The sequence below is a fragment of the Falco rusticolus genome, chromosome 10, assembly GCF_015220075.1.
Source record: "Falco rusticolus isolate bFalRus1 chromosome 10, bFalRus1.pri, whole genome shotgun sequence".
Taxonomy (NCBI): Eukaryota; Metazoa; Chordata; class Aves; order Falconiformes; family Falconidae; genus Falco; species Falco rusticolus.
In genome coordinates, this window is record NC_051196.1 from 19,041,048 (window position 1) to 19,180,654 (window position 139,607).

The window sequence follows — 139,607 nt, forward strand, 5'->3', positions numbered from 1 at the left end:
GCCCCTGGTGGGGGTAGGTCGCAGGCCCCCTCAGGGGGCTGCGTGGCGCCGAGCAGGGAGAGGTGAGGAATAGCCGGGGGGTGTGTGCGCCCTGGCTGGGGTCCGGCCCCCCTGAGGAGGGGGCGATGGCGGCCCCGCTCCTCTCAGCCCGCAGCGGGAAGGCCCGGCCCGCGCCGCTGCCTCGGGCCCGCCAGGGGGCGCCGCCGCCCCCTGTACTTACGCGCTCCCCCCAACCCCCGCCACAGCCGTCGCCATGGTGACCGCTGGGTGCGTAGCGGCCCTTACGAAGCTGACGCAGTGGGCGGCCCGGCACGGGCGGGGGCGGCCCCTGCACGGGCGGAGGCGGTGTTAGAGAATCGGGGGGCCGTGAGGCCCCCGGGATGGAGGTGGCGGCGGCCCTGGGCCTGCGTGGCTGGTGGCGGCGGCTGAGAGGTGAGGGGAGGCGGGAGGGTGGCGGCGACCCCCGTGGGCCTGGGGGGGGCCGGCAGCGCCCCCCGCAGCGGCGGGGCCTTCCCTGCGGCGGGCGGGCAGGTCCCCGGGCCGGGGTGGGGGGATGCTGAGGGGACAGGCGGGTGCTGGGGCGGGGGGGGACGCTCCCGGCCCTGGGCCCGGCCCCGCCGCGCTTTGTTCCGTCCTGGGGGCGGCGGCGGGTGCGGGCCGGACTGTGTCCGGGGGGCGCCTCGTCCCCCCCCGGCCGGGCAGGGCAGGGGCAGGGCGGCCGCCGGAGCAGCGCCAGCACTGCCAGCCGGCCGGGCCCGGGACGGGGCCGCATCCCGCAGAAAGGGGCGACCCTGCCCTGGGCGGGTGCGGACGGCACGGGGGGCTGGTGTGGGGTCCGGAGCAGGACCCAGGACCCCGGCCCGAGCTGGCCCTGGCTGTCAGCACCAGCCTGGTGCGGGAGAGCCGGTAGGTGTTGCTGGCTGTGCAGGGAGAAGCCGCCGGTGTGCGGAGGGAGGTGGGTGTGACACATGGATTCTGCCTCTCAGCCTTTATTACTTCTCCGCAGGGACCGCTATCTGAAACAGGTAGCTGGCACTGAGTACTCCGGCGACATGGATCTGCCATAGTGGTTGATGGGCCCTGACCGTAGAAATCCCCAGTAAGGGTCACAGAGAACTGCATGCTTAAAGTAAAGGATATATCACTCTGAGCTCTTGCAGCTGGGACGTTGCCAGACTGCTCAGCCAGCTTTCATGCTGTGCCTGTGCTGTGAATTGGTCCCTGCCAGTGTGCTCGCGACAGGCTTCAGTTACCACTTGTGATATAGGAGTGAAGACTGTCTGCAGGTCCTGATACGCAGGGTGGTGCTTACAGCCACATCCAGGTGGAAAAGAGCATAGTGATTGCCAAGGATAGTATAGGCAGCTCCTGGGATGCTGGGGTGTTCAAGTGTGGTGTACTGAAAGCAGCAAATCTCTGTTGGAGGGATTAGCCAGCGTGTTAAAGGAAATGGCTCTGAGGGAAAGTATAACCTCTGCCAAGGTGGGAAGTTAATTCACCTGCCGGGATAAAACTTCGTAATACCTGGTGATGAGTTGCTCCATCCCGCTGACTGTCGTTTTCTGGCTGAACAGCAAGAAATGTCTGTGCTTGTGTGGTCAGGCTGAGTGTTTTTAAAGTAGTAGTGGCTGGGAGATAATGAAATTGTAGGAAGTGGCTTCTGTAAAGACTGTCTTTAATCTCTCAGTTTTATGACATTGGCTTCAGTGAAATGTGTATCTAGTGGGCACCGGTGGAAAGCTTTCTAAATAAGAAACATTATCTGAGTGAAGCTATTTGTTTTCCTAGGTGTTAGCTTTCTGTGTCATAAGTTACATCAGGTTCTCAAAGCTGCTGATTAGGTCACTGCTCAGCCCAGTGAGCGTGTGTCAGTTTGTAGTAGACAGGCAGGCTGGTAATGGCTAACAGGGACAAGAAACATGAGCAACATCTGCTACATGGTAAATAATGCATATAGCATGGAACTTCTGTAACCAAAACTCTTCAGACAAGAGTAGGACATAGTGCTCCCCTTTAAATCCGTAATTAAATAAAAGAAGATATTTGGGAGTTACTGTGTCTGCTGTTCTACAAAAATTTTATTCTCTCCATAATGTGCTAGAGTCAAAATTATACTTGAGAATATGAGCAAAATCTGTATTGCTAATACTGATTTTGATAATGCTGACCTGTAAAAACCAGATTTGATCAAAATTCCATTTGAACTTAAGGCTCTGGGCTAGATCTTTTTGACTACTGTCTGCAAAATCAAATCAGAAGTCACAGAAACAGGGATTGCTGGAAGTCCCTGACTGCTCGGTCATTGCTGGGAAATGGTTAATGAGAAAGTCAAGCTTCACTGTGCTGTCCACCCTGTTCCCCTTCTAGACTCCTAGGAAGGAACAGTTGTGCAACAGTGTGATCTGAGTGGTTAAAATTAAGAAACCTGCTGCTCCAGGAAGAAAAGTAGAAAGGATGAAAATACTCCCTCCAATGATAAAAAGCTATGTTAAAAAAACAGAGAAAAATAGGGTAAACCAAAATAGCTGTCAGTCTGTTTCATAAAAAAAAAATATGTGGATAGCAAACTGTTTAAAAAAGTTGAGGAGACTTGCCTTCAGCAGATACTCAGTGAGTGCATTTGCATTGTACCACGTTTGGGCGGAGTTCTACTTTTTATGAAACTTTTTCAAAATTCCTATAAACAAATAGTTACAACAAAAAGAATCTTTGTATGTAAGTGCACAGATGTGCTTTTGGACTTTGCATGAGAATATAAATGTCACATTCCTCGTGCGATGTCTACCTCAGTTTGTTCCAAGACAGGAGATTTTTTTTTATGTATCTGTTAAACACTGTGTGTGTCTGACCAGAAACTCGAGACATAAACTTGCAGGCCCTTTGACAGATCCACTTGACTTGCATGTTTTTATCAGTCTCACCCGTCTTTGATTCCCTTCTGTAAAAAACAAACAACAAAAAAACCCCACAAACAAACAACAAAAAAACCCCCCACCAACAACTCCCCCCCCTCCCAAAACAAACAAACAAACCCAAAACAAACACACACACACAAAACCCCAAAGCAAAACCAAACCAGTTTGGCATTCCCTGAGTGCAGAAGCTGTGAATTGCTGTTATATTCCATGTGAAGTTCAGGTGGTGTCTCTCTTTGTTCTGCGACCTTTAATCCCAGGGTGCTGAAGGTACAGATGTTTAATGATGTTTTATAGTGCCAAGTGTAAAGACAGGCAAAGGGATGTTTCCTATGCAGCCTCCTTAGAAGTTAATTAATTTTATGAGTTAGCTCATCAAAACTAGGTCAATGTAGTTTTTGCATTGCAATATAATTGTATTGATTTGCATAAAAAAAAAACCCAACCAACCAAAACATTTATACACTTCTTCCAAGCCTTTGTGACTTAAAAAACTCTCCTTAAAGCAACATGAATACCAATCTTTTGAGGGTCTCTTCCAGGCAAGGCCCATCAAGCTGGAGACCTGTAGGGAATACAGGAATGCTAAAGCTTGAGAGTAAAACCCCAGCATGCTTGGTACGCTGCTCAGCTTTGGGCAGATAACAGCCTTTCAGGCTTTGAGTCATTTACTGGCCTGCCTAAAATTTATTAAACTTTCTTGCATTAAACCAGCAGTGCTTCTGTTCTGTCTTCAGACAGGGGAAGGATGCTTGAGACTTGCCCCCTGCCTGGGTAACAATTGTATCTGCTCTAGAACAAGCAGCTTTTACTTCGGGGGGTCTGCACCCAGCTTTTCCTCTTGAGAGAACAGGGTATGTCCTGTTTCAGCTTGCCACCTAGGTAGCAGTAAATAATCCTTGGTTAAAACTAGCAGTCTCTCTGATCCTGACAGTGATCCAGCAGATGAATAAGTACATCCTGAGCTGGATTCAGTGTTGGACTTTGAGGAAGTTACACTTAAAGAGACAGAAATTGAGATGCTTGGAAGGGTGAAACTATTTTCATCTGCTCTTGGAGGGCTGCAGGGCTGGAGTTTGTCAAGAGCTGGGGAAGGGAGTTTATGAAAGTGTCCTTTGTGCTATCGGGAGCGTGACAAATGGACTCTTGGGATCTGCGGATAGCTTTGGGATGTTTATTCTTACTGGAGTAGATTCTTGGAGTCAATCAGACTTTTAACTTGAAGCTAGTTTATGCTGGTATTTTCTTTATTCTGCGCTGTACCTACGTGATACTGTTAATTTAAATGTTTGTCTGCCAGAGCAAACATATGTGGCATGTGTTTCACGGTGGTGGGAATTGTGCGATGCTTCTAGTCAGAGCTACATTCATTTGTTTTCAAGCTAATGCTTTGTTTTGTGTATTTCTAAAGAGAAATCAGAGGAAAAATCTTGAAAATTTGCCAGGTGTGGTATCTGTCCAGGTTTGACCTTTTAAGACACAAGAAACTGAAGTTATTTCGGTGATTTTGGTAAGAAATGGAGTTTACCCACTGAAACAAAAATCAAATTGCTATGTATTTTAAGAGCACAAGCATAGCTGGGAGTTGATAGTTTACTTGCAGGGCACAGACATCGACTCTAGAGTCTGCTCCCTTTGCGCAGCTGTGTTGATCCTGCTTGCTAGATCTCACTCTGCTTTCCAATAATACAATGTAATTTTTTTTGTCTCCTACCGCAGCAATTGCTCTAACTGTAATTCTGTAATGCAAGGTGCTAAGCACTTTTATTCTGCTAGCTTGCTTGGGTGCATAAATTTAAGTTATGTTGCGTGGCATCTTGATCCTAAATTAATTACAAAGTTATTTTGAATAAAATGCAGAATTCCTGCTGAGCTTTAGAAAAAAAAATGTGCCCTCTATCTTCAGGCATTTTTTCTGTCTTTTTCTTTCCTCCTCCTTATTCTTTTCCTTCTTCCTGCCAGTGAAAGGGGCATGGGTCCCTTACCTCATGCACTGGATTTCTTTGAAAAGATGTCAAGCTAAAAGATTAAATAAAAAAGCTTACTGATTATGTTTTTTCTTCCTTGCAGTGAGAGTAGAAAATCTGCATGGCAAGCAGGCTGCCTGACTAACAAGGAGTTTTGTAATGGGTTCTTAACCCCCAAGCTTCTAGTCTGTCTGCTCTTGCACAAATGCTTCTTTAGCTGGACTCATGCTCCTGCAGTCTCTTGTAGACCTCTGGAAGTTCTCCTCCCTCCCTCTTTGAGGAGGTCTGGCTTTCTGTCTCCTTCAGGTTGATTACAAATGCGTCTGGAATTGCATGAAAATTCATGGCTTTTAGTTCTGTTCAAGCTGTTAAATCAGTAGCCAGCCTGCTTTTGGTCCTTGCATGTTCCCTTTGTGTGAAATGAAAACTACAAGTAGATTCCTCAGTGATGTCTTTGACCTTAATAAGAATTTCTCTCTGAGAGCAGGATATGAGATGCAATCTACAGTCTTAAAAATCCTAAGTTTCCTCGTGTTCTTCATTTGCCATTTCATGAGGCAAACATGCTGTTTGGCAAGCAGTGATTAGAAAAACCCCATTTTTAGAAAAACCATTGTCTCTGAGTTGTTTAAACTGATCTCGTTTCCGTAACCTTATGCACAGATCGACACTGCTGCATCAGCAGTCATCTGGTGATGAAAAGCCCTCTGCTAGCGCGTACCTGCAGAGAGCTGCTGGTAGGTTATTGTGGGAATCCTGGCTAAGCCTGTTGGAGTGAAGTTTGTGCCTAATGTGGTATGTGGGTTTTCTAAATGTCTGCTGTTTCATAAGAAGTTTTGTGAGCTTCCTGTAGCTACGGGATTGTGGTGCTGTACCCACTTCCACTTTCTCAGAGTGAGAATGTCGTTGTGCCCTGAAAGGGGGTACTAGCTGGGAACGCAGGCGGGCACGGTCCTGAAGGGTACCTGTGTCAGCCCCTCTTCCTCCGCATGCTCCTTTCTGTCTGGACACTGACATTTTTATGGGGTGAGTGAGCACTGATGAGCCTTTTCAGGTGTTTGTTCTCTCAGCGTTGTGTGTGGGATAACTAATTTGATACAGTTTGGTGCTCTGGGACATGTGAGGAAGGTTTGCTTGGAGCATCTGAACGATGTGTGTCCTGTTACGGGAGAGCTTAGGACTTTGTCCTGCATGAGAGCAGAGGCTTGCTGATTCTGGAATTGATTGGATAAGATTCTTCTCACCTTGTGAAGACATGGAAAGATAATTTTAAACAGTGTTTACAGTTACTAGGAGTAATTAGCTAATTGATAAATATGAGAAGGCTACCTGAAATGAATAGATGCTGAGTGTTTGCCATGTCTTTTCTTCTTTTGTAGGTCTAGAGGTATGATTATCAGCACAGACCTGAGAGATCTTGAGTTTTAATCTAGAAGTTTGCTTGGATTTAGTCTTTTTATGAAGAACAAAAAATGTGCAAATAGTGTGGTGAATCCCTTGGGCCACCATAAATAAAATTGAACTGGACAATAGGAAGAAACAGGGAGATTCAAGACTTTGCTATTATAGTTGCATTGCAGTAAGTACAATAGAAATGGTGAGGCTGGCATGAAAAAAAAGCTCCAGTGCATTTCTACCTGGAAAGGTTTCCATTTGGCTCTGTCATGCTGCTCCATGTCTCTGAAAAGTTGGTGTTTATACAGCTCTGCATCTTTTAGAAAGAAGAATGAAATTTAGTATTATATCATGGCTTGTCTTTTCAGCACAGTTCTGTGTAATGCACTTGCTGGTGTTTACAGCTATGGATACAGCCTTGAAGTATTTTTGGAATATAGATTCCAGCTCAAAAGTCTGAGCATCTGGAGGCTTGTCTTTTCCCCATGTGATCTGCCAAATGATCTTGCAAAATTGTGCTGTTTTCTCTCATGGGAAATTAACTATTTCACCTCCCATAAACTAAAAGCAAGTCAGATGCTTCTTGTGAGTTTGCAGCATCTCAGCCACCCTGTGACTGTCCTGATATAGTGAATCTTACCTTCTAGTGTTGTCTTGCATACTGTATTTCCTGGTCATATCAGGGCCCCTTAAAAAGTGTTCTTCGTTGAAATTCAACCTAGTGTTGTGTAACTTGCCTTTATGCTTGGCTTGCCTTTGTAGGTGACCATACTGTACGTTCTTTCCTTTTTGAAATACAACGCAGACTTCAGTGTTTGAAAACTCAGATGTGAGAAGTAGTAAAGTGAACTCAGTGTAACTCTCCAGCGCTAAATGCTTTTGGAACAGTAAGCGGGCCACTTTGTTGTTTCTCTGCTGTTGAAATCAAAACAAGTCCTCTTTAAAAAAAAGTGTATCAGCCATTTTTCAAGAACTTCAGCTTGAGACCCTCTGGAAATGGCAGGGGTTTTCTAGTCCAGTGGTCTGTTTCTTGTTCCAGGATGTCCCTGCAAAGACTATGTGTCTTTCCGCTTCAACAGTCCCGTGTGACTGCTTTACCTCTCAGCCAGGTTTAACCTTTTAAACTACAGTACCCTTTTTGTAACAAGCATCTGGTAATGACAACCACTTCACTAAATGAGGGTATTCAGATATGAACCTCTGTCTTTTTGCTTGGAGGGGAAACATGTGCCCTTGATCCGAGCCAGAGGAAGCAAAAAGAATTCCCATTTGCTCTGCTGAATGGTGGTATGTTAACGTCCTTAAAAGAAAATGAAGAAGCAGTAATTTGCGACTTCTCTAGAGTTCCTGTTGTTGTAGCGGACGCTCTTTCTTCCCTGAATAGAACGGAGAATAATGACAGATTTCTTTCAGAGATTCTCTGTGTGTGCTATGGGATTGCTCTTCCCCTCATCTTTGTGATTTTCATTTATTTTTCTAGCAGAGAAAGAGGCTGCTCTTTCTTTTCAAGTCTTCCTTCCGAGGTTAATATGGGGATAAAGCTATTTGGCACATGAATAATGAAGCATATAGGAAGTGAGAGATGCCTTTCCTGAGATGTTACGTGCATGTTCTAAAACTGGAAAGAGCAGAGCTTTCCTTGAACTTCAGTGGCGTGAAAGGAGTGCCGGACAAGATGCCTTTGCATTAATTGTTGTGTTAAAACTTCATTCTGTAGGAAGCCCTGGACTTCTTTCCTCTCCATTTCATGGTTATTCCTGGTTCAATATCTTGCTTTTGGAAAACAGTCTTTTATCCTCATTGATTTCTTTAATATTTTTTTTAAAGCAAAAAAGGAGCACTCTTTCTTCCAGATCTGAGAGCAAACTCTTTTGAACACTTCAGGGGCCATAATTGAATTTAACTCAATAGGAAATGAGGACATCAACAAATGCACTGTCGTCCTCTGTTCTTCTAAGTGTTACTGGCCTGGAAGAATCTGAGGTAAAAAACTTTGATTGCATATAACTATTAGTTTGTCTTGCTTTATGGGACCGCAGTGCTCTGCTGATGGGAAAGAATTTATCGATTCTCTGAGGCCTTGGTCTGCCTTTCTCTTGGATGAGGGCGGAGGAATTAGTACAGGCGGGTTTGGAGGTGGGAACCACGTAGGATGCTGCAGAAAATGCTTGTTCTGTGAACGGATGGCTGAGTAAGTGTGGTGCATGCATCTGAAGTGCCTCATGGGAGCTTGCTGGTAATATTTACAGAGTTTGTGAATTTGGAGTATGCAGTGTATGAGTTTGCATGCAAGCTCAGGAGTGTCAGGTGTGTTTAATTTGCCCCAGTGAAGGGGTGCATGTGTGGAAGCTTGTGCAGGGAGGGGTGGGCAGAAACCTGCTATCTACCTCACAGTGGCTTTTCAGGTGATTTGGGAAGAAGCAGTGTGAACATGCATACTTGGCAGTTTCTCCAACTAGTGTGCAAGTCTGCAGGCCGTGTATTTGTCTATGTGCAGGCCATGTGCTTCCAAGTGGTTGATACGCACTGGGGAAACCGACAACTCTACCCTTGCCCTTCATAGTGTAAGGAACCCGTTTTCTGTCCCAGGTTTTACTGGCTCCTTAGGTTTTCCTTCCCTGGAATGGCTTGTAAGCCTCTAGTTAGGAACTTTAAGGTATATTGCATCTAACCTTTATTCTTTGGGACATACAATGCTTATTTTGTGATGAATTACTTTGACCAGGTCTTCAAGGGGATGATATCACTACAGAAATAGTGATTTTCTTTCTTTCTTTCTTTTTTTTTTTTTTCCTTCTACTGGGAATGGTAAAGAGCAGAGGAATTTAGCCCGCTGCTGTGTGCTGTCCTTTGTTCCAACAGATTGTCATATCCTTGTTCTCCTCCTGTGTGTTTGGGCCTGCTGATGGAGGAGCTGGGGGTGGCTGGGGAGGTTAGATGGATGTTTCAAGGTAGTAGGCGTTAGCAGAGAAATAAATCGATGAAGGAAGTATCCAGCATCGGGACAAGAAAAGGAAATGAGCTGTTACAGGACTTGAACTTCTGGCACAATGTGAATTGAAAGCCTGAAAAGGACTTGCTGCCGTTCTGCGTTTTGAGGGTTACGCTGTAGAAGCCGGGGAGGTGGAGCAGCAGATCCGTTCTGAGGCTGCTTTTAATGACTTTAAGCTCAAAAATATTTCTTGATTCAAGACAGTGGAAGGAAATTCACTGTTTGTTCTCTGAAATGAGTATGCATGCTCATATGAAGTGTTAGATTATTTTTTGAAGTTATGTGAGGTTTACTACTGGATGTACCTCCAAGGTAAGTTGTCTGGCAAGGCTGAGGACTGAATTGCTCAAGGGAACACAGAAGTCTCTCCAACACCGAGTATCCTGGGCTGTCCTTCTCTGATCTGCCTGAGCTAATTATTCTCTTAAAACATCGTAATGGACAAGTTAATGTCCTTTATGTCCCCAACTTCTGTTGTGTGTATGGTTTTCCAGCTGCTCTGCTCATCTTTCTTTTCTGGTTAGCTCTCTTAATTTGTTATAAACAAAAAAGAAAGACGTAAAAGCCCATCCATTATACTGCTTTCAAGTGAACAGAGGACAGGAAGAGACGGAAGCTCTAGTCTTGTCTCCCACTTAAATGTGTTCATAAGGAATAAGGTCTTTCATTCGTGTGGCTGCAGCACTAGATGAGGCATGCTTTTTGGCAAATAACATGGCTAAACTGAAAAGGAAGAAGTGGCATTGGGTTCTGTTGCTGTAGCTGCGGGTCTTTTGCTTTTTTGTGTCACTGCTTTGTATACTGTGGCTGTGAAATGAAATCCTTTTGAGTGCAAAAGCGTGAAAGGGTGTGGTTAAAGCAGTTGGGAACCTTTTCACTTTAAATTACCTGATTTATGACATGAATATCACAATGTTAACATAGATTTGTTTTGCAAACCGTTCAACTGTAAGTTACCTGGTGTTAGGCCAAAACACTCCCTCTTGACTAGCATGTGAAAATACAGCTCTTGAGCCTCTAGTCTACACCGCAAGGGCTAAAACTTCTGAAGAAAGAGTAAGTTGGACTTTCAGTTCTTTCAGCAGGCACAGTTTCTGTAACGTACTTCATCTAACATTAATATTTGAGGAAGTCTTTTTGGGTGGGGAGTGTGGGTGAAGCCCCTTTTCTCTTCCTGTTCTGGACTACTTTCATCATTCCAGTATGTCTGGGCTTGCAGCTTTTGTGTTGGCAGTATGAACTGCAGATCAGTTTTCTGCCTTTGCATCTGAAGGTGCAAGCCTCTCACTGCAGAGAAGGTGCAGTGCCAGAGGGTGGGAGGCTGGAACTCCTGGTTGCCCAAGCCTGGAAAAGCAGGAGATCCTGTTTCCAAAAAATGCATCCCTTTTGTTTCCCTGTTCTTTAGATGAATATGCTGGTGTCTGCTCAACTGCTTTGCACCTGACTGCTGTCTCTGTACAGGAGTTTTCCAGGAGTTTGCATTTCATAATGGAGTTTTTGTTTAAACTCTAGGTTTTTTGACAGCAAAAAGTGATGGAAGCCAATTAAGAGAGAGGAAAAGGGAGAAAGATAATGATGATCCAAGACTTGGTGGCCTTTAGGACTGTGTGACTGCTACTCCTTTTCATAGGGAGCAGGAGCAGAAGAGAGAAGTGTTTTCTCTCTTTTATTCAAATATGCATAGTGTTCCTGCTGCAGAGGAGCAAGGCTACCAAGGCTTCATTAGGTATTTCTGTTATTGGAAAGGGAGATGAGGTTGGAAGTGGTTGTCTCTTATGTTCCTATGGGAACAGATAGGAGATGCAGGGGCTTGAATTCTCAACTATAAGGGGATTTTGCAAGAAAGGTGGGAGAAGCATTTAATTTCTGATTTCAGTGGGAAACTAATATTCATTCTCTCCCCAACGGGCGTCTAACAGCAAGTTTTTTGCTGCTGAGGAGGAGACAGGATTTTGTGCAGTGCCTTCAAGGCTGCTTCACTGCTGCATGGCCACAGAGTTAATTACAAGTTGGACAATGAGATGTATGAATCCACCCTGGTGCTATTTTACAGACTCAGCAGTTCAGCGCTCTTTTTGTATGGAGAGGGGCAGCAAAAAGACCGCACGCGTCTGTGGCATGAGAATGCAAATACAACTCTGTTCCACACAGCAGTTGTACTTGTGGAGCAGGGTTAGTAACCCAGTCTGAATGAATGCTCCAGGCTAAACTATTTTTGAATCCACTTTTACCACCCCATTTAAAGTAGATAGATGTCTTTACCCTGAACATCTTGGGTTTGTTCCCACTGTGCTGAACTGCATCCTGTTGTTAAAGCAGTTCCTGGTGAATGCAGGACTGCCCAGTCCCGTTGAGCATGCCTCTCTTCCCGGGGTGGTAGCCAACGTGCTGTACGTAGGTTCTGCCTGTTCAGAAAGGTTGGGTGGTTGTAAGATTCATGGTCTAGCAAAGAAAACAGCTGCATGATGTGACCCAAGAAGAACTGCAGTCCCAAAGTCAGGTTGCTCTGAAAATTGAAAAGGAAGTGACAAAAAGAAAGGAGCTTGATTAATGAAGAGGATTAAGTTTCTAACAGTAAGCGTCTCATTTCCAGCTAAATTCACTGGAAAGCACGTACCTGCCTAGGGGTGGTGCCTGGCTGGCTCTGGGATGGGTGCACTTCCTGGTTACCAGCAACAGCTTTTTTTTTTTTAAGAGAAGAAATCTGGTGGTTTTGGCGGTTTGCTGCAGTAGCTAAAGGCTCAGGGAAAGAAGGGATGTTGGTCTTCAAGTGGACCTTGTCAGGTGAGTAAAACCCATCGTTTTGCACTTACCTCTTAGAAAAAAAGTCCCCTTTAACGTTCTTACTAAAGGGGGATAACTGTCAAGTCTTCACTGCCCTCAAAACTATAGGTTTTCAATTAGTCAGTAACTGGCCATTAAATGATACCTGCTTGGTACTTAAACTTTACTGCACTGCGCTTAGTGGGAGTAATACTGTTTCTTCATAGTACTTAGATTTTTCTATTAGAAACATTGTAGAATGAAATTTGAATTGAGGTCACTTAGGTGTGCAGAAAAGTTTTAAGTCCTTCAGTTAAACAATGGCTTTGCCGCCTTTTAGCCGCCTCTGTAGCCTCTATACTGAAGGTGCTCACAGAAGACTTGGAACTAGTTAGAGAAGGTGATTTCAGCCTCCTTGTGGCAGGGGGAGAGCCCACCCTAGAAATGTGAGGGGTTTTGAGCTTCTGTTCTTGACTGCAAAAAATCACAAAATTGTATCTCAGGCTTTCCTAAAACTGGTGTGTTAAAAAGCTGTAGGCGCTTGAAGAAAACCTGAGTATTAGTTGTGTGCTGCTGGTGCGTGGCTCTGGTGTTCTCCAGAGATGGATAGCACAAAGGTCACACTCTGCAGCCCTTGTTGGCAGCCTGGAGCAGGAACATAATGCCTGGTTGCTGTCAGCTGACAGAGGGGTGTTAAAGTGGCAGGCTTTTGCTGTACTCATTCAGTGTCTGTAACATGTTCCCTCCTAGTCTTCTATTTGATTTTTTTTAAATTTTTTTTTTAACTTCTGGGTTCTTTGACTTCCATCCTGGTAACATTTTTGTTTTCTAAATCATTTTCCAACTGACTGGGTTAGAAAGTAAGTTGTTACAAATCTTGTTAGGGGTTGCCAGATCTGGTAGCCAAATGGAGGTGAGACCGCTTGAGGCTGTGGCCCGGATACAGCTAAAAGTGAGGCTAAGCATGTAAGTCCTAGTGGCCCACACATAGATAAACAACACGTACATGAATGTACATATATATATATGCTCTTCTGTGATGGCCTGGAGAGGAGCCAGGGCAGAGGCTTTGCTTCTCTGTCTAAGTTAGTGGGGTTCCTGAGCCTACTGTAGTGCCTCTGCTTCTGGAGATGAGCCTTTGGTGGGCTGGTGGCTCCTGTGGGGGTGGGAGGAGCAGTGTGAGGGTGTTACTTGAGTTCCTCCACTTGCCATTGTGCGTCTGCGTAGCTGAGCTTTTTGTCCCATGACCTAATGCATTTCAGGGACCAGGTTGTGTCTCTGCCCCTTCCCTGCTTCTTCATGTCCAGCCTGTCACTGGAAATACATAATTTTTCCATTTTGCTGATGGATGCTGATGTCTCCTCCCTGGCTTATTAGGGTAAAGCATAGGAAAAGGAGGAGGAAAGGAAGAAGACATGTGTAGGCTGCAATTTAAAAACTACTTGTGGAAAGGGAGTGGGGTCGTTCTTGTGTCCTTTGTATACTTTTTTCTTTTTCTAGGGTAACCCTAGTCTGACAGCTGGAACACCTTTAAAATTTCAGTGTGCAAGGAGAGATCATTTGAACTAGTGGTGAATTATTCATAGTGTCATTCTAGCAGTATTCTTACTCCAGAGTGATCATTTTGGCCTATTGGTATCATTCCTTCAGCTGAAGTAGGATACTGTGTGCTAATGCATGCGCTTCTACTGGACACTGATCCTAGCTGTGACAGAGGAGTACAGTAGAGGAAGGAAGAAGCCTGCAGATATGATTTTTTTTTTTTTCCCCAGTTTAAAGAGTGCTTGAATTCAGCATGTTGAGCAAGTCATTGCTCAGAACTGGATGCTGTAGCAGACTGTTTTCTGGGTCTGTCTGCTCTGCTGTTTTCCTCTTTGCAATGAAAATAAAATCATAAATTATCTGTGCAGCTTTCTGCCACATGATGGTTTGGATACTGTGCATCCTAAGGTATGCAAAAAGTCAGTTGTTTGTGTGGATAATAGCAACACTAATGTATAAATAAGAATTCTTCATTATCTTGCTTCCAATGGTAACCTAATCACTAACTGGTTCTAATAATAAATTCCCTGTATAGTGAAAATACTGCAATATTTTCATCAGGCAGCCTTTTATAATGCACCTCTTGACGTGTACCCCCAGTGGTACAAGTTTCAAGTAAATAATGCAGAATACTGCGTGATGGATGGCTGTGTGGGGGACAGGCCGGAGCAAGGTGAGCGCTTGGCCGAGTGCGGATTCTTGAGGTCACAAAGATTTGAACGTCAGATGTTAAAGCATAAACTTACTTTTTCTCACTGGGGAAGGTGTGCCTGTGGGGTGTGGGAAAGACTGTCAGTAAGATTGCTGTGAAGGTATGAGAAGCTACCTGGCCTCTAAATTCAGTTGTTACCTAATTTGTTACTGAGTACTTGGGAGATCCCCTTCTCAAAGAGACTGTGACTGCAGTCATATTTTGGAAAAGAGCTGGAGCCATGTGACAAGGCTTTTCTGTAGCTTTTGTCCTTGCAAACTGTTGTGCTTGCAGAAGATCTCAGACTGATTTGAAGATAAATTTGCCGGTCCTGTGGGCAGTGCTTGGTGGTCTTGCGAGGTCCTTGAGGAGTTTAAGTTGAGCAAAACACTTCTGTGAGAATGCAGACATAATTCCTATAATTCCTTTTGAAAAGGATTGGGAACATTTTCCTGTGTTGCCCATAAAAGAACTGTAGGAAATCTCAACTTGAATGTTTGTGCCTGTGTTCAGAATTTAAGTGACTGAAGAAATTGAGGGGGGCAGGAAGTAGCACAGGATTATGATGCAGAAGAGCTCAGATCTGGACTAGGCTTATGCCTGATGCTTAGGTGCTTGATTATGCCTTAATCAGCTGAGTTAATAGCAATATAATATCGCTTTGAGGCCTTTAGCTCTAATCAAGTATGAGGATCTGAATCAAGTACTACAAATTAAAAAGTTGAAATAAAGGTGGTTTTGCAGGCTTTGAAAGTTCACTTGCAACAACAGTAAATTAGTTACCAAACCCCAGATGTTGTGTTTGTGATCTCTTCCAAGATTATTATGACATTCTTACCAAGGACTGTTTCAGGCATTTAGTTCTGAAGCCTGACTGGAAAGTTTGAAATGAATGGATACTTCATGGTTAACTGTAATAATAATTAAAGGAAAGGGAACAAAGTCCACACCTAGACAAATCCTGCAGAAGACGTTGCCACAAAGGCACTCAATTTAATTACAGGGATAATGATGCATTACCCTACAGCATAAGAGGAAAAAGTGCTTTCTCTTCTAATAGCCTAAAACTGTTTCGGCTCAGAGCCAATCACTTGTCCTGGAGTGTATCTGAATAAACAGCTTTTTTTTTTTTTTTTTATAATCCTGTTTGGATTATAAATTCAAGTGTGAAGGCTCATTTAGCATTTGAAATTCTTATCTGCCAGACAAGAGGAAAGGTGGCTTCTCTTACAGAAGTCAGTTTAAAAATGCATCCTTTTCCAAACAGCTCTTGGAGTAGTGATCCTTTCCATTTTCTGAGCATGAGCCTGCCTCTTAGCAAGATCTCTGGACGAGATTTGGGGTCAGCTTCTGTTCTTTATCTGTCTCATTGATGGAAAAGTGAAATGGCTTTCCTTTGTTTTACAAAAACTGCTAAGTTATTGATGTCTTAATTTTCCATCAGAAGTTAGTTCAATAGAGAGAGATTTGGACTGGGACCACCTGGCTTTTGTCCAGGACATACAGCAGCCAGGTCCTAGAGCATTCATCCTCACAGCTCTTGTATCTGTACCTGGGAGCAGATAACAAGGCTATATATACAGCTCTGAGGATGACCCTGCTGACTTTCTCCAGGAAAGGTGACACTTTTTCTTGTTCAATTCAGACAGGCAGTGGATTTTGGGGATAGTTCTAGGAGTGTGCTATGCCAGTGCACCCTCGTTTCAAAAGAGAATAGCACAACTGAGCCAATTTTGAAAATAGGATGCGTGATTTTTTTTCCAGAGGATCTGTAGCTGGGTGCCAGGAGAGCTGTGTGGCTGGACTGCTTTGCCTGGCAGATCTCTTCATGTGTTGCTTGCAGGTAAGATGGCTGGTCTTGTCTCTTTCTCCTTTGCAGTTCACTGGCACCAAACTGATGTCATTTACATGGAGTTTGTACCTAAATTTTGTCTACTTGTCTTTGGCAGCGAGAAGTACCTAGCTCCTTTCCTGATCCCTCTTTTGTGATCCCTGATCCCTTTAATCTTATGTTCATGGCTGTCCTCTCTATTTGAGTAACCATGGTTTTGATTTACATTCTGAATGGTCTCCTGCAGCTCTTCTGTACCCCCCACCACAGTCCTAGTAGTCCACAACATGAGTTGGTGGAGTCCTGTGTGTGGCTAGTTCATGTTCCCTGCACTCTATTAGCCTTGGGGAAGAACTGTTACTGATTTCCTTTCGGTATAACTAGTTTTTAGCCACAGAAACAGGCAGTTGCAATCTGTGCTTTTTAGTTTATGTCTGCGCAGCTGCTTGAAGCCAAGGAATACTTTTTCAGGGTGTTTCTACTGCTGCAGCTTTCCTCTTGTCACATGGGACGTCTGCTTCTGCCTCACCTCCTTTCACCTCGTTTCTGTCCATTTTGGCGAAACTCATTCTAGCTACAGAGCTGGATGGCCAAAACGGTAGTGACGCTGTCCCTGTAGTGATAAGCTCTTCTAGCTCCTGCCATTATAGAATCATCACAGAAAGGTTTAAGTTGGGAGGGACCTTAAGGATCATCTAGTCTGACCCCCCTGCCAGGGGCAGGGACACCCCCCACCAGCCCAGGCTGCTCCCAGCCCCGTCCAGCCTGGCCATGAGCACTGCCAGGGATGGGGCACCCACAGCTGCTCTGGGCAGCCTGTGCCAGTGTCTCGCCACCCTCACAGGGAAAGAATTTCTTCCTAAAATCTAATCAAAATCCACCCTCTTTCAGCAGCTGTTAATGAGAGAAAGTGATCGGTATATGGAAACAAGGAGGATGGTAGCAACAGGGACAAAAATACCCATCTTCATGAAAATAGCAGGGCAACCCTTGGGACAGGCTAGCAACACTTTGCTTGCATCGAGATCTTATACAATTAGCGCCACGCCATGCCTGCATTTGTATGAAGGACTGTACAGTAATCCCTACAATCTCCTTCATCTAGCCCCTTTGTGTAACCTTCTAGAGCCAGAGTAATGAAATAACAAGCTATTTACTGCTTATTTGATGTTCCTGTTAGAGGCCCAAGGAAAGTCATCTGGAAAGTATGCTGCAGCCGGGATTTTGGAAGAGCTGTAAGGTAGAGTAGAAAGGTGTAGGTGGTCAGCATATCAAGGTGAAATCTGAAGAGAATTGGGGAGTGCTAATTTAGGAAGTGTGAAAACTTGGGCATGCTGTGAGAAGGAGATGCATGGTCCTCTGGCAGAACAAGGGAATGTGTGGCTGTGCTACCTGTAGTACTGATTTTGCCAGACATTTGGGGAGCAGAGGATGAGATGGTAATTAGCTGTTCCAACTCCAGGGTCTATAGCGATGAACCCACAGAGAAAATAAGGAGAAGTCATCTGTGAGCCCTGTGACAGAACAGGAAAAAAGTTTGACTAAATATGTGTAAGGAGGAGTAAGGGTATTTGCAGGACTCTGATCTGGAAAACTAGAAGACTACAGAACTGAAGTAGGAGGTCTTCTAAAACTGAACTGTCTAATTCAGTAATTACTGACCTAGAAACTGAATTCTCATCTACTGGCTGTCCCTGGGGAGCAGCAAGAAGGGATACTTGCCTGGTGAGGGGTGGGCTGGGGTGCTTGCTGTGTAACCGCTGGGCAAGGCGCAGCCACCAAGGGCCTGGGGATTTTGTAGACGAGCTAGACGTGCAGATTCTGTGCTGTATGTGTGTGCAGAAGGTGCTGCGTGTGGGCGTTGTGGAGGAGGGATGTGTGTGCTGGTGTTTGGAAGTGTAGCTAATGGAGGCTCTGTCTGAAGAGAAGGGCTTTTTAGCTCTGGGTTATGGAAAGATATATATATATATAAGGCTTAAATATGACACAAGATCAGAGAAACCTGGGCTTGATTCATCCTTGCTTACATAAGCAAAATGAAAATAGGATTCCTGCCTTCTATCACATGCGTCCAAATCTGAGATTCAGGAAGAGTCTAGCTACTTCAGCTTGGCAAGATTCAGCCCAGGATTTCAGTTTTATCTTGCTGTGTCATTAGGGAAGCACTGGACGGACAAGAATTTCTAGGAAGAGGAGGAAGCGTTTTGAGCCGCTTTTCCCAGCGATCGGTGGTACGTAGAGGTATGGGACCTGTGCTGCTCTTTGCTTCCTTGTGCCTCTTGCAGCAGTGCTGCACGTATGTGGTTACAGCATCTTTATCTGAAGCGCCAGCTGGAGAAAGTGGCTAGAGGGAAAGCAAACTGACAAGTCACAGGGGAACTGCCTGGATTTGATTTCCACTGGGTCTGAATTTGGGACTTAATTTTCTAAGCCAGGAGGGAGTTGGAGCTGCATGCACTGATCAGTTGGTGATTTTACTTCTTGCAAGCATGCTGCCCTCTTCCTCAGTGATCTCCTCTGGGCTGCTAATGGACAACGAGCCTTTTGGGCTAGAGAACAGCTGTTAGCAGCTGGAAGGAGGAGCTCTGCTTGTCTCAAGATACTCCAGGGCATTTTAGCAATAAAAATGTGGAGAAATAAATGGAGGTCTGCAAAGCAATGTAATCAAGGGAAGCCACAGAAAATGTGGGACTGAAAGAGAAAACTGAGTAAGAGAATGACAGAATGATTGAGGAGTGGGTTGCTAAGGGAGGGGGAAGATGCATAAAATCTAAAGGATTGGGTGAAGATACAAGGGAAGCTTTTGGAAAGTGGCGTGCATACACGTGTGTGTGAGAACAGGACTGCTCCTAACATGGATAGGTGCTTTTACTAACAGGTCTGGGACCACGCATGAGAGAGGAGCTGTGTGTAGAAGCACGTTGGTGTATGTGTACCTGCGGAAGGAGGCTGCTCTTAAAGTTCATGTATATACTGAGTAGTGTGGACTTCAGAGGGTCTCAGTGAGGGGACTGGGATTTGGATTCCTGCAGCACCAAGCCCTGGAGGGTGTTATTTATAGCAGCAACCACTGAGGCAGGAAAAGTTTGCTCAAGCTGTCATTTGCGTGAACCCGAGCGCTGGAGTCTAGCTCTCCCTCCCTCCTGCTCTTGCTTTCTTCAGATTTTCACTGTAATTAGCAAGCCTTACATGAGCCGGGTCAGAGCTGGCAGCTTTCTTTAGAAGACCGTGTTCTCCAGGCAGGAATAAGGAAAGATTTTTTTTTTTTTTCTTCTGGGAATACTTAGCCTGATCACTTGTTTTATTTCAAGGGCTGTTCTCATGCACTGAGGTGGAAGCCACGAGATGGGAGGGGCACAACCACATTTATTCTGAAGTTGCAGCAGCAGAAGCCAGTATCTGAAGAATTCAGAGTTAGGCTTTAAATGTTGGCTTTGAGCTGAGGAGCCTTAGAAAAAATCTTTCTAAGACTCTAATCTGTACTAATTTGGGTTTTTGTCTAGGATGAGAAAAGCATGTTAGTCAATACAAAGCTGTTCTGCTGTTGTTTACCTTGAAAGCTTGTTTCCTTTAAAATCTGGAAAGTTTCCTTCTGAGTACCGAAGTGATGGATTGAGAACAGCAGAGGGTCAGTGTGCAGATACAGGTGGTTAATATCTGTGTTTCTGTGAAAGACGGTGGCAACGTTCTGCTGTCATGTGCTGTAAGGCCTCTTGCAGTGTATGTGGGTAAGAGATATCCAAGTCAGGGAAATTTCTAAGCTGAAATTCACAATTCTCTGCTTCAGGATTTTTTAGCAAATACTGTGCATTTATGCTATGTGGGGTGTTACATTAAAGGTAGCTACTGCTGTGCTGTCGCTTGGGTTGGTAAAAATGCCTACCTCTTGCCTGCGTGTGTGTTCATGCATTCTAAGCAACACGAATACGCCCTTCACCAGATAGAGCTCATTACTTTGGTGTTTGATCTTTGCTTCATTAATGCCCCAGGGTAGACATTCAAGTGAAAGTGGATATGCTCCGTGATACGAGCACGTGGCCTGGATTCGTGCCAAGAGAAGCCCTCCTCTGGAAAGCAGGAGCCCTCTGGATGTTAGGAGCGTATTAGACTTCACAAGATTTTGTTGGAAAAAATGAATTCAGGGGTGGTTTCTTTTGAGGTTAATTCTGTGAAGTCAGAATTATACTGAGGAGGGAGAATGATGGTGAGATAGATTTAGGTTTCTAAATAGGATGCTGTACATACTGCTTTAGATTTTGTTTTATTAACTAGGTGGTCTCTAAGGTCACTTCCAACCCAAGCCATTCTATGGGTTTGTGTGTTTGCAAGAATAACTGATACTTCTGCTTGCAGTATGTCCTGGTGTTAGATTAATTTTTCAGTGAAGGCTGTAAGAAATCCAGAGTTACAGGGAAGAAATAAAACATTCTGCTTTATAAGGTGCAAGACTAATGCTCTCAGGAGGACTAAGCTATTGGAAAGTGGAAACCTGGCAAGGTCTGGGGAGTAATGGGAGAAGGCAGACATGTCTATTTCATTGCAAATACACGGTATTTTCAGGGATATCACAGCACTGGAGAATAGTCCCTCTCTGAAATGCTGCTGCAGACTGAGGTGGGCCTTGAACAGTGTGTTGGTGTCTGTTTACTGGGAGTTTCCTTCGAGCATTGGAGGGAGGTGGGTCAGGGATTGTGGGGGACTGGTAGGAGAGGTGGACTTCTAGGACTTTGTGGGTTTGGAGTGACCTGTTAAAAGATAGTTGTGAAATAGATTAAGTGCATCTGTGGGGCTGTTTGTGGGAGTAGAGATATAATGGGAGAACATTTAGCAAAGGATAATTCATTGTGAGTTACAAAAAGCAGTCCTTAGTGGTGATGAGATGGAAAACCAGTGAGAGCTTAATTGCTTGCATTGTTTACAATAATCTAGAGAGAGCTCTTAAATTCAGCTTTCATCCTGGGTGATTTAAGGACATGGCAGAATATTCATGGCCTGTGTGGTATATGACCTCGATGACCCAATATTTTCAGTCTGATTGCTAGGAATGTAAGATACAGGTATGTCCTTGCCTAAAGTAAAGAATACGAAGCCAAAGTGGCAATCTGAACTCAAGTGGAGGCACAAGCTCTCCCATGAGATTGGCAGATCCATTTTAGTGTGAATGTGAAAGCCCAGAGACCAGGGGAGCAGCATAGGTGTCAGATGTTTGATTAGGGACAGAGCTGTCTGCCCTGGGTCCCGTGATCACAGACATGACTGAAGGAAATCACTGAAATAAACAGGCAATGCCAGTAAAATGAGAATAGATTGGGTCTAAGTAAGACTTAAGACCCTTTGAAGCCAATTTTGAACATAGTTGAGCCTGGCAGCTTCACATAGTTAGCATCCCCATCTGATGATTACAAATCTTATTAAGAAAAGGTTTATTAGGGTTTCATCTACCGAAGAGCTTGCCACATAGCAGTGATTCTCAGCATTTGTGACTTGCAGCTGGGCATATACCTGCCTAACTGCTTAATAATGGGATGTGAGAGAAGGAAAAATCACAGGATAAGTTGTAGTGGATTCTGAAGCAGAAAAGGAAGCGTGATCTGTGAACCCGGGGGCACAGGGGGCTGCAGTGTGGAGTGAGAAGCTAGAGGCCCTGAAATTCTGCATGTTCCCCTCTTAATCCCCTATAATGTTAGGGGGGAGGGAGAAGAGGGACTGCTTTTAATTCCTTAACATCTTTCCTTTCCAGAGACTTCTTTCCTTGCTGTATCAAGCAGTTCTTGGATGTGAGCAGAAGCCAGCATTTTCTCCTTCTATCCTGATAGTTGCATGTGGAGGAAACTGCTCCACAGCGATTCCTTTACCTCGGGAGCCTTGTGCTGCCTCTCTGCTGCTTGAATGGGTATGCTTCTGCTCGCCAGCATGCTTTTTGGGGAGGGGAGCAGGGAAGGACTGCCAAGGAGTGGTGTTGACCGCATACTTTTCCCGAGTTTGGCACTGATCTTCGGTTCTCCCACTTCTTTCGCTCTTCTCGTATTGGCAGCGGTGGTCCGTTTAGCTCCCGTAGAATGACTGGTGGCTTTCCCTGTATGTGACTCATCCTTTAGGGAATTCCTGAAGCAATGAGTCAAGTTATTGGGAAAACTGTTTGCCCACTAGTGTAAACTAGGGAGCCTGCCTGTGGCATCATAGAGAGGCAATTATTTTTTGGTGTGGCTGGGGTTGTCCTCTCTCTTCCTAAGGGCAGGTCACTTCAAGATGAGCTGTAGCAGGGATACATCACTGAATATATTTATTTTCACCTTGAAATATGCTCCTCCTGATGTTTTTTTTTTTTTTTTCTCCTGTTTTTTTAAGGTGGCTGATCTGGTAAGCATTCCAGGGTGGAGTAAAACTGACCAATTTGAATTTGCCAGTGTTGTAGTGAAAAATAGCTTGCCTAAAGAAATGAGGCGGTCAGATTGGCACCAGTCAGCTACATCTGAAATACTCTTTTCGTAAGTACCATTTACCACTTTGTTCTGCCCTGGCTGACTTAATCCAGCCCTTGTTATTTTTGCTGTAGACAAATTAATAGTTGTGTGGTTTACAACTGTGAATTAACAAATTTTGAATATAGCTGTGGGATATTACAACAAAACCAAAGAACTTTGATCCCCAATAATTGTGTTCAGGAAAAACTAACTATTGTACCGCATATGTGAGCGTGGGTTGACCAGGGCTGTTAGCATTGCTTGCAGATGCTAGTCAGATTTGGGGTGCCCAGCTGCTCAGCATTTTTGAAAGCAAGGTGCTTGCCATATCTGCAGACTTGGGTCAACTTACCCAAACATCATCTTTCCACATCCTTTCCCTGCTTTATTCAAAGCCAAGCTTTTCTTGTCACTGGTTGCTGACTATTAAGATCTATTTAAAATACAAAATTAGTTTCACTTTTTAATACATATTTTCCCCCTAGCAACTTGGACATTATTTTTGCTCAAGCTTGGAATTGTCAGAAAGCTCAGATTGTGGGCTTCGCTAGCACAAAATGTAGGTGGCTGCAGATATGTCGGCATTGATACAACGATTGGGTGTTGTTTTTAACTAAATTGGTGTCAGCAGACTTGGATTGTGCTCCTTCTCCGCTCCTAGGTTTTCAATAAAGTGGCTCATTTTAAGGTAAGCTTATCTGTCGACTTCTGTTGTTTCTTGACCAGTTATTCATGAAGACTTTTAATATTCTATAGTCTGACAACTAGGAAGCTTGGAGTTAAATTGTGCTCCTGCTGAGGTCAAGGAGAAAAGTACTAGTAATCTTGGAGCTGTTGTGTGAAGCTTTTTTCATGTCTCTAAGATCGTAATTCTTCCTTTAATCTAGGCAGTTGAAATGTCTCATGGTAATTGATAACTGTCTTTATGTACTAAAATGAAAGCGCTTTTAAGAGGACAACTGTGCTTGTTCCCTGCAAACTTCTTTATTTTTGCCCATGGACCAATCCTGGTCTGTGGGGGTATCCCAGCTGGAAAAAAAAAAGGGGGAAGGGAGATTTCAGATCGTGCTCGTTTGGGTTTTTTCCTATTTACACACACACCCCTTACTGCAACTAATACAGGTGGCACCCTTGGCAATCCACTGATGAAGTGTGCTTGCTGGCAACGTGTACGCTGCTCATGAGAGGGGTGCTAGAGGTGCTGCCAGGATAGTGGTGTTCAGCTTGTGTACCATGAAACAGAGGGGTGCAGAGATGGAGGGTGCCAGGGGGGATGCTGAGAACTGTTGTGATCTACAGTGTCATCACTTTGTAGGACTGTGATCCCTGGGAACAGGCTCTGAACTGATGCCAGTTGACTAGAGGAGGCATATTCCAAAGTAGAGAATTCCTTTCTTTTCTCTTTAATTCAGTGGATCCCTTACCCTGCTTTTAGCTGGTGAACACAAGCTGTGAATAGCAGTGTTTTGGTATCGTTTAACTCTACTTAGGACCTCTCTAAACAAGGGGATTTGCAAGATAATACTGTGAAAACACCACCACTGTGGGCAAGTACATGCTAAGCACATACATTGATTGTTCTGTTGTCTCTAATAAAAAAATAGTCATTCAGAAAATTTATTCAGCTTTGCAAAGAGTAGTATTATTCCTTAAGGCAGCAGTGGTATGGTTAGCCAGTTGTCCAAAATCAAATAAGCCACTGGCACAGGCTAAAGGTGAGACTTCTCTGGTTCCTCTTGCACCTTTGTGTGTGACTGCATTGAATGGAGCTGTTGCAGAAAAATGCTTGAAAACGTGAACCCTTTCTGTGCAGAGCCCCAAAATCTGACTTAAATATTTTAATGGTAGAAACCCTTTTTGAAAATACTCGTGAATTTTGATGTCTCAATTAATGACTTAAGCTACCTGGGATTATCAATACTATTGTGCAAAAGCAGGTGATGCGTTAGGGTTGGGTCAGCGTTGGTACCTTTGCATTGATGTGTGGGAAAATAACCAGTCTGGAGTGAATAGCGAATGTGATACTAAATCTTCTGCATTAGTAGTAAGGTTTTGAGAGCTAATGTTTTTTTTTTCTCATGAGAGAAGAGGGACCACTTAAGAAAAACTAAGAGGCTTTTGAAATTCAAAGGTATAAATTGTAAGGCTGAGAGGTTCAAGATAGCAGGTAGGAGATGTTGTCTGTGTTTGAAGATGGCATGGGACTCATGATACCTATTTCTACTCAAGGCAAGAGGTGTTTGGAGTAAGGGACAAAGGGGATGGATTTAAGCAAGGAGCACATGTGCTTAGGAAACATTTTGATGTGTTTATGCTGTCTGAAACAAAGTGGCTTTGTGAAGAAATATTGATAAGGAATGAGCTGAGATGGTAGGGAAAACGGGCCAGTAGTCTGTTCTTGTTACTGCCACTATATTCTTGTGACTGTCACTGTTGTACTTTCAAGGGTGTATTTCTGCCAGCATTTATGATTTAAGCTGGTGGGACATACAGGTAAGTTCTTATCCCCTGGATTTTGAAGGTCAGTTTATACTGAGATGTATTTTGGGTATTTGTGTCAGTGGGCAGTATTGTAGTTCCAGATCTAACCTAATCATATTAGTTCTGTACTGATGATATTGTAGTGAGATGATTGTGGTGCAGTGGCCTTATCCTGGGGGAGCTCCAGCTGAAATGTGCCAAGCCACAAGAGGCTTCTTGAACCTTTCCTTTCTCAAACCTGATGGCTTAGTCTCCTGGTTCTAGCGCTGACTCATTTTATTTCCTTCTCCTTGGAAAATGGGAGACTATAAAGGAGAATCTTAAAGTAGGTATGAAATTGATACTCCAAAATTAAAGACCCCATTGATTTTTGCCAGCGTTCCCTGCCCATGCTGACCAGCTTGTGGCTCATTGTAGATATGGCTCTTAAATGTAACACTAGTACACACAATATTCTTTAAAGTAGAGATCTGTTCCCTTAATCATATTCAGTCATGCTAGAACTATCCTCACAACCTTCTGGCAACTGCTGTACCATCTCTACCCAGGGAAGGAGCTTTCTGTGCAATTCCTGCAGGCATTGCTCTCAGTAGGTATCACTGCCACTTGTAAAAGGCAGCCCTGTCTCGGAAGAGCTCATCTTTGGTGCTAATTTGTCCCCACCTTGTGAGGCTCTGTTTGATATTGTATGTGTTAAGAGGGAGGAATACCTACCTACTCACAAGGTACTCCAAGGTATTCCCACCCTGGGAGGGCACTTTTAGAAAGTTTGGGTGTTTTTTCGTCTGTCCTGCTACTTTCTGCTGTTTCTTGCTAATGGTTGAATAAATTGTACAGGGGAGATACACAGCAACAGACCTTGCAGTCTCATTCACACTGCATGCCAGGTCCTGCAAGAGGTACTGGAGGAGAGATGGGCCCCTGTGTGTGTAGATAGAGGCAAGCAAATGCCTCCTAGCCAGCTTCAGGACATTTTGTATGGATGTAACCACATCCCCTCCTTCTCCCTGCAAGGGAAGAACAATTCCCAGATTGTGAGGAACCAAGCTCAGAAACAGAAAGAGTTCCATTTAAGGCCCTTAAAAATAGCTGGAAGAGGACTGATGAAGTTTGATCCAAGTTTTAATTGATGATTTCTGTCAAGTACAGTAAGTGCTTATAGAAAGGCGTGCTTAATGGGAACAGGAGGTTTCTGTAAGCTGCAGGGGTGATGACTCAACCCGAGGTAGAAAGCCCGTGTCCCATGTGGGACGTGCCTGTGAGGAAAGGAAGGATATGGAATTCAGGTAGGGGTGACTTGATGGGGCTGGAACCCTATCTGTTAGTCAAGTGCTATTTCAGGGGAAGTGTTTGTGTTTTATGAAGCAGCAGATGTTTAAGGGTCAGGAGCTGTATAGTTAAGCATGCTGAATATCATTTTTGATGACCCAAATTTGACAAACATGGTTATTTTAAAATGCTGTTGCTTTTTTAGTTCAGTATAGAAACACTTCGGCATCTGCAAGAAGTACAGAGAGCTTCAATAGCTCTAATAAATAGCTACAGAAAGAGGAGAAATGCAGGTATGCCGGCAAGGACAGAACATGGTCCTGTTGGTAGGAGGTGAGGAAGGACGTGCAGTACTGTGGAGGAGTACTTGCAGTTGCCTTTTTATGTGGTAGGAGGCAGAAGGCAGTTCTAGAGGACACTACTGGATGGAGTTAATCTGGCAGTGTTCACACACTGTCCTGGGCTACTTGGGTGACTCTTGGGACTTACCATGGAGATGCCCCTGTTCTCCTCTTGGTGCTCTCGAGTCAAGCTGCAGCACCCATGCTGCGCCTTTGGGACAGGCGTCTCTGGATGCCGGCACAAGGTGACCTGGTTGCCCTCTCAGGGGACAGAAGGTGTCCCTGCTGCGGTAGCACAGGCCAGGGGAGGAGCCCAAAATAACCTCCAAGGAAATGCTGCTGTTGGAGCTGCCATGACACGAACATTGTTTCGGTTCAGTTTTCCGGGTGGATTTTCCTAAGCAGCTCCAGCAGATGGGTCTGTGATAGCTGGCAGTCCTGGGCTATGACTTCTCAGCGGGACAGTAGGTTGGGGCTGGGACATTCCCTGGGAACATGGTGGCATTTCAGCCAGTACTGCAGGAGCGTGTCACTGGGAAGATCGGCGTGCCAGTACACATTGCTGGATTTCTGCAGAACAGCAAAGGGCTTTGTCCTGTAGTGACTCCTGCAGCCATCTACAGAGCTAAGAGCTAGAGATCGCCTTTCTTTTGGGCCTCCTGTAGCCCTAAGCAGTGAAGATGACGGTCTGGTTGCTGGGCTTTGAACAGTTATTTTGAGGGAGTTTCTGTTGGGTGAATGGTACTGTAGGACTCTAGAGGTGAGGCAGAATTTGGGGAGAGTGGCTGAAAAAGGATGCTGAGAGATAAAACCACAGATGAGTTGGGATTGCTTTGTCATACCTGGATTGTGTGAAGTTGCAAGTAGATCACTATCTCAGGCTAAGGGGAAAGGTAGGTGATTAATGTGTTGGGCTAGCAGGGCTACCTCCTGCTAATGCCTCCACAGACATCACCAGTGGTCTTGTCAAAGTGAGAAGAGAGTATTAGCACCGGTGGATCTGATTTCAGCATGGTGCTGGCCTCACATCTTTTGCTTGACAGCAACAGCAAGTAATGATCTGAACTGCAGGCGGTTGAGTGGGGACCAGGAGGAGGATTTTAGGTGATCGAGGTGGGGGTGCTGATCCAGGGATGAGGGTTTGCAGGGGGTTAGTGTGTTGGGATGTGTGGGTGCAAGTGTGCCTCAGGTGTCTGCGTGATGCTGTGAGCTTAAAGCAAATCCTGCTTGTGGATTTGGGTGGTGGGGAATAGCTGATTTCTCTCCTGGGGTGTTGGCGTGGTGTGGGTGGTCTCCTGCAGTGCGAGATCTATGTACAGCCCTTTTTCTTCAGCTATGGTTGTGTTCAGCTTGTATTTACTTGTATACCTTCTTCTGAGGCTAATGTCAGATGTGATGGGATGTTGGATTAGACTAAATCTCCTAGGTTTAGCTGGAATGTTGTCTCGCTGTAGCATTTTTCTCCCTTGCTCTTTTCTCTAAGCCTTCCCCTACAGACAGCTAATTCTCCCCTTCCCCCACATCCTGTCATACCCTAGAGCATGTCAGAAGGAATTAACGGCTGAAAAGGCCGGGGAGAGAGGCTGCTCCTCTGGAACAGTCTCTCCTTTCTGTGACCAGGGTGGCCCCCTCTGTGTGCCCCTTTTGTGTCCCATCCAATTCCCCTCCCCCTGGCCATTCAGTACATGCCGGAGGAGAGACCGGCAGCCCTGAGCCTTTCCCAGCCCTGCTCCAGCTGATGCCATCCCTCGCAGCCAAGGGGCTTCCCGCACAGATGGGGCTCCACGACCATCCTGAACCACTGCTGCAGCGCTCCCGGTCCTGCCGGCTTCTCGCTGGCAAGAGGGAGGAGGTTTGCGCTGCTGCGCTTGCTGCTGGAGGCCTTTCCTTCTCTCCCGTCTCTGTGCATCTCTGACAGCATAGCAGCATCGCCCGCTCTCACTCCCAGTCCTCCTTCCCACAATTCACATACAATCTCCTCAGAATAGGGATGATGTCACTTCCTTCCAGAGGGTGCCGGGGTGTGTGGAAGGGGGGAGTCACGACCCCTGGCTCGGTGGCTCTCAGCAGCCCAGTTGAATAAATGCGATTGCTGTCTCGGAGGGAGGGAGTTGTTCTGAAGATGGTGCCCGGCTGTGTCGGCAGGCAGTCACCACACAGTCCTTCCCTTTGCCGAGTGGGATTTTCAATGGCTGCAAGAAGAGTTTGCTGTTCCCTCCTTTGCCTGTGATGTCTGTCTCCGTGGATATGCACTTTTTCTGAAATACCCTTACGGGAGAGAAGAATGTGCAGCGGCTGGACCACATGCCATGTAAGATTTCTGCTTCCATAGATCTTTCTCTCATCCCAGGGTCAAGAGCTCTGGACTGCCTGCACACAAAGCTTGTGCCTGCATGTGCTTCCCCCTGATTTCGGTGTTGGGAGCTTGGGGCGTCGTGTACTAGGGTTCAAGTTTCAAGGTCCTGGGAATCTTTCACTGTTTGCAGCAATCTTAGGGATGGTGCAAGGGGTTCTTGCTGTTACAAAACTAGGGTCAGTGGTCTCGGGGCTCTTTGCACTCTGAACTTCCACTTTCCTCCCAGTTCCTCTGCTAGATCACATCTTCATAATTTTGAAAATGTTCTGTTACCCTGGGATGAAGCCAAAGAGTCCTTACACTGAGCGTTATACTTGTGTATTTTTGTGAGTTTTACAGTCTCAAGCCTTCTGTTGTCTCCCTTCTTTCTGAAGTGGGGGCAAGGGCCCAGACCTCGTGGTTTAGATTTTCAATAGAAAATCTTTGAAAATTAATTTGGACACTCTCTGTGGTTCACTGGGAGCCTGATAAGCGTACAGCTAGGAGTGACAGTCCCACAGTGAGTATTCTTGTGTGTGACAGTGAATGACAGGCTGCTCCACTCCATCCCCATCTGTTGCCGTGGATGAGGAATTCACATTAGATGTTTGCTGCTCTTGCTGATACCCTGCCTCTTAAACTGGCAGAGGGTGCTGAAAGCACAGGCAGAGCACAACTGCTTGTGTCTGGAGAGGTGGAAGAGTTGTGGAAAGTGCGTTGGCGGGATGCAGCCGTGAGCTGAGGGATGATGGGAACTGAGGTCTGAGCTTGGCTGGGAGGTCCTGCGGTGGCCAGAGGCAGAGTGAATTGAGATGCTGGAAGGTGTATCCGCATATACTGAGCAGGGTTAGCAATATTCAAGGTACAAGTGCTTCTTACAGGCAGGCGGGTTATTCACAGCAAGGCTAGAAGTCTCCAGATGGCCAGAGGAGTGAGCAGTTTGAAGGTAGAGCTGCGATGTACTGAGTGCTCTGATTATTATGTGCTAAGGAAGTGTGAATCCAAATGGTGTTGTAATTTCACATTTGCTTTGTTTGTGGAATAGAGTGTTTCCTTCACTCAAGTGAGTAACATACTGGAAGTGTGTCAGCCTGTTAACTATGGAATCTCCCAGAAAGCGTGAAAGACTTATGTAGGTTTTAAATACTTGGTGACTGAAATGGGTAGGAAGGTCTAGTCCACTGGCCGTGGGTGTTGGTACACGAGGGGAGACTCATCTGTTTTGAGATGTTCTGCATGGCAGGTAAGTGATGGAATAACCACACCTGACTAGTGAATAGGTTTTCATAGGACAAGGCAGCTTCTGGTTAGTGCAGCAAAAGACTGTGATACAGTCGGTGATCTGTCACAAAACCAACGCTTGGGTTACTTTGAAGCTTCTATTAGTTCAAATGTGATCGTGTCACTTCTCCCACCTTTTTTTTTTTTTTTTAATACCCAGAGCACTAAATTAGAGACATCATATACAAGTTTGATTTTGTTTGTTTGGTTGGTTTTTTGGCCTGGTGCATGAGGTGTGGCAGGTGATGTTCCCTCTGAAACGCTGTTGGAAGTTCTGATTATAATGTAAGTAACAAATGTAGACACTGATTTTTGCCCCTGTGAACCTAACAGCAAATTGTCAGGTCAGTACAAAGGACAGTTATTACTTTGGAGATGCAGCTTTGGAGTGGTATGGTCACTGCAGGTCATGGATGGAGTGCTCCGGCAGCGGTGCATGGATGTGAAGACTGGGAGGTTAGTGGTGCTAGAATAGAAGTGCTGTGATTTGGAGCAGAGATGCATCAGTTTGAGAGAACTTGGCACCCTTGAGATGGTGGCTCAGAGTGGAGAGGCACAGGCCAACGTGTGGTGTCCCCTGGTCTGTGGTAGTGCAGGAGGGTGCAGGTAAGACGTGACAGGGTTTAGGGCATGGAAGAAAGGGACAGGACAGGACTGACCGCTGCAGTCAGGAAATCACTGGTGTCTGCGGGCAGACTGCATAGACATGACCTCGGAAATAAAAGGCTGACAAAACCAAACAGACATCATGGGCGTGCGTCGTGGTTGAAGTGCGTCGTACAAGACATGCAGAAGGGAGATAGGGTGTGCTGCAGCAAGGGACTGAGCCGCTCTGATGCGGTGGACTTGGACCGGAGCAGGCTGGAGTATGTACAGCAGAACTGAAATGGTGTGGGAGAGCTGTGTTGGGAGGAGGTGTCTGGATAGCCCTGTGGAGTCTCGTGACTTGTACCACTGCTGTTTCTTTTTTTAAAAGGGTTTGTGAAGCTTCAAAAATAGGAGCACAAACAAAATGTGGGGAGGAACAGCCAGCTCCTCAATCTTCGACCTTTTAATTGTTAGTGCCTGTCAGCCAGTGTGAACACAAAGGAGATGCAGAGCTGGCAGGGTGCTTCTGTGCAACTGATGGTTGAGTGAGAGATCTCCTAGGAGCTTGCTTCTTCAGCTGTAAGTGCTTGCTGTTGGGAGCCAGTCAATAGCTTCCCCAAATGCTGCCACTAACTGCTAATGGGTATTTTGGCTTGCCGAGCCAAGTGAGGGAGGGAACTGTTGGACAACAAGAGAAGAGGCTTGGCAGCAGGTGTGCCTGTGGAAGAACATGGTAATAGGGCTGCCTTCAGAGCCGAGGCCAGCATAACCTGTGCAAAACACCTCCCAGTGACTGCTTACCAACATGCAGCCCTAACAGGATTCCAGGTAATCTTATGAACTGGAGCTGGGTGAGTGGTGATTATGTTCAGTGAGTTGTGCACCAGCTTCACCTAATACTTCTCACTCTTTAAACTATACGTTCCTCTCCTGTGCTCTCAGTCTTGAGCATGCCATGCCCCCTGGTGCTGGCACGAAGAAGCTCTGCCATCTTTGGTGTAAAATAAGGGGGCTCTCAGGTACAGAGTCCTTCTGCTGGTGTGGGGTTGTGGGGCTCTCCTGGGGGGGTTGAAGAAGAGGGTCAGCATTTGATCTGTTGTTTTTCAGGAGGTGAGTGTCGTGCCTGCTGAACTTCCTCAGACCTGCTAGCCATGCCAGGGATTGTCGTGTTCCGCCGTCGCTGGTCTGTAGGCAGCGATGACCTGGTTTTGCCAGCCGTCTTCCTCTTCCTCCTGCATACCACCTGGTAAGTGAGAAGGGCAGAATGATGGCTTAAGTTCTCCCATGAATTCTTTTTGCTATTCCTGTTTCTTGCAGCTGTTATTCTTCCTGCGCTTATACATGTGGCTGGAAGGCTTGTTTGGGGCATTTCTGACACACCAACATATTTCCAGCTTCTGTTCTTTGGATAAGTTCTATTCCAAGTTCTAGCTCCAGTTCCAAAGAGGGAGCCTGACCAGAGCTCCCTGCATCCTCCTGTGCTACCCAAGGCTATCCACTGGAGTTTGGGGCTGTGTTTCTGGACAGGGGCTCAGGAAAAACAATTGGAGTGGCAGATCCCATGGGATAATGTGACTTGACACAGATCATCAAATTGTTCTGACTGGGGTAGCAGGGCCTCTGGATGGCTTGTGGGGAGGAGATTTCCAGACCAAATTTAGTATTAATTGTAAGTAGCTGTGGGACACTGATGATCCTCAGTAGCTTTGTGAGGAGAGCAGGTGTGGGATATAACATGCAGCTTTCTTTGGCTTACTGCTGGTAACAAGCTGGTTTGTGACTGGCAGGTTTGTGATCCTCTCTGTGGTGCTCTTTGGGCTGGTGTACAACCCCAACGAGACCTGCTCGCTTAACCTGGTGGACCACGGCAGAGGCTACCTGGGCATCCTGCTCAGTTGTATGATCGCAGAGGTGGCAATCATCTGGCTCAGCATGCGAGGCAGTATCCTGTACACAGAGCCCCGGGACTCGATGCAGTATGTGCTCTATGTCAGACTGGGTAAGAGGCAGCGGCCTGAGGCCTCCTAATGACTCAGCCTCCACACTGCCATCTGCTATTGCAGAAGACTTCTCTCCCCACACCCTGACAAACACACAGCTTCTGAAAGGCATCCAGATGGCCACTTGTATGTGATATGCATCTGAATACATCACATATACTGCACCCTGTCATTGCTGTAAGACTCTCATGCAATGCCCCAAATATCTTTCTAGCAAACCTTTAACTTGTCATCCTCATTGCGATGCAGGTATATCCTTTTCCTCTAACAAAATATGCTCCCCTTCTGTCTCGCAACACAGATCTGCCACAGTGAGATGCATCTACACCTCTCCCCCACCTTTATTCCACACGTTTTCCCATGATCCAGGCATATGTCCCTGTAAATCATGGTGGTTCCGACCCAGAGGCATGTGCATGTCCTTGCCTGTCATACAGACATGTCTACACCCACCTACCTTGAGACATATACTTGACCTTTTGACTCACGTGTGATGCATCTCTCCATCCAGCAACCTGCACTTTGATACTTCACCTCCAGGCACCACGAGATAAATAGGTTTACCACGTGCTCACTGGTTCTGTCCTGTCTCTTAGAGTGCATATTTGTCTTCCTAAAACACTTCCTGTCTCTCTCACCCACCAAACTAGATCAGAAAAGAGATTGTTCCTTGATCTCTCATTCAGGGCTTCCCTTTTAGCTTGTCTTCCCTCCTCTGTTCCATTGTTTTCCAGGTACAGAAACTTGATCAGATTTTTCCATGCTGAGTGAAGATTTTAAGAGAAAAATCTTTCTGAGTCAAACCCATTCCAAACAAAGCATCTCATGTTTTTACATCTCTGTTTTTGCTGGATTGTTTTCTTGCAAAATTTGCTAAAAATACGGGTAACCTTGCTTGAAAGCTCTGTCTAGGAGACATTTCCGCCTTTGAGTGCTAAGTGCAAATCATTAACATGAATAGCAAACAAATCTTTCTCTCTAGTTTCCCAGACATGCTGCAGTCTCCCTAGGGAAGCACGTAGAGCCTGACAATTTGAGTAACACTGTTAAAACCAGACTAAATGGGGCAAGGGAGATAAAGAGAATCCAGAGAGCCATTTTCCTGCCCAAGAAACATCCACTTTTCTTCCTTGTCTGCCTTAAACTATGCATGTGTTCAGGATCTGTATTTACACTGTATCTTGGGTCTTACATTTCGTGGGGCTTTTTACTCTTAAAAGGCTTCATCAGTTCTGATGATAGAAATAGGAGTGTGACCATTGTGTGGGCAAGGTCCATGTGACTGTCCCATTTTAAGCATGTGCTGTTTAGTGCATATGAATCTAGGGAAAGGGTTCCAATATGAACCCAGGGAAGTCTTATCTGTGCTACTGCTGCTCCTGTCCTGCAGTAGGTAATCTCAGAGGGGAGGCAAGGCAAGGCAGGCAAAGCCTAGCTCAGCTTAAGAACATCAGCTGGGCTGATCAGGAACCAGGTCCAGCCCTGGTTCCTTGCCCACTGCTGTTGGGGCAGCTCTTTGCTATGTCTATGTCTCGGAACTGGTCGTTCCAGGCTAGTGAGAGTCTGTAGTAAGCCATGGATGCTGCCAACATGTAGATGAAGAGGGTGGATGGTTAGTCTGCTAGGCTGGGATGTGGGTTCCATCTCAATTCCACCAAAGGCTTGCTAGGCATTACTAAGCAAGCTATTTACCCTTTCCATACCGGATTGCCTACCTGTACTTTGGGGTTGTAATGTGTAGAGAAAGTGTGAGGATGGGCACTTCAGAGCAGTGTTTCCCAACTTACTTTGTTCTGGGGAGCCATTGTTAATCCTCAGTTTCTGGTTCATTACCAGAGTAATGTGCAAAACTGAGGAGCCAGTAAATGACTCCTTAAGGATTGCATCCTGGGAACTATTACTGGAAGGACTGCAAAGGGCAGAGGTTCTGGGAACATTTGCCAAGTGTAGTAAGCAGAATCAATCCTGAATACATGCTACTATTTATTTCATATCTTTGAATCAGACCAGCTGTCTAAGGTGGTTAAGACCTAGGTGCTGTTACATTGTGATTCACGTTACCTAAGGGAGTCTTTCCACTGTGGTGGGTGGGAGGCATGGCTATCTGATTCACGCCTCTGGTAGAGCCAAGGGCACTGACAGCTCTGCACGCATGTGTTCCTTGTGCCATTTAGTAGTTAGTGTTAAGGACACGTTATGGTTTTGGTTCATTTTCTCGAATATCATCTCCCAAAGCACTGGGGCCCACTCCTGCAGTTATTTATTCTGTGCAATTGTCCTGCTAAAGAATCTATCTTTGGGTTTCCTCTCCAGAAGATGGGGAGAGGCAGTTGTTAATCCTTAGGGAGATACTGCTACTATCCATTGTGTTCCTTTTGTTTCAGCTATCTTGGTGATTGAGTTTGTGTATGCTATTGTGGGCATCGTTTGGCTAACGCAGTACTACACTTCCTGCAATGATATCACAGCGAAGAGTGTCACTTTGGGTATGTATTTGGAATGTGGTTTGTGTGCATTTCTGTGAATACACAGACATCCTCTCGGTTTGGAGAGCTAATTCATTCATGCATGTGGGGATTGACTGTTGGAAGTGGATTGTAGCTGTAAATGTGGTGCTTGTTTTCCTGAGACATTATTGCTCAGAACAGTTGTTCTATTCATTTGTTTGTGCTGTCTGCACCGAGGCAAGAATTCATGTTCCCATGGAAGAGTCTGTCTGGGGAGTCTGTTAAGACCTGGTTCCCCTTCTTCAGTTCAAAATGGCTTTACTGTTTTCCTGAACTCCTTTTCAGTCTCAGCCAGTCTCCTGGCAGGGGTGATGCTAATGTTGCGGTCCCCCTAGACACTCAGGGAGTATTTAATGGCCTTCTGTACGGGCAATCTCCTAAAACAGGAAAACCTAGCTGTAGTTTAAAAGCCTTTCCAGACACTTTCTTTTTGCTGCAGCTGGCTGAAAGGATATTCGGGGTAACTTTCTCTGCCCTGCAGCAATGGAGAGGTGGATCTGTGTGTGGTGAAAAGCAGGAAGTGCTGTTGCCAAGACTTATGGGCAGAGCACTTGATTTCTTTCTTTGCAGGAATGGTGGTGTGCAACTGGGTTGTCATCCTGAGCGTCTGCATCACTGTCCTGTGCGTCTTCGACCCGACAGGCCGGACCTTTGTCAAACTGCGTGCCACGAAACGGAGACAACGCAACCTGAGGACATACAACCTACGGTAAAGGAGCATTTCTGGAAGGGTGCCCTGCTTTTTTTTTTTTTGGCTCTTGACGTTCTCCTTGCCTTGCTTCAGGGAGCACTCAGCTTCAGGCATTGCTTCCCTTTGAGGGTGATTTTGGAAGAATGCAGCTCAGACTGTGCTTTGTGTGGGCATCTGTATCCAAAGGAGGCGAAGCAATGCAGTATGTGGCTGGATTGTGCATTAGTCACTGGATTTGTGAATCCTTACACATCCCTCTAGCCAGCGCTGACCCCAACAGCTTGTTTGTCCGTCCTGTAGCAGTGTTTTGCCTGGTGAGAGAGGCAGTGCTTAGATTTTGCTTGGATTGAGGCAGCATCTTCTTCCAAAGCCCCTTTATTCCTTTATTTTTGTCTTCAAAATATGACCTTTGACCTGTGGCTCCTTGTGTTTGGTCTTGGCCAAGAAGCAGTTTCTTTTGTGTTAGCAGTCAGATCTTTTAATGAAGAATTGATTACATCTCTGAGCTACCCAGATGGGGATATGAAAGCTTTGTTCACCAAGCAAGGCATTTTTCAGAAGTTTTTTTCTCTAGTAGAGGGACAACACAAACAGGCTTTGTTTTCTTATGCACTCTTGACATCTGTAACTGTCAGCAAGGAATGTGGCGTGGTAGGACTTGAGGGCATTAGGTTTTGAATGCTAAAAATTGCGGATTTTTAAAGAATACTCTGCAAATCTTGCATTTCTCATTGGGAACGTATATTCAAGAAAGTGTTTTGAATACATACTCTTCCAATGTCTTGAAATGGGATCCTTCAGGCTGTCTTTTTGAAGAAAACTCAGACTTTTCTAAGTACCACACAAGCAAGTTTTGTTTGAAGGAACCTGTTCTTTATTGCAGAATGCAGGACATCCTTCCTGTCCTTTCCAATATGTTACTAACACTAGTCTGGAATATCTGGAGTTAGTGCCCTGATTGCCGCATTCTGATCAGGACATTTCCAGGGAGAGATCAGGATGGGAAACTGTGGCAATACTGTGGATCTGGTACCCCACACCACATCAAAACTGTTTGGCTCAGTGCATTATTTTTTCCAAAGGGAAACAGAGTGCCACAGATTGCAAAGCTTTTTGCTAGAGAACTTAATTTTTGAGTTGGTTTTGATTTACTTTTATCTGCCCTCTGAGGAGTTTTGACATCCCAGACAACTGAGTGAAGGTATTTGTCCCTTGGGCCGTGGCCACCATCCCTGGAAGTATTTAAAAGACGTGTAGATGTGGCACTTAGGGACATGGTTTAGTGGTGGACTTGACAGTAGCGGGTTAGTTGTTGAACTCAATGATCTTAAAGGTCTTTTTCAGCCTAAATGATTCTATGACTTTTGGAGAGCTTGTGCTTGCTGTTTGCTGATTTCCACTCTAGAAAAGGAGTGTTAACAAGCACAATGCTGTGGGCTATAATATGAAAGGGAAGCATAAAATGTTACTGGTGTTTACTACTAAAGCAATGGTTTGCAAAGAATATATTTTGAAATTCTTCTCCTGCTTAAAGCAGTCCTTTCCAAAGAAAAATTATGAAATTCTCTGCCTGTTTCTGGATTGTGAATCCTGTAAGATGCTGAGGGCCAGCCAATCATATTGAAATCCCTCAGCCTACAGTGATACACATCTTCTGATGTACAGCAGTAATTTGACCTTTGTATTACACTTAACCTGAGCCTATTTCTTCTGTCTTAATGAAAATAACCTTGATTTGATTGTCACATTAAGGAGATATGCAGCTGGCTTCCTTGTTGTGGTACTGTGTTGTAGCTATCGGACTCTGTTACACAGCGGCTTTCCCTTACCAGTGGCATCGTGATGTGTGTGGGCTTCTATGTTCTTGCAGAGCTGAGAAAACAAGACAACAAAAGTCTCAGCTAATTGTGCTGAGGCTTTTCTAAGAAACTTGCTTTGGAGCTCATACTAAATATGTGGAAGTTCAGTGTGAGGAAGAAAGAATTTAGGAAAAGTTGGAGTGAAAATAGCTCAGAGCGCACTTGCTTGTTCAACCCCCGCGGTGAAGTTCTTTGCATTGCTGCGCAAGTTCTTTGGCATTTGGTGGAGCAAGCAGAGTACTGCCAGCTCTGTCTTAGGACAATCGTATTCCCATTCCTCTTTTGGAGTCTTCCTTGGAGGTTATGGATAGTTATTTTAAAATGTTCAGGCATGAGTTGATGGATTGCCCTGCAGGATCTGGTCCTTCTGTTGCAGGCAAATACTCCTTTACCAGCATCTTTTTCTTCCAGGTGCAGCCCACTTTCTGTGCCTGGGCTTTTCCTCATGTGATCACCTGCTAGAAATTAGGTGGTCTTTTCTGATATGCCTGACCTGTGTTGAGTTAGTCTGTGTTCACATTAAAAAAAGCTCCTGTATTAGAGGAGCTGTGGACTTTATGGAGGTACAGAATCAGTCACCCGCTTTGACATCACTAAGCCCAACTTGATCTAAGGGTTGTTAGTAGGTATGCCGGTCAAAAATAAGGGACTGTCACCCTGCAAAATGTAATAACTAGGACAAGCTCACAACAGTGGAGTGTACTCAGCTATAGTTAATTTTAAATAAGGTTGTCCAATTAGCTAATTTGGAAGCTGAAACTGAAATGTCATATAAACGAAATGTGGGTTGAGCTAAACCTTCTCTATTCAGTCCTTTTAAAACTTTCTAAATGGAAGGAGAACCTTTAGCTTGCTTTTTTTGTTTTTGATGACTGTTATGCACGATGCTTGAATAAAGAGTACAAATCGTTTCAGTTTAGAGACTGTATTATGTTTAATAAATATATTTTTCCAAATAAGCTATTTGCTGGCGGGAAAAAAATTGCACAGCTCCTCTCATACTAAGTGCTCGGGGTCTCTTGTACCATTCCCACCCTCTCGCCATGAGGTAGTTTTCCTACTGAGTGGTAGTACATCCTCTAGCATGTGATGCAGCTGCCAGGTTGCCAGTAGACCTTCCTTCCATCTGCAGCACCCCGTGGTCTTCCATGTGCTTCCAGCGGGCACATAGATCAACAGTAGCTTCGTTACAGCCATCCCATTCAGATGAGATACCATGTTTATAAGTAGAGACATCATCCTGACCAGAACAGACCTTCCTGTTCTATAAATTGAGCAGAGTTGTTAATCTGTATGTGGTCTCCTTGTCTCTGGTAGTCCAGGGTAAAGATAAGAATATGGTTTAGCACAGGTTTTTACCATTGGTGGTGTAGGCTGTGTGACTTTGTATTGGATCCCACCATTTGTTTGCAGTCACGTTCTCCTGCCTGTCCTCATGTGCACACTCTACCCTTTATTTACAGACACCGCCTGGAAGAAGGGCAAGCCAGCAGCTGGACTCGCAGACTTAAAGTTTTTCTTTGCTGCACACGGACAAAAGACTCTCAATCGGTAGGTACCAAACATCTCCTGTCAGAGCACAAGCTACGTGTATGGCTGGCGACGCGTGGGACTTGGCAGAGTGTCGCAGTGTGGGGCTCCTGCTCTCGAGCCTGGACGACACGTGTCTCCTTTCACTGTGAGTGTTCTTTGAGATCTGGCAGCACAAGGAGTCTAGTGAGTGTCAACAGTAGTGCATGCAAGGGACTGAAAGTCCTGTCCGAGAAGCAGTGAGCTGAGCGACCCTCAAAATGACAAGGCTTGAAATTTTGCTCATGCTGGTTCCTTTTCCTTCCTTTCAGCCCAGGCAGCCTGAATGAGCACTTGCATTTCTGCAGGAGGGTACCTGGGTATGCCATGTGGCAGCAGAACCTGATGTTTCCCTCTAGGTGTAGATGTAACATCACTGAGTAGGGCAGTTATCTTTTCAAAATAGCTAGTCTTAACCCTCGGGTTTTGAGTACTGTAGGACTTTCTCTGAAGGTAGAGTTAGCAGCACTGAAAAGCAATGTTGTCAGAATTAAAATCTTCTCTAGAAGCTGTTCTTTATCTCACTGTTGCTTGAATTGGGATAATAATTTTAAGTGAGGATATCAGTGGAAGAAATACACATTTTCACTATGGTTTGGCTCAATATTTGACAGCACTTTGTGATCAGCTTCAGTTTCCCTTTATCAGCCAGTTTACTTAGGCAGTTTCTCCTATTGTTTGCATCAGTCTCATATATTTTAGAAGGAGAGACACCTCTTTGAAAATGGGAAAATGTAAACCTGTCAGAATCGCCAAAAGAACACTTCTGGATTACTAGCAGTCAAAACCTACTACTTAATCCATAGATTCACATGAAGATCATCAGTTTGAAGTTTTCACGTGCTACAGCTGGGATTTTCCCTTGCTGTTATCTGTCCAGCAGGGAAGGGTAAGGGGCTTGATAACATCGATTCCCCAAAAGTCAGCAGTCCATTCTTACTGGAAGCAGCAGGAGCAGGTTTGTGCCTGAGGGTGGTATGCAGCAGGGCTCCTGAGGACCTGGTGGAGAGGTGGGTACTAAGGTGAAAAATTTTGCTGATGACTCGTAATATTTAAGTTGGTCAGAATTATGAGTATCTGAGAATTCTTGAAAGACAAATCAGAACCAGGGATTTGTTATCAAAGATAGAAGAAAGTCATCAAGATGAGGTGATGCATGTGTTACCTGAAGAAAAATTACTTGCATGCACTGGACTCTGAATTAGTTACAACCTCTCAGGAAAAGAGCTAGGAGTTATCAAGGACACTTCAACAAAGACATCGGTGCACAGCAGTGGCCAAAAAATCAGGAAAGTGTTTAGCTTCAGTAGAAGGGCATAAAGATGACACGGAAAGCACCGAGGGACCAACCACATCGGCGATGTCCTCACTAAATATAGCCTGGTGTTTGGTCTCCTCAAAAACACAGCAGAAAAAGGAACATATTGGAGGGGATATGAACTTACAGAGGAAGAGAAATGAGACTGGGATTTTTAACCTCAAAAAGGGAAAGGTGTAATAAGATGAAGAGCTGTGTAAGAATAATGGAGAGTCAAGTGAAGGCTACCTGAACATTTGTTCATCACAGATGGCAACCAGTATGAATTAGATTAAAAGGGTTTGTTAGTAAGTGCGCTGTAGTTATCCGCAGGGTGTAGTTTCCAAAGTGTGGATGGCTGCAGGAATTGTCATAGCCCTTTTGCAGAAATCCAGCAATGTGTACTGGCACGCCGATCTTCCCAGTGGCACGCTCCTGCAGTACTGGCTGAAATGCCACCATGTTCCCAGGGAATGTCCCAGCCCCAACCTACTGTCCCGCTGAGAAGTCATAGCCCAGGACTGCCAGCTATCACAGACCCATCTGCTGGAGCTGCTTAGGAAAATCCACCCGGAAAACTGAACCGAAACAATGTTCGTGTCATGGCAGCTCCAACAGCAGCATTTCCTTGGAGGTTATTTTGGGCTCCTCCCCTGGCCTGTGCTACCACAGCAGGGACACCTTCTGTCCCCTGAGAGGGCAACCAGGTCACCTTGTGCCGGCATCCAGAGACGCCTGTCCCAAAGGCGCAGCATGGGTGCTGCAGCTTGGCTCAAGAGCCCTGACAGGCATCTGAATGGCCTGGTTTCTGAACAACTCTATTTTATTCAGGAATGCAAAATATCTCACTTTGTGTCAAGCTTTTTAATAAACTTTTCATTCTGCAGTGACTCTTTCAAATTTTTTATTTTTTTTTTTTTAGTTCAGGATAAAAGCAGATACCAGAATCTTCAAATTCCTTGTGCTATTGAATTTCCATTTTACATTCAGCTTGAGCAATTTCCAGGCTCTTTTCTGTAAAGAAACAAGCTCTGACTTTGTGTGTCCTGGCATGACAGCGTGTGGAATGAATGCATATGCAATGGATCAGAAATAAATCCGATGCTGTCCCTCCCAGTCCTCATGGAAAAAAATGTTTTAGCAGAGGATTATTGCCCTCTGGGCTGGAAAATAGTTCTGCAGAGTGGACGTGGCATTGGGGCAAGAATCTGTTCTTATGGGTCTGGAGTGAAGTCTGAATTGCTAAGTCTCCCCCAACTCTGTCAGCCTCAGGGCCTTCAGGGTTTGTAGCAGAGCACTACAATCAGCCCTAAAGTATAATATCAGGGGCTCCAGCAAACACTCTTCCTTCCGAACAGAATGTGCATGTTGAACTTCCATTATGGCCTTTTACTTTGGTCAGAGTATTAAGGGGTGTTGCTGTCACTTTGGGTTAATGGGAGTTTGTCGTATTTTACTTCAAGGCTGTTTGCCTTTCTTGTGTGCTTATGAGAACTGTGGTAGGATTTATAGGGTCAGTACTTCAAGGGTACTGCAGTTGTAATGTTGGAGAGGTTACTGCCAGTCCATTTGCTCTTCAAAGGCACAGCTGGCATGGAAACCTGCACAGTGTGCACCTGAAGCCCCATTCTTAATGGTGATTTAAGTTGCTTTTGTAGGCAAGTGAAAAATGATAGAAAGTAATCTTGCACTCCAGGAGTTTGTCAGAGATGAAAGAATGTAGGTCACTTCCTGCAAGACTGCTAGGGAGAAAAGGGATTTACTTTCTTGTTGGTCAAAGAAGAGAGATGGAGAGATCCTGTCCTGAAGTCTGTCTTCAAGTGCATGGCTCTGGCATTCTATGAAGACGGCAATCACATGGCTTTAGGTGCTGAGCAAAGGATGCTATGAAAACACAGGCTAAAAGTTCAGGAAAAGGTTGTGACAGACCTTGGTAGGAAAGGTTATTGATGGCAGGAGTCAAAATACTGACCGCTGGTGTACTACAGCACTTGCTCTGTCCCACGTTTTCATGATCCAGCCTCTGGGTCACCCTTGTCTTTAAGCTTGCTGGTCTGAGCGATGGTCAGGCCAGCGTTGTCTCACAGTCAAGCCCACCTCCAATCTCCCAAACGGTTCTTGCTTAAGATCTTGTGTGGGATTTAGTTTGTAGTACTGACCAAAATGGGAAATAACATTTCTTCTCAAAATACCTTTGTCACTCTGCTTCAGAGCTTTTGCTTGATCCCCTCAGATCACTTCCATTTCTGTCCCTCCTGTGGTGTGGGGGGTTTTTTTTTGTTTTTTTTTAGTTTGGTCACCTTCTCTTCTGGGAACTCTACATTTAATGACTCTAATCTCTTTTCAGGTTTTCCTTTTTAGGCCCTCTTGCTTGGGTGTAGTCCAAGATAAACCTGGAAAAGCCTGGTAAATTGGTCTGCTCCTTCAGTACCTGTGTAACACCTGCTTGTTGTAATTAACTCTTTGAAGTCACCTGGCAATGAGTCTGATGGTGAACAATGAGCAGCTTCTTTAGCTGTTCAGTGGCAGGATTGAGAAGTTGCCACTTTCTCTGTGATCTTTCTGCCAGGGACTGTGAGGTCTGGGTTAAGGATGACACACTGATCCCAGGACAGAGTTACAGAATTGAAGAGCCTGTTAAATAGGAAAAAATCAGTACTTGCTCTTTTTTTTTTTTTTCCCCCCATTAGCCTCTGTTCAAATGAAGTTGCTTTTGAGGAAAAAAGATGACTCTGAGGTAACATTGGATTGGTTCTCATCCTACTTCCTCTGTCTTTTTTATAATGTAGAGATGAAAACATTTCTCTCCCTTTGTGTCTGCCTGGTCTGTTTTGATGTTGAGGTGGTCTGCTTGCCCACACATAAGCACTGAGCATAGTACAGATTTGGTCTTGGCTGAGGCCTCTGAATGTGATTATGTAAAATAAATGAGAGAGATTAATATGATTAGACCAGATATGGTGTTCCCTGAAGGAATCTCATGGATGTTTTGGAGAGAGAGCTACAGAAATGAGGCCATTGCTGCCGCATTGGTTCTCATTCAGTGTCCTGTTTTGAGGCTCCCCACACCCAAACTCCTCCTCCTAAACTCTTCTCTCCCTGGATTTTGCAGGACGCCTACTCTGAAATCGCCTACCTTTTTGCTGAGTTTTTCCGAGACCTTGACATCGTCCCATCTGACATCATTGCAGGCCTGGTTCTTCTGCGCCAACGGCAGCGGGCAAAGCGCAATGCTGTGCTGGATGAGGTGGGTGGAGGGGGTGCGTCGCAGTGTGTGGAGGCAGTGGGCATCTCCCTTGGCCTCTGACTTACCTGCTGCTCTTGTGACTCACTGTGTGAGAACTGCATGACTCTGCCCGTCTTGTTTCTGTTGTGTGATGGGCTACTGCCAGTCACTGAGCTATAAAATAAAACCACTTAACTCCTTCAGCAGCTTTTTATGAGGCTCCCAAAGGGCCCAGCTGACACAGAGTCAAGCTTGTGAAACCTGTCGTCTCTTCTAGGCAGGTGATACATACAGATTTAGCTCTTGACCCCAAATGGGCAACTGCCTTGAGGGAGGTGGCAGGTACTTAAAAGTGGATGGGAAGATTGCTCCACCTGTACAGTGATGTGGAGAAGACTCCAGCATCTAGGTAAAGCTGCAGGAGGAATTTTAGGGAAAGATTCCTAAATTCCCAAGCCATTACTGGCATTGAGACTTGTGGGTTGTCATCCCAGTAGAAAATTGTTTTGGTTTCCTGCTCCTGCCCCCTTTCCTTGAGGTGGGGTTCAGACAGCAGTGATCAGATCAGGCAGAAACAAGAACAGCAAAATTGGAACTAGTGGAGGAGACTGGTTGGGATACTTGAAAGCGTCTTGTCCCAGGTTACACAGTGCTTTCTGTTTCTCATGCATAAATTTTGTCTTGGTGACACAGAGAATTTTTATATATGTTTGTGACTTACAGGCAAACAATGACATTTTAGCTTTTCTATCTGGGATGCCAGTGACCAGGAACACAAAGTATCTGGATCTGAAAAATGTGGTAAGTCACTGGACTGTGATCTTGCAAACTCACCACGCTTCCCTGTGTAGCCTGTTTTCTTTTTCTCAGTGGCTTCTCTTATTCCTTTCTCCCCTCTCTGGAATAATCAAAGAAATTAAAGATGAGTACAACATAATAACCACACTTGCTTTCTGGAGGCTTTTTGTCTTCAGATGACTTTTAAAGCATTATCTATCTCTGTCCTCCACTTTGGGGGATGTGGTAGTATTTCCAATCAGATGGGAGAAGGCAATGTGAGGTTTCTTCAAAGCCAGAGGTATGAGATGAGTGCTGCATCCAGGAGTGTCGTGCAGAGCTCCATATGGAATTACCACCAGCAGAGCTCGTGGAGCCCTGCCTGCTGGGTTCCATCTTGATAAGGGCAGGGAACTGCCTGGAATGAGATGGAGCCTTCCTCCCTGGGGCTGCTTCTCAGCAGTTCTCAGGATGGAAGTGGCTGCAGCCTGTTCTGTTCTATGTGAATTAAGCTTGGCTTTCCTTCTGGCATGCTGCTATTGCAGCCCTTCATTGGGCAAACTGTATTCACCTTCCTTGATTAGACGATATTGCTGCAAGAGAGGCAAGACTGACCCAATCCCAGCATCTCTGATCAAGTGATTCTGTGATTAACCTGCTTCTGGCTGTGCTGTACTGCATTGTGTTTAATGCTAACATCCTGCTGGTGCTAAGCCTGTGTTGTCTCCTGAATAGGTGTGTGTGGGGAGAGATGTCAGCAGAGCTTATAGAAGACAGCACCAAGGCATGTGGCCCCAAACTGGCTCTATGGTCCTCTCTGAGCATCTTATGGCCTGTGACACTGTGGAAGCAGTATATTTAGAGAGCTGATCTTCTTGGGGCTTAAACCAGTTTTCTCCTTTACTAGGGTAGGGTGGAGCAAAGGCCACAAGGGATGGCCTGCCTTTGCAGCAGGGTGTTTGCACAGAGGAGAACTTCTGTAGAACTAACTTCCATTTTTTTTAAACAGTTAGCAGGGCCCCTCCACTCGGGGAAAATAGGCATGGCTATACTGAGCTGTTCTTGGGAAGGGGAGGACATTGCCCAGCATAACCAGCTTGCTGTCCTGCAATCACCTGGAAATGCTGGCAGTGCTGTTCTGGTGGTGCTGAGAGAGAAGGCTGATGCTCAGAAAAAAAGGGTGCACATGTCTGACTGATGGAAAAAGGGAAATGGTAGAAAAACTCACTCTCTAAAAGCAAATAAGGCCTTTAGTGAGTCTCTTGTCTCTTTCAGCAAGAGATGCAGCGGTACAAAGAGGTGTGTTACTACATGCTGTTTGCCCTGGCTGCCTATGGCTGGCCCATATACCTGATGAGGAAGCCCACATGTGGACTCTGTCGCCTGGCCAGATCCTGCTCGTGAGTGGCCATCCTGTCTATCACTCTGCCTTCTTTTCTTCCCTTTTCTCTCCTGTTTTTTCCTAGATTTAGAAATATGTTTTTTCATCAGTTTGCTCTCCATCACCTCTCTATTTCTTCCTTTTATCTTCTGCTTTTTTCCTTTTTTTCCTTCTCATGCTTTTTCTTTCCATCTCTCGTTAACTCTGTGCCTTCATACTTCAACATCTTTCTCCTTGATCTCTTCCTTACAGTTGCTTATCTGCTTACCTTGTTAAACAAACCAGGCTGTCCTATGTTCTGTCCTCTCTGGCACGCTAAGGATCATGCCAGTCCTGTGCAGTTTGAACAGCCAGCGGAGAGAACTCATCTGGCACCAGACTGCTTTCACACTGAGTCAAAAAGCTGTCTTGGAGCTCAGGAATCAGATTTATCAGCAAGCCCAGATATACAGGAGTTGACATTTGGGTCTTTATTAAAGCATTGGCAAAACTTGGCCAGAGTTTGTGCTGTGTTCTCTATGACTAATTGGGGTTTTTTCTGCCATGCTGTATAGTGCTCACCTCATGGAGGCATTGCTGTAGTTCAGTTCAAGATTGCATTGTTTTAAATGTTTGCTTTCAGCTGCCATAATGCTGTCATCGGATTCTCTTTGGGGTTGAGCTTTTTGCACTTACGCAGGCAACTTCTGTGCTGAAGCTATTAGGAGGAACATATTTCCTTTTGAGTACTTTTATTTGTGAAGTGTCTCATAAGGGAAAGAAGGAAAAGAATCTGTGCTTCTGTGTTTGTTCTAGAATTATTCTAGACCTGTGTTCTTTTTTTTGTTATAAATAGATCTAGATCTCAGTAAATTCTAGCTGCTTTGGGTGTTGAAGCTATGTAGGACTGCGCTATGAAGTGCAGTATCCCTTGAGGAGGGATCCCAGCCCCATCATGCATTGATTCCTTGGGGACTGGTTACACTGGAGCTCTCTCTGGTGCTCAGAAGGAAAACTGCATCTGATCCCGGGGCCCTTTTTTGAGGCTGAAACACAAGTTGTGTGCTGTTTTGTGCAAGAGCTCCTACAAGTGAAAGAAATCACTGTTGTTGAGATGAGGCCAGTGTGGCATGCAAGGTCTGTCTTTCCCTTATCTCTAGGCATTCCACCCTAAAACTGGTCACTTCCACGTTCTGCTTTTCCTCAAAGCTATTTTTTTTTCTTCAGCAGATGTTGCTGTCTCTGTCCTTCACGGCCCCGCTATGCACCTAGTGTCACCATTGAAGAGGATAATTGCTGTGGCTGCAATGCCATCGCCATCCGGCGCCACTTCTTGGATGAGAATATGACCTCGGTGGACATTGTTTACACATCTTGCCATGATGCAGTAAGGAGAATCTGCAACTCCCTTCACATTTGGGGGCTGTTTCTAAGGCTCTTCCTAATGGGATTCACATACTTCCAGGCATAGTGATACAAAAAAGGAAACTTAAGCCTTTTTTTTTTTTTTTTCTTTTGGATGACCCTAGAGCTTCCTGTCCCCTCTCTCCATCAAGAAATTCTGCCACTTGGACAGAAACAGATGCTAGTACGAAAACTCAGATCATTCGGAGGAGTGCTTATGCATAAAGCATAGCCTGTCACACTGCTCCGTTTCCTTTTCCCTGAGCAGGAATAATTAAACAGGAATGTCTCAAATGATGGTTACAGTACAGGATCTTTTCCAGGTTTATGAAACACCTTTCTATGTGGCTGTGGACCATGATAAGAAGAAGGTGGTCATTAGTATCAGAGGAACTCTGTCTCCAAAAGTAAGTGCATTGTGCAGTGGCCTCAAATACCCTTGGCCACCCTGGCAGACTTTTGGGAGAGTCTGAGACCTTCCTGACTCACGCTTGGTGTGTGACTTACCTGTAGCGCGGTGACTGGTTTTCTTCCAGGATGCCCTGACGGACCTAACTGGGGATGCAGAGCGCCTTCCAGTTGAGGGTCACCACGGAACGTGGCTGGGACACAAGGTGTGTAAAAGAAAACAAACCAAAATGAAAAAGGAGAACCACTTCTTTTTCTAGTGTTTTGACTTTTTAATTACAGGCAAAAAAAGAATGGCCTTAATTGCTTGAGGTGCTTTTAAGAAGGGTGTTACATAACTGCAGTGAAATGGCTTTGAGGTGTTAAAAATCCTTAGCTGTAACAGTTACAATCACTACGTGTGTAATTAAAAACCCCATACAATTAGTAAAAACCAAACAGTAAAAGGCATCTGTGGGGACCTAGAGCAAAACTATTGGGAGTAATTCAGATTACTTTGTTTCCCAATGACCTTTTCAGAATTTGCAATCAAACCTTGAAAATGCGTTTTGAAGTTCTGTTGCAAGAGGATTGTTGCACTGACCCTCACAAAAGGATCCTGGCAGGACTTGCCTCTGTAATTAGACTGATGCTATATGTCTGTGTTAGTGATCAGGGCTGGGCTGATTAAATCAATTTACTATAGAGCTGACCTTTGCCCCAGTCCAGCAAAGTAATGACACGCATGCTGAGTTTTAAGATTATCAGGAATTTGGCAGCCTCTCAAGATGCAGTGCCAGGTTGGGGAAAGAAAAATACAAACTCTGTGTTGGAAGGAATGTAGCGGCTGTTGGAAATGTGGCTGCAAGGAGGTGATGTTGCTGATCGTCTCGTCAGGGTCCCTTCAGGGAGGGACATCAGGTTTCTAGCTGCTTGGAGCCATGAGCTGGGAGCTCCTGCTTTATTCATGATGTCCTGCCTGAATGCCAGACCTCTTCCCTGTGCTTTGATGCTTCACTTTAGGAAGCAGAGTGTTAGCAGCTGGTAGACAGCTGCGTACTTCAGTGCTTAGCTGGATGTGGGTCTGATAGAGAAGTGGCTACTTGAGAAGGTGTGTGGGCTCTGTGGGCTCCTAGCCTCCCAGAGCAGCAGATCTTTTCAAAAAGTGTTGTGTGCCCCCTGTTTGGCTGATGCCTATTTCCTTTGTTTCCCCCCGAATGAGAAATTTAATCAACCTGGCAATTTACCCTGGGACATTTTATGGAAACGCACGTAACAGAGATGTTTAGTGATGTGAATTGTTACCATCAGTTGTGTGACAAAATTCTATTTGTTTAATACTTCTGAAGTGTGGCAGTCAATGGTAACATGACGGTTACATTGTCGCTGTTGGGCAGTTACATTGTTGCCATTAGGTGGCTACACTGTTGCCACACTGTTGCCATTAGACAATTACATGGTTGCTCCATTGCATTAGGTGGTTACATTGTTGCTACATTGTTGTCATTTAGGCACTTCCAGTGTTGCTACATTGTTGCCATTGGGCAGTTAAATTGTTGCTGTTATGCAGCTACATTGTTGCTACATTGTTGCTGTTAGGCTGTTACAATGTGACATTGCTGTTGTACACATTCATTTAGCTCAAAATTACTTTGGACAATTCGTGTAATCGACAGTTGGTACAGAGAGAAATGTCAAAGGACACCAAAGGGAAGGAAGGGGGGAATCTGTTCTCTTTTTAATGTGCAGAAAAGCCGGTAACAAACCCTTGCAGAAGCTGGCTTCCCTTTGATCTGTATGTGAAAACGCTCACATGCCAGTGACTAATACGAAACATTATCAGGTCATTCCCTTTGTTCTATGTTGAGTTTCTATATGGCCTTTGTGTGATTTCTTTCTTGATTGTTGCTAGTACAGAGATACAGCTTTATCTTAAATTATTATCAATATTAATCTTCAGGCAATAACGTACTGTTGATTCCTGAGGGGAACTAATGGAGATAATAGAATTTAAAAATGTCTGCCTTAATGCATTTTTAATGTCCAGAAGTCAACTTTAATACAAAAATAAATGAAGTGTTTTGCTAACACATTTAATTTGGAGAAAAGTACTTGGCCGTTCGAGAGCTCCCTGTCAGTTGTTTGATTTCTGTTATTTTTCTTGCTGATTCTGTCACGCACACCCAGCAGGCTGGCATGGCCTGTTATCTCCACCTGCGGAGCCCGCCTGTCACTGTGCTTCACGCGGTGTTGATCAGACATTCTACAAATTAAAACTCTTGATGTTTACATGAGCCTCCTTATCACTCCACTGGTACCATAGCTGAAAGTGTTTGATTGCTTGGGATGCTGCAAATGCCACAGTTAAAATATATATTAGGTCTCTGAGCTATTTTGGATCAAAGAAACATAGCTGTAACTAAGGTTTATGGGTTAGCAGGCAAAAAAAAAAAAAAAAGGGATTGTCACAATTTGGAGGGGAAATTAAATGGGGGGAAAAAAGCTTCACATTTTTTGAAATCTACTGATTTTATAATAAAATGAATTCTAAAATAATCATAAGTCAAGCATATGAATCTATACTTAATTCTGTTGAACTTGTATAGAACAAAGCTACTAAAACGATCATGTTATGGAGGTTTGTTTTCCTGGTGTAGAGCCAAGTGGGATGACAAGTAGTAGCTGCTAGAAGGAAGCCCTGAAAGCTCAGCCATGATAAGAGCTCTCACCAGTTTGATAGAACAGTCAGTAATAGCAATAACTTTCAAGCTCTTTACCAAATAGACCCCCTCTGTGAATTTTCACACACACACACACACTTAAAATACCTCAGAGCAGTTTCATGCCTTCAGACTGCAAAGCAATACAGAACATTTCCCTTCCACTTGTCCTAGATCCTCCAGTCTGCTTGGCTTTTTATGTGTGAGGGTTGAAAATGAAGCCCGGATAGTTTTATTAGTTTGAAACTTATGAAACGGTGTCCACTGTAACGGGAAGTCTAAATGTAACTTTGTGGTGATAAGTCTCATTTCGTAATATTAAAATCACTGTCTATATTAGAATACACTTTAATTACCAAAAATATACCTATAAGGCTGACTAACAGCCCATTAATAATATCACCATGGATTTAGGTCATGCTTTTCAAAAATAGAATCCGAAATTCACGTTAGAAATTTATATAAGTCGTCTGCCATTCACTTCTCATTAGAGTTGGCAATGGAGCCTCTCCTGAATGCAGTGGAAGCTGGCTAGCTGCTGAGACATCTGAACACAGGCATGAAGTACCATGGCATCTGCTTTTTGATAATGATGGTGGTGTTACAGATGTCCCATTTATAGATTTACCCATTTCAGGCTCTGCAGAATCACCTGTGCTCTGCTCTTGCTTTTCAGTAGTCAGATTGGGTTTGATGTTGTGTTTGATATTGAGGACTTTGAAAATTCCATGTTTCTTTGCTTTTTGAGAGGGCCATGAATTCTTCTGTGTCTGACATTAAACAGCGCTCAGTAATGTTCGCTTTGTACTTAAACTGTTTTCAGGTAGGGGCGTCATGGAAAATAGCAAAGGAGATGATCTCCCCTGGTTTTTGACCAACCCAGGCAGCATGAATTATTTGAGGTCTGTAATCACTGAATTAGAGTAGATGATTTCTGTTTACCAGTGTTCACCCTGGACTACATCACTGTTTTTCAGCCTTTGTAGTTCAGGCTTGCTTATCATTGATTAAACTGTAGCAAAGGCATGACCAAGAATTTATGCAACAGACCACATTCTAGTTGCTTCTTTATAACAGATCAACTGCATTTGTAATTATTACACAGGGGGAGAAGCACTCTTCAGATGCAGCCGTCAGCAGAGAAGATAAATGTTTAGAACCAGACTGTCGGCTTGTTTCCCATCTTCCAGCAGTTCTTAGCTTCTAGTGAATAAAAAACCTTAACAACTTGTGATTAATGTCCTTTGACAGCTGAATCTCCTTACTAGTTGCTGCTTTCTCCAGTCATCAATAGCTCTTACTATACTGATAGTGCTACCACTTTCCCCCCTCTAGTAGTGTCTTGGTATTTGTATTTTCCCTGTGAACTTGCTGGGCTAGTTCATGCTTTCATCCACAGATCTAAATGGAAGAGTACAGGTTTGCAGTTAAGGCAGTGGCATGCACAAAATCAGTTTGTTTCTCTGTTCTAGTGCAGGTCCCAGTGTCTGCTGAGCTACCAGCCACACAACCTTACATTTAAGTGGGTTTTGTGGTGGTGGGTGTTTTTTGGGTTGGGTTTGGCTTTTTTCTGGACTTTGTACCATGAGCCCAGGAATAGGGCCTTTGAGTATTAACTTCATTTAAGAACTGTCATTACTCGTAAACAGATTGTGGCTCCGGTAATCAGTGAGCCACGACATCTGCCTAATGAAGTCTATTCCTAAACGTGGAGTCAGTATTCTTCCTCAACCTGGACACATGCTGTGTGGCACTCAAGAGCTTATACAGCATTTGGGGCAGTATAGCGTCTGCTAGATGTTTAGATCAGGGCTGATCCATAGCTGTTTACATCCTGTTCTGTCTTGATGTTTCCCTCAGGGAATGGTGCTATCTGCTGAGTACATCAAGAAGAAATTGGAGCAAGAAATGGTGCTTTCTCAAGCTTTTGGACGAGACTTAGTGAGTATTAGTTTTATTCTATCTTTGTAGGCTATAAAAAAGATGAAATTTCCCTAAAAAACTGATTTTAGGGTTACTTTGATGTTCCCAAATCTGTTGTACTGACTTCTAAAATCTTCCTTCAGTTCCTATTCCTCCTGATTGCCAGGCAGGCAACTAGTTACTTATTCCCCCAAGGCTTTTTTCTTTTGAAACCACCAATACTGCAGAACTCGGGATAATTTTTTTTTTTCCCAGGCAAAGCTAAGGCAGGAAGTCCCATTTGGTGGCATTGCAGGACAGGGAACATTAAAACCAGATCAACAGGAACTAAAATCTCATCTCTATGGAGATTCTCTTTGGAGACGGCAACGGGATGCCGTGCAGACTGCCTGTGTGTGCACATTTCTTGCGATAGAGAGCTATTGGAGAACCCAAGAGAGACATTACAAAGCAGCTTACCTTAGTTTGTATGTCAGTAAGAGCACAGCCCACTGAGGAGGGAACTTGTGAACCACCTGATTTCCTGCTGTCAGACAGCTGTCCTTTCCTCAAGCCCAAAGAGTGCCTTTGGCCTGAGCAGTGCCCACGGGGAAATTAGCAGTAGCTCAAGGGAGAAAGAAAAAAAGGGATAAAAGCCTCGATGGTTCCCTGAAATTTGAGTGTCATACCAGCCGACACTGAAGTGTCTGCCTGGTGATGTTTGGTACGTGTAGAGAGAGATACACAGGCATGTGTGAATTCTTTGTGCACGGTACTTTATTGCTCTCTTCCTGGAAAGTGAAATTTGGTTTTCAGTGAGCTGTTAGCTGAGGAATTTTTCCTGATGTCAAAGAACTCATTTGCTACCTGACTGGTGAGGATATAGTGACATTCAAAGCTCTATACTTTGGTTGTCTCCTGTGCATGATAATAAGTACCACATTCTGTTCTGCTTGAAGCTGGCTGTATGTACAGCGGGTCCAAATTCTAATTGGTGAAGAATAGTGAAACTAATTGGACCTGACCTACAAGGACAGAAAGAGCTTGATTAGTATGAGAGAGAGCAGCTGGCTTATATGTAGAAAATTAAATACTCTCTGAAGCTGAACTCTGAAGAATATCTGAAAAAGTGCTATGGCCAGAACATGTGCTGTCCCAAGTCCTACTGAAGGTTCATCTAGCCTGGTACTTTGTTTTTTACAGTTGCCAGCAACAGATGCTTGGGGAATGGGACAGATTTTGGGGGTTGTGGACTTACCTTTCAGTCTGACTTCAATTTCTTTTTTTTCTTTTTTTGTTGTTGTTTTCAGGGGAGAGGAACAAAGCACTATGGCCTGATTGTGGTTGGTCATTCCCTAGGGGCTGGCACGGCTGCCATCCTGTCCTTCCTCTTGCGTCCACAGTATCCATCACTGAAGTGCTTTGCCTATTCTCCCCCAGGTGGGCTGCTGAGGTAGGTGTCGGGGCAGGAGGACTGGTGGGAGAGAGTGGGGGTGTCGTAGCTGGGTCAGATCCTGTTTGTGATGCTCTGAGAAGCACGCAGAAAAATGGAGAGGCCGTCTATGGGAGCTGAGGGATGTTGGCAGCCTTTGCTCTGTGTTAGTTTGGAGTTTAGGTTATGATGGCAGGTGGCTGCTCGCCCAGATATTCTGGTTTATGAGTTAGCTGCCTGTGGCTCTAGCTCTAATTTCACCCTGACTAGCAGAAAATGCAGGTTGAGTGGATGGGGTGCAATTTCCATATTCTCTGCACAGTGCCACTGTGTCCTCTCCCCATCTGCTGTGAATAGATGTACAATAAGGAGATACTTGACCAAGTGTAGATGCCTGCATCAGTTGATCTAGTTGTTTGGACTCCTTTTGCAGCTGACAAAGAAACTGGCACTTCTGGGGTGTGATTTCTGTCATTGTAATGTGGGTGCCTAAAATAGATCAGAGGGATGGTGCTTCTTGTGTGCCTGTTTCTCTCCCTCGACTACAGGGGGAATCTAGGGTAGCTGCCTCAGAGCTCTGCAGAGAGGTATGGTGAGTTCCTCCCACTGTGAATTGGAACAGACCTGCTGGTCACATTATTTACATGACAGTCAAACAAAAACATCCCACTTGATTGCTGTGAAGTGAGATAAAGTCTTTCTAGTCATGACAGATGTCATGAGGGCACTTGAAATCGGCTATGGATTATCAGAAGCTTCTTGTGATAGTAACTGTATCATGTTCCAGGAGCAGCCAAGGGTTTTAAACTATCCCACTAATGAATCTGAATATCAGCATGCCTTGTTATGATAGTAATCCCTGGCCTTCTGCAGCTATAGAGGAGTTGCTCTGTAGAATGTTTCATGAGAGTTTTATAGCCTTCTGCTCAGAGCTTCTGCTCCTCAATAGCTTGGGCCAAGCTGTGCTGCATTGCCTCAGCTGTTTGAGTTCAGGGAGGTGCCTCCGACTGTCACACTTTTGTTGCACTGTGTGTCATGCCCAGGGTCATCTCTAGGTCAATGATGCAGCCTCTGCCTGTAGTAACTGGTTCAAAAGATCTGTGGGAAGGTAGCTGATTGCAGAACCAGTTCAGAGTGGAAGCCTTAATTCCCTCTTGTCTTGGTATTCAGGTTGCTGCAGAAAGTGGCAGTCTTAGTTCTACAGTGTCTTTGTAAAGTTGCCTCAGGAGCATGGTATATCCTCTTCCCTTCTGCTGTCCTGGCCATTCCCAAACTGTTGGAAAATGAGGCATTGAGTTCAAGTACTTCCTTTTCCAAGTATATTCAGAGCCAAAGTAATGTTGCTTAGGGCATGGGATGTGAATTTCAGGCTTTTCTTTATCAAGGTGCAAGTCTTAAAAGCCTTATTTGGGCTGAGTGGCTTGGGATGTGGTTTTTATGACCCTGGTTCACTACTTAGTAACCTCTGGGACACCAGTGGCAAATTGGGAATGAAGTGCCAGTTTGCTGCTAGTGAAACACTGCTTCTTCTTGGTCCTGTTTCTCTTCCAGTGAGGATGCCATGGAGTATTCAAAAGAGTTTGTGACTGCAGTCGTGCTTGGCAAAGATCTAGTGCCCAGGCAAGTTGAGAAGTGTCTGAATTTCTTGATGAATATCTGCTGTTCTACACTAAAGTCACCTGTTTCCTATCAGAAGCATCGAGCTCATCTCTGTCTCTAGTTTCCTCATTAACCTGTCCTTGTATGCTTCTTACTTGTCTTCATAGTTACCTGTATTGCTGCATCTTTTACCTGGGCACCTGTATTGGTGTTTCACACACACTTTTACAGGCATATTCCCCCCTGTCTCTCAGCTGCCTGTATGAAAGAGAAGGGTGACTATCCTGCCTCTGTAATAATACTCACTGCAGTATCTGACATGTCAGTGCCATCTTCCTGGTTGCCTGTGTTTTCTCAGACCTCTTCACGCTCTGCCCTGCACTAGAGGCACTGTCATCTCATTTTGTACTGCTTGTCTCTGAATACCTACTCCGTATCATCTTGCATCTCTGAACCAGCTCCCTCATTTCTTGTGTCTTGGTATTTCTCACCTCTCATTGTCTCCCAGGACCTGTTCTACTGAGCAGGGCATTGGACTAGGAGCAACCTGGGTTTTACTTTTGCTTCTGTCTTGTTGTGTGACCTCAGATAAATGGTGACGTGTCTGTCTGTACAATATAAGGCATGTAGAATTCACTGGAGGAAAAGTACCACACAGTATTGAATGTGCCTTTTGGTAACCTTGTGACAAAATCTTGTCCATCCTGTAGTCTGTATAGTGGTGTCATATAGCTCTGTGACATCTTTCTGCCTTCCCTCTTCTGTGTCATCCTATACTTGTCTTGCTCGCTTCTTTCTGTGGTTGTATCATCTCGTTATCTGTCCATTGACCTCTCACATCTGTGTTCACTGATCTGATTCTGCTATTACATTTCATACCTGTTATTGCCATGACGATTTCCTGTTGCCTCTTAACCCTGGTTACTGGTCCTGGGTGATGCCACAACCCACCTCTGAAATGATCTGCATTATGGCCTTGTTGCATTCTTGTAGTGTCTTTTGTAGAACAGTTTCTCGTTCTGCACTGTGTGTCCCTACCGTCCTGTTCCCAGCCCAGCTGTTGTAAACGCATCTTCCTCTTTTCCCAGAATCGGTCTCTCTCAGCTGGAGGGATTTCGCCGGCAGCTTCTGGATGTTCTTCAAAGAAGTAACAAACCAAAGGTAAGAGTAACAGACAGACATGACACCTCAAGGTGAGTCTCTGAGCAGTGATGGTAAATGTTTAGTGTCACATAGCAATGCTGCAGACTTCCTCTGCCCTCCAGGTCTCCTCAGGTCCACTGTGACTATTATTTAGGTAACCAGAGGAGTGATGGCAAGAGCTGGAAGGCAGCTAGAGCGGTCAGACCAAAGGGCTGCACTCTGCAGTCTGTGTGATGATTCTGGCTCCCTTGCTCAGAGCTCACCATCACAGGTCTAAAATAACTGAGCAAGAGATTTTTCTCATCCGAGCTTGTTTTGGTGTCTGTGTTCCAACTGTAGCTTTTCTTGGCCAGTAACGAATGGTAACAGGCTAGCAAGTACAACAGTTATCTGCTTATAGACACTGCTGCGTGCTGTCTGGGTGGTGCTGTTCTAGGATGAGCGGTCTGTTGATGTTTTGGAGATAGAAAATGGGGAAAATTGTTCCTCTCCAGGCTTCTTTACCATTACACTGAGATGGAAAAAACAATAAAATGTTAAGATTTTTTGGGGTAAAATACTATAGAAATGACCTGTAAAGGGAGAAAACTGAGCTTACATTTATTTTTCTTATTAACATTCTATGTTTTTTGTGTTTTGGCTTCTGGGTGTTTTTGGTGAGTTTTTGAGGGTTTTTAGGATTTCTTTCAGTGCATAAAGAAAGGCCTAAACAGAACTTTTGTCTGTTTATGTTATATAATCTTCTGCTTAGTTTTGTGCATTAAAAATTCAGATTCAGTCTACCTTGTTTATCCCAGAAGATACCAAGTTATCAGTCGGTGGGCAAGTTGGTGCTTGCTCTAGGTCCTTAACTCTACAAAATCCTCCAGTAAAAAAAGGAAGGATGAGATGTTGCTAGTTCTGAGGTTAAAATTGTAAAAAGAAGAAACACCTTTCCTAGGCAGGGTTATCCCTGCCTCTGGGTCTATTATTTAATCAAGTGGGGCACAAGACCTGGTTTTTTTTTTTCTGGCATTAGATACTTAGTTTAAAACTCCCAATAGTGTCTTGTGAGATGGCTTTGCTTTTCTTTTGATGTTTTTCTTTTATCAATGTTCTCTTTCCTTTCTCTTGTGTTGGACAGTGGCGAATCATTGTGGGGGCTACAAAGTGCATACCCAAGTCAGAGCTCCCTGAAGAGACAGAAGAAAATTCAGTAACAAGTAATCGTCTCTGGACCCATCCCAGTGATCTGACTATCGCCCTGTCTGCAAGCACGCCACTTTACCCACCTGGCCGCATCATCCACGTGGTGCACAATCATCCTGCAGAGCAGTGCTGGTGAGTATGTGCGGAGCTGTGAAGCCAGCCCACAGGTGGAGGTGAAAATTCTTTTGGAAAAGAATCCCCAAGACAGGAACCTATCTACCAAGGAGGTGATTTTTTTAATTCCTTTTTTTTTTTTCCCCTCCACTGTCTTGTGGTGACAGTGATTGTGTCTGTGTTGTCAGAATAAAAAGATAGTCATGTCACTGTTGGCTAGTGCAGAGTTTTGGAGCGATGGCAGTAGCTTGCATACTTTAATATCTCCTCCCTCTGTTTTGGTTTTTTTTTGTTTCCTGTTGCTTTTTCTGTCTCTAAAACCTGCTGTTTCTTTCTTTTGCATGCCAAAATATTGGCCTGCTCTTTCATCCCCTGCTCCTTGTTTTTTCCTCTGGATCCCAACTCCTCTTCCAGTTGCTGTGAGCAAGAGGATCCCACTTACTTTGCTATCTGGGGTGACAATAAGGCGTTCAATGAAGTGATCATCTCGCCGGCAATGTTGCACGAACACCTCCCATACGTGGTCATGGAAGGGCTGAACAAGGTAAGGCAGAGAATTAGGATCAGGGGGCACTAGGTGCCCTAAGAAAATGAATGCCTTGTCACAGACCTTTATGTACGTAGGATAAGTAGTCCTTTCCCAGGAATGCTGACTGTTTATACAAGACCATGTACTTTGGAGGGGAGGAGGAAAGAAGATTGTGCTCTGGGCCAGTCACAGGCTATTAGTTGGACGTAATGAGGCCTGGAAATGGAATGCAGATCTCCAGCCCAGCACCCAGAGTTCCAGACTATGTCTTTTTTCCAAATTTAGTGTCATAATAACATGCAGTAGGGTGGTGTTTGGTTTCTTCTCTCAGAAGCTGCCCATTAGACTGCGGCTCAGGTGAAATCCAGGCTGCAACGGAAGTCCTCCAAGCTGCAGCTGTAGCCCCTCTGTTAGTCTGAAGGGTGATTGAGGGTGTGTGTAATGGCTGTAGAGTGGGTCTCTGCCATGAAGCTGCAGTTCCTAGTCATGCAGCTTTACCATGGAGACTTCATAGAATGGTTTGGGTTGGAAGGGACCTTAAAGATGATCTCCCCCTGCCATGGGCAGGGACACTTTCCACCAGACCAGGTTGCTCCCAGCCCCCTCTGCCCTGCTGCTGTGAAGCCTGCTCCTTGCCCCATCTTGACATCACCTCCCCAGCACTGGATTTCCAGCAGGGCATTCTGACAGGATAGACTATGTCAGAATTTATTGATATAATCCCGTATCACAAGACCTTTTCCTGTGCTTGCAGAAGGTGCTGGTGAGAAACAGAGGCAGGTCTAGCCATTTGAAAGTCCTGAGCTGAGAACAGCAAAGCTACTATCTCCACTAAAGCACTACTCTGTCTGCCTTGAATAGGTCTTGGAGAATTACAACAAAGGGAAAACAGCTTTACTTTCTGCAGCCAAAGTGATGGTGAGTCCTACAGAAGTGGATCTCACCCCAGAGTTGATCTTCCAGAGTCAGCCCTTGCCTAGTGGACCCTCAGTGCAGATTGGAACTGGAGCTGTAGCAGCAGACAGAAGGAACAGCAGTACTAAGTAAGGATATATATTTGATTTCTTTGAAGGATTCTTGGCTCTAGGTGTGGGTCCTCTTTCTCTTGGGGCATTGCAATCAATACTTGTGGGAAGGATAGATCCAACAACTGCCTTTATGGGGACTTTTACTTCAGTATGTCTTGTGTCATGGTAGGGGAGAGAAAAATCCTTTGTGTTGCTCAAGAATCTGTGAGTGTGGTGAAGTCAGGAGAACCTAAAAGTTGATGGTATGGAAGAAACATTCTTTTCTCCTTATCCAGACAAGTGGGGTTTTCCTGAAACTATAAAGGCAAAGCTTGCAGTCTTGCAGCCAAATTTCTGGTTTTCCTATGTGATTTTTGTGCCCAGAGATAGCCTACACAGTGATTCTCAAAAGCTGTGAAGCAGTGAAAGCCATAAGCTTACCAGAATGTAGGCATTTAAAGCTGCTTTATAATGTGACTTGTGTAATATTATAAACAGAACAATCTGGGAACCTGGATAAAGGTGAGGGGGAGAGCAGCTGGTGTCCTGTTTGTGGAGAACGGGAACAGTAAGCTCAGGCCAGTGGAAAACAGGTGAAGGGAAAAGGCATGTTCCAAGTGTGGAAGGTGTTCCTGCAGGGCTTGTTTTCTGAAACCCAGACCATCACTGAGCACTGACTTCAGTAGCCTAAAAAAGGCTGAAAGGTGGAGGAACATCTAGAAGGTATACAAAGAGTGGCTTGGAAGAGCTTGTTCTTTGTAGTGTATGGGAACAGCGTTCCTCCAGGAGCTGATGGCAGAGACTCCTTGCAGATTTTTTGGATAACATTTGGGGTGTTGCAGGACCACAAACTTGCAAGAAGCAAAAAAAAAAAAAAGATATGAAAATGTGAGCAAGGACTTGTTTCAAAGCTGGAACACGTGACTTCCATCACAGAATTGCATTATGTAGGGCAAATTGGCAGACAAAATAGGGAAGATGAGAGAAGGAAGAAGGTTTGTAGTCAGAGATGGCAAATAGGAATTGTGAGTGGAAACAGAAGGCAGCATTGTGGGTGGGAGAGGATTATTCCTTTGCAAGGGAAGCACTTCTGTGGAGATTTCAGGTACAGACCCAACAGGAAGCTCTGTGTGTGGGAAGAGGCAGGGTGAGGTGGTCTGTGCTGAGTGATGGACCAGGTTGAGTATTCTCGAGATAATGAGTGACATTTAAACTCGGAAGAAAAATAAGACAGCAAGTAATAGGGAAGGTTCTTATCACAGAAGGTGTGAATGGTCAGAGACTTTGAAGGAGAGCTTAGAAGCAGAACTGCAGCTCTGACGAAACAGCAGGAACAGGGATCAGCTGATGTTTGTGAAGGCTACAGTAAGACTGAGAAGAGGAACTAGGTCAAGCAGCAGGGAGAGGAGCGGTGGTTTCTGTGTGGGAGCAGACCCAAGGGCCTGCTTCCCTTTGAGGCGAATGGAAGAATAGGGGGGAAATATGAGATATGAAAGGAAAAGGAATGAGAGAGAGGACAGAGAGGCTTAAGGGAGGTGCTAGAGTGGAAACAACTGTAGGTTAGCTGTATTTGTTTTAAGGTCAGAGCCAGCTTACTGTGTTGTGCTTCCTCTTCTTGTTCTCAGACCGCTGTTACTCTCTATAGAAGTTACAAAGTGATCAAATATTGGCCTAACTTGTCTTTCCCTATACATACGCAGTCCTCTCCCAAGCTCAGGCTCTTTTCTTAGAGATTTCCTTAAGTTCTTATCTTTAGGGCTGCTGTTTTGGCTGCAGCTAATCCCAGGCTTTGTGCATGCCTGATGTGGGGAGCTCCTTCCCTGTGTCTTTCTGGAGGAGCCTGCTGAATCCTTTAAAGTCTTAGTGCAACTGGAATCTTTCTAAAGATCTTTACTTGTCTTAAGCTGAGTAAATGGCTTTTTTACCTATTTTAAAGTTTGCTACCTGAAATGGTAGTTGAATTGGTCATGGGCAGTGCTCTTAACAGCCTCCTGGCATTTGTGGTAGTAAGGTAGGGATTGCCAGCATGGAAGAGGGGAAGGCACGAGACTGACTGGAATGGTTCCAGAGTGTGAGAAGAAAAAGTAGTGGGTTAACTGTAGGCTAGTCCTCAACCTCTCTAGTTTCAACTAAGACTAGTCTCAGTCCTCTCTAATACAGAGGTGCCGGGTGAGAGAGGAGTTTCTCTGCACCTGTGGAGACTGCACCGTGGTTTGGGGTGCTTCAGTTAAAAGTGCTGTAAGTTTCACTGGGAGCAGAACCATAGTTGTCAGTGGTGCTTGAGAGGGGAGACATTTAGCCAGGAGAAAAGGGAGAAGGGCAAGAACCTGACTTTGCAGAGGGAAGGAACTGTACCTAACATTTTCATCTGGGAGGATGGAGAGATGAGAGGTTTCTTGAAGTTGTGTGTGGCTCTGGTTAAAGCAGTGACACGTACCCTCAGTGTGTATGGGAAACTGTGCCCAAGACTTGGTTCCTCTGGCTGTTCTGGCAGCTTGTGGTTCTGTGGAGTGGTGCAGCCTCACATTGTCTGTTTCTCATTGCAGGAGCAAGTCCCATTCTGAAATTAGTTTGGAGGGGTTTTATGAGACAAAGCCACTTTCTCCTGTGCAGAAAGACCCCGTGGAGCTGCTTCTCCTGGATACAAAGGAACGTCTGTCTGTGGAGCTGCAGGACCGTCGTGCTCCTCTCGCCACCATGGAGAGCCTCTCGGACAATGAATCCATCTACAGCTTTGACTCAAGGCGCTCCTCTGGTTTTCGGAGCATCCGGGGCTCCCCCAGCCTCCATGCTGTCATGGAGAAGGATGAGACGCACTGCTTTTATATAGACCCTGTTATCCCTGAGGAGAACCCTTCCCTCAGCTCGCGGACAGAGCTGCTGGCTGCTGATAGCCTTTCCAAGCACTCCCAGGAGACTCAGCCCCCTGACAATGCGCTCAACAGTGGTGGCACTACCCCCCAGCGACGCTGCAGTGAGGAGGGGGCCAGCAGTGAGGGGGACCGAGTTTCCTTAGCCCCTCGTGAGGAGCTGTCCCTCCAGAATGGACGGCTCACTGATGTTCCCAGTCCCCAAGTGCTGGAGTTTGCAGAGTTCATAGACAGCCTCTTTAATTTGGATAGCAAAAGCAGCTCCTTCCAGGACATCTACTGCATGATGGTGTCAGACAGTTCCAGTGACTTTGCAGAGATGCCCAAGTCTGTCAGTGATCAGGAGATCCTGTTGAGGGCACAATACGAACCCAACCTAGTCCCAAAGCCCCCGAGGTTGTTTGCAGGCTCAACAGAACCTTCGTCGGGCATCTCTGTCTCACCCTCTTTCCCCCTTAGCTCATCTGGAGAACTCATGGACATCACTCCCACAGGGGTAAGCAGCCAGGAGTGCCTGGCCACTGACAAAATCCGGACTTCCACCCCTTCTGGTCATGTAACCAGCCCTGTCAAGCAGGACGACCTCATGATTTCAGCCCTCTAGTGCAGGGCAAAGGGGTGCAGCTCTGAGAGCTGATCCTGTAGGCTGAGTGCTGGCATGATAATACTTGGAGGAGGTGGTCGTTGGGCAGGTTGGATTGCAGGAGACAGCTGGAAACATTCCTTCTGGGGTGACACAGTGGTGGCACACTGGTGTCTGGAGGATGGATTGTGCTAGAGTCCTGTGCTTGCAGCTGGGGGAAGCATTGCCTCACGAGGCCTGCTACACCGAGAGGGTCTGAGTCGCTAAAGGTAGTTGCAAGTTCCCTACCTCAGCCTGCCACATTTCATTCCAGAGGCAGATTCCTTGCCCCTAGGGCACCTGCTGAGTTTGGGAGTGAGATACCCTGCTTCAGGGAATCCTCTGGGGTGACAGGGTGGATTCTTTGAAGCTTGAGGATTGGATAGACTGAAGCAAAGGGGCCAGACCAGATCACCCCCTTGGTACAGTGTCAGTAGTTTTGGAAATGAGCGGATTGAGACTTTGGGCCCTGTTGCACTACCATGTTGGATCTGGCCCAAGATCCAATTCGTCACACTTCCACAGGGATTGCTTTTTGTAGGACACTCCTGTTTAAAAGCCATTGGGGCTGTATTCTCCCCAAATGCAGTCTCCCCTCCCCTGGCCAGGCGCAGCAAGAATGGGGCTGGCATTGTGTTTTCTCTCCCCTGAGTACTTCTGTGTTCAGTGACCACCAGGCTGCTGCTGAGATGGAAGGACACTGTTCTGAAGAGCCAAAGCCCTCTGCCATGTCCCTCTTTTGCCAGAAGAGAGTTCTCCTGGATGTCATCATCGTCACTTCTCTGTTCCCTGGACCACTCTGAGCTGGCAACATTCCTGCAGGACTGACAGGATTCTCATCTCAGAGCTGCATGGATTGATCAGCTTAAAAATTCAACAGGCTTCTCAACACCCAGTGTTATTTGGCAGGCCCCTGCAGAGCCTGGGAGCCTCTCCTGGACTCTGCTGAGTCCTCACACCACCCATATGCAGTAATCACAGATCAATGCCAGCCTCTGTCATTGGGAGTTCAGGGAAAAGATGAACTTTTACTAAGTATTGAAATTTCTTGTATGTTTACAGAGCTGCTAAGCTTTTTTGGAAGGTATTTATTAAGCAAACAGGGAGGCTTTCCCTAAGCAAAAATCATGTTTGTTCTTTCCTTCCTGTGCTGTTCCCTCTGGGGACTGGGGGGACAGAGGATGGGCAGGTACAACTGCAAGTTCCCTGCTTTTAAAGTGGGTTGGAGTCTGGGGGAGGCTGCGTGCATCATTTGTCTGCCTCTGTTGCACAACACTGCATTGCAAAGCGTGACCAAGTTGCTAGTAAAACTACCTGAGCACTGCTGTGCAGGGCCTCAGTGCCCGGAAGAGCCTACTAGACCTATGTAGGCAGGCACTTTTTCTAATGATGGGAGCAGGAGAAAAACTACCTGTCTAGAAAGTTAAACATGCTGTGACCTGTAGACAGCCTTTAATTGACAAAACACCTTCATATCAAAGCTCAGCAGAGTTACCAATCAGTCTCACTGGAGCTCTGTCCTCCCTCACTGGAAAAGAAATTCCTATTTTAACTTCCTTATCACAGATGTTATTGCCCTCCTTTCCCCTCCTTAGCTGTGATATTTCCATTGCGGGGGGATGCTGTGCTTCCCAGGAGCTTAGCTCATGACAAGTCCTTGTGCTCCCGTTATCCCTAGCTGTGTTCATAGAGAGTCTCTTGAAGCCCCAGGCACATGTCAGGGCTGTGGTGTCCTGGGTGCCACACAAACAGAGCGTGGGGTATCGGATGCCATCAAGCCAGAACAGGAGCACTTTATAACCAGCGTGCATTGATGTCAATAACTTCAGGTGCACAGAAGCGAACTGGACTTTGTGTCCAAGTGCCGATCTCCCACTTAACAATTTACTGTGGGATCCTGTGTCTCCTGCTCCTTACACATTGCAGGGCCTTCAGAAATGCAGGAGCTTTGTTAAATGGGCAGTAAAATGTTGTCCTTGTGGTTTAGGTTCCAAAGGTGACCTTTTCTATACTGTTTTGAATTGGAGGGAAGAAGCCCCTCTGAATTTAAAATACTTTGTAAAAGAAAAATACTTTTATTCTGAGCAACGAGAAGTTACTTTTTTCTTTGTAGATCCTTCAGATAAGAGCAGTGTTGTTCCCCTTGCTGAGAGCTTTTATGGTTCAGGAGCTCATATAGAGCAGCTGTGTAAGTGCCATCAGGTCATCCACTATTGCAGACCACAGGGTAAGGCTGAATTGCTGCACACACCCAAGAAACGCTAAAAAGGTGGTGTCCAGGAATACGCACAATAAACTGGGTAGTTTTGAGGGGGGAAAGGGGAGCTGAAGTGCAGGGAGGCTGAGGCTAGCAGGCTAGCTCACCTCCTGATGCAGGCTGCTGACACACCTTGATAGAGTGGGAAAAGGAGTTCATTTCTGCCTTTAAGTGTCAGCAGAAGGTGGGTAGTAATAACACTTAGCACTTAGGCAGAGTTTTATATCTGCAAAGCACTTTACAAACATTAATGAAAGAATCATCTCTGTCCCTGGCAGTTAGGTATTAGGAGATGGCTATCTCTGAGACTAGGTGGATCTACTGGTGCCCTACCCAAGGATGGTGGAGAGATGACTCAAGGTCAGGAAGATAATCTCCCTCTTCAGAAAAAAAAAATAAAATTCAGTCGTGACCTGATGATGTTTAATGGGTTTAATGGGTCACAGTGTTGCACTAGAAAGTAAATTCTGGCCTGGGTGTACCTCCACCATGTCCTGGAAGATGCAATTGTTGTGCATGGCTGTTTCCTTCTCTGTGCCATTGGAACTATGTCCCAGGGGAACGGGGTTACCTTGTCCTTGGCCAGCTGCATTTTTTTTGCTTTGCGCTCTGTGATTATTAGGCTGCTTCTGAAAAGCCTGGGAATACCTAATGCTTGTGACCTGGGCTTGCCATAGATTAAGGCAGTAACGGTCCAAAAGAGCCCTTTTAGTAAAGGTTCTTGTTGCATCACATGATGGGTAGTTCCTGGTTTCCATTGTCCTCTCTTTACAAACAGATCTGTTCCCAGTTCTCATGAAGTAAATCCATGTTCTTTGCATTATTTCTGCTTTAAATGTCTCTCTGTGTCTTGACTCTCATAGCTCCTTTGCTATAAGAACATTTGGACAGGCTGATCTCCTATTTCATCCTGGAAGAGCATGTCTGGGAAGTTAAAATAAATGCTAAGCCTGTAGCTACCTCCTTCATTTGTACTGCATGCTGTCACCTGCTTTCTCTGCCCTCACTCCGATCTGACGTGCAGCTGTCTTGGGAAACATGAAGCATCTTCAGATTTCTTAATCTCTTGGCTTCTGCTTCCTACTCTTAAGCTTTGTGCCTTCTAATTTTTATATGTTATCTTAGTATTTCAGTGGGATGTTGTACCCCACGAGGAGGCAGTGCTGGAGGTGCAGTTCATAGTGCCTGATGCCCTAGACCCCAGCTAAACTAAGTTCACCCAGTTCAATGGCACGTCCTTAAAATTCCCTCCAAGAGCTTTTTGGTAAAGTAGTGGAGCTGAGGCCGTGCAGTTCCTGGGGAGTAAAGTGAGCTTTGTGCACCTTAAAATTAAAGCACAGTTATTGGAAAAAAAAGCTTTGCCAAATACTCTAGCGGGGTGCTCTGCCCTCTCCACAATCCACTGGTGCGGCAGAGTTCAGTTGACTGTAATCGGCATTTGCTGTTGCATGCGTGTTTGCGATAATCTCAGCAGACTGTCATGGAGTGTAATCCTGAAGCCTTGAAGCATTTGGGGCAATGTGGGAGACCCTTAACTAGGGGTGTTAAACTCCATCCAGCATCTGAGGAAGGGCTGTTGACCCTGCTGCGAGTGTGCTCCCAAGGCGTGAAGGGGTTGTGCTGCTGTCTGGTTTCTGCACCTATAAGCCGCGCTTCAACCCTTCTGGGTGTGTCCAAAGCAGAATAAAACAATCTTATTGATAATATCCCGGTGAGATTTGATCATCAAGCCCTTAGCATGTAATGTTGGCTGGCTTTGGGTTTGGAAGCTCTTCTGCATCAGTATTAGTTGCTTTTATTGTTGCTTTAATTGCAGCAGTGCCAAGAACTTTGACAGGATCCTGCTGTGCTGAGTATCTACAAGTGCTGAACAGTGAAAACTCTTCACCCATACTCACCATTATCCCCTTTCCTGTTGGAACATGCAATTTCTCCTAAAACAGCCACTCTCTAACCTTTCCTCTTTTCTTTGCTCCCTATTCCTGCCACCTTACATCTCTTCTTGGTTGCTCTCTCTCAGGATGATGGTGTCTTAGTCCGCATCCTTGACAGCACCGCTGATCCCGGGCAATATAGCTCTCCCATGCTTCTCATGATGACCCAAACCCAGCTGAATGGGATTCCTGTCTTGATTCACTTGAGACACCTGCCACCCACTGTGATGGCTAATGCTATCTAGAAAGGTCAAAGTGTTCTCAACACCAAGAAGTTCTTTAGCTATCCGTAGCTTTTGCTTACCTGGTCTGTGGTCAGTGTTTTCAGTGTTCATCCATAATTTCTGCAACTTAAGAACTTTATTCAAAGTAAACAGGAGTTGTATTGTTGTATTGTATATCTACAGAGGACTGAGATGCCAAAGCTGGTTGTGAGTGTAGATCTACAAATCCAGCGGCTCCCATTTCTATACTTTTAGGACATTGTTGCTTGGATTGTAATAATCACTGAAGGTTCCAAACAGGATTTAGGTGGGAAATAGATGTTGCTGTCAATGAACAAGGGTAAGACGGAGGAAAACCACCAAGCATGGGGATACAGGATCAGCATGTGCTCCTTGGAACAGCTTCTGCTCTGGGAGTTTGACTTGTTGCTGTGTCCTGTCTCTACCAAAAGAAACAGAACAGGGCTGATCTGTATGAAGTGCAACAAACTAGATGAATATGGCATTACTTTTTCAAATATCATCTCCTAACAAGGTTCCCATCTGCTCAGTTTCACTGTTTGTAATCCGGGCCTAATTAAGAGGGCTTTTTAAACCTTCCCTTAATATCTCAAGTGATTCTGTTTCTTTGTCAGGTGTCTCTGATTTTTCACTGCTCCTAGATTCATGTGGGCCCCAGTCTTAATGTTCTTTCTATAGAACTTTTGCATGTTTCTGGTTGTTACTGCTTCCTGCTTTTAAATTAATTTTAATCCTTCCTGTATCCTGCTTTTAGACAGGGCAATGAGATCTGTACATGTTTGAGAGCATCCTGTATGGCCTCTTCTAATATATTCATTATGCACTTAGATGCTTTCTCAGCTTTTTTAATCTGCCTGTTGGCAAAGACCAATATTTTCATTGAATCGCCCACACAGATAACTGGTTTAATTCAACTTACAAATTGGGGCACATGAATAATCATAGTTATCCCTTGCAATGGTGATTAGTTGGGGTTAATCATTGCTGAAATGCATATGTCAGAGTGTTTAGTGTTTATCTTTTGTGGCTATTGCCCTACAGGGAAGGCTGGGAGAAGGAGCATCAGTTCTAGCTAGCCCCAGAATGTGTGCTTTGTTGTTGGCCATTGTATTGGCACCCTGATACTTTCCCCTTTCCTAGGATAGCTGTTAGATCTTTCTTGTAGCAAAACAGGATACATATTACCTATGCAAACTGCTTGGGTTCCTTTACACACCTTACAATCTGAATGAATGGGTTTCTCTATTAGTGAAATTTGGAATGTCTTAAAGTTGAGCTGCTGAGTTACAAGCTCCTCCAGCTCCCAGCAGACTGATGATGCCGGAGGGCATTCGAGCCTGACCTGTTGCGTTTCTGTGGTCCGCAGAAACCCTTCTGTGTTTGCCTTGGGAATCAGCTGGTGCTGGGTTCGCTTTGTCCCCATAAGTACCCACTGCTGGGATATCCTCTTCCTTGGCAGTAGGAGAACATCCTGGCTTTGCAGCAAGGGTAGCAGTGGCATTTGATTTCCATTTTTTTAGGTATGGTGGTTGCAGTTACTGCCTGCAGAGCATGTTAAGCCACCCAGGTCAGTAATTTGCTGATAAAGTGGTTTGTAACTCTTCTGGTGTAATGCAGAAATACTGGCAGACATTTAAAATAATCTCCAGCCCTCAACAAACCTAACACCTTTGCTTTTTGCCTAAAAGCCCCTTGAGCTTTCCTCCAACCTAGAGCATTACATTTGTTCCTTTCTGCTCAGACAACTGAAGTCTGAGGCTGCTTTTGCTGACAATCCTTCCATGCTGTCACTTGCTTGTGTGTTTAAATTCACCCTGCTAAAGCTGGATTTTTGCTGAGAGCTGTTAGTTAATTACGCTGCTGCCAACAGACTCTCACAGAGCTTCCCTGCACTTTAGGAAGTGTGTAGACAATCTCTGCAATCCTCTTTCTAGTTGCAAAAGCGTAGGGTGAGAAGATACTTGTTGGCTAAGTGCTCCCTTGTTAGAGTTCTGTAGCAGCAAAAGTAACAAGTTGCAGAAGTACGGGGAAGTAAAAGGAAAATGGATCAGTTATCTCATGCACTGAACCTGAAAGCTCAGTGTAAAAGCCAAGACAGATTTAACACAGATGGTTGTTGTTCCTTAGCTGTGAAACATCAGCTTCTTCCCTGCTTGCAGTGTATTTGTGTGTCCTTAGCCTGCCTAAGGAAAGGGAGGGGTGGAAACTGAGCAGCAGTTTTGCACCGGCTGATGCTCCCAGTGAAGGAATATATGGCTCGGAAGCACTGGCTGAATCGGGCTTGTTACATGTTCTTCTCGGAGCCTGTGTAGTACTGAAGTGCAGCGCTGGATTTAGTGAAGAGCTGCATCTCTTGTGCCAAAGCTCCCTCTCACGGTGCTGCTGCGTGGAGGAGGCGATGCTCCGCGTCCCAGGCAGGCAGCATCCTGCGCCCGTTCTCGGCAGCTGGGAGAAGAATGGGAGGAAGGCTGCAGCTGGGAGGTGGGACTTGGTCTGGGAGCTCCTTGCTCTCCAGTCAGATGGTCATACTGGTGTTACAGGTCACGTACGAGAGGTATGTGAAATCGGCGTTCGTGGGTGGCTTTCTCTCCCTTGGCAGCTCCTGAGCGTGCTGTGCCTGCTCTGTTCCCTTCAAGGGAGGCGCCCCTGCGCCTTGCAGTGAGGTCCGGCCGGTTAGATGCCAGGGACAAGCCTGGGGGGCTGTGGTTTGTCTGCTTCAGAGTTTTATGTTGCAGCTCTGAGAGTCAGGACCTTCACTGCCGAGATGGGTGGGTGTTAGATCTGTGACGGACAGAGCCTGAAACATAAACCCTAAAATACTTGAGGAAGGAGATCCCTCGCTGTATAACAGCAGCCTGCTGTGCGGAGGGCAGCGTGTTCTGCAAGAGCAGCGTGGCTGTTGGCTTCCTTGTGTGGCAGGAGTCCTGCAAACCGCCACGCGCCGGCTGTGCTTCTTCCTTTGCTATCTCCCAACCCTATCTGCACCCAGCGCTTCCCTTGAGCTGTTGCGCTCTGCGCGGGAGGATGTTGCTAGCCTAAACTCAGGCTGCTGAAGGGCAGGCAGGCTGGAAATTCAAAACTGTTGAGAAGAGCAGTTCCTTGCTTTGCTTTGTTGTAGGGACTTGCAGTCCTAAAACACATCAGCTGTCTCCAAGCACTTTGCTGTCTCTGTAACTGTTGTTGTTTTCTTTTTTTTGCTTATTTTCTTGAGTTCATATCGTGCCTTTGTCTTCCTTTGGCTTAAGGTCCAAGACTCCTGTTGGGGACCAGACACCTGCCAGCTTCCTTCTCTACTTCTGTGCGTTATTTCTTCTCTGGGTGTGGAAGGCAATGCAGTGTGGCCAAGGATGGGTTCAAAGTCGCCCTTGCTGCCAGGCCTTCCCTTTCTGCCTCAGCTAGGACTTGCCACGTTTCCCCACTTGCTGCCTCAGGTCGTATCCAAGTGCCAACAGCAAAGCCTGGCCTGAGGCAGGCTGTTTCCTTGACCCTGCGCAGCAGTTCCCCTGCCAGCCCCCTCTGATCTAGAACCTCATCTTGTGCAGTGAGTGTTTTCTGTGTGGTAGGAAGGGAATATTTCCTGCTGCTTCTTAGCTTTGGTATCTATGACCTCAGTCAGTGTTTAACAGATCTGTTCATGAGAAAAACTTCCTCTCAGGTCTATTCACGAGTAAAACTCTTTGTACTCTTCAAGATCTGACTCAGTTTTTGCAAGAACTTATGCTGAAAGGGACTTAACGTATTCTGAACTGTCTGCTGCAGTTTTGATTTTACTGATGTTTTTCACTGGTACTGGAACAGCCATCTTCCAAAGGTAAGCTCTCTTTAGAGAGCTGTGCGTTTTTGCTGCTTTCATTGCCGTGTTTGAGACCTCTGACCTCTCCGTGTCATCCTGTGCTCTGTTTTTCATTTACTGAAGTTTTCTACCTGCCCAGTGTATCTGTGTGACGAGGGGACCTCTAGCTGGTTATCTGCAAACTCATTAAACACAGAGCAGCACAGGACCAAGCCTTCATTTTGGTTTTTATTGGGATTCCACTGCCCTGCTTTCCATTGTGGGCTTTGTGCAGTTCTGATGGCTCAGAGTCGGAGGTACCTGGTGCACGTGGCAGTGCCAGGAGGGAGCAGTACGCACAGTGCGTATGTCACCCAGCACTCAGGCTGGCTTGGTGGCACATGCCTGTAACGGTCTGTCCTGTCATGGTGTGCCGCTTGGTGTGCAAAGCGGTTACACCATGCTGTGTTGGCTAGACCACTGCTGCACACCTTTTTGGGTCTTAACTGCTTCATCAGTGTGCCCACTGCGCTTGCTGGTGGCCGCTGTCTCATGGCAAAGTGGTGTCACCTGCAGCTATGGAGGCCGTGGCTCCCTGGCTTTCCCTCCACAAACGCTGCAGCTGACCGAAGAGGTGATGTCCAGGGAATAGTCTCAAGCTTCTGTCCTAGTGATAAACTTAATTACTAATGTCAACACAGGGATTATTGGTGATGGGTTGTGGCTCCCTGCATGTGTGTGGGGGGGGCAGCAGGAGAGGAGTGTGCTGCCCGGTGAGACCCTTTCCTTTGGCTCAGCGGTCTGCTCCGGTGTCCTGCCGTGACAGCCACCAGCCTGGCCTGGCCTCCCTTATGGCTGTGAGCAAGCAGACAGCAAGACCAGAGGAACTGGCGGAAACTATTTCTTTTCTCATGTTTTTGTGCTTTTTAGTGTTGGGTGGAGCCCAGCTGGGTGGCTTTGTGCAACAGGAGCTGTCTGTGGGTGGGGGGCTCCACACAGTAACTCCTTTGCCTCCCACTTCTCTGTCAGTGGACACCAATGCCTCTATGGAAAAGCCCTTCTGCCTGCTTCTGTCACCAATCTCACATCATGCCCTGGGGCAGCTCAGAGTAGGGTAGCTATGAATTAACTCTTTGACCCCAATTGCCTCTTTATAGCTAAAGCCTTTTGCATTTATGGGAGAAACAGTCCTCCTAGGGAGCTACGAGCTGCTCAGACTGCCTCTTGCAGGGCTTGGAGCACTTGCATATGCAATCAGGGGGGAGACAGCACAGGATCCTGTGTCCCCGTGCTCAACCAAGAGGTCGCTGCCTGTCCTGGGAACGCTGCCCTCCGAATCCCTGCTCTGAGCTGCCCCAGCATGAAGACTACAAGGAAACTAAAGCACTCCTCATGTGCCATTCTCATGTGACTTTTTGTACCTATGTATGAAAGATCCAAACTAATATTGCTGTAAAGAAAGATACAGATTAATATAGCATATTATATAAAGATATATGTATATAAAAGTTTCTGTATATTGTATGGCACTGTGTATAAAATGGATGTAGAAGCATGACTGGTGTATGTGACTGTTCCCATGTCTGACCTGGAGAATGATAGTTGTGATTTGCTTGAGGTTATGTCTTAAAGGATTGTGCGTGAGTTTGAGAGTTGGAAAAACCTGCACTGTGCTCTCCTTGTAGGACAAGGGACGTGGTGTCGGTGCATCACTACAGCGTGCGCTCTCTGGAGAGCTCTGGGGAGTAATTTAGCTGCCACTGGGGCTGATGATCACCTCGCTAGCTCTGCCTGTTCTGGATCCAGGCCTTTGATGAAATGGGAAAAGCGCTTTGGGGAACATCTCTGTCCCTTGAGATCTGCTTGACGCTTCTGTGCCCTGCTTTTCTGTGCAGCAGTCACTAGCTCCAGCTTGGCCCTGTGCAGCCAAGGGTGGAAACTGCAGGATACTCAGCTCTAGCAATTTGTCTTCAGGAGAGGAGACAGTTTAAGGAAGAAACGTGATGCTGTGAATTACCAAGTACTTGAATTCAACATGCCGTGCAAAAAGAACGCCATTAGTGCAAAGGCAGTGGATTACAAGGGACTTCTCAGAAGGGTATGAGAAAGTGGCAGGGAGAAGAGGGCAGAGTGCAAGCAAGAATATTGCAGAAGTCTGCCCTGTGGAAAAATAGCAAGGTGCTGGGATCCTGCAAGGAAGGAGAGTTCAAATTGGTAGGCAAGTTTCACGCAAGCCCGGCAGAACAGGGGACACATCTTGGTGCAGGTTTGTAAAGCAGGGTCTTGCTGCCCGGCACTATTTACACTAGAGCTGAATAATGCCGTAGTAATTCATGTTCTGGAAAGGGGAAAGCAGTGCTTGTGGCTTACGGGGTCGGAGAGGAGGAGAAGGGGAGCCAGTAGAACAGCTTCAGGAGAGGAACAGGGGCTTTCTGACCAGCCATGAGAAACACAGGCAGGAAAAGGAATGCCTGGGAGAAAGTAATCCTATTAATGGCTGCATGGAATAGTTTTTATGGTTGCTCCTGAAGAGACTATCAGGGAATTAAGAGCTCAAAGGTGGCTGGACTACTGAGTTCCTATAAAAATGCCTATAAAAAGTGCTGGTATGTATAAGTGCCTGCCTGCTGCTTTGGTTTGGTTTTGTGGTCTTTTTCCTACCCATAACTCTATCAGTCTCATAAAAGGATATTGCCTGTTCTGTAAACACTTCCTCTTACAGGGAAAGAAAAACATAAAGCTCTGGATACTACCCTTGTATAAACATAAAATAATCCATGCTTAGGGGTGACTGTTTTAATACAGTTACTAAGGAGAAAAACGTATAAATGCGTACGCAGCAGGCATGGTGGCTGTTGCTTTAAAACCTGTTCAACTATTAAAAGCCTTAGCTATTGAATGTAGCTAGGGATGTAGTTGCTATTTCCAAGACAACTCTGTGGCTGTTTGATATGTTAGTGGCTGTAGGAGGAATTTCTAGCTTGAGAAAAGTGTTTTTCAACCCAGTGACCATAAAGCATCCAGAACTACAGCAGAAAACAAATTTTCAAACAGTTTGTAAGCCAGGCTGGTGCATTCCCAAGCAAGCAAAGAAAATGAGTGAAAACTAATGGAAATATGTAAGTAAAGCTGTGGTTGTTCATTACTTATAAATGGAAACCAGCATCGCACAAACGAGATCATCTCTTTTTCCAAGGATGCTAGGTTGTACTTCAGTTAGAAAAAAGAAGAGGTTAAGAAACAGTCATCTGAAGGTAATTGTACAGAAAGCGTATTGAGAAAAATGATGCCATAGAAGGTTATTTAACTGGTCTGTACTTCTCAGAAGAGGTAATGTTCTGGTCAGTTACGTTGCACAAAATCTTACTTGACCAATTGATTTTTTTTTTGGAAACTTCTTGTTAAGTTTAAGGGAAATAAACCCAATTAATGTATGGAAGAATTTCTAGCTGGGTGGTCTCTAGCTTTCACTGCTTTGATGCAGGTTAACTTAGTGCTTTCAATTAACAGTACAGTAGGGAAAAAAAAAATAAGTAGAGAGCAGGGGTGCTACTTGCAGTTACAGAGGCATGCTCACTTGTTTTATGAGGCCAGGATAGTACAGAGATCAGACAGGACCCAGGTCAGTCTGCCTCAGCATAAGGAAAAACTTGGAAAACTGTAAAAGTGGAAGTGTGGCATGTAGTGGTATAGGAGAGGAAAAATCTGGGTCAGGGCTTGCAAGAGGCCACGCCAGCAGAGCTGCTGTGTAGGGAAAGGTGCAACCCACGCAGTGGCAGCCCATGTAGCGTGCACGTATTGCTCTGAAACCACACGTAGGATACATGGGCTCTCCTGGCAGCACTGGAATTTCCCTGCCTTTTCAGCAATCTCTGCTTATGCTGCTGTTCCTCCAGTAACAGCTTCCTTGAACGGCAAGCCCAGCCTCGGTGGGCTTGTTTGTTCCTGCCGAAGTCAGGAGAGGGGCTCTGTGAGCCTGGCTGTCCTTGTCAGGAGATGCAGAAGCAGGTGTGTGGGTCCCTTCTCGTGGTCGGGGTGCCCGCCGGCGGTGCCCGTGTCGCTCAGCCGTGCTGCAGCAGAGGGTGCTGTGCCCGTGCTGGCAGCGCTGCCTGCCTTGGGCAGGGGCTCCCCGTGCTCAGCCGAGCCCCTCAGGACTGGTTGCTCTGCAGCTGGCCTGGACAGGCCTGGGGAATAACGATAATCACAGAACCATCGTAGAATGGTTGGGTTGGAAGGGACCTTAAGGATCATCTAGTCTGACCCCCCTGCCAGGGGCAGGGACACCCCCCACCAGCCCAGGCTGCTCCCAGCCCCGTCCAGCCTGGCCCTGAGCACTGCCAGGGATGGGGCACCCACAGCTGCTCTGGGCAGCCTGGGCCAGCACCTCGCCACCCTCACAGGAAAGAATTTATTGCCAATATCTAATCTAAATCCACCCTCTTTCAGCTTAAAACCATCCCCCTTTGTCCTGTCACCACATGTCCTTGTCAAAAGCCCCTCCCCAGCTTTCCTGTAGCCCCCCTTTATGTACTGGCAGGTGCTGGAAGGTCTCCCTGGAGCCTTCTCTGCTCCAGGTGACCAGCCCCAGCTCCCTCAGCCTGTCCCCACAGCAGAGGTGCTCCAGCCTCTGACCATCTGTGTGGCCTCCTACAGGCCCGCTCCAACAGGTCCGTGCCCTTCCCATGTCGGGGGCCCCAGATCTGGATGCAGCACTGCAGATGGGGTCTCAGGAGAGCAGCACAGAGGGAGGGAATCACCTGCTGGCCATGCTTCTTGTGATGGAGCCCAGGATACGGCTGGTTTTCTGCGCTGCGAGCGCATGTTGCTGGACCATGTTGAGCTCCTTGTCCACCCACACCAAGTCCTCCCAATCCATTTTCTGCCCAGCCTGTATTTGTCCTTGGGATTGCCACAACCCACATGCAGGACCTTGCACTTGGCCTTGTTGAACAACATACTAACTTCATAACAGATGTGAGGGGGTGGTTTGCAAAGGGGTCTCAGTGCTGGAAGCCCTCAGATATGCTGTAAACTAGCATAAGCTCTGTGGGGTGTAGGAGGAGCTCCTTTCCAACCTGCCCAAAAAGTTTTGGACCAATCTTTTTTGCTTCACATCTCCCCTATTTGTTCTAAATCCCAGTGGTGCTGGTTTGAGCCCTTGTGCTTTTGGTTGTGCTTGTCTGCCGTGATGGAGAGGTCTTCGGGAATGGCTGTCCCTTGCCGATGACCGTCTTTCATTCTTTTTTTAAATCAATGGTGGCGTTCTCTCCATCTTGGGAATGAACCTCTTGCAGTTAATGAATAACCAGCGAGAGATTTATCAGTGCAGTTTTCTTGCCAAGAGGAGATAACAGAATGAGCCCGTGGCGGTCTGCTTCCGCCTCCAGCAGTGTGGGAGCTGTGCTGGGTGTGTGCAGGGCGTTGGAGAAGGGCAGGATTGCATCCTCTGCTGCCTTACCCCGTCCGTGGGCCGATACTGAGGGAGGCTTGCAGTCAAAGCATGAGAACACTCACAGTCAAAGCAGGCCACCACCGAGAGACACGGAGGACACATCTCCTTGGGCTGACAGCGCTCTTCCTGTATTGACCCTCATGGTGGTGTGTTTTGTGTCACACCTGGAAGACTAAGGTGCTGGTGTGTGGGATGGACTTGTACTGGCAGCTGCTCTGACCTGGGTGCTGAGTACTGCCCTGTGGGGGCTTCACTGAGGACACCTTCCTCAACTTGGGTAGTCCATCACGTCCACAAAGGCCTCTGTGCCCATCGCTTTGGTATTTTTGTTCAGTGCTGTGCAACAGCAGTTGTTTGCCAGCAGAGCCAAACTGCTCCCCTGCTGCAGCTGTGTGTTGATTTGAGACATCTTGCCTCAAAACTTCTGGGGGTTACTTTTGCTTGGCTTTTTGCTGTATTTTGGATAAAAACAGAGCTTCTGGGCATGGAGGCTCTTTGCTGAGCTTTTTTTTTTTTTTTTTTTTTGCACCCTCCAGGCTTAGGAGGTGGCTCCCAGTAAGGCCCTGTGGAGTCCAGGTTTGCCTAGAAACAGGCAGGAATTGCCTGAATCAGGAGCAAGAGGCAGCCCAAGCAATCGGCATTTTGTTTAGGTGGCTGCACAACTTCCATTGTGAAACGCCTGTGTCCTGCACAGCTGGCAGGGGGCTCCCAGCATAACCATGCTCGCTGAGGAGTGGAAGAATTGCACCAGTGTTTGAGGCAAGGAGATGCTACAGCACAAAGATGAAAGCTTTTGGGCAGCCTGGAGGGAGAAACCCACAGAGAGGAGTGAAGATACGTGTGGGGGCTGGGGGAAGAATTAAATGTGTCATGATTTCTCAGCATTGCCTGCCGTTTGCTGCGCTGACTGCCTCAGAGAGAGCGGTAGAGAAGGATGCTGGCTGCGTGAGGCCAAAGGACAATGGAGGGTAAGGAAAAAGGGTCTTTAAGGTAGGAAATTTTAAGCACAAAACCAAGGAAAGAAATCAAGTGGCTGAACTTGTGGTACAAGCCCTGGTTCTTCAGTTGGCCTGTGTTTAGACTTGTTCGGTCCAGTTACATCAGCAGCGTTTAAGAGAGAACAAGTTGGAAGTGCCAGGGAGTATGGATAGTGGACTGCATCCACCCGCCCCTCACCCAGCATCACCTCGGTGTGAGCAGGGAGGGCTCTCCGAAGCTGGGAATACTGGCCGTGTGGTGGGGGGTGTCCTGCAACAGGCAGAAAACACAGCCCCTCTGCTGCCATGTGCAGGCTGCCTCGGCACGCAGGCAGGGCAATCTAGGGTGTACCTTACACGTCTGTGATAACGGTATCAGCGATGTTGAGGCTAATAAGGCTAGTGACCCCGGAGCAAATGACACTCTCATTTGTGCTGCACTAATGTTACCTCTTGCCGGTCTCTTTGCGTTTCTCTCTGCCTTTCTGTGTCCTCAGCCAAAGCCCAGTTACAAGAACAGGAGGCAGGCACTGAGTTCAGCGAAGGCAAGTTTGGTAGAGCGTAGTAACAAGAAATGGAGCAGCGTTAAGGCTGGCATTCCTCACGACCCCAGCTGAGCAGAGATGCCTCAAGCATCCCTCCATTTGTCTGTCTGAGCCACACAAACGGCAGCACCCCTCCTGCCTGAGACCATTGAGTAAGCTAAGAATGGGATGGAATAAGCAGCATCTGAACCCCTTTCCATAACCTCTTGCCAGCTAGCTCCCTCCCTGGGCCATGCATCTCTGCCTGCTCACAGCTCTTCTCTATGCCGGCTGCAGTACCTTGCTGGTAGCTACCACAGGTTAGGTCAAAATCTGACCCTTATCTCACCTGCCTTCTCCTGCTGAGACCACAAAATAATCTCCTTCTTGGCCATACTAATCAAAATGATTATGCCTCAGCCTTTGGCTACAAGCCTCGGGGTGCCACGTCCAATCTTGGTGAAATTTCCAAGCAGATTTTCTCCATCCTGGCATCCTTCCTCTCCCCTCGCCACTACGCTACACATTACCTGAAGGGATTTCAGCCTCGGATGTTGGCTAAAGGTGTTAGAGACCCTCATTTTCCCCACACAGGTTAAGTTTAGCGGTAAGGTAGACTGCCCTGTGTTAAAGGGTGGCACAGATACACCCTCCATCAAATGCAACGGGACCTGAACCGGACTCCGTTATAAATTCAGTTCAGGATGAGGAAGCACGGTTGAGGTAGGAGCCCTCACTGTGACACACGTCTGGCCCAGACCGTGGTGCATACATCCACAGTCTTGGTGGCGTAACCTGTCCAACCTGTGATGGGATGTGGAAGAGAAAGAACTCGGCTCGGTGTGGCGCAAACCCTGACAAGATCTGGTGGAGAGGCTCTGCCGGGGGGCACGACCTTGGGCAGCGTTAGTTAGGAAGCAGTTTAGCTCCTCACTGCGGTGTGATGTTGGCATTCTGCTGGTGCTTTACTCTTGTTTCGAGTATTTTTTTATTATTTTTTTTTCCCAGAGGTGTGAGGGGCAGTTAAGCATTCAGTTCCTATTAAAACTGATAGTTGATTCCAAACTCCCATGAGTGCCTTTGGAAACTTTTTCCTTATATATGTGTGAAGAGAGAGAGCATTTTAGGAGTGATAAAGCTGGAGAGCACTGTATAGAATAGCAGTTGGGTTTTGTAAAACAAGAAAGTGGGTGCTTTCTCTGGTGCTTTAGGAAGGAGGGATTCTGGACTCTTCAGGGTATTAAAATCATTCTTCCTGCTCAGATGAATGAAGAAATATCACACTTGGATTGCTGCAATGTTCTAGCTTGAAAATCTATAATTGTCTTTGCAGGTTTCTTTTGCTGGAGCAGAAGTTGAAGCTGTTGATAGCTGTTAAGCGATAGCACGTGTTAGGTCCCTGCGAAAGGGAGTGGGGACTGGAGTGCTGTTTGTGTGGCTGATGGCATCCCAGAGCAGCAGTGTGCTGCGTGGAGTGCGTCCTGTGTGCTCAGCAAGTTTGAAGTGTTTGTCTGCAGGGTCTTTCCTAAACACTGGCCTTGCAGCCCTAGAAATTCAGCTCTGGGCTTTATAAATTCCTTAACACTCTTCCCACGCTTGTATGAGGATTTTTCCAAAGTGCCTTGAACCAGTCAGGAGAGCTTGCACATTTGCAAGCTCCCCAGCTCTGCCTGGCAGTGTGGTCCAGTGAATTGAGCATCATAAAGCAAACTCAGGGAATCCCAGACCTGAGCTTGGTTCTGATGCTCACTTGGCTGTGAGACCCTCCAGAAATCAATCACAAAAGGATTCCTGCCCAAGCACAGCCTCTGCTTTGGGTGCTCTGGCTTTAGATGCCAACAAACCTTTTGGTCTGCAAATGTTGTGCTCTGTTTCATTTGGTGGAAGTCAGCCAGAACCACAGGAGCTGCTGTGGATGCTGAAGGTGCTTTGGAAGAGGTCTGGATTTCAGCCGAAGGCCACCCCTGGAAAGCAGGGCACCGAGCCCTGCCAGCTCTGACCGTACAAGCAGTGCTCCCCTGCTTCCGTGCCGAGGACACCAGTGTCGCTGGCAGATGAGCAAGGGACCTGCAGGAACATGCTCCTGAATTGCAGTTCCTGCATAGCAGCTCTTTTAACCCTCCTGGCATCTGTGAAGAGCAAAGTTCTGTGCTGTAGAGAATAATTAGTAATACTTGCCACAATAGTGCCTTCTTTCTACAGCCCTTCTCTGCAGCCCTCAAGGGTTACACTAGATTGGTCACATTATTTCTCTGCTTTTTATACCCAGTGACTACAGCAACCTGTGAAAAATTCTAGGTGCCACGCGTGCTGTCTTATCTTCATTTTTAACATGTGAAATGTGACTAAATTCAGAGCATTTATTTTGTTTACAATTTTCTTATTTGCTTCTGCTTGCCTGTAGGCATGTTTTAAGGAAAACAAACCAGCCAAACCACCCAAACATTTTCAGGGATTACATACTAATGTGCTGGATCCCAGTGGAGGAGTGCTGCTGTGGCTTCCTTGAGGTTGTTCTCCTTCTCACCTGGAATGCATGGAGACTCCACAGAGGATAAAATCAGTCAGACGGGCTGTCTTGTCAAAGATAATGTATATTTTAGGATGTAGCCACTACCCTGTCCTGGCTGACATACTAAAATACCTCTGGATAGCTAAGGACGCCACCTAAATCCAGTTCACAGGATCCAAGTGATGGTTTCAGTACATCCTATTTAAAGCAGTGCAAAATGTATACAATATTGCCTAACTGTCCCTCTCTGAAATGCCAATGAGGCTGATTAGCACAGTCTCAAGTCTGGGGAGGTGCAGCGGCACACTGAGTGTGATTATTTTTTTTTTCCCCTTTTTTTTTGTAAGCAAGCCAAAGGAAACCAGACAAAAAGCAGGGACTGAGGAAGACTGCTGGTAGGTAACCACCTTTGACAGGGACACATCCCAGTTGCCCCTGTAGTGAAATTCAGCAATGTTTCTAGTAACTTGGGTGGTTTTCAGACGGAAATCAAATCCGATAGAGCCTTAATATACTAAACAAATGGATATATGGCCACTGAGTATGTAATGCATAAACTATTAGCATGAGATGCCAAGTATTCCAGCATCTCCAGCAGCTAAGCAGCAGCTTCTTTGGCGTCCGATGGCACAGTCGCATCGGGAGCAATCTTCCATCTCTTGACCCAAGTGCCCTGCTCAGCTGAACCTCAGGGTTAGCTGGATCCATGGTTCTGCTGCCCTTGATAAAAAGAGGATAAAAAGAGACTAAAGAGCCTTCCAGCTGTGCCTGAGAAGCCCGGCTGGAGGTTGGGGTGTGGGGAGAGATAGGAGGGAGGGGACGACACTGCTGAATTATTTTTTTGTTTTAAACTGGACTTTGAAATTTAGCGCTGGAGGGAGCAACAGCCACACCTTCCGTGAGTAATATCCCTCCTCCACCCCCTTCTTGGCTCACATTCCCAACCGACCGCATGGGATAGGAGAGCGGTGTTTACAGAGAGTGTGACCCGAGGAAACGGGAAACGGGGAAAGGAGCGCGCGCGCGCGTGCGCGTGTGTCTGTGTGTGTCTGTGTCTCCGTGTGTCTCTGTGTGTGTGTGTGTGTGTCTGTGTCTCTGTGTCTCCGTGTGTCTCTGTCTGTGTGTGTGTGTGTGTCTCTGTGTCTCCGTGTGTGTGTCTCTGTGTGTGTGTGTGTGTCTCTGTGTGTGTCTCTGTGTGTCTGTGTGTGTGTGTCTCTGTGTGTCTGTGTGTGTGTCTCTGTGTGTCTCTGTGTGTGTGTGTGTGTGTCTCTGTGTCTCCGTGTGTGTGTGTGTGTGTGTGTGTGTGTCTGTGTGTGTGTCTCTGTGTGTCTGTGTGTCTCCGTGTGTCTCTGTGTGTGTGTCTCTGTGTGTGTGTGTGTGTGTGTGTGTGTGTGTGTGTGTCTCCGTGTGTCTGTGTGTGTGTGTGTGTGTCTGTGTGTGTCTGTGTGTGTGTGTGTGTCTGTGTGTGTGTGTCTCTGTCTGTCTGAGGGGGACAGACACAGGAACAGACACAGGAACGGGGGATGTGGGCTGGCAGGGAGGGAGAGCAGCAGAGGGGAGATGGCAGGAAGGAAAGCAAACGGCATGCCGCAATGGGGACTGGATTCCGATCCCCAGCACTGCCTTCTGTGCGGTAATAGCGGATCAGCTCTTCTGGGTTCAGATCTGTAGTATCTCTTGGGAATTACACGAGCACAACCCTGAAATGCTGGATTCTGAGCTCATTGCAGTAAGGGACCAGCTGCTCTTTCCCCTTTTGGGAAGGGATGAGGTTGGCACGTACCTCAGTGCATCAGGAACATGTGCCCCGCCAGCCTTTTCCCTTTAATTAGGTCCAGGAAGGGGCACAGCAGCACTGCTTGGGACAGAGAGCTGAGCAGTACTGAGAGGCAAGCGTGCACGAAGAAAAATAAGGTGAGAAGGACTCAAAGCGTCAATACGTTGCTTGATTCAGACACCAGGGAAGGAGCAAAAGTGAACCAGCCCCGGGAGGGAGTTAAGTCCAAGTGGCTGGGGGTCAGGAGACACGGCTGGTGTTCACAGGCTGCCCGCCTGGCTTGGGACAAGTGCAGCCACTCAAACCTCTGGCTTCCCAGCGAAAAGTGGGAGTGAGATTTCTTAACCGCTGGTGGATCTTGCTCTAACGGTAATGCTGTACATGGTACTGCACGAATGGTACCACACAGGTGAGATGGCTCAGCAGCCTACCTGCTGAGACACTGCGGCCGTGCGCCGGGTACAAATACCTGGCTAGCTTAATGCTGTTGCCCATAAGGCACCAAGTTATTTCAGAAATTATTTCTGGGCCATTGGCCTGCCTGTTCTTGTGATAACTTCATAGCACGGACAATAGAAATGAGTGTTTTGTTTATCCTGCTCCGCACCCCCCCCCGTGTGTGCTTAGAGTATTTATGGGGAGGACAGTTTGCTGGGGGTGGCAGCCACTCTGCTGCAGCTGTGGTCGTTAGTGGGCTGCTCTCAGAGGGCTCTTCGTGTCTCGTGAGCGGGGTGCGCGGCCCTGGGAGGCTGGGGGGGCTGGCTGCTCTGCACCCTGCCACAGGAGCGGTGTGCTGCGGGGCCACTCACACTGCCACTGAAGGAAGGTGTCACAGTTTGGTTATAAATGAGCTGCTGCTCAGGATTTTGCACCTTGGGGGTGGGGACCGCCAGGCAAAGACCCACGTGGTCGGTCCATAGGGTGACAAATCCAAGGCGGGTCGGTCTTAGGATCATTTGCCTTTCAAATCTTTTGATCATCTTTGGACTCAGCTTTAGGGTCCAATGCCTTAATGGGCAGGAACTTGTTCTTCTGCCAGCTTGGCCTGTTTACAGGTCCTTTTGCTGGCTTTGACAGTCACTGGTGAAGTGACCCAGAATAGCCTTGGCCTTCCCTTGTTGTTTTATTTTGCCCGAGCGGCTGAAGCTTCAGCTCCCTCCTGTCACTCCTGTGATTTATTAGCTGTCTCAGAGATGTTTAGGTGATGCACTGCAGGCCTGATGGCACAGGAATAAAGCTTAGGGGAGAGCAACGTGGCAGTGACCCGTCAGGGAGCGCAGGGGAGGTTCTGGAAGCAAGACCTGGCTGGGAGTGAGCAGAGACTCAAAGTGGGAGGCTTTCCAGTGTGCCGCTAGCACAGAGCTGGATGCCCAGGTCCTGCATGTGGCTCTGGGTGTCTTCTGCTGCATTCTGAAGTGAAGCATGGGTGTACAGGGCTGAGTTCCCACTGGGAGGTCTGCTCCTGACATCTTCACGCAGGGGGCTCTTGCTGAGGACAGACAGCATGCTGCCGGGAGGACGGGGGCCTGAGGGTCAGGGGTTGAATCTTTAGCTGGGAGCATTTTGTTTTGGGGTCTAACCTAGCACGGCCTGACATCCAACCTGGCACCGACCAGACTTAGGTCTGGGCCAGCACTCAGGCTCCCGGGCAAAAATACATTTTTGCTTCCTTCCCATGCAGCTTGTGCCTGAAGATGGGGGAGGTGAGCGTGTGTGCAGGGACAAGGGGCGTGGGGTAACAGAGAATAACAATTGTCTTAATGGAAAGAGAGAGGGAGAGAGAGAAGAAAAAAGGGCTGTTGAGCTCTTTCTCTCCATCCCCGAAATAATAGACCTATTACTATCCCCAAACCTCAGGCCCCCTCCCCTCCCCGCTCCCCTCCCCAGAGAAGAATTGGTCACTGCACAGCTGTGTGAGCAAGAAAAATATATTTATATATATAAGAGAATCTGCCCTTCTGAATTGGTTTGTGGGGATGGACAAAACCTCATTGTGCGCTTTATCTGCCCAGAAGAGAATAGTCCCACAGTCTCTGCCTGGCAGGGGCTCTGCGTTTGGTTAACTGTGGTCAGATAACTGTAACTTCATTTAGCTACTGTACTGTTATTTTTTTTTATTATTATTTGAGGCATTATTATTGATTGTGGCCACATCTGGGGAAGAAAACACAACTGTCCCTTCCCGCAGCCCCCGCACTGGAAGGACGTTTTAATTTTATTTTGGGGGATTTGAGGCTGGGGGGGGGGGTCGATCCCAAGTGGGTTGCGCTGGGGCTTCAGGCTGTTGGAGGAAGCTGGGTGGCGGGGGGACGACCCCCGGGCGGGCGGGTGCTGGGGGAGCCCCGGGTACCGGGCGGGCTCTCCCTGCCGGCGGGGGCGCGCGCTGCCCGTGGCGGGAGGAGGGGGGGGAGGAGGAGGAGCAGCAGCAGCAGCGGGCCGGGGCACCGGAGGCGGGGAGGGCGGGAGGGAGGAGCGCGGCCGCGGCAGCCCGAGTTGGGCAGCGCTGGGCGGTGCGCGGCGGAGGCCGATGGGCAGCGGGCGGCCGCGCTCGGTGCCGGCACCGGCTCCGGGACCCCGCCGGGGCGGCGCGGGGCGCTGAGGGCGGCACCGGGGCTTCACCTGCGGAGCGGCCCCCGGAGCGGCCCGGGGGCATGCCCCGCTGCGGGCGCGGAGACTAGCCCGGCCGCCCGGTGCATGGCCCAGCTATGGAGGTGGTGGACGAGACGGAGGCTCTGCAGCGCTTCTTTGAAGGTAAGAAGGTGCCCGCTGAGCCGCAGCCCTTCGGCCACAGCCCGGCCGGGCTCCTGGTGGCCCCTGGGGACAGCAACCGCCTCGTCCGGCACCGGAGTGACCCCAGGTCCCCACGCCTGGGCAGGACGCCAGCGCGCATCCTCCGGCGTGGGGTCCGAGCTGGAGGTTTAAGCAGGGCTGCGAGCGTGTTGCATCCTATGGTACGGTGCGGGCACCCCGGCCAGGACCTTGCCGTGGCCCTCGCCCGTCCTCGGAGCAGGCACCAGGGTCCTGACGGTGGCTCTGGCATATGGGTTGCAGGCGTCGCCGTGGGGCCAAGCCCCCGGCCACCCTCCCTGCTGGCCTCAGGACCGGCAGCCCCCCTGCCTGCCCCCGGAGCTGTGGCCGCTGGGCGCAGCGTGTTGAAGCAGGGTCACCGCTCTGGGCTTTGCTGGGGAAATCGCCCCTCTTTGGTCACGAAGACAGCTGATCCCACGGTGGTGTGTCCAGCAGGGGACCCCACACCAGCTCTTCATCTGTAGGCCGGCACTGTCCAGCCAGAGCCCGGACCCCTTTGGGCACCACGTGTCCGTGGATCAGAGTCTCCTTCCCATCGGTGCAAACCAAAGGCAGCTTTTACTGAAACCCAGTGGTGGAAAAGTGATTGTAAGGAGAATTTGGCCTCTCTGTCAAGCAGGGGTGGAACACAGTTGCTCATGGCAGCTGAGGGGTTGGTAGGGCTGAACTGTGTGGCTGGGGAGGCGTTGGGACTCCAACGCCCTTTGCTGTTCCTCCCTCGGCTCAGTGTTTCTTCTCCCCGGTCTGGCTTTGTTGGTACACTTTGCTCTTCCTTGTTGAAGGTATTGTTGCTTCTCTCTTTCACTTGTCTTTGTTTCTCTCTTTGTGGGGCTGTGCCCCGCACCACATGCCCCTTGTTCTCTGGTGGGCCGTTTGCCAGGTGGAGGTTCTGGCTGCACGGGCTGTGCCACCTTGCTGTGAGCCCCTGGCACACAGATGCACTGGTCGAGGGGAACAGTGCGCCCATCCTAGCAAGGCTCCGTTGCGTTAGCAGGTCCTGTTGCCAGTGGCGGAGCTGGGGTCGGGGACCCCGGTCCATGGAGAGCAGGCTGTGTGCATGGGTCAGCTCTGGAGCCTGGATCCCCTCTGGAGTCCTCATGCTGTGCTTCGCCTGCGGTGGGATGGAACGGTGGGATGGGACAGTGTGCTGTCTGCTCCGCTGAGCTGCTCACTTGGTGTCGCCTGGGGCAGTTGGGGTGGGAGGACTGCGCCCCTCCTGTTCCTTTGGCTGCTGGAAGGACTTAACCTGGGGAGGAATGCAAAGATGCACCACAAACAGAAGATGCTCTCAGGAGTGAACAGGGGCTCAAGCTGTGTACTTCTCACTTTCCTCTCCTCTGGCATCCCTGTGGTGCCTCAGTGATGCATCTCTTCTTCAAAGGAAAAAAAGCATCCCGTTTGTTCCAGCCGTGGTTCTGGATTCCCAGGAGCAACAGGATTAGCAGGGATGGGAAGCCTCGCCATGCGGGCTCTTATCGTGTGCTCCCAGCCTGTGTTCTCTTCAGCCTTGAGGGGGCTTGTTTTGTGTTTAGGGTTTCACTTGGACCAATTTCCTAAATCTTGCCCCCCCCCCCCCCCCCCCCCCCTCCTCTGAGCATCAAGCACCTCCCCGGCAGCCTGCACAGCCCTTGCTCAGCACCCCGGTGTTGCTTACAGGCATTAGACTTCAGCTGTCCGGCTCTTCTTTTCGTTTGTGGAAGTGGCATTTCTCTCTCTCACCCACAGCATCTTTTTATAGGGTGGAAAGTTTCTTTCTTTGTCTGTCTGTCTCATTCTCTCATTTGGGTGATCCTGCTTGAGCAGGGAATAGGGCAAGGTGCCCTCAGGAGGTCCCTGCCCATCTCCATCATTCTGGGATTCTTTCTCTCTTTTTCTTTTTTTCTTTTTCCTTTTTGCATCCTTTTATCTTTGTTTTTTGTTTGTTTTTTTTTTTTTTCTTTTTGTCTCTCTCCTCCTTTCTCTCTCTTTTTCTTTTTTGAATTAAAGCCATCTGGTCCCTGTAAAAACCGAGAGTGAAGGAAACTGGGGCTGAAGGATATTTCTTAGCCTCTGCTTACTTTTATTTTTAGAACTTCTCTGAGCTTAATTTTTTTTGTGGAGCCCAACATGGCTGTTTATTTTGTTTGAGCAGCTAGATCCCTTTGGCGGTGTTGTTAAAGAGCATCTGTTACAACACAGTGTTTGAGGGTGAGAGGGGAAGAGGAGAAAGTTTTATTATGAAGGGTTGCTGCTCGGTTCAGTTTAGGCAGTGAGTGAAGAAACAAAGTACTTTCCTTTTTTGCACGTTGTAATCGTGGTGCTCTGAAGGAGTATGTGGCCAAACTGATCCTCTGTTATTTGGAAGTGAAGGTCAGTCTGTGCCTTAAACTGCTAGCTTTGCAGCCACAGAGCCAGATTTGCCTTGGAATCTTGCTGTCCTGAAGAATTAATGGTTTCTGTATGTGTAATAGAGTGGTGAACAATAGATCTGTTAGAGTTTATTAATTTGCAGGAATAAATTCATTAGTAGAACTGATTCCTTGCTCCCATCGTTTCTTTAAGAGGTGTCTGCTGATTCCCTTCCTGGAGGGAACATGTGTTCAAATCATATTTTTTTTCTTACAGCGAAATATTTTTTTCTTCTCACAAATCATCTTCTCACCAAGTGGAGATTTTACACTAAAGGGATTTCTTCCTGTGCACTGAAAACCCTGAAATAATTTGGGAATTCCCTTTCCTTTGCCTGTCTCTGATTTGCACAGGATCTGAGCCTGCTATAAGCAATCCCACCACATTTAAGAGTAATCCTTTAGGGCTTGTGTAGCACTCGGTATTTCAAAGTGTCAGACAAGGATTAACTGGTCTCTTCTTGCAGACTTTTGGGGAGTGGGGGCTGTGCTGCCTGAGGTGTGGAAGAGAGTTGGTGTCTGTACTAATGCTGAGTCCTGGCGTTTGGCTGGCTCCAGCGACAGTACGGCAGGTCCTGTCTGCAGAGCAAGGCTTGTCTGGGGGAGCGGGTGCTCCTGAGCACTGAGGGCCGGTTGCCTGCCTCTGGTTTTCTCAGCTGCAAGAGATGGGCTTTTATTTTTGTCAAGATGGCTCCCAGTATCTGCTTGGGCAGGGTAATCTTGTTTCCCTGGAATGGAGTTGTCTGCTCTGTGAGGATGAGGTCTGAGACATGCAAGGACGGAGAAGTGGGAGAATGATGTGAAAAGTCCAGGGCTGTGCCCTGATGTTTGGGAAGGGGCCAGGGGAAAACATACTGAGTCTATAGGAAAGAGATGGGTCGGGCTTAACTTCACATCCCCTTGGGATGCAGATGCTGTGAACGCGGGTCTGGCTGGCAGCATGGCCTCTGAGCATCCTCAGGGCGGGCCTGTCCCATGTTACGGGGATTGTCACTGTCCTGGTTTGCGTTAGCACAGCTGGTAAACCTGTGTGGTGGTGCCCAGGACCATCCAGCTGAGGAGAGCTTGGGCAGGCAGCTGGGACAGCTCACAGGCAGAGAGCGTGGGATGCTGCGGGTTCTGGCACTGGAGGTAAAGGAGCTCAGTTTGGTCTTTCCATAGTATTGGGAGTGTTTACCCAGAGCATTTGTATTTTGTATCAAAGGAAAAGTAGGGAGTTGAAAGCGTCTGACCCTTGGCTGGCATCCTGCTAGAAACCTTACCTTCCTCCCTGCCTACCACTCGCGTAAGGGAAACAGTTACGACAGAGCTCAGCTATTTGGGATCCCTCTCTCTCTCTCGGCTAATTTATGAGATAAGAGGTTGTTAAAGAATGTATATCGGGAAAGATGTGCAGAGCAGGGCTTGGGGGGCAGGGGAGTGGGTGGTTCGGCAGATGGCTGAATGGCGTTAGGGCAAGAAATGGACAAAGAATAGCGAACACTAAAAGTTTGGAGGATTTTGGGTTGGGAAAGACAGGTGTTGGTTAAACAGAAGGGACCAGATTTCACTGAGGGCATGCAAGTCCTGTGAAACGAAGCAACTCTTTCCAGTTTTTCATGCAGCAGCACTCAGAAGCGTGTGTTTGCTGAGCAGCCGTGTGTGCATGCGTGGGGGCTGCCGGTGGGTGCGTGCTGCTGGAGGGGCTGCAGCAGCCTCTGAGCTGGGAGGGAGCAAATGACCACTGGGAGCTTTATCGGCAAGGCAGCAAACGTGTTTGTATTAGTGAATGTTTTTGCCCGTAGGAGTGTATCTGTTTGGGTGTTAGTGGGTATGGGTTGCTTTCTCAGTGATCTTTGTTATGTGTTGTGGAGCACTTTGTGTATGTGGGTAGGAAATGCTGCCTTGCAGCCCTGCAAGGAGAGGTCTGGGCCGTTGCCCCATTTTCCTTGGATGAAGAAATGGAAAATGACGAGGCTGAGGCAGAGACCTGAATCCAGGACTCCTGGGTTTGCACCTTGTCCACCATGCTGTGTCGTATGGGTCGGGTCTCTGCTGTGTGTCTGCAGGAGGATTTGGTGGTGGACAGGAATGGGTGGAGAAGGACTTCGCTGGTGAAACTTTCACTGATGTAAATGAGTGAAGCCGTGAGCTTAAAGGAAGAGGAATGATGGTTTCTCTTCAGAGCTGGCCAGCACCTCATGAAGTGTCCCTGAGCTGGAAGGGCTCTGGCTGCCAGCAGTGCTGGTGACCCAGCCTGTGAGTTACAGCTCGCTGGGGGTCCGCTGACCCACGGGGGCACCTTCAGTTTCTGCCAGGCAGCAGGTTGGGGGTAGTGGAAGAGAATCACAGAGTAACAGGGGACTGCTTTGGAGTCTTCCTGGCTGCTTAGGGATGCAGGAGGGAGGCTGCTGGTTTCTTGAGGCTGCAAATGCTGGGAACAGAAAGGGAAGGAGGACAGCAGAGCCGGGACCTCTAGAGCAGAGGCTGTGGTCCGTGGTGGTGCGGCGCGGCCAGCAGAAGCTGTGCACACAAACCAGGGCAGCTGACCCTGCATATGGTTTTGGGTGCCTGGACTTGATGTAGCAATGCAACCACAGCAGATGGGAGCATTTAGTTTCTTAGCATTCTGTGAAAGAAGGGCTTTTAGGGGAGCTGGGTTTCATGCTCACTGTTCACCCTCTGCCTGTTTGGTGGCTGCCTGGCCCTTAGCCTCCGCGTGCCCCAAATGCATCTTCAGGCTCTGATGCTGTGCTGGAGAGAGGCTTTCCCGCACCGCTGGTGGGGAGCTGTTTGATGTGGCCAGCGCAAAGGCAGAGGGAAAGCATTGGGAAAAAGCTGTGGAGAATCGTGGGCTCTGTGCGAAAAGCACAACGTGATCTTTGCTGCATGTCGCTGTGGGTCCTTTGTGCCTAGACCCGACTCTCGGGAGGAGCGGGCTTGGGGATGCAGTGGCTTTGCAGTGTGACAGTCTCTCCGCGGCCTGGCTGGCGCAGTGGGGAAGGTAAGAGGCTTTATGTGGAGCGCTTTGCTGAACGGAGTTAGCCCGTGACAGAATGGTCCTGGGGAACCTGGTACAGCACAAACACATGACCATCCCTCCTGGTAATCCCCTCACAGACCCAAATCCCAGAGTGTAGCAGCAGCCTCCCAGCTTCCTCCCCGGCCCTCCCACTCTTCCCTGAGGGAATAGAAAAACCAGCAGGCAGCAGCCCTGGGACCTCGACCAGCTGAGCTAGGCAGCATAATGACAGAGGGAGAGAGCAGGGACGCAGCGGGAGCTTGACATCTGCTCTCACCATGCTCAGGATGCGCTGGATCCGAGCAGGTAACAGCACAGATCCCCCAACCCTTCCACAGCTCAGCTTGCTTTCCCCTCTGCCTCTCCATCTCTCTCCAGTGTGATTGCCTTCTGATCCTCCTCTCTCTGCCCTCCGTTTCGAGCTTCCCCTGCCCACCCGGCTCGGGGTCTGCCTCTGGTCAGCACATGCCCTCAGCAAGAGCAGGTAACATGAGGCTGCTGGTGAGCCCAGCTCCATCCTAGGGCCTAGGCAGAGGATGGAAAAGAGAAAAACGTTCCCTTGAGCTCATCAACCAGTGGTCTGCATTGCTTGGCTGTGGCCCAGGGGCTTTCCTGGGCACAGGGGGAAGCTGGCATCTCCATCCCAGCCGGACCAACAGGAGGAGCTTCCCAGAACCTTCAGCCAAAGCGCTTGTCCTCGTCTGCTTCTCAGGGCAACGCTAGTGCAAAACAGTCTGCCACTTCCAGCAAGGTCTTGTGACCATGCTGGTATTTCTTTGGGGTCTGCCCTCTCTCCCCAGTTTCCCCAAAACTCCTTTTTCCTGGGTGGGAAAAGGCCAGGAGACATCCAGATGGAGTAAGGCCAGAGCGCTGTTCACAGGAGGGTGGATCCCTTCAGGCATCTGATAAAGAGCGGGTTGTGATTCAGAAAGAGCAACGTGAGCGCCCGCCCGCAGGGGCTCCGTCGGGACGGGGAGAGGTACTTTGCCCGTGTTCTGGTTAATGTATCTTCCACAGGTTGGCGTCCCGGGAGTGACACCTGGATGCGGACCAGGAGGGGTTTGGGAAGAGCAGATGAGAAGGGAGTCGTGCTGGAGGTGTGAGCGGGCCGATGGAAGTGGGCATGCTGGTGACTCAGAGATCCAGCTGACCCACGCTGCTCCCTGGGCTGGGGTTGTGCTGCATGCAAGGATGTGGGGAAGAGATGCCCGTCAAGAAGGAGCCTTACTGGGATGCTGAATAGGCAGGGTTTCCCTCCGCTCCCTCACCCTTTTCTACTAGAGCAAAGCATTGGCTAGGGCTGGCCTTCTAGGACCAGAGACATCCCAGCTGTCATTCACTGGCGGCAAGAAACGCAGAGAAAAATGGCTTTGGTGCACAGTTAGCCTGGAGAGACCTGGGCATCACCTGGAGAAGTGCAACCCCACCAGAGCGGTGCATAGGGAAGCCGCTCTCCCCATGGGCTTTCTGCCTCCTGTCATGGTTCAGCGGTGGCCTTTTTGCTTTCTGCTGTCACCCTGGTTTATGCCCTGCTGCTGCTCTCTGCCTGTGGTCACTTAGTGAGAAATAAAAGCAGGAGAGGCCTTTCAAAGAAGGGAGATAGGGACCTGCTGTACTTGCCCTCTTCTGTTTAGGAGCCTTGTGGATTCCTCCTGCTGGGACAAGACCTGCGTGATCTGGAGCTGTGAGCTGTGCTAGGAGGGTGCCAGGCTGTGGCCAACGAACCCCTGGCCCACAGCAGTGCTGCAGGTGCCTGCCCTTCCTCCGTGCTGCCCAGACAGGGTCCTCGACCATGGCCTGGCATCCCTCCAGTGTATCCCTGCCTGGGGATTTCCCTGCCCGGGGCTGGCGTTGCTCTGGCAGAGCTTTGCAGAGCTTGCCAGGTAACCCCCTTGCCTCTTCCCAGTAGTGTTGCTGACTGGACTTGGACTTTGCACTGCCTGATAAGAATCCCAGTAAGCTAAATGTGTATGAGGAATGATTAACCAACATGTGTGTTGCCAGAGGACAGAGGAGCAGCTGTGACTGGAGACACAAAACAGGAATAGGCTTGTGGCTTTTGGGCCCGAGCTGGTGCTTGCCGGGTGCTCCTGCTGTGCACCAGCTCATGGGGCAGCATCACTCAGGAGAGACAACCCACACTGTGGCCTCCTTGGTGCTTTCAAGGCAGACACCAGAACAGGGATGGACAGGGAGGGATGAGACTGTGTCCGATCAGCAGGGGAGGTGCAGAGTCCAAGGGGGGTACTGCTGCCGTGTAGGGAAGAGGGGCCCTTAGAAGCAGAGGGTGGATTGCATTGGACACTACACTTGGCTATCCTTTGGCTCCCACTTATGGTTTCATGGGTATACCCTCTTATTCCCACTGACTAGCACACCTTGGCATGCCCTTGTTTATCCTCCAGACCTTCCTTCTCCTGTTGGCACCGTTTGTCCTGCACAACAGGGACAGAGGACATCTCCTGCCTGGTCTGGTGGAGGTGGGTGGGCTGGTCAGCCCAGGACCTTCTGCTCCTTGCTGTCTTGCAGCACACCCTGGAGCGTGTTCAAGGCACGTTTGAATGAAAGGCGTCCGTCCCGAGGGAAAATGTACCATGATACTCAGGGTCCATCACTTATCTCATTGAACTTTGTCTGTTTTGGTGCAGTTCCTCAAAATGGTGAAAGGGAGATGTGGGAGCCAGGCGGCGGGGCTGGTGAGAGCGGCCAGCCCCGGCTGCAAAGCGGAGATGCTGGGTTTGTTGTGGAATGAGAGCAACCAGTTGCTGATTTTGCTGGCTTGTGGGGTGGTGGGGCGGAGAGTTGGTTGGAAAGGTCAAGGCTGGAGTTTTAAACAGCCTTGGTGTGCTCAGATCCAGGATTTGAGGGTAGAGGCCAGGGTGGGCCAGGGGGAGCAGTCTTGGGAGTGCCAGGCAGCTGTGATCGTAATCCCGTGACATCTCCAGGGGTAGGGCCGGTGTGCAGGGCTGCAGGCGGAGGCAGGAGTCCTTTCCTCTGCTGCAGCACAGTATCGATGCTTCTTTCACATCCCAGTTGCTGTGACAGACCAGCCTGGCCATAGGAAAGCTGGCATCAGTCTCTGCAGCAGTTAAACTTTTCTTAGCCTCTCTGGTTTATCCTGCATTTCTTTTTTTTCCTCACTTTCCCCCCTCCACATCCCTCATCCCTTTTGCTCTATCCACTCTTCTTTGGCTGCTCTCATTATTTTTTTGTAGTGTATTAAAGGAGATGTACTGAATTATGCCCTAAGTACTTGCAAACTGCATCAGCAAGAGCAAAAAAAGGGGGGCTGTGCCTGCAGAGCAGCGTGCAGTGTGAGCAGAGACTGAGCAGGCTAGCTGAAGCAGCGTGGGATGGGACCAGAAGTGAATAAGGAGCTGATAGGCACGTGCAATGCCAACAGCCGCGGTCTAGCTCTGATGAGATCTCTGCATTTTTAAAAAGAGCAATTAAAGCAATATTTTCTGGGGCTGATTTTTTTTTTCCTGTACAGTCTTTTGCCATCACCCCCATGCTGTGGCAGCATGTTATCTTGGGAGGCTCAGAGTGCCAAACTGATCTGGTTTTCTTACCCAAGGAGAAGAAGATGGTAACTGGTGGGGAGGAGGCCCTGCAGAAGGCGTGGGGGTGGGCGTGGGAGAAGATTTATGAAGACACAGGCAGGGTTTCTGAAAGAGTTGGTGGCCCAATTCCTGCAAGCTGGCTGTCTGCTTTGGTGGCGAGGGACCCCAGAGCATGCCAGGGCGCTCCTGCTCACAGCCTTGAGAAGCGGGCAGAGTATAAATAATACATTCAACTTAATTTGGAATAGGATGATTCACTTTGTTTGTGTCTGGTGATACTTATTAATCAACAGTTATCATTTACGACTTTTAATCCCATGTGCTGACAACATCTGACTGCTAGATATCTCGATAAACAGGAAACCAAACAACTTATCAGCCCGCTTGATCTTGGCTTATCTTTTCTGTTATGACAAGCAATGGTTATGGACATTGATTCCTTAAGGCACTAAAGGGTGTGCTTTGACTTTATTGGAAATGAAACACCTGCTTAAGTAAAGGAAAAGCTTAAAAACTGTGCATTATAAGGGCCATCAAGCCATTTCACAGGTGGCTGCTTGCTGATAATATAATCAATGCTCCACTCAGTATAAGGACAGAAACGGTCTTTTCCCTGATGAGGTCCCATCCAAATCAAAATCTGAGATCAATGAGAAGCTCTGGGCAGGGAGGAGTAGGAGGGCTTCTGCCCGTCTCTCCTCCCTCCTGTCTGTTTTAATTCTGTCTTTGGAAAGGTGTTGGGATGGAGAAGTGGGTGGTGATGAGTTTTCACATGCAGCATGGTGGAACGTGTAGTGAAGGGAGAGGAGTGACAAATAATATTGCAAAACTCATCTCATTGGTGTTGAGGGGAAACAGCCATGTGGGGACCTGCAGGCTGGGGACAAGCTGCAGAGCCCAGAATGAGAAGTTTGGGTGCTAGAGGTTTTGCCTGGGCTGGGCAAGAGGAACTGGTCAAAAGTTAACCCAGTCCAACAGGATGGTCTTGTGGAACATCAGGGCAGGGACCTTTCCTACTCCTCTGCTTTTAGACACAGGTGCTGTGGCTCTGTTACACCCAGGAGGCAGCTGTGGGTGCAACAGATCATGGATGATCACCAATAGAGATTTTTATAGAATTTTTGTCATGAATTTTCAGCACGGCTTTCTTAATTGAGTCAAGGCACAAATTTGTAGGTGATCATGTAATTGGGCCAAGTCTGGCTTTGGAAGAGATGTGAAGGATGCCAGTGACAGTAAGCTGTCATGTGTAGTGAAGCTGATACCAGGCACCACAAATATTTCCCGCTGCTGCTGCAGAGCGAGACCTTGTCAGGAGGGTTTAATGTGCAGGCTGGGATGCTTGCTGTTGGCTCTCTGAAGGAGAGAAGTGGCGTTTACTGGGCTTTTTTCTTTAAACCCTCTTTTCTGCAGTTTTGGAAACCAAAACACACTTGAGAGTGAGCTTTGAGAAGTAGGTAGCAGGAATGAGGTGGAGAAAGTTGGCCTGATGTGTCCTCATTTTGTGTTTTGGATGTGGGCTGCTCAGCCAGGGAACAATCCACGTTAGCAGAAGAGAAAAGGCCATGAGCTGTAGGAGCGCACGTTGCTCCCTGGCATTGTCACTGCCCAGAGGAGACCTGTGGAAGTCCCTGGTTTTACCTCCAAAACCTCAAGTTTTGTAGAAGTTGTTTCTTCTTTGATCAGCCTGTTGTTTAAATGGGTCAGGGTGGTATTCGTGGGTTTAAGGCTTTTGTCAGTGCAGGAGAACCATGTTAAATGTTGGTGGTTTTGCTGTTTCACAAACTGTATAGCACTCAGTAAACCCAGAGGCTTTGTGCCAATGAGCAGCTGGGCAGGCCCGTGTTGGTAAGGTGTTAGTCCTCATTGCTGGTTGTGTTGCAGCAGGGTGAGCTCCAAACCTCTTTGAACTGGCACTGGGAGACAGACAGTGCCCTGAAGTCTTTCTGGTTCAGGTGAAGGTTGGAAGAGCGGGGAGATGAGCCTCCCCACTCACAGAGGCAGCCAAGCCAGGGATAAAGTCACATCTCCCCTCCGTTCTTATCCCCGTCTGCTCCTCTATTCTTGCTTGCTGATTTCACAAGGCCCAGGCAGCAGCAGTAAGTCTTTCAATAAAATTGCCTTCTGATTTTCCTTACTTTGACAGTATAAGTTCTTAACATAAAGGTGCTTAACTGAGTTTCAGGTTAGAAGGAACTATCAGATCTTCTAGCCTGACCCATATAACAGCTTTCAGCAGTGCAGCCTCCAGCTGGAAACTGTGGAGGGATAACAGGTTTGGTGGGGTTTTTTTTTACTGCCACAGAGAATTTATCTATGAGATTGAGGTTAGCATCCTAGCTTTGCCAGGGAAACTGTGGGGCTTCTCATCACATGTGGTTGTGGGTTTGTGTTTCATCTGTGAAAAACCAACAACAACCAAACCCAACCAACCAACCAAGAAACCCATGGCTCTGGTTTGGGGCTTTTATGGGAAGGAATATGTCCTGTTGAACTGGGAGAAACTGGTTAGTCTTTGCCCTTGGCTCAGCCCTGAGGGTCTGTATGGGCTGAGGACTTCTCTGAGGGACTGGAGAAGTCAAAAAGACTTAGTGCAGGTTGTCAGAAATTGTCAGTAATTCACTTGCTTCTGCAGTAAGCTTTGTTTTAAGAAAACAAAGACACAAATAACAGAAGTTTGTGACCACAGCACAGCGTGCAGGTCCGTTAGCACATGGGTCTGACCTGCTGGCTGGTCTCAGTACAGGTCTCTGTAAAAGCAAGTTTTCTGTCTGTCCTGTCAGAGGCAGAGGCTGGGTCTGCTGGCTTCTTCCAGCAGATCTTCAGGTCTGCGTGCTCTTTTCTGTAGGGCTAAGCAGGCTTCTCTTCAGACAAAACAGTGGGCACGTCTGCAGATGTGTGAGAAGTTCTGGGCTCCAGCACGGTTTTACGGCATGAATCCAGGCAGTTCCCTGTTGCTTTGCCTGTGTCAGCCCTTTGTGTCACAGACTTGTACAATCTTGGGGCACGACCCATCGCTCCCTTTCTCGTATCTGTGTAGCCCCCTGCGCAAGCGACGACACAGAAACAAGCGGCTGGTAATCTTGGGAATTTCCTTCGCCCCATGTGGGCAGAGATGTCTCAGGCACCAGAACTGTAGGCACAGGCAAAGAAAACTGAAAAGAACTGATGGAGGCTGCCATGGTTGTTCAAGGAGTGTGGACTGTCCTTCTGGGAATGAGCGGCTCTGCCCTCCCTCCTGGTGCATGCCGGCGCAGGATGTGACAGCGGGGTGCGGGAGCGGGATGCGGGATGCAGGAGCAGAATGTGGGAGCGGGTTGCAGGAGCAGGCTGCAGGAGTGGGGTGCGGGAGCGGGATGCAGGAGCGGGGTGCGGGAGCGGGATGCAGGAGCAGGGTGTGGGAGTGGGATGCAGGAGCGGGGTGTGGGAGCGGGATGCAGAAGCAGGATGTGGGAGCGGGGTGCGGGAGTGGGATGCAGGAGCAGGATGTGGGAGCCAGGGTGCAGGAGCAGGGTGTGGGAGCGGGATGCAGGAGCAGGATGCGGGAGCCGGGTGCAGGAGCAGGGTGTGGGAGCGGGATGCAGGAGCAGGATGCGGGAGCCGGGTGCAGGAGCAGGATGCGGGAGCGGGGTGCAGGAGCAGGGTGTGGGAGCGGGGTGCAGGAGCAGGGTGTGGGAGCGGGATGTGGGAGCGGGATGCGGGAGTGGGATGCGGGAGTGGCAGTGGGCACGGCGGTACCTTGGACAGCAGTGCTGGCCTGGCTGGACCTTCCCAGCGCCCTTCTCCGGCCAGGTCAGCTCCGGCCCCACGGACAGGAACGGTCCGCAGGGTGACGGCAGTGTGCCCAGCCTCGGCACGACCATTGCAGGCGGTTTCGCGTTTGCAGGCGCAGGGAGGTGCACAAAGCTGAATGTCCCATGAAATTCAGCTCTAGACCTAAGGCGTAAGTGCCAACTCTTTGCTAGTGACGAGGCGTTGCTCCTCCCTAGCCTCTTGTGTGTGAGCGGACTTCTAGGAGAATCTGCAGAGGGGAAAGTGCCTTTTCTATCATGACAGACCCCAACCTGCACAGTGAACCCCCAAAAGAAGCAGAGTGCAGGTCTGGCAGGGGTGGATCCTGCCTGCAGGGTGCATTCGTGCTGTGCCAAAGGCATCCCCGGGTCTGCCACAGAGGAAAGGGGGGAACCAAAGCTTAGAAAACTCTGTGCTGTCTTGGGGGAGTTTTAAGTGGCTGAAACTCTTGTCGTTTATCTTCTTGCCTCAGCTTCCCCCTGCCAGAATTGGTCACAGTCACCACCACAGCGGCTCTAGCCTTTTAGGTCACCTGTCATTCCGCAGCTCCCAGTGCTGCTCATAGGCAGTGAGGGATTGTCCTCCAGCCTTTGGAGGGAGCTTAGCTCCAGAATGGATTTAACATTTCTCTTCTGAGGTTAAGGAATGGTTTGTCACTTGTGTGTCAGCTTCCAGGGATGCTCCTTTCACAGCCAGGGACTGGCTGGAAGGCTCGGAGCAAGGGATGGACCCAGTGTGCTGTGTACGCCTGGCAGGAGCGGGACGAAGCCTGTGCCCTCCCTGCTCCCCTTCCATGGACAACTCCTGATTTATGGAGCTGCAGTCACATGTGCTGTGAATGAATTTTGCTAATAGAGCCCTCTCGGAAGGGTCAGTGAGCTACAGTGGGGATAAGGAGATAGGAAAATATTGTCAAAAGTGTTCCTGACCTGCTGAAAATTCTAAATCAGCTTCTGATCACTGAGTTACCTCTGAAACCTTTGCCTGTGACTCAGCGATGTGGAGAACCTGAAGGACAGTCAAACAGCGAGTGGGCCATGTTTGTGGGTTTGGTTTGCTCTCCCCGAGCTTCTTGTACCTGTCAAGGCACTGTTTGCTGCCTCTGCGCTGTGATAGATTCAGAGCACTGTGGCCTCTGCAGCTAGGAGGGGCCTCCAAGACACCCGAGAGGCGCATTGCTCCTGGAGCATCTCTTGGAGAGTTGTGGTTTATAGTTTCCAAAAGAGGGTGCCCGGTAATGCTAACACTCGTGTTTATTGCAGTCAGATATGAGCCCGCTGTGGCTGTGCTGTGCCAGCGTGGGGGAGCAGATGGTCCCTGACCTGCATGTTTTACCTCTCTGGGAAAGCTGTTGCTGCCTGCTGGGAGCATCACCTTCTTTCCTGGCTGAGGCTGTCAAATCTTGCACTCCAACTGCCATATCCTCCTCTCAAGACTGAAACCCCCTCCCAGCAGGCTGCTTTCTCCAGGGTGAGTTCATGTATGTGAGGATTCAACCACTGTTCAGCCTCCTGGGTATAAACAGACCAGACAAGGACTTCTGTAAAGCTGCTTCTGCACCCCGAGCAGAGTTATTTCAACCTTTTCCAGAGCCTCTCCAGTATTTCCATGCTCTCTTCCAGACAAACAGAGGTGGGCCACCGATTCCAGCAGCACTATGCAGAAAAGCCAGGACCATTTCTCTGTCTTCTGTTTGATAGTCCACTCGTGCATGGAGAACTCTGCAGCCATGGCCAGAGCTGTGACATTGTGCTGAGGGCTCAGGGGCTGTGGTTAGTCCTGAAAGCTGGAGCCTTTCATTTAGTCTTTTTTTCCCCCAAGTTTCCCTGCCTGTACGTGCTACTTCCAGGTGATTGTCTTGCCTTTTGCTTTGTTGTTATGCAGCAGACAGATCGCTGTCACTTACCAGGTGATTCAAGATGCTCTGTAAGAATGAATTGTTTGATTTCCTTTCTTTTTATCCCACCAATATGTGTGCCACCTTCAAACTTTGCCAGTGGAGAACAGCAATAAAAAATGCTGAATGGCTTTGGCCCAAACACCAGTCCCTGGGGGTCTCTGCTAGTCACCCTTCTGCTCTTTGATGTCTCTATACTAGCAGCTGTATTTTAGCTCTGTCAGTGATGCAGTGTTAGATCTCTCTCATGTTCTCCCTGTCAGTTCCATGCCGGGGAAGGTTCTAATCAGGATGTCGTTTGGCATTAATTGAAACACATTGGAGAAATCCAAGGCTGCAAACACTGCAGGGCAGGGGCTGCCTGGCTGATATTTGAATTGACAACACCTAGCCCAGCAGACCTCGAGTGTGCTGCTACAGAGGCAGCTCAATAACAAGTGTATTTAGCCACCTAAATATGCTGCCAGTACCACAAGCACTGAGAGAGAAGATGAACAGTGGATTTTGCAGGAAGGCCGGGATTTCTGCCCTGTTTCCCATGAAGTCAGTCAAACTGCTGTGGTTCAGCCCAGCTGGAGCCATGGCCCTTTCGGGAAAGCAAAAGATGATGCACCTGGGGGAAGATCATTCCAAACACGGTTATTCAAAGGGAGGGAGACGGCCTCCCTGCGAGCAGCTGCGGCAGATGCTGGGGTGGCAATGGGAAGCAATAGCAGGGGGGTTGCTGTGCACAGGACAGCCACAGGAAACCAATCATGGCAGGCTGGTGGTAGCCAGGACCAGAGGAGCTGGCCTGTGCGCAGTTGTGGTTCGGAGATAGTGAATGGCCCAGCTGTGACATCCTTGTGCTATTTAGCACCAGGGGCACTGGCGGTGAGTAGCGATAAGAAAGGGAGCATTCAGGTTGGGCTCTGAGAAAGGCAGCCAGGCTTGGAGGAGCGTGGGGCTGTGGCATCGTCTCCCGAATGGAAGTGCTGAAAGTCCAGACACAAGGGGCAGAGCCCCAAGGAGCGAGCTGGGAATGAATGACCTTATGCTGGCCTGGACAGAAGGCTCTAAGAGGTCTTTTAATCTATTGATCTAATGACTCATACAATTTGTGTAATTTCCTTGCCTTCCCACTCTTCCCTCATAACTCAGCTCTTTGTCACAGTTCTGGCTGGCAGCAAGACAGACTTGTTCGCTCAGGACCTACACGCTGCTTTCCCCAGCAGGTGCTTTAAAACAGCAGCAGCATGTGATCTCTGCTGTGGTGGGAAGGAGCTGGGGGAGCCGTGCTGGGAAGGAGCAGCACTTACTGCCTGTTGTCCTGTGCGCTGGAGGGAGACTGAGGAAGCAGAGGGGAGGGATGGCCCCCGGCGGTCAGGTACCAGGAGAGGGCTCTCGATTTGGTTCGCAGGTCCCTGACATTCCTCGTGCATCTCTTCTGCGCGCAGTCCTTTGGGAGAAGGTCTTACCCCTCATCATCCATCCCTTGTGCCTCCACGCCCGCAGCGCCAGCAGCACTGCCGTCAGGTTTGTCTTGTTTTGGGCACATCTCACCCTTATTTGAGCCTCAGTATTTGCCTTCTCTTGTTTAATGCGTGGAGATGACTCAGGCTGCACATCAAGAGCCTGAGGAGTTGCTCTGCCTGCAGGAATGTGTGCAGCCAGTGCCTCCCACCTCCCCCAGCCCAGAGTGACCTCCTCATCCTCTCCTCCATATGCTGCCCTCCCCACACAGCATCCTCCAGCAGCGTGCCAGGCACCTTCCCTCTTGGTTTGTACTGCTCCAGACAGCACACTTCTTTGAAGTGAGACCCAGAACACACAGAGAGCTTGCAGGGTGGATGGGATCCAAACAGCCTGTTTGGTATCTGATTTGTATTGTCTGGTAACTGTTTGCTAAATCCCTGGTGCAGGAACTATGTTCCAGCGCAGGAGACAGCTCACAGTTAGTCAGAAAACACAAACAGCAAATATTGAAGAGAAAAAAGAAATCTCAGTTTCAGTGTGAAAGTCTATATGGAAATAGCCAGCATGGCAGTAATCCCTAGGGAATTAAAAAAAAAATCTAATTGCATCATTACTTGTTACTTATTGTGGGTGGCTAGAGAAGCTTAGCTTAGCTCAGGAAATGGCAAAGCATGAAGGTGACTGAGCTGGTCTACGACCACCTGATTGGAAAGTAGCTTCCTTGGAGCAGAGGGCTCTTCAGTCTGGTAGTTAAGGGTGTGGAGGTACATCATGATGAGGTGTGTGCTCATCGTACCTAAAATGAGGACCTTAAAGGGTGGAAATGGATTACTGTGGCCCGTTCCTCAGGAGATGAATTGATCAGCTGAAGCCTAATTCTGAACTGCATGTGTCTGAAGGACATGTCTTCTCCAGTGAGAAACTCCCGGGTTTGGTGGGGGACACCCTAAGTAAAAAATTACATGGGCTGCAAGATTCAGGGATGTAATGGTTGGCATTGTCTTGAGATGGATGAAATCAGAGAAATAGTGTCCCCTGTGTCCGTCCCTCTTTCAGGAGCGCAAGGAGGGCAAGAGCTCCCAAGCAGGGCACAGCAGCTCCTGCATCAACCCTGAAGTGGCAGAGCAGGATGGGTCTGTCTGGACCATTTACACAGCCCCAGCGCTGCTGCCTAGCCCAGCATGCACCAGCTGAGGGAGTACCTGCAGACACACCATTTGTACTCCACAGCTGCTGAGTAAGGCTTAGACCACCAAAGCAGGACACGTTGAATCTCCTCCTTGTTTCCTTCTTGGGAAGAGGAATGACTGCCCTGTGCCTGTGAGCCGGAGCACTTCTCTTGGTCGTGTTGCTCGGCTCCTAGATCCTTGAAGGATCAGCCTTGGGAGGTTTGTGCCATGTGTGCAGCAGAGGTAGATGAGGACTTGCTGCAGCGCTGGTGGAGGAAACCCAACGATGTAAGAAGCTTGTGGTGCCCTTTGTGATTTTTGCAGGAGTCGGTTCTGGAGGAAGTGCTATTTGCAGTGTAGCACTGAAAGTGCTGTGTGGTTGCACATCCCAGCTGTGTGAGAAGTAGCGATGACCTTGTGAAAGATTGGTGTTGGTTGCACAAAAGTAGTGGTGGCCCTCCCCAAACCCTGGCAAAAGTCCCATCTAGATAAATTGCTCTGCTTTCTTACTCCCAGTCTCCTCTGGAGGCTGTCCAGGCTGGACAGGAGAGACCTTGTTGCCTCCCAGTTGGAAGGGAGGAACGAGATGCCCGATCTGGACGTGGTGTTCCAGGCGATGCTTGGCTGCCTGTGGGCTTGTATTCTGTTGCTGTTTGATTATTAATCTTCTTGACTAAGGACTGTTTTGTGCTTGGGGGGTTCCAGGAGAGGTCGTGCAGCTCCAAGTCCCGAGTCCCCCACGTGTGTGGTGTGCATGTCTTCCAAATCGGGCTGAAAGTGGTCTCCAGAGTGGCTCTCCAAGTTTGCTAAGAGCCTTTCCAGGAGCCGCAGGCTCAGCAGTGTTGGTGGCCCTGCAGCATCCGGGGACTGTGTCCCTGGGCTCTCTCCCTGGCAGTAGCAGAGCAGCAGTGACATTGCTCAGCCATCTGCCGTCAGCCTCATCAAGTCCCTGTCCCTCTCTGAGCCTTTATTGCCTCTCCCGGTCACCACCAAGCATGACCTGGGCACCTGGGTCAGAATCTCTGCTTAATACTGGTATGTAACTGGTAATAAATATTATTATTATTATTTCATGTATTGTTGATATGCTCTGATAATAATTCACACCAAAGAAAGTTTATGCTGATAGCAAGAAGGGCTGCGCTGGACCTTCGCTGGCATGATGCTGACAGGGATCTTGTGCACATAGGTGTTACCCTATAGAAAAAGGTCACTGCAGTCCCCCAAAACTTGCAATCTGGGTCAAGTGAGCTGCAGAGAGGAGCACACAAGAGCAGAAGCTTTTGCTTATGTCTCCGTTTTTACTGTCCCTTAAAGCTCGGCTCGGCAGGGTGGCCACGTGGCTGATGTGCCGTGATCCCACTCAGGGCACAGCTGGAGGAGCTGGGCGCGTCATGCTGCTCCACCTGGGGTCAGGTGAGCCCACCAGCGTGAAGGAGCCCCGGTGGCCGGGATCCAGAGGCGGTGCTGAAAAGCCCTTCCCCATTTCTGTCTTCCTCCTGGGCTGGGGAATGATGGTGCAAGGGTCATGGAGCCAGCCTCAGGCAGCGGTACCTCTTTTTCAGTCCTGAGCTTGGGAGATGCCAGACGAAGTGGCCTTCTCAGGTCCTGTTGTCCCCCATGCCAGCTCTCCAACACCCTCAGTCCAGAGAGGGAGATAAAGGCGTTGTCTTCTGCCTCTGTGGGACTCCAAACAAACAGGGCAATGTGCCCCCCTGGGCAGGCACCTTGGACCCTGCCAAATGGCGACGCTTGTGTGGGTGCTGCTGTTGCTTCCATCTTAGTGCATGAATGGACAAGCAGGGCATTGACGGCTGCGGGGACACACACAAATGCTCCACTGTGTCCCCTCTCACACCTTCCCCTCCTCCTCCTTGGCCCCAATGCCCGGAGGACAATGGCTCTATCCATGCCAAGGTTCACAGCTGGCAAGGGCGGAGGAGAGGCCAGGACAAGGGTGGAGAGCTGGAAGGAGAAGGGACTCAGGAGGGTCTGGAGGGATAACAGCTCCGGGAGGGAAGGAACGAGGGGAGACGAGAGATGGGGAAATTCGAGAGGGGCTGGAAGAGGGATAGGGGAGAAGGTGCTGAGAGGTGGCTGGTGGAGAGGCCAGGGAAGGCAGTAGGAAGGAGGGAGTAGAAAGAGGAGGGCTTAGGAAGGTTTGGGAGGGAGGACAAGACTTGGTCATCTCCTCTGTGTGGAGCTTTTCCTGCAGGGCTCCCTGAGGGACGTGCCCGTGCCCTGCTGTGGTGCAGCGAGATGATTTCCTCTGGATCCTTGTACCTCTTCTGTCTTGGGATGTCTTTCACCACACACCTTGTCCTCCCCAGGGTGTGGGAGGTGGAGAGAGAGCGTTATCTCTCTATATATACACCTATACAGAGTGTATATACTGGCTTGTATCCGCTTCCTGCTAGTACGTCAGGAATAGCTATGGGAGCGAGGGATGCTGTGGGCCTGAGCCAGGACACGTTGAACAGTTAGGGACACTTCCCAGCTTATCTAAAGGTGCTTTTGTCAGATATATTCTTCCGTGCATGTAAGCGAAGGAGCTGTAGTAGGCCTGTGTGAGAGCAGAAGGGAGTTTTCCAGCGGCCATGGAGACACTGCGGCGGCTGGTGCTGCTGACTCCGGGCGCTGGGCTGCAGGCTGGCCATGGTTTGGTCACACCTCGTACCAGTGCGGTTCATTAATCTGTTTTGCCACTGGTGCTGCTTTGCTGTTCACCCAGGTTGTTGTTACTCCAGGGTCTTGTTGGCCACTGGAGACCTGTAATGCTTTTTATTCATTGTGTTAAGTCCGGAGTCTTGGCTAAATCCCACCTGTCCTGTGTCTCTATTCCTGTTGCACTGCTTTTCCTGCATCCTGCTCTAGCTGGCGTGGGATCGTTTCTCCTCCCAGCAGCAGGATCGTTGCTGGGTTAGCTGTGGGAGCAGGGATGCTGTCTGGGAGCTCACCAAGGGGGTCAGGCACAGCCGGGCTGCCTGCAGCCTCGGCCTCTCCACAGAGAAGGTGTGTGTGTTCAAAACCCCTCTCAGCTGCTGCATTCGGGAGTTCAAATACATGACACACAAAATTCGGCTCCCTGGAGCTCATATCTTCTGGGTAATGCCCAATTTCTCATGAACCCTCATTTCCTTAGCCCTGAGTTTGGTGTTTTCCCCAGGGTCTTGTCCCATGGACTGGCAGAGCTCAGTCTTGGCTGTGTGTTTGCTGTGACTTTGGATCTTGGGTTTTCTGCTCTGGCATGAACAGAGGATGCACAAGCTGCCCCATTGCTTTGGAGGGACAGGGCCATTCTTGGTGATGGGCTGATAAGGGCACGTCCCCAGGAAGGGACACAGGGTGGTGACTCTACCTCTGCATTGACTGGGACAAGCCTACCTTCTGTGATGGGAAGGGGCTGTGTTTGCATGTGGGCGGGAGAAGGGTGTCCTAACACGGCTGAAGATGCTCAAGGATAGGAGTGAGTATTATTTACATTATATTTAGGAGTGAGCAGCCGGTCAGTGTAGCTAGTGTAGCTCCATCAGCATCAGACCAAGTGAAGACCCCTGAAGTCAAGCAGTTGCGTGCATGCACACCACATAAAAGTTTTCCCCGCTGGCAGCCTGTGCAGATCCCGGCTGGTTGTCCTGGCGGGGCCAGAGGAAGATGATAGAGAGCTTGGCGTGAGGAGGGGCTCACCCCATAGAGGAACCATGCTGCAGTTCAGGGAGGGGGCCTGGGGGCCCCTCAGTGCCTCAGACAGCCGGGGCTTTGCTCTGGGGTGGTCCCGAGAGCGCTTTGGGGGAGATGGAGGAGTAGGTCTGGCTCAGCGTCCAACTCGGGTTACAGGAGCCCCTTTTGCTGGGAGTGACTGGTTATCATTACAGTCAGGTAATAAAGAGCTTTAATTAAGGAGGAATGCTGGGCCGGTATCTGGGGGGAGGCAGGGGCTGCAGGGTCCTTGTCCCTCCTGACGGAGGGAATCTTTCCACCCCTCTGTACACTCTGGGCATCCCTGGGTTGGGTGGATGGAGCGATGGGGAGATCATCCCACTGTCCCTTGCGCCACCAGCTGTGTCCCTGTGGCTGGCTGTCCCCAGCTGGCAGATGCATAGCCCAGGTCCCTGGGCAGAGACAGGGTTTTGTCATGGCCCCTTGCTGTGTCCCACTCCAGGCAGGGCTGGCACGGGAGGGTTGCCATCCCCAGCTGGATGCTCTTCGGGCTTCACCCTGCGCGGCAGAGCCAGCCAGGCTCCCACTGATGGGGAAGTAGGTCTGAAGTCGAGCGCTGGCCCTGCAGCTCCCCGGGCTTAGGCAGTGTTTGGTTAGCTAGCCATGGCACAGATTCCTCATGCTCACAGCCAGGCCGGCAGCCAATCTGCCAGGGCCGAAGGATAAACAGGGGAGGAAGCAGAAGGGGATGCTGAGCAGCATGAGGCCCCGGGAATGTGCCGATGCGGCAGCCTGGCCTGCCGGTTGCACAACGCCGCGCACACGGCCACAGGAACGTGCTCGGGGCTGTGCCGGGCCTCTGCACCTCACCGTGGCACCAGTCACCCCAGTGTGGCGTGCCACTGCTGAGCTTCGTGGGCAGTGCCGTGCCTCACCATCTAATGGCTGGTGGGTCTTCATGCCTGGCAGCATTTGCTGAAGCTGGCTGTGTTTGTCCTGCTCAGCTATGTATCCCACCAACGCTCAGCACCCACTCCAGTGCGTGCTGGAGAGCTGCTGGGAGAGGGGATGCTGCATCTTGCCATGTGGGACCAGCAGCCAGGAGCTCCTGGGATCTCCTGATCCTGTTCCCCCATGCACCCACTGGGTATTTTGTTATTGCCTCCCTGTTCAGCAATGGCTTTGTCACTGGGGTGCTCTGTGCCTCAGTTTCCCCATAAGCACCCTGCCCTAAAGTGCTTTGTTCAGGGAGGGCACCAAGCAGAGGTCCTTGGGCAGGTGCATGTGATTTGCTGGTTGCAGCGCCCAGCTGAAGGGCCATCCCATAAGCTACAGACTCTCTCCAGCATGCTCCAGCCACCTGCGCTGTACCACCAGCACCACGTCAGTGAGCCTTCTCCCTCCACTGTGCTGCTTCTGACAGCTCCCCAGCCTGCTCTGGCTGTGAGCGAGCTGCGTGCCCTTTGCACCAGGTGAAGTTTGGTACACAGCAGGGTAACGGATCTGGCCCAGCTGTAGGTCAAGGGCTTCAAAGCAAAGGGCTGGTGCCACTGTCTCCTGCAGGCTGCTCCCTCTCCTGGCTGTGCTGCACAGCGGGCACTGCCCAGCATGTCACTTGATCCGAAGGCAGCGCATCCCTGGGGCCACGGATGCTGCCCCCATCCTGGCCATGCTGGCAATGGGGCAAGAGGCTTGGATGCTGCTGGAGCACTCCTCGTCCTGTCTGGAGCGAGCCTGGGGCAGCACTACACCGGTGACATCTGCTGTGCTTCAGGCAAGTGTGCTGGAGAAACAGCTGGACTTGCGGAGCAGCCAGCGGTGGAGGGTGTTTCTTGGACCTGTCTTGTTCTGGGAACCAGTCAGGGTCGAGGTGGCAGGGAATGGAAATGGGCGGCAGGTGGGCTCACCGGGGTGTGTGGCTTTGTGTTATCTCAGTCTCAGTCCTCTTCTCACAGCCTCTGACAGCACTCGGGTCAGAGCACGGTACTTCATTTGTAATTCAGTCCTGCAAACGCTCAGTGGATCCCCAAAACCCTGAACAAAAATTCCCCCTCTGGTACATGGCATCAGTGCCTCAGGGAGGCTCTGGGCTTGGCACAGCTGCTTCTCTTCCTCCTCATCACTGATGTTCCCCAGCCCCTTAAAACAGTTGACTTAGTTGTCATCTCCAGGTTCCCACATCTGGTTTGCGTTAGCAGATCCCAGGATGAAGTTCTTCAGCTCTCTCCCTTCCTCCCACCCCCAGGTGACCCAGGCAGGCTTATGGGTGATTAGAAGACAGGCAACAGAGCAAGAATAGGTGGGGGAGGGACTGTTATAAATAGAAATACCATAAACTTATCAGCCTACCACTCGAGGTAAATTCTGGTTTTAATCTCCCAGACCTGTAAATATGACGACTCACGGGGGCCAGACGCCGTTAACTGTTTCAGAGCCCCGTGGCTGCGTGCCCATCTCTGATGGGAAGCAGGATGCAGCAGAGCACCCGAACACAGGACAGGAGCAAGTTCTTGGGCCGAGCGGATGCCACCAGGAGGGATGAGCTGGCAGGCCCACGCCATCGGAGCAGGGGCAGGGAGGAGCTGGCGGTGTGGGAATCACCTCCGTTTGGATGTTGATCATGTTTGGAGGTTTGGGGAAGGCAGAGAAAACCAGTCCAAACATTGGGATTCCTGACATTCTCACACGTACGGGGGCCCCTGCTTGCCTGGCTCTGCTCATGAGGAGGGTGCTGCGGGTTTAACATCTTCTTGTTCCTCAGGCAAAGTTTACTTTTTGGGGGTCTCCTCAACCCTTTTGCAAGGGAGGGGTTGACGTGGTGTGAGAGTGGGGTGGCAGTGCAGGGGCCAAGAGGAGGACAGGACCTGGGGACCTGGCAGGTTTGGGAGCTTCTTTGCAGCAGCACTGACTGAAGGAGTTGTGAAAGAGAAGGTTGTCCTCAAAGAGTTTGCCCTGAAGACCTTCCATGTCTGCACAGGGAGGTCAGTGTGTTAGCAGTGGCTGAATTACTTGGTCGTGGTACCCTCCTGCCCTGGGATGTTCACTGTGTGCAAAGAGCACTAATAAGCTGGTTTGCAAGACAGTGCTCTTTGGGCAGCCCTGTGGGTGCCTGCGGCATCGCTCCCACTTGCTGCTGTGGGATGGAAGGCAGAATTCATCCTGCTGAGCTTCAGGGACATCAAAGGGGCTACGGGTGACAAGAGTGCTGGTATACTCTTTGGAGCACACCAAAATTTGGTGCAGAGGCAGGGCCATAGACAGGAGGTGCTGTGTGGGGATTCTGCTGTTCTTCCCACAGCAAGAGGGCAAACGCCAGCAACATGGGGGAGCTCAGCACTTCTCTGGGCTCCTCCATCTCTCTTGGGCTGGGATGAGGAGATGCGGGAGTCTGTCTCGTGCAGAGCCGTGTGGGTGTCGAGCTTCCCAGGGTCCCTCCTCAGTGGCTTCCTGCTTCCTCCTAATCCCCACTTCAGAGGGGGAGGGAGCATTGTTAGTGTCGTTAGGAGCTCGTGACTCTATGGAGAAGTATTAGCTTTTAATTAATCACCTAAGCTGGCTTTTGGTAAGAGCCCAGCCTGTGTGGAAGCTCCGGGTGGTGGGACATTCCTTGTGCAGGTTTGCCAGTGAGACCCAGTGCCCTGACATCCCTGTTCCACCCCAGCTGTGCAGGTGCCTCTGTCCCCATGCAAAGCCCTTTACATTTAGTGGCAGCCCCTTCCCATTGCACACGCGTGGCCGGACCCCGCCACAGCTGTTATCATGTCTCAGCTCCACAGCAGCCCAGCTGACGCACCTCTCGCGTCAGGGTGCTTATCGCACCCTTTGTCTGGGTCTCTGCTGAGAGCTCCTGAAGGTGACTTTTAAGGCAAGGCAGCAAAGAAATAGGGAAGCCCAGCACACCGCTGCCTATTGAGGGTCTCCTGACCTTTCTAGGTAGCTCCTGGGCTTCTCTTCTACTGTGGAGAAGCTCCTGGAGTTTGGAGGTGTGAGGAAAACCCACAGGTGTCAGACTTGTCTTGGACGGGCTCCGTAGCTTGTGGGAAGGCAGCAAAATCGGTGAAGTGCCTTTTTTGCTTCTTTGAACCTGGGTGCCAACCCCAGAACTTGGGATGAAGACAAGTTTTCCAATAGCTTTTGTGGTGGATGTTTGCCAAACACGCCGTGTGATTTATAGCGCATTCTCCTTAGCCAAGAGCGGGGCAGCGGTGCAGGGGGAGTGCTACCCCCGGCAGAAAGGTCTCAGCTGATGTGAAGGGGTCACAGTGGCCGAGGAGTGCCTGCTTGTAGAAGAGGTGCCTCGGTAGAGCTATGCATGGTGAAGTGCCGCAAGCAGGCTATGGCAGAGGTCCTTGGGGATGAGCAAGGGACACAAGCACCGATGGTGGTCACCATCAGTGAGCTCTTCCAGTCAACCACAGCTTGAAGCAGGACACCGGTATGGTCGCTACCACATTACTGCGACCTCAGGAGAGGAGGTGGCTGTCACAGAGGAGCACCCCTGCGCTGACCTAGGGTCTGCAGCTGTAGAAGCAAGGTGCTGGCACAGCTGGGCACCTCACAGGCTCTGCCTGCCCTGGCCTCTTCTCGCCATGATGCTAGCCTGGCAGCAGCATCGCCTGGCCCTGCCTCAGAGCACCCTTCCGTCTGCATGGGAGGGCACCACCACCTGCTCCCCCAAGTCGCCGGGCTCTGCTGCGGAGGGACACGGTGCACAAAGGTGCCTCGCAAGTGAGCAGCTGCCCAGGTTTTTTCCCTCTAGCCAGGGTTACTGAGGGAGAGATCCCTCCGTCCGTGCACACACCCTGTCCGTTTGGCAGAATTCCTAGCTGGATTTATTTCTGCCGATTTGCTTGTCTTGGTATGAAAGGGATTTGCAGAGGGGAGAGCTGCAATTGGCCGGGGGCGGGCTGAAACCCCCCGTTCGGGGTTTTGCGGTTCAGTGGGTGACCTTTCCCCAGCGCATGGTCTGCCGGGGGGAGGCGGGGGTCAGGGTCTTCTCCTGGGCAAGGGGATGGCTGCATTACTGTGGAGCCGCGGCGTCTTTCAGGAAGGGCCGTCTTCGTTATCTGAGCTCGGGGGTGGGGGGGTGGGGGGGAGCTGGGCCTTCTCTTCCACTTTCTTGGCAGTGTCTTTGGCACCAAGGGCTGGCACCGACCCCAGAGGGCTGCAGACTCCCACTTCAGAGAGACAGATAAAGAAAGCACTTTCTGTCAACAAAACCCGGCCCAGCTTCCCCAGAACAGGGGAGGGGAGGAGGAGCCCTCTGGGAGAAAGGAGAGGGAAACCCACCGCTTGCCCCTGGAGGAAAGGAGAGGAGGGGAGGGGAGGAGGGCTCCTGCAAGGTCAGGAGCTGATCCAGAGCTGTCATGGCAGCAGTGGAGAAATTCCAGCATGTTCTGCAAAGCCGAGGCAAGGGTCCAAAGGGAAGGAAACCTGCATTCCCAGAGCACCCCCTGAGCCCACGCTTACAGCCCTGCCTCTGCAGGGATCGCTCTCTCCTGTGGGATGCAACGGGGACCCCCTCTGTCAGCCCAGTGAGGCCAGCGGCTCTCGCAGCTCCGCTGACAAAGCTGCTGCAGGCCAGCCAGGGTGGTGGTGGTGGTTGGGCAAGACCTGGCTCTCGTGCTCTGTGGAGCCATGTGTCTTGCATAGCTCAGGCCTGAGCCCATGATCTCCCTTCTCCCACGTGTTCTGAACCTGGCTCTGGGAAGCCCATGTGTCCCACAGACGGCGCTTGCAAATCACTGTTGACAAACCCCACCGGTGTGTCCAGCTTCCCAGGTAGTGTCACCACCCTGGCTTGTCCCACACTCCCCACCTCTGGTCTTACACTGGGATGCAGATGGGTACAGACAGATGGCAGTCCTCAAACTAAAAGGATCTGTTGATCTTCTCAGATCAGTTTCTTGGTGCTTCTGACCTGCAAAGTCTTTTTGTGTCCTTCTCATGGCTCATGCTTCCACCTCCTCTCCCCTCGCAGGCCACGACATTAATGGAGCTCTGGAACCATCTAACATCGACACTAGCATCCTGGAAGAGTACATCAGCAAGGAGGACTCGCCAGATATGTAAGTGCTTCCCCTGCTCCACAGCAGGAACAGCGTTCACTGATGGTTTTTGTGGAGAGATGTTGAGCAATTTCCAGCCCTGCAATTCAAGAAATCATTTGGAAATCCCTGCACCCTGGCTGCGCCTCTGTCCCTCCTAAGGTTCTCCTTTACTGCTCTTTGCTCTCTTACTCATTTCCAGTTCTTCCTCCCATCTTTTCCTGGCTTCCTGCCTTTGAATTTTCCTAATCTTTTCTGTCCTCTCTCTTTCCCCTCCTAAGGACGTCGCAAAAGACTTTTTCTTAATTTGAGCAATGGGAAAGAAAGCACTAGAGGTTCAGTGTGAAAGACTAAATTCCCAGCTCAGCATGAGTGCAGGAAAGGGAAGGGTCTCCCCGTGTGTGCCGACACTGGCAAGAATGGGGGGAGCACACCTGGGGAGCAGAAAAGGTGATCTGGGCTGCAGGGTGGGAGCAGGATCTTTGGGGCTGATGTGACAAAGCGGCTTCCCCGTGCTAGTCTGTAAGCTGAAGCACGGTGAGCAGCTCCTGCTGTCTTCACAAGCTTTGAGGTTGGTGTCCTGGGCACTTCTGGCCTTTCCAACTCCACAGGTGGATTTTGCACCCTTGGGGTTGCATCAGTCGTACCAACCCAGGTGACTGACCTGCCTCCCTGTACGCTCCTGCTGGTGCCACCACAATGCTGCCTGTTTTGCTCTTTTCCGCGTGTCCCAGAGCACCTGAGTGACTCCATCCCCGCTGCTGCATGGCCAAGGAGGGGAGGGGTGGGCAGAAAGTACCATCTACCTGTCCCTCTGCTGAGGTTGTCCCCTTCTCTCTCTCAGCTGTTTCCCTGACATCCCTGCTTCAGCCAGCTATGCACACCCCCAGCCCTCCAGCTCAACCACCATCAACGCGCCTCTTGCCAGCTCCATCGCCAATGTGACCAACCCCGCTTCCAGCGGTTCCCTCCACCTTCCTCCCCCGGGCAGCCAGATCCCAATCCGGCATGGTCCTCCTCTGGCCAACCCTTGCGGACCCGGCTATGGTGCTCACCTCAACTGCAATAACAACAATGGCATGGTGGTGCCCAAGGGCTACCTTGGTGGCCACTGCCTAAACAACGTGGTCCCTCCAATCAAATCAGAGCCCAAGGCCTCCTACGCACCTGGGTAAGTGGGGTTGGGGTGGCAGAACAAGGGCAAATGGTGGGACGAGTGCTCCTCCGGGCCGTGGGGCCAGGAGGGCTGGTGTCATCAGTCCCACAGTGCTTTAACTGCTGGCAGCATCAGTCTATGTGAAGTCCTCGCTGCACAGAGAGATGCTTTTTTGCAAGTGTAGGTCCTGAGCTTTCCTGAAAGTTTAGTTGGTAGATCTTGTCAGAGAGGATCAGTGACATCCCTCACATCTGCAGGTGGCGGCAGAACTGTTGGCCTTGGGTGACCGGGATATCTGTGTGGCACATCTACAAGCATGTGATGGGAGGCTATTGTAGCATGTATGTTTTTTTAAGAAGGAAGAGACACAGAATAAATTTGAACAAGACAAAATTCAGCCTCTAGGATATTCCCATGACTATCCCAGGGAAAGATGTTAACTGGGCAGAGAGATGCGCTTCTCTTGGCCTGATCTTGTGGATGTTCACTCAAGAAAAGAAAAATATGGTATCCGGGATGGATTTCTACTCCTTTGCAAAAAGCTCTGGATGCAGAACTGGTGAGGGGGAAGAGGACGCCTGGGATTGAATATTGCTGATGGACTCAACCGGACAATTAATCCTGGGAGGAGAAAAGATGTGCTGCCTGCTGTCTGGGATGGTCCTGCCCAGGACAGGCAGGAGGGGAGCGACCCCAGTAGGAGGGCACAGTGACATGGCAGCTGCCATCTGCAGTGGCCAAAAAGGGGCCAGAGACCGTGTCGGTCAGGAGCGGTTTGGCAGGCACGGCACTGCAGCGCTGCCTGGGATGGGGGCTGGCATGTGTGAAACATTACTGCCTGAAGACCCAGGAGGAAGGACATGTCTGCTCTCCTCCTTCTCACACACCTCTCTGATCCGTGCTGCTTTCCTCCAGCCACAGGGGAGTGAAATAAGATTACCTGAAGCTGGACAGATGAAAATCCATGTGTGCAGCAGCATATTCATCAGCAAGAGCCCTTGGCACTGGGCACTAGCCGTGCCAGGAGGAGCTGTGCCATGGTCCAGCCAGTCTCTGCGCCTTCTCTGGTGGAGATGGTGGATGTCAGGGGCAGGGAGGCCATCCGGACTGCCCATCTCTACAAGCCCCTGTCTGGCTTTTCTCCCTCTGCCTTGTGCCATCTAGTGTTGCCAGCAAGTACAGCGTGGCGACTCCTGGACGTGGAAGCCTCCTCCAATGCACTGAACCAATGATTCAGCCATAATGCAGCTCCATTGGGATGACTTTGGCCCTTTGAATGAACTTGAAAAGATCTTCCAGAAAGAGCCAAGCTAAACAAAATTTGCCCTTACTTTATTCCCAGGCCGTGGAGTTCCCCTTCACTGTGCGCCTAGAAGGCTACATACAGCTATGGGGGAACTGTGCCCAAAAGCATGACGTGATGCCTTGTTACGTCCCTTTCTTCTGCATGAATCTGATACTTTCCAGGATGTGAGAGGTCACGAGTAAGGATCATAGCTTGCTATTAGAGGTGGAGACCTTGGTTTGGCTGTAGATGAAGTGGCTGAGCTTTGATGGCAGCATTCCTGCAGCATCCCAGAATGACTCCTCCCCATGGTACTAGGCTTTTCCCAGAGGAGCAATGCCTCACATGTTGGGTACCAACAAACCCTTCCCTTGGACTGGGTGCGTGAATTATGCACCTCTGCACCAGGGTGGTGGAAATTTTACCCTGGCCTGAAGATGTGTGAGGCCCAAGCTTCTGCCACAGTGGGATGCGTGTTGGGGAGGGGGGGGGCTGTGAAAAGGAAAAAGAAAAGTTGGTTCAAATGAATGTCCAAGGAGGTGCTTTGGAAATAGCTGGAGACCCCGGCTGCCTGGAGTCTGTGCTGGCTAGAGGTGAAATAAGGAAGGATGCAGGAGCTAACGAACTCCCTGCAGTGCATCTGCGCTGCCACCGCACATGACAGGGCTGGTCCTCAGTCTGCTGTCCCCAAGCCATGGGGGTGCTGGAGAAGGCAGCTGAGAGCTCCCCCTTTTATTTGATTGCATTTTGCAGTCAGGGGCAAATCATGCTCCTGATGATGCTGCAGTGGAACCAGGGTGATCCAGCCAGCAGCTGTGGTGGTGCTCAGGTTCGTACAGGTCACAAGGCAGAATCCATCCCATGGGCTTCTCAGCCTCCGCTTTTGTGCATCAGAGCCCAGGACCCAGCCCAGCTCCCCCAGAGCCTCCCATTTACCCATGGTGAAGCACATGGTCTTTCTCTGGGGAACAGATATGTTTCTGTTTGGCTTCTTTTAACTGGAGGTCTCACTGGCAGGTCAGCAAAATGTCTCTCCCTGCTCCTGAGGTCTAGGGAGCCATCATGGGGGAGCAGGGGAGCAGTGACAGCTATGGCAGTCCCGAGCTTGTCAGCTGGACGTGCCCAGGGTGACAGGGATCTGCTGTGGGCACAGCTGGGGTTTCCAACCGGAGCCTGGAGGGTGCTTTGCTCAAACTAGACCTATTGGTTGTGCTGGAAACTGGTTTAAAATGACTTTCCCTTCTCTTTTCCCCATTGTGCTGCAGCACTTTGCCTGACTCTCCCCCGGACTCTGGATCAGAAGCCTACTCCCCTCAGCAGGTGAATGGTAAGTGCTTAAAAGAGAGAGAGGGGAGGAGGAAAAATAATAATAATAATAATAATAATAATCCAAACCCCAAACTCAACATCCTCCCCCTCTTTGTTCTGTGAAAGTGGTTGGCTCTGAAATCTTTATCAGACGGGAGAAAACAGGCGGCTGCAATACGTGGGGAGATTATCAGTTAGTAAATATCCCTAGACTTTCGCCTATTGTTCTGCTGCTAGTCTTTGCAAGGGGGGAGAGCGAGCGAGAGAGGGAACAGGAGAGAAGGCAAGGTGGGAATCCACTTACACGGGGAGAGATTGGCGGTGTGGCTTGTCCCTGGGCAGGGTGGGATGTGGAGCCTGTGAGCCTCCTTGTCCTGCCCTCTGCCTCGGGTGAGCCAAAGGCAAGGAGTGGGAGCGCGTCCCTGAAATGGAGCCTGGCTCGGGGAGACAGAAATGAACCCGCCGTTCAGCAGTAAGTTCCTTCCCAGCCCTTCCCTCCCTTCCAGTGGGGCCAGCTGAGCCTGGGGGTCTTCTGCTCCCCCTGCGAAGGGCAGAGAGAGCTGGGTGCCCCCGAGGTGCAGGCAGGGTCACTGCCAGACCCTCCCTGGGGAAGCCACCGAGCGTTATTCGGTTCCTCTGGTGACCTTCACTGCTCTTCGGTGGAAGAAACTCCTTGGTGAGGAAGGAAGGTTGCTTCTGGTCTCCCTTCCCCCTCGGCAGCAGCACCCTCTTCCCCAGGCTCCAGCCCAGTCCCCACCAGGAACAGCGCCTGCTCTCTTTTTTTTTGATGGAAGAGGTCAAGAGTTCTGTTTATCTTGCTAAAAAAAATCCCTGGAATTCCTCCTGGCCCTTCCTTAAATATAACAAAGAGGCCGGGTTGCTCACCACAGGGAGAGCTGCTTTGACGTGCTGGTGGAGCAGCAGCACCTCTGCTTCGGGAGGAGAGAAGGCTCCGGAGAGCACCCACAAAGCAGGTCCTTCCTGGCAAGGGAAGGATCACACTCCTGGACCTTTTTTTTCCCTGGAGCTCGGAGCACAAAGCATGGGCCCTGCGTTTCACAAAGGCATCAGCCCCTGTTCCGGCCCTGGTTAGAAGCCTGTGGAAATTGCAATATGCTGTGGGCACAGTGAAGATGCAGTGTCTGCTGTGAGGGCATGTTCTTGGACGCTCATGCATGGGTTGCCCCTTGAATGATGCACAAGGTCTCCCAGTTTGTACACGAGCCGCCGGTGCCAAGGCTGGCCGTGCTGCAGGGTCAGGACATTCACTTAAGATGCTTCTTAAGAAACACATTTCTTGCCGTGTTTCACAGGGGAGGACATGAGGCTCCTCTCCCAGCCCTGAGGCTGCTGTCCTTCTGTGCGGGCTTGATCTCCAAGAGTTGTTCTGAGGCTGTTGGAAGTTGGGTCCATCAGTTGGGCTGAGTGGTGCCAAAGCTGGCTGGCTGGTTGCGTTGCTGAGCCGTGCTCATCTTTGCTCTAAGTTACGCGTGTGGAAGTTGAGTTCTGGTCAGGATGGCAGGAGCAAAGCTGGGTAAGGGTATGGCGTGCCCCATACCATCAATACCTGGCTGAAAATCAGAAATACTCTGTCCCAGGGATGTTGCCTGGCAGCCCCGGCCACTGCAGGAAAGCAAGGCTGCTCCTTGGTCCTGATCTCCAAACTCCCGAGGATGGAGACCTCCCCATCTCCCTGGAGCCCTCGTGCTTGGCCAGGCTGTCCCTGAGACAGCTCCAGAAAGGAGGCTGGCCAGGGAGCAGGACCCTCCTGCGAGCATGGGCAGAGGAATCCAGTCCGATGTGTGCTGGAAAAGTGCCCTGAGAGATCTCGGCAGGTAGCAGAAAGCCTTTGAAGGGAGCAGGATGGGTGGAAGCAGCCCTGCCCCAGCAGCCCTCAGTAGGAGGGCTCAGCATGAATATATCTCACTTTTCCAGTCCTCGCAACGGGAGGAGTTTTCTGATTCCTGGTCAAATCCTTTGGCCTCATTGGTCAGCCACAGCCTGGCTGTTCAGAGAGCAAAGTCCATCCATCCAGCCCAGCGCCTGGCTCAAGGCTGCCTGGTGGCACCTGCTTGGGGGGGCAGGACCCAGCAGGTACCTTCCCTGCTATCCCCCTCCACGTCCCCTGTAGTAGGGCCCTGGACGTGTTTTCTCTCACCTGTGCTTTGCTGGTGTTTAGCTTAAGCAGATGTCCACAGCAGGGTGCAAAGAAGCTTTGTCTTGCACTTAAACCACCTGCAAAGTTACAGTCCCTCCCCACCCCTGGGTTTCTTTATGTACCCCAGGGCCAAATGCCCCCGGACATGGTCGCTCTTCTCTGCAAAGACCTTGGTACCCTGTGGGGACACCCGTAGGTGCAGGCTCATGCAGACACACCTCCAGCCATTAGGCAAAAGCTGTGAAAACAGATGAGCTTTGTCCTGATGAAGAAAAGGTGGGTGGAGGCTGGTTCTGTGGGGCTGGGGACCAGGCTGTGTGCTTCCCAGCGGCAGGGAAGCCTGCTGAAGAGCTCCTGCTCCAGGGCCGTGTATCAGCCGCACGTTTTGTCACTGCCTGGAACTTCCCAGTTTCTCTCAGGTGATGTTCTTCAGCTGGGTATCAGCACCAGGCTTGCTGATTTTTTGACTAGACTTGTCCGAGCGTTGTTTGTCGGCATTGATGCTGGATGCTGGGAAGGTCTCAGGAGGGTAACAGGAGTTTAGCTGGTCTTTTTGCCGTTATTTAAAGACCGTGCTGTCAATCTCCTTAGCAAGCACAGGCTTTTGGAATGGTATTGAGATCTGTTTTAATTCTAGGATGGGAGGGAAGGACTTCCATGCAGGAGAAATGTTAAACTTCCTCATAAGGCTTCTATTTCCTGCTTCTCCAGGACCTGCCTGTTAATGCCTCAAACACCCACTCACCTACATCCAGGATGTTCACTCGCATTTTCCTGGGAAAATTTGTAAATTCTTTCAGGTTATATTTTTCTCAGCATGACATCTTTAGCATGCACTGTTCTGAGAAGTTTCTCTCACATGTAAAATCTTGAGATATTTCTATGCACAGATTTTCCTGCGTAGGTCTGCTCACAGTCTCTGTCAGCTCATTTCTCATGTGCCTTGCACTAAAGCTGGTGATCGTCCTTTTAGTTTTCCTGTGGTTTTTTTTTTCACTGCGTTTCTTCACTTGCAGAATCTGGTGGTGGAAGGGTTTGATTATGCTAAAGAAGCATGTTCCAACTGAAAATTTTCTTCTCTTTACAGTTTCTTTCTCCTCTGTACAGCTTCTTCAGTGAGGAAGAAGCTGGCATAAGAGATTACAGTTCATCAGACTCAGGTCTTTGCCTTCCACTTGCTCATGGCACAAACTCCTTCTTTTCTTTCTTAGAGTGTGTTAAAACATAAAAAGAAGCTGCTGAAATGATGCCAATGCTGACTGTTCCCAGAAAGTCCGAGTAGGCACTTAATCCTGTCATTCTGGCTGAGCTCTGACGAGAATGGTATTAAAACTTCACTGGTGTGGTCACTAGTGTGACCGGTCCCCCAGAGCTGTAGGCAATGTGGTACAAACAGCTGAGTTCAGAGAAGATGGAAATCGTGTCCTGCTCCGTCTGAGCACTGAGCCTGTCCGAGTCTTGCCAGCACACCAACTTTCTCACCAATGCCTGTGTGGTTTTTCTTTCATAGAATCATTCATATTATTTCCTTTGGTCCACTCACCAATTTCTAGTCATTCTCAAGGCACGTTGGGTGAGATTTAACCACATTACTTTGCTTTGCATGCTTTACTTTTTTGCTCTTAGCCTCCAAAAGTGTTTTGGTTCTAGCAAAAGCCCTCGGCTGAGCTGTTCGCCCTCGCTGCACGTTGGGCTCACAGCTACCCGGGGGCTGCAGCTGCAGACAGGCAGGCAGATTTGCATGCCCCTGCACGCACCCGCCTTTCTTTTGATGGTGATATAGTCAAATCGACCCTAAGCACGGCATGGCTTTAGTATCCAGTCCCAAATGGAGGAGGAGAATGGTAGGATCACATTTGAATGTCATTTTTTGTATATTGAAATGTAGAGATCAAAGTCTCCTTCTGGTTTAAATTTGAAAAAAAACAAGTGCCCTCATGGAAATCCTAAGTGGTGATGCTGGTGACCTGGAGGTGTTCAGGTCATTCAGTTCTCTCTTCTCTAGTTGTTCCCATGCCCATCTCTGCTCTTGTTGGAGACACACAACCAGTGTCCTCACGTGGTGGTACTCCAGCACAGCAATGAGCCGCCTTTGGTGCCTCTGGCCCAAGCTGTGGGCGTCCTTGGCACATCTCTCTGCTGGGACTGCAGAGGAGATGAGGCAATGCACCAAGCTGAGACCCCCAGCTCTCGGCTGACTAGGCTTTGTGGGATGAATCCCACCCTTGGCTTCTCAAGGCTCTGTCAGTGGCTGGGAGTTTGTTTTCTTGGCAGGGTGTTGTGGCCCCACAGCTACAAGGAGCTCTGGCATCATGAAGTGGGCTTTCTTTGCCACAAGAGCATGTTGCTGGGCACTTCTCTTGCGCCGTGCCCAGAATCCATAAAATTAAGCAAAGTTCAGGTACTTCAGGTGCTTTCTCTCCAGCTCCGCATCTCCAGGCACAGGCTTCAGACCCTGTTGCTGACTTGAACCTTTGCCCCCAGCTGTGCTTTCTTGGTCCGTGCAGTTCCTCGGTGCTGGAATATTGTGGTTGGTGGATTTTCTGTTTGAATGGAAATACAAAGCCAAGACAAAAGCTGCCTGGGAATTCCTAGAGGCATGCCTTTGGTGCAGAGCATCCACTTGAGATACCTAGGTTTAGCAAATATCAGGACTGTTTGTGGGAAATCGTCCCTGTTGTCACCCAGCCTGAGGACCTGGTTGCCTTTGGTGTTTTGGTTCTTTGAGCTTCGAGATGCTGGGCCTTGCCTGCTCCCCTCGTGCTTACCCCTTCCAGTCTCACCTCTTCTCAGCAAAGGTGCAGCACAAGACACCTGGTTTCGTAGCGTTGTGTGTCCCTTTCTCAGCTGGCCAGCCGGGCCCTGCTGGGTCCCTGCTCTGTACGTACCCCTTGGACAGACTCTGATGCTGACAGCAAAGGCTTCTGGCGTGAGAAAGGGAGCGTGCTGCTCTGGTTCTGCTGGGGAGCCCTGGCCGTGTCTGGGGGGTGCTGGGGCCATTGAGGAACCTGGGAAGAGGAGTCAGTGGAGGGCAAGGTGGCCACTGCAAGGCGGAGGGGGTGGCTGAGGAGACGTGGCCATGCCGGGGCTAGGCAGAAGAGGCAGGGAGGTGCAGGCTCATGGAGGTAACCAGGACTGGGACGGTTCAGGGGGAGGGCAGTGCTGTGTCTGTGCTGGACCTGGGCTTAGGGAACACAGCGCGTGGCCCTACCTGCTGGTCTAACAGCTATTACCCTTTCTCTCTTTCAAGATCCTCACCTCCTCCGGACCATGACCCCCGAAAACATGTGCCACATGACTCCCCCTTCTCGCCTGGAGCACCCTCCGCCACCGCCTCCGCCTCCACCACCCCACCTTCAGGGTCCCCCACCACCACCCCCTCACCCACACCAGCAGCAGCACAACCCTCACTACCCCAGCCTGCAGCGAGACATGTACATGAAGGCTGAGCCCCTGATGCCACCGTACGGCATCGGGCAGGGCATGGCGCCTGCCGACCTCCACCATGCCCAGCAGTCACAGATGCTGCACCAGCTACTCCAGCAACATGGAGCAGAGTAAGGCCTCAGGGTGCTGGGGATTTTCAGAGCTATTTGTGTGATTTGGGAAGGGGGGATGAGGGAATGGGATGCTGGGGGCTTGCAGAATGCATGAGCAGAATTACTGGGTTTAACTGCAAGTTAAGGAGTGTGCACCAGTTCTGTGGGAGTGAGCTGGGGAAGCATTGAGGAGGGGGTGACCTAAAGTGTGGGGCAGAGGTTTGCAGTGCATCGTTCAGAGTCGGGTGGTGGGGACAGATAAGAGGAAAGCAAAAGTGCAGCTCAGCACATGGATGGCACAGAGCTTGGCTCTCACAGGGTGGGTGGGCACAGCCTTGTGGGAGAAGGTGGTGACAGTGCTGAAGGAGCCTGTGGCTCCCTGCAGGAAGGTTTTGGTTTTTCTGTGAGATCCCAGCTTTTTCCTGGTCACAGGCTGCGGGGTCGTTACCTCTCCACCTCTTGCTTTCCTGCTCAGCCTTTGCTTTCCCACGGGTCTCTGCAGCCTCCCGGTGCACCCTGCCAAGAAGCGGAAACACTCCGAGTCGCCCCCCAACACCCTCAATGCACAGATGCTCAACGGGCTGATAAAGCAGGAGCCAGGTATGGGGTCCGTGCCACTCAACCCTGACAGAGTCCAAACGCCTCCCTGGCACCAGCCGGGAGCGCTTTCACCAGGTATGTGGTTTCTGCCCCCCTCCCCATCCCCCTTCCCTTAATACCCTCAGCACACAAACCCCTGCTGCCAGCCCGGGCACCCCGCTGGGCCAGGGCGCTCGGGAGGAGGGCACGTGGGCACCCCAGGGTGCCAGCTGGTGGGGCTCACCCCGGCTGGGCCCCCAGGAGGAGGGCAGGGTGGTGAGTTCTTCCTGGCCCAGACCTCATGCCCGTGGCGGTGCCCTGGCAGTCAGGAGGCAAGCTTCAGGCCAGCCGCAAAGGCAATGCCCGTTGCTTCCTTGTGCTCTGATCCAGCTGGATTGCTGTTGGAGTGACTGAAATAGGTGTTTTCCCCTCACTGCAGGCCTGATTCAAGATAATGACAGCTTGAATGGCTCCTACTTGGATCCCAACTACCAGTCTATAAAGTGGCAGCCACATCAACAGAACAAGTGGGCAACCTTGTATGATGCCAACTACAAAGAACTGTAAGTAATTCATCCACCTTCAGAGAAAGGCAGGTTCACCTTTCCTGTATGAGTGGCAAGGGGTTGGGGGCATTGTACTCACAAGACGGGACAAGGATCTCCCCGGGCTCCCCCTTGTCCTCTCCTGTCACCTGCTGATCTCTGCTTGCCTGCGCTGTGGTGGAGATACTCTTCCCACTGTGCCTTTGCCATGGAGAAAGTCACTGCTCTGCACTTCTGCAGGGCTGGTGGAAGGTTAAGGGATGGGGCTGGCGCTGCAGGAGCCAGCAGAAGGCAGGTCAGGAGCCAGCAGAAGGCAGGTCAGGAGCCAGAAGGCGGCAGGTCAGGAGCCCCTCAGACCTTGGTCTGCCGTGGAGGGTTGCACTGGTAACTACAGCCTTGCCTGGAGTGTGGTCTGGACCAGCAGCACCCTTTCCTCCTGCCCAGGCTTGACCAAGGTCCTGGGTTTTAAAAAAGTATTAGAGGATTTCCTAGACAATGCATAGCATGGATGACTGGAGGTAATCTAGAGCCACTTCAGCACAGCTTGAGAGCAGCATGGAAAGGAGCCTGAGGAGGAGGAGGAGTGGGAGTAGTTGAAGGGCAGAGGAGGAAAGGAGGAGAGAAAGAAAAGAAGGGGGAAGGGGCTGAGGCAAGCTGGGAAGCCAGAAGGGGCAGCGAGGTGGCAGAGGCAAAGGCAGTAGGTGGAGAGGAAAGCTGGTGTGGCTGAGGCCGGCAGGGGAGCAGACAGCGGCTGGTGGGGTGGTGGGGCTGCATGGGGCTGGAGGGGGGCTGGGGCAGGGAAGGGTGGAGGCAGCGTGTGGACAAGCTGCATAGGGAAAGAGGAGTGCTCATGAGGAAACCGCTCTGGATCCTCCCTGCATTCCTTGGAGGTGACAGAGAGCTGGTAAGCAGCAGGCTGGGTTCCAGGAACCGCTTGCCGAGCAAACGAACCCCCCTGTTTCCCCTCCTTTTTGCACAGCCAGTGGCTGGTAGGGGTCCTCTCAGGGAGCGTGGAGGAGTGGGCGCTCTGATGTCTGTGATACCGAATAACACAAGACTATTACCACGCCTTGCCTGGATGGTGCTTAGAACGGGAGCCAAGGACCCCAGGCGAGGCCAGTCGTGGAGGCAGGATGGGATCAGTGATGTGCAGGGAAGCTGCTGCTGCAAGCCCCAGCCCTCCTGCACACAGTTCTCCTCAGCCAGCCCTAGTCCTTGTACCATCTTTAAGGCAGACCAGGTGGTGACTGAGGCATGCCATGGGTTGTTGGGGCACGCCATGGGTTGTTGAGGCATGCCAGGGTTGTTCCCCTGTGCAGAAGTGGCTATTGGAGTTGGTTACTTCTTTGGGGACATCCTGTCATTTGCACAGGCTGTTTGTGGCTGTTTCCCCAGCCACAGCAATAGAGGGTTAATCTGGGGAGCTGGTTACTTCTGGTTTACCAGACTGTTTCCATAAGGGAAACATCTCCTACCTTCAGGTGGAATGTCAGCTACTTCTGGGAACTTGTGAGCAGCTCCACGGTCCAGTCCTGCTCTCCACCATCAGTTTGCTTTTCTGTGGGGGGCAGGATGGGGGAAGCCAGCTATCCCTCGTGGAGCGTGCACACCCCACAATCCCCAGTTCCTGCGTTCCCGCACAGGGCAGTGTTTGCATCCAGCCCCCACCTCCTCTGAACGCTGCCTGGACACGTCATCTCCATGGTTTGGTTTTCAGGGCATGGGTGTCACTGCGTGGTTGTGACGCTGCCGGTTTTCTACCCGACAAAGTCACCTTTGCCTTTTGCTGCTGTTCTTGCTTCTCCCAGGCTCTGGTTTTGTGCTAGTACTGCCTCCCACCTGTGAGCCTCAGTATCTTTGCCCTCTGTCAAAGGATTTTGGAGAAGTGGAGGCAGCAGAAGCGAACCTCTCCTCTCTAACTTGGGCAATGCTTGCTCACAGCCTGTCAGTCCCTGGAGCAGGCTCTTTTCCACCATCAATCTCTGCAGGGCTTTCACTGCGTGGCAGAAGCACAAATGCACCTTGTGCAGGCAGCAGGCTCCACAGCATGCTGTGCATCGTAGGAGCAAACCTTTCACGCGGCCTCGCTTTTCTCTTTGACACAATGAGTGTCCCCCTTTTCCTTCCATCCCACTGTTTACCTGTGCTAGGTAAACGGTTTCTCATCAGAAACACGTCACAACTCTTTCAGCTTGTCACGGACCATCTGCAGGTGTTGCAGTCCCAGCTCCAGAGGTTTGCCGTGCACCCTGATATCATACAGTCAGATTGGCAGAGGCAAACTGCACAGGATTTTCTGCTGGGCACAGAGAAGTTGCTGAAGTGCAGCAAACCACAGCTTGTAACTTCTGCAAACCCAGCCCAGCTCTGCCATGTTCTTGGGGTCTGGGCTCGAGATCGCTTGCCTAATACCTGCTCTTAGGATTTAGGGCAAAAGCCAGAGCAAACCTCCTTCTGTGGCATTTAGGTCATCATCCCGTTGTGTAATGAATAAATTCCTTTTAACTGACATCACGTAGATTTTATGAACCCACTTGTGGTGCTGGATTTGGCCAGAATTAAGGGTTAAGGCCAGGGGCTGATTGATTAGGTTTTAGTTACAAACTGCTGCAGTGCAGCCTTCCTCCCTGTGGTGGGGTCAAGGCCGGGTAGCTCCAGGGGAGCCTGCGCAGGCAGCACCTGCATCTCTTTTGAAGTGGGAGATTGGTTATTTCTGCTGGTACAGCACTGCACTGGAATAGAGCTGTGAGAAACACCAAAAGATCAATCTTCTCTTCCTTCCTCTAGAATGGCATTTTTTAGGTTAAGTCATGTTTTAGCCAGTAGGAGTCTTCCCCTTCCTTTCTGCCTTTTGAGAATACCCAGCAAATGAGTGGGCATCTGTGTCTCTTCAAGATCCATGAGTATTCCCACAATTTCATTGCCTCTGAGATCAGGGACTGGCCATTCCCAGCCTGCTTTCTGCTGGAAGCTGCCCTCTGGTTTGTAGGTGCTGTTGGAGTTTCCTGCCCCTGGAGAGAACATATTTTCCCCTGTGATCCAGGTGCCCCCAACTTATTTGCAGCCCCAGGAATCTGAATCATCTAAATCATCTGATTTTTCCTACTCTTGTTCTTAAGAAAAGCGACCAGGAAGGTGGGTTAAGCAGGGAGACTGTACGAAGGGGGTCAGGTTCTTGCCCCAGGATGGTAGTCAAGAACTTGTCCATGTTTTTAATAGTGGTTGCAGCACGCAGAGAGCAGCGCTGTGCCCTGATGTGGACAGAAATTGGCTTCTCAAACACTGTTCTTGCTCCACCCGGCTGTGTGCGAGGAAGAAGAACCTTCATCCGGCCTGTAGCATTTCCACCGAGCGGGGCAAGCACTCACATCCTCCAGGGAGGGGAATTTATTAGCTTTTCCTCCTGTTCTGCCTCACAGAAAGCCAGTCCAGTGGGTATGGCTGCACAGGAGAGATCCAGCTCTGCTTCTGCATCTATCCATGACACTTTCTGTTGGGCTAGTGGAATAATTGCTTTGTCAGTACTTTATTTAATATGGTTTTGAATGTGTTTTATGCTGATGCCTGTGGATTTATGTGTAATGTTCCATACTAATCAAAATCTTCCAGGGCAAAAAAAAAAACCTAAATGATACTCCATGTTCTCCTCCTGCACGCACAAAATTAGGGCCCTTAGTATAGAATCATTTAGGTTGGAAAAGACCCTCAAGGTCATCGAGTCCACTAGTAACCATCGCTGAAAGTTTTTTGTTCCTCCTAAGAGTTTCCTGCTGCGGTTTGGGATGATCAGTAGCCCTGAGTGAGTTTGTTCCAGCTGGTGTCAGCACCCTTCAAGCCCATGTAACAGCTCTCCCTTCTTATGCAGTAGGTGTAGCTGTGGCATCAGATCATATTTGTACCTTGTGCCTGTGAATAAGTGGAAAAATTCATCTCTGTTCAGTCGTTTTCCTGGCAGAAGGCTGCAGAGTAGAGGCCCTTCAACCATTTCTCTTATCCCGCTGTTCTGGGCCGTATCATGGAGCCAGGCTCCGTCTCAGCCCTTGCCGTGGCTGATGGGGACAGCGTAGCGGGGATCTGAACTGATTCTGTAGTTCCTAAGTAGCTTTTTCTGCCTTCTAAGAGACCTGTACAGTGAATTTGATTGTGTGAGTGGCACCAGATTCCCTGTCCCCCGGCAGGCGTGGAGCAGCCTGTGGCTGCTCTGCCCGGAGGAGAGCAAAGGGGAGCTGGGCTCTTATGAACTGCATAGATTGAGTTTTGACACAGACTTCCTAGAAGTAGGCTGGATTAAGGAAATGGAGGAAAGGAGGGAAGGGTTGCTGCGTGGATTCGAGCGGAGGTGCCTGGAAACCTGTCTTGGCTGTCTTGGGCTTGTGTCCCAGGCTTTGCTTGGTTGAAGGAGACCAAAGTCCCTGGATCCGTTTCATTGATAATATATTTCTTCTTGGCCTTTTGCACTGTTTTTGTGGTTTTAGACTCATTGAACCTTCAAAAGGGTTAGCTGGTTTCCAGCAGCGGTGCTGAAGAGGCCTGGAACCAAGCAGTTCGCTAATTTACTCCTGGGAGCAGGAGCAATCCATCTCCCTGACAGCATGCTCTGATAAATGCCAGCAGGCTCCCTCCTCCCGCTGCCCGTTGGTTTGCAGTTTGAGGTAAGGCAGCTGGCAAAGGGAGTGCAGCCCAACAGAAACATTTCCATGCTGGGACCAGAGCCTCTCTGCTCCAACCCTGGGAACTGGGCTGGTTCCATTCTCTTCCCGTCAAGCAAACTGGTGCTCTCCCAGTGCTCTGCCCCAAAGCTCCGGTCTGGGGGCTAAACCTGAGCTTTCAGGCTTGCACTCCACGGTTGGAAGGGTCCTTACAAGCAGCACCAAGCTTGGCCTTGCTGCAGATCCTGCATCTCACTGAGGGGACAGGGACCAGTGTGACATGGTCCAATGCTGCTGGATGTGTTTTGGGTTAGGTGATTGCCCTGTCCACCAGCTTGGCTAATCCTGTGGTGATGGATCACTGAAGTCTCACTCTCTGACGCTGCAAGCGCATCTCAGGCAGCTGAAGGGACCACGTGTGGTGCTGAGCTGTGGACACACCACTGGGGCTGTGTCAGTCATGCTGCTCAGCTGTAGGTTCCTCCATCTTGGTGTTTGTAAACTGGAAGAGAAAGGAAGCTGGGATTGCATGGAATTAGTGAATGGTCCTTGATTAGGGCATCTCCAGACATTATGTCTTAGGAGTGGCTGAGATATTGGGGAACCTGGAAGGCAGGAGGAGAGAAATGGGGGAGATTTTTCTTGCAGCAAGGAAACAATTGAGGCATATGAACATCCCTCTGACAATCCTGCTCTCGGCCATGGGTCCCAGTACTGTTCCTTTTTCATCAGAGACATACAGTGCCTTTCCCTTTGCTTTGCACTTTAATGCAGAGGGCAAGGGTGCTCCCTGCTCCTCTGAGTGTGGGTGCTATGGGGAGCTTGTAACCTCTCACCCTCACCTGGATGGGGAGAAACTTCATCTCCTCTGATCCTGGCCTTCTGAGTCCTGTCTTAATCTGCTTTTGTCAGTGGGGGCATTTTGGCTAAAATAATCTGTTTGACCCCAGACCTTTTATTCCTGACACTTTGCCCTCTGACCCCTGCGCTCTCCCTGGGAGAAGCCAGCATGGCTTTGGCTGTCCCCAGGACATTGACTTGTCAGCAGCTGGTGTCATCCCTAATCTCAGGAACGGCTTCTGCCTTGGGGTCACCTGCCCTTCCTTCTCCTGCTGCCCCATCCGTGGCAGCTGCCCATCCAGAGGGCACATCTCGGGAGGGGCACGCTGCCAGCCTGCTGCCCCATGCTGGGTTCGTGCCGGGGTGGGGGGTGACTCTAAGGTCCCTGGGGATTAGATGAAGGGGAGGATGGTTTTTTAACAAGTGTCACTGGATTCCTTACAGTGCTGCAGGCCGTGATGTCCTCGTGCCACATGGCAGTGGGGGGGTGGGGGGGTGGATTTGCTGCCTCCAGGTGGGATTTACAATATGAGAGTGAAAAAGAACCAGAATTGGGGATCCAGGGGATACCCTGTCCTGCAGTGGGGGTGATCTGGGAGCAGCTCCTTGGCTCAGCCAGAAGTGATAGGCTGAAGGCAGAGGGCTGGAGAGATCCCTGGAAAGCAGCTTCTTGCCTCCCGTCTACCCCAGCGCGGGGATCCAGCTTTGGGGGATGCACCAGCCACTGCCATTGGGAAAACTCAGAGAAAAGGAGCCTCTGAGAAGGTGTCTCTGCAGGGACCAGGCATTTCTAGAAGACAGAGGAGGGGGAACCTGACTGTCTCCCCTCTATCAGCATGTGTTTAGCAGCCATCAGTTTGAGTGATGCTAACCAGAGCATGTTGTGGAAGCATCCGTGGTTTGCAAGCTCAGTCAGACATTCCCTCTCCTTGGCTTTCTCTTAAAAACCAGTGGGGTGAGTGGTGAACGCTTGGGGGTCCTGGGCAGGCAGAGGCAGGGTCTTGGTGAAAGCAGTCGGGCATAGCTCTGCCACCCCCGGGGTGAGCACAGAGGGTGCTCGGGCCAGCCCAAGTCGCAGCTCCCCAACAAGAAAAAACAGATGGAGAATTCAGGGCTGAGTCTGGGAGGAGGGTGAGAGCACAGGGGAATTCCTCTCGTGCTTCTGGGCTAAGGTAGTGCTTTGCTCCCACCGTCTGGTTTGTGTTCGGGGCACGGCATGGCAGCTGCCGGTCCCCCGGGTGCAAGAAATGAGTAGTTGCTCATGGCCAGCCCAGCGTTATTCACGGCTGCCTGGAAACACCCGCAGGTTTCATCCACATTAATCCCACAAGTGTGGTGGTGGGGTTAGAATGGCTTTCTTCCCAGGAGAAAGGAAGGGACAGCAGGGGAGCAAGCATGACCTTTCTGTATCTCCTATCTCCTGGTTCCCAGAATCTGCTGAGGTGTGCCTTGTCCATCGCTGTCAGTCTGTCCACCTCCCATCCCACCGCTCTGGGCAGTGTCTGTCCGTGTTAAGAACTGGAGGTGGAAGTCAGAAGTGGTTTGCTTTGGTGGAATGTTTTGGTCCATAATTTTTAAGCCTGATGTCAAAGGCCAGGCTGAGCACCCCTTTACCTCATTTGTAGTTCTTTAATTAAAAGCAATGGGATTTTGGTGTTATGCTAGAACTGCTTGATGGGGAGGCAGGATGAGAGGCATCTCCTTCCCCCTGCATAGGGCGGCAGCGCCCCAGGGGCCCACCAGCCCAGGTCTGGGTTTTTGGATGGTGAGAGAAAGGGGACTTGCTGCAAAGGCTGCATATTTCTTTCATTCCCATGGTAACCAGCCCATTAAGGAGATGTAGATTAAACCCTCCCCAGCTGGTATGTGTTCATCGGGCAGCCAGGGCCCCCTCCTCCTCCTCTGGACCTGCCCACTGGGAACTGGAAGCTTCTTGCAGCAGCTGGAGCAGGTGGTTGTGATTTCGGCAGGAATCCGGCAGGCAGGCAGCACCGCCTGGCAGCAGCGCAGGTGGCGGTGGGAATGCGGTGGGTGAAGCAAGCGGAGGCGTGGGACCCCCACCAAGTCAGCCTGAGCTTCTCCTCCTAGTGAGCAGCATTAAGGTGTTTGCTCCAGGCTTTGGCCAGGCTGTGGGGCTCGATATCTCCAGCGTGTGTTGAGCCAGGGCTGAGCCTCTGCACTTTTAAGAGCAGCGCTCAGAAAGGAGGTGATAGCCTGTTGTGGCTCGTATTATACTTTGTTTACAGTAGTAGTACTATTGCGTAGCATATAGAGGGGTGGTTGCTCCAGCATCCTCATCAAATCCTAGTCACAGGAACAGTATTCCTTTCCAGTTGAAGACCTACCTAAAGCCAAACTGGCAGCTTCAGGGAGGTATGGACCTGCCCTGAGCTCTCAGCCCTGCCCAGCAGGACGGGTTGCTGCCTGGCTTAGGCAAGGTCCTGGGTTCACATCATGCCTGTGCCGATCAGCCCCATGAGCACCCAAAAGCAGCATCGGTGCAAGGCAGGAGGGACAGCATCAGGGGTTGTCTCTTTTGCCCCCAGACAACCCTCCTTCCCCTCCCACATGCCTGCTGTGCCTCAGGATTATTTTGTGGCTCTATATGTGAGCAGAGGTGGCCTTCGCAGTCTGCGGCGAGGTGGGACTGTTCACCATACAGCTGCTGTTCAGGTGTGGTGGGACATGGTGGTGAGCTGTCCCCCCAGCCCTTCCCACTCCCCCTTTGGGGTGGTTTACAGGCATCCGCACCCCGGGATGTGGCTGTGCACTGTGCCCTATGGACCCCTTGTTGCCTCTGCTCACAGAGACACAGCAGGGTGGGGGCTGGAAGGGACCCCTGGGGGTCACCCAGCCCACCCCCCTGCTGAAGCAGCTCCCCTAGAGCAGGCTGCACAGAGCCGCGTCCAGGCGGGTTCCAACGTCTCCAGAGAAGGAGACCCCTTGGCCTCTCTGGGCAGCCTGGCCCAGGGCTCTGCCACCCCCGAGGCAGAGAAGTTCCTCCTCACATGCAGATGGAAGTTGCCGTGTTGCCGTTGGTGCCCGTTGCCCCTTGGCCCGTCGCTGGGCACCGCTGAAAAGAGCCTGGCCCCGTCCTGCTGGCACTCGCCCTTAAGGTGTCTGTAGGCATTGATCAGAGCCCCTCGGTCTTCTCTCCTCCGGGCTGAGCAGCCCCAGCTCTCCAGCCTTTCCTCATCAGGGAGATGCTCCATCCCCTCATCATCCCCACAGCTTCTGCTGCTCCATCCCCAGTAGCTCCCTGTCTCTCTGGAACTGGGAGCCCAGTGCTGGAAGGCTCATCCTCCCCCCACAAGCACAAGCCTGTGCACGGGGCTGTAACGCTCACTGCCTTTTCCACAGCCCGATGCTCACATACCGCGTGGATGCTGACAAGGGGTTCAACTTCTCTGTGGGCGACGATGCCTTTGTGTGCCAGAAGAAGAATCACTTCCAGGTCACGGTCTACATCGGCATGCTTGGAGATCCGAAGTATGTGAAGACCCCTGAAGGCCTGAAACCCTTAGAGTGCTTCTACCTGAAGCTGCACGGAGTGAAGGCAAGTGGGAGTTAAGGGCCAGTAGCCACACCAGCAGGGAGAAGGGGTGCTCAGCAGATGGCTGGGATGAGGCAGCACCACATCTTCACGTGCTAAGTTGCGTGTAGGGGGGTGCTGAAGGCCAGAACAAGGCAGGTCTCAAAATACAAGTCCTAAGACGGATTCAGTCACTGCCTGGGTGCTTCAGGGCTGCCTCTCACTGAGCCTTGATTCTAGAGGTACAGAGGTACTTTGGGAAGATCCTGCCAAGCCCAGCTGCCCCCCTGCCAAGGAAGGCACCCATGCTTGGGCAACAGCCACACTCGAGCTGGGTGCTGCCAGTGGGGGGTACTGGGTCCTAGGAGGGCTGGGCAGACAGTTGGCCTGCGCTGGGGAGGAGCTGGGAAGGTCTCAGCTTTCTGCCCGTCTTCACACGCCTCGATCTTCCCCTCCAGCTGGAGGCCTTGAACCAGTCGATCAATATCGAGCAGTCGCAGTCTGACCGCAGCAAACGGCCCTTCAACCCCGTCACGTGAGTGTTGCCGGGGGGTGTTCACGGAGGGGGGGTAAGCGGTGGCAGGAGAGGGTGGGGAAGGGGCTGAGTCGGAGGTCTCAGGGCAGTACTGTGGGTATCACACTCCACTTTTCTCCTCTGTTTCCCACAAAAAAGTTTTCTTCTCTTTACATTCCCCGCTCTGCTCTGTGCCCAGTTCATAGACCTGCCGTGGAGCAGGCCAGGAGCTGGCTATTCCCCAAAGACCCTTCTCTCCAGTGGCATCTTCGCTCACTCCTCTGTTTTCCCTTCCTCAGGGTCAACCTACCTCCAGAGCAGGTCACCAAGGTCACCGTGGGGCGCCTGCACTTCAGTGAGACCACTGCCAACAACATGCGGAAGAAAGGCAAACCCAACCCAGACCAGAGGTGAGGAGCACAGGTGCCTTGTCCAAGCTGTCCTGAGCACTCAGGGCCTGGGGATGTGCCAGTCCCCAGATCAGGGAGTGTGGCTGGAGGGAGGAGGACAGGTCCTGAATTGGCTGTCTTTGTCTGGGTGGAGGAAAGGAGGTGTCTGCTGTGGCCACAGGAAGGGTCTCCTCCACTCTGAGGGGTTGGTGACAGTGCCTGTGCCCCACAGCACAAGGAGCGGGGATGTACCAAGCCCACCATGACAGCTTGGTGCCATGCCTCAGGCTCCAGTGCGAGAGCAGACTCGGCAGTTCCCAGTGCAGGATGGCACCCTGACCTCTCTCCCCTCTTGGCAGGTATTTCATGCTCGTGGTAGCCTTGCAGGCACACGCGCAGAACCAGAACTACACGCTCGCAGCCCACATCTCTGAGCGCATCATCGTCAGAGTAAGTCCCTTTCTCCTCCCTCAGCCTCTGCAGGTGCCCTGCAGTCCTTTGCTGGATGTCCTGGGCAATCTTCCCACCTTCCTCTGGCTTTTCAGTGCTTTCCCCACCCAGCCTTTCCCCACCTTCTCCAAACTATTACCGCCTTGCTTGTAGCTGTCCATGCCCATGGCTGGGTTCTGGCTGCAGCCTTTCCACACCTGCTTCATCAGAGCAGCCTCAGGGCATGCAAGAACCTGTTGCAGGATAGGGAAAGCATCCCGTTCTCCCAAGGCCGGACCACTGTCCAGGGTAGAGCCTGGTGGGAGTGAGGGAACAGTGTTGTTGGGATTCTGCAGCCTCCAGGTGCGGGAGGACAGGGTACCTTCCCAGGGCAGCACCTTTTGCATGTCCTAAGGCTGCAGTGCTCCAATGAAGGGGAGCAGGGAGAGAAAGGCACCATCCCCAGGCTCTGCTGGGGCTCTGCCGGAGCACTCAGCTCTGGGGTGTGAAGGCAGGGAATAAAACAGAAGCAGGGTGACCTCAAAGTCTGCAGGCAAGTAAGTTCATGGTGAGTCATGCACCTCCAGGGTGCCCAGCGTAGAACTGCTGGGAATTGCAGGCAGCCTGAATCGCTCCGTCTCAGCCTGTGAGTGGGTCACAGAACCACGGCAGCAGGGCAGAAGTCCAGAATTTGGGACCTAGGAGCAACAGCCTTGGTCTCCTGCTGTCCTGCGTGGTTCTGGTTGGGGTTGTTAGGAACAGTTCTGATAGGTGAGGTAACAGCTCAAGAAAGCAAGGATGTTCCTTTAGGGAGAGGAGCAGAGCAGGCACAGGCTTGGTTCCTGCAGAGGGAGGCTTAGATGGGGCCAGCAGATGAATGCTGAGGCTGCCTCTGTCGTAAGGGCAGGCTGGGATCTGTTCCCAGGGCTGGCAGTGGATCCCTGCCCCTGCTACTTTGCCTTGTGCTGCTGCAAAGCTCTGTCTCGCACCTCCATGGCCTCACTTGTCCTTTGCTGGCTCTGCTTTATCCACCTCCTTGCTGTCCCTCCTGCGAGGCTGGGACTGCCACAGCTCATCCTTGAGGGCTGTAATTCAGCGCGCTGCAGGCTGGAGAGGGACCCATGCCAGGATCTCATCACCTGGGCTATTCATCCCCAAAGCCCCCTCCCAGTTCTGAGGGTACTCGGATGAACATGCTCCTGTTCCAGCCAAGATCTTCCCCATCTGTTTTCCTTCTGTGGAGCAAGGACCTTGGGTGCTTCTGCTTATACCAAGCTTTGTTTCGCAGGTGTTTCGCACCCACGCTAGTGGGGACGGCACAGTGCTGCCGTGGGGTGCCTGGCACTGTCCAGGCCACTGCAGCAGCTTGGGGCTCTCTGATGTCCATCTCTTGCCGCACAGTCCTGCAATGTGCATGGAGGGATGGCTCTGTGGAGCTCTCCTGGCATCCTCACCCTGCGTACATCTCAGAGTGCCCCTGCTCAGCAGCACCACACTATTTCTATCCCCGGTTTTGCTGCTGCTGCTTTTCAGTCCCCACTTTCTCATCTCTCCACAGGCCTCCAACCCTGGCCAGTTTGAGAGTGACAGCGATGTGCTGTGGCAGCGGGCACAGCTCCCTGATACTGTTTTTCACCACGGCCGGGTTGGCATCAACACAGACCGCCCGGATGAAGCCCTGGTGGTCCATGGCAATGTGAAGGTCATGGGTTCACTGATGCACCCTTCAGATGTCCGAGTGAAGGAGGACATCCAGGAGGTAAGAGCCAGGTAACCAGGGTAGGCTTGGGGTGATCAGGGATCTGAAGAGGCACCACAGAAGTGTGAGTGTCCTTGTGAGCCTCTTTCAGCTGCCGATTTTGACACAACCCTCATGGGCTACCTGAGCTCCTACTGACCAGATAGGAAGTGCCTTAGAAGTCTGTCTGTCCCTGTCTGTCCCAAACACAGCCTGTCCACCATGTCAGGGAATATTGACCTTTCCAGTGTTAGCCAGAACTAGCAAACGCAGAAGTTACAAACCTGGAAACAGGCAAGCATCTCAGATAGCCTGGGTGAGAGGCTCAGCTCTGCTCTGAAGTTCTCTCAGCTGGATGTGCCTCTCCAGAAAAGGAGGGGACAATCATATCTCGTATTTATGAGAACTGCCCCTGCCCTCTGCCTGGTTGTGCAATGGGATTCAGTCTCCTCCTGCCGAGGAACTTGTCCAGTGACAAGAACTGGAGATTAACCCCAGTGCAAACACTATTTGCCCTGAAGGCTGCCCTGGGCAGCGTTCAGGGCTGTCTCACAGATGTATTGCCATGAGCCAGTGTGATTTGCTGTTTGGAATGGGAGTCATGGGAACTTCAGAAGCAACACCCCACTTTAAGAGTTGCATGTGTCTGTTTTGTCCCAGGTGGACACCACAGAGCAGCTGAAGAGGATCTCTCGCATGCGTCTAGTACATTACAACTACAAGCCTGAGTTTGCAGCCACGGTGGGCATTGACAACACCTCTGAGACAGGTATGGGCCCCACGTCACACCACAGCGACCTGCTTGTGTCTGCAGCGCTGCACCTCGTGTTCTGCAGCCTACGGTGGCATTTTGCTGATGGTGCCAGGCAGTGCTGCCCCACCTGGCCTGGCAGCTGCAGCCACCTCTGCCCTGGGGCAGCCCCCTGGGCATGGGGCAGGAGAGCAGGGGCTTCTCATCACCTGAAGTTTAGGCATCTAATCAAATTCCCTTGTAACCTACTGCGCTGTTTCCACACAGGCGTCATTGCTCAGGAGGTGAAGGAGATCCTTCCTGAAGCTGTGAAGGACACCGGGGACCTGGTCTTTTCCAATGGGAAGACCCTTGAGAACTTCCTGGTGGTGAACAAGGTTGGTGGCAGCCGGGAGGGGCGAGGAGGCTGGGGACACTGTGGAACCTGGCTCTGGGGAGCTGTGGAGCTGGAAATGGAAGAGGAAAATTGTGATATCTGGGAAATGCTTCTAGGCCAACACCACCCATGAGTTTCAGACCTGGCTTGTCTTTCGGTTGTCAGGAGCAGCCCTGGGTGGAGGGCAGACATCAGCAGGGAGGAACTAGCCTGATGTTGGTGAAAGTTGGCAGCATCTCCCTCAGGAAGGGCTCCTTGTTGGCAGCCTCCTGTAGGGAGGCTCTTAGTCATAATCTCTCCTTTCTGGATAAGATAATGTGGTTATGTCAAGATAACCCAGAACACCTGGCTGCCTGACCTCTCTGTAACCTGTGGCAGCCTGTTTCTGCTCTGGACATCAAGGGGACAGCCTCCCAAAGCTGCCAGTTCTCTCCTGCATCACTCTATCCAGAGTAGGAATGGCCAGGACTGACCTTAGTGCCCTGTTTCTCTTTGTGGCAGCCTAGATCCCTGCAGTTACATTACCAGCTAGCAGTAGCTGTGAGCATGACCTTTTCTGTCCCATCTGCACGTGTCCAGGCCATTGCTGTCCTTTTTTTCTGCATACAGCCCTCCTCCATGGGCTGCAGCTCAGCATCAGCCCCACAAAAGGGCTGCAGCACACAGCAGGCTCTGTGGTCTGCTCTAGCTGAGCTCTCCCAAGAGGCATCTACCTGCTGCCCACAAATTATCCGTGGTGTCCAAGATCCTCAGAGCGCAGGGTTGGACCAGCACACCAGCGAGATGTTTTGCCTCAGGGAGTGCTTGTGTGGGCGAGTGGAGCCGCAGAGCCCAAGGGTGGGTACTGGGGAGGTCTGGCTCAACTGTCTGCTGGATTATGCTGCAAAATAATTGCAACAGCTTGCACTGTAGAGCAGAGCAGGGGCAGATGGGGAGCGTTGCTCACATGGTTGGACCAAGGGCTCCTGACTGACAGTGGACTTTGTGTCTGTCCTTTGTAGCTAAGGACTCTGGATTAGCACCAGTAGGAGACAGAGTTCTCAGGGATCCCAGGCTAACATTTATTTTTCTGGTTGGGCTTGAAGAGAATATCTCTTGCTCTTGCATCCAGGGGCTGTAGAGATCCAGATGTGTCACATTGGGTGTTCCTGCCCCCAGAGCTGGGTGTTCTGTAGCTTTTCCCCTGGGCAGGCCATGGGAGAGCAGTCAGGGCAGCCAGACCCACAGGAGTTGGAGTACCTCCCAATGCCAGATGACTCAGGCCACCGACCTCTTCTCTGGCAGGAGCGCATCTTCATGGAGAATGTGGGAGCCGTGAAGGAGCTGTGCAAACTGACAGACAACCTGGAGACTCGCATTGATGAGCTGGAGAGGTGGAGTCACAAGCTGGCCAAGCTCAAGCGGCTGGACAGCATGAAGTCAACTGTGAGCTCTGGGACATTCAGGTAGGCGATGCTGAGGGATACAAAGAGATGTCTCCTTTTGAGCCCAGGCAGCGCTGAGCAACAGCTCAGTTTGGGAAAGGGGAGATGGGGAGGAGTGGTGGGGTGTCGGCAGTTGTTATTTGGCCTGGGGTAGTTTCAAGGAGCTGAAATTAGTGAGACGGGTCTGGCAGACACATACCCACAGCCTGCTCTTAGCCCAGCCCCCCAAAAAACCACTATGAAATAGTCTCCGTGTTTCCCGTGAGCACCTTTCTCAGGGCAAAGAGATTCTCGTGCTACCGAAATGATCACACTGGCCCTGGTCAGCCTTTGCAGGTTTTGGGGCAGAATTCAGGCTTTCTGGGCCACGGAGCAGCACTGCACCTACCCCTGAGCAGATGAAGTGACAAGGATTTGTCACTGCCAGGCCACACAGAGATTTCTTCCCTACCAGAGAATCACATTTTTGCCTGGGATTTGCTTCGAGTGCTGCCCCTGCACAGCTCAGCTCCATTCCTCCTTTCCCCTTGCAGCCAAACGGGAAGCCAGTTCAGCCGTGCGGGAAGCGTGCCTCACAAAAAGCGGCCCCACAAAGTAGCCAGCAAGGTAAGGGGCTGCTCCCAAAGGAGCCTCATGGTGCGGGGGAAGGTGGTCTGCCTAAGAACAGCCGTCTGGGTGGTCCTCGTGTGTTCTTTTACATACGCTGCAGAGGGAGAGACCCTGTCTGCTCCCATTTCCATGATCCCTTTTGTCCACGCCCAATGAAGATGTTATATGGCTTCTGTGCTGAGGGGCTTCAGGGCTTGCAGGGGAGCAGGAGGAGCACTTGGGCTGGGCTGGGTGAGATCTGTGCAAGGACCAGAGCAGGAAGGAGTCTGGAGCTATCCTGGAGTTTTTCTCTTGCAGTCTCCATCAGTTGTCCCTGAACAGGCCTGCATCAGCCAGCGCTTCCTGCAGGGCACCATCATCGCCCTGGTCATCATCATGGCATTCAGGTGAGACCACAGCCTGGGCTGCCGCTCCGCTGCCATACAGCTCATCGGTTCGGCCCGTGCCCTCCGTGGGGTGTGTAGCGAGGGGGGTGCTTTCATGGGCTGAAAATCCCTTGGAAGCAGATCAGCACTGTGACATATCCCTTGCCCCGTGCACATCCTCAGCTTCTCCCTCTCTCTTTCTTTCCAGTGTGGTGTCCATGTCCACGCTCTATGTGCTGAGCTTGCGCAGTGAGGAGGACCTTGTGGATATCGATGGGTAGGTATTTCTGGGCTCTGTGGGAGGGATCTGGTGACTGGGGGAGTCTGAAGCACAAAAAGCGGCCGCTGCGCTGAGCACGGTTCCAGTCAGTCAAGCTGTAAAGCCAAGGAAACGCATCCGCAAATCCAAGTCTGACGTCAGTTAAGCTATCTGGAGCAAGAAACGAGGAACAGAGAACAAGAAAATACCCTTTATTTGGCTGCTCACATACCCACTCGTGGCCAGTCTGCATGCTCTTTGGATGCCTCTTCAGCTGGCCTAAACCAGCAGCATCCCACTGACTGCAGTGGGGCTGGACTGGTGTGTACTGGGCAAGAGTTTTCCTCTGCCAAGTGTCCTTAGTGCAGAGAGAGCAGAGGGAACAGCCTGGCCGGCGTGGCCACGGGCAGCCTGTGCTGGGCATTCAGCTTTGGCACACTTCACCCCTGTTGGGAGCTCATGTGACCGGATAATGAGTCTCTTTTTTTCTCTCTCTTTCTCCCTGTCCTGTTTCTCTCCCTCCTGTTCTGGTTACATCTCTCATCCAACTAATTTTCTTTCCATTGTGTCTTTAATTTTCCCATTCTGGTCTTTTCATTTCCATTATCTTCCATATCCTTTTCCATTCCCTGCCCCATCCTCCTCATCTTCTACCAACCCATCTTTTCTTCTCATTTCCCTTCACTGTCCTGTAGCTCTTTTGCTGTGCCCACTGCCTGTCTCCTGGCCCTCTTTCGGCACAGGGGTCCTGGGGTCCCGGTCGCTCTATGTCCACGGTATGTTACTGTTTCATTATACTGTTATTGAATTGCTGCACCCCTTCTCTCAGTTCCTCTTCTTTTTATCATCTGCACTGCAGAAGACCAAGAATCTTA

The 139,607-nt window shown here is 49.5% G+C and overlaps 2 protein-coding genes across 12 annotated transcripts in view; both read left to right on the top strand.

Moving 5' to 3' along the window:
• The first annotated feature begins 280 nt into the window (after nt 1-280).
• On the top strand, nt 281-72,757 carry DAGLA (diacylglycerol lipase alpha). Of its 7 annotated transcripts, none has more exons than XM_037401757.1 (21): nt 281-432; nt 22,445-22,584; nt 31,963-32,101; nt 32,643-32,854; nt 35,240-35,341; nt 35,933-36,071; nt 39,376-39,463; nt 43,891-44,025; nt 44,728-44,805; nt 46,057-46,181; nt 47,369-47,528; nt 47,869-47,952; nt 48,082-48,159; nt 52,513-52,593; nt 53,865-54,007; nt 55,538-55,606; nt 56,674-56,746; nt 57,852-58,048; nt 58,445-58,574; nt 59,421-59,602; nt 62,113-72,757. In XM_037401757.1, exons 3-21 carry the CDS (start codon nt 32,007-32,009, stop codon nt 63,038-63,040), a joined length of 3,099 nt encoding a protein of 1,032 aa, XP_037257654.1. In that variant the 5' UTR covers nt 281-432; nt 22,445-22,584; nt 31,963-32,006; the 3' UTR covers nt 63,041-72,757. The 7 variants fall into 7 exon arrangements, with proteins under 7 accessions (XP_037257654.1, XP_037257659.1, XP_037257658.1 ...); XM_037401762.1 differs by having other exon boundaries at nt 47,372-47,528; nt 62,113-63,040; XM_037401759.1 differs by lacking the exon at nt 281-432 and adding an exon at nt 16,034-16,108.
• Nucleotides 72,758-85,027: 12,270 nt separating this feature from the next.
• Nucleotides 85,028-139,607, top strand: part of MYRF (myelin regulatory factor) — a 64,115-nt gene continuing 9,535 nt past the window's right edge. For 2 of the 5 annotated variants that reach the window (XM_037401747.1, XM_037401750.1), the window contains exons 1-19: nt 85,029-85,259; nt 112,221-112,308; nt 113,132-113,458; nt 115,994-116,055; nt 121,445-121,751; nt 122,236-122,408; nt 122,752-122,875; nt 131,707-131,902; nt 132,337-132,413; nt 132,692-132,802; nt 133,141-133,231; nt 134,769-134,969; nt 135,609-135,717; nt 135,967-136,076; nt 137,360-137,520; nt 138,033-138,105; nt 138,406-138,494; nt 138,682-138,750; nt 139,428-139,508. In XM_037401747.1, coding sequence (XP_037257644.1) covers nt 85,214-85,259; nt 112,221-112,308; nt 113,132-113,458; nt 115,994-116,055; nt 121,445-121,751; nt 122,236-122,408; nt 122,752-122,875; nt 131,707-131,902; nt 132,337-132,413; nt 132,692-132,802; nt 133,141-133,231; nt 134,769-134,969; nt 135,609-135,717; nt 135,967-136,076; nt 137,360-137,520; nt 138,033-138,105; nt 138,406-138,494; nt 138,682-138,750; nt 139,428-139,508 — 2,495 coding nt within the window. In that variant the 5' untranslated portion in view covers nt 85,029-85,213. Of the gene's footprint in view, nt 85,260-112,220; nt 112,309-113,131; nt 113,459-115,993; nt 116,056-121,444; nt 121,752-122,235; nt 122,409-122,751; nt 122,876-131,706; nt 131,903-132,336; nt 132,414-132,691; nt 132,803-133,140; nt 133,232-134,768; nt 134,970-135,608; nt 135,718-135,966; nt 136,077-137,359; nt 137,521-138,032; nt 138,106-138,405; nt 138,495-138,681; nt 138,751-139,427; nt 139,509-139,607 lie in introns of all 5 variants that reach the window. The other 3 variants (XM_037401748.1, XM_037401749.1, XM_037401751.1) reach the window with 3 other exon arrangements.

What these genes read in the sequence shown, in the direction of transcription:
- DAGLA (XM_037401757.1), top strand. Translation starts at nt 32,007, where the DNA reads ATGCCAGGGATTGTCGTGTTCCGCCGTCGCTGGTCTGTAGGCAGCGAT. An exon ending in AGCGAAGAGTGTCACTTTGG is followed by an intron (nt 35,342 to 35,932) that starts GTATGTATTTGG and finishes CTTTCTTTGCAG; the next exon opens with GAATGGTGGTGTGCAACTGG. An exon ending in TCATGGAAGGGCTGAACAAG is followed by an intron (nt 58,575 to 59,420) that starts GTAAGGCAGAGA and finishes TGCCTTGAATAG; the next exon opens with GTCTTGGAGAATTACAACAA.